This window comes from Trachurus japonicus, chromosome 10 (genome assembly GCF_045865225.1).
Source record: "Trachurus japonicus isolate A0001 chromosome 10, Traja_1.0".
In the NCBI taxonomy this organism is placed as follows: Eukaryota; Metazoa; Chordata; class Actinopteri; order Carangiformes; family Carangidae; genus Trachurus; species Trachurus japonicus.
In genome coordinates this window covers 26,960,603-27,104,781 of record NC_140916.1, presented here as the reverse complement: position 1 = coordinate 27,104,781, position 144,179 = coordinate 26,960,603, and the positions used below count along the sequence as shown (strand labels likewise).

General features: G+C 41.1%; 5 protein-coding genes across 6 annotated transcripts in view; 3 read left to right on the top strand and 2 right to left on the bottom strand.

Moving 5' to 3' along the window:
- Positions 1–8,893: 8,893 nt before the first annotated feature.
- On the top strand, positions 8,894–38,611 carry gabra2b (gamma-aminobutyric acid type A receptor subunit alpha2b). Of its 2 annotated transcripts, none has more exons than XM_085788491.1 (10): positions 8,894–9,182; positions 9,656–9,740; positions 11,755–11,861; positions 18,939–19,006; positions 21,457–21,677; positions 22,444–22,526; positions 23,461–23,604; positions 35,423–35,575; positions 36,302–36,504; positions 37,696–38,611. In XM_085788491.1, the coding sequence occupies exons 2-10, from the start codon at positions 9,670–9,672 to the stop codon at positions 38,002–38,004; spliced, it is 1,359 nt and encodes a 452-aa protein (XP_085644617.1). In that variant the 5' UTR covers positions 8,894–9,182; positions 9,656–9,669; the 3' UTR covers positions 38,005–38,611. The 2 variants fall into 2 exon arrangements, with proteins under 2 accessions (XP_085644617.1, XP_085644616.1); XM_085788490.1 differs by having other exon boundaries at positions 9,635–9,740.
- Positions 38,612–44,947: 6,336 nt separating this feature from the next.
- guf1 (GTP binding elongation factor GUF1) lies at positions 44,948–55,293 on the top strand. Its single transcript, XM_085788489.1, has 17 exons — positions 44,948–45,348; positions 45,693–45,804; positions 45,899–46,047; positions 46,731–46,811; positions 46,898–46,975; positions 47,074–47,157; positions 47,247–47,311; positions 47,406–47,609; positions 48,938–49,077; positions 49,267–49,390; positions 50,148–50,280; positions 51,269–51,412; positions 51,785–51,918; positions 52,198–52,299; positions 54,537–54,656; positions 54,801–54,837; positions 54,929–55,293. Exons 1-17 carry the CDS (start codon positions 45,166–45,168, stop codon positions 55,061–55,063), a joined length of 2,025 nt encoding a protein of 674 aa, XP_085644615.1. The 5' UTR covers positions 44,948–45,165; the 3' UTR covers positions 55,064–55,293.
- A 2,253-nt stretch (positions 55,294–57,546) lies between these two features.
- Positions 57,547–119,283, top strand: pigg (phosphatidylinositol glycan anchor biosynthesis class G (EMM blood group)). Its single transcript, XM_085788488.1, has 13 exons — positions 57,547–58,005; positions 58,116–58,321; positions 65,832–66,041; positions 66,930–67,118; positions 71,780–71,918; positions 75,879–76,091; positions 80,585–80,802; positions 82,736–83,020; positions 91,681–92,087; positions 94,556–94,747; positions 103,074–103,383; positions 109,406–109,569; positions 118,810–119,283. The coding sequence occupies exons 1-13, from the start codon at positions 57,852–57,854 to the stop codon at positions 119,030–119,032; spliced, it is 2,910 nt and encodes a 969-aa protein (XP_085644614.1). The 5' UTR covers positions 57,547–57,851; the 3' UTR covers positions 119,033–119,283.
- A 16,418-nt stretch (positions 119,284–135,701) lies between these two features.
- tmem271 (transmembrane protein 271) lies at positions 135,702–136,875 on the bottom strand. Its single transcript, XM_085788767.1, has one exon. It carries the CDS (start codon positions 136,553–136,555, stop codon positions 135,764–135,766), a length of 792 nt encoding a protein of 263 aa, XP_085644893.1. The 5' UTR covers positions 136,556–136,875; the 3' UTR covers positions 135,702–135,763.
- Positions 136,876–143,337: 6,462 nt separating this feature from the next.
- The window catches only part of fnta (farnesyltransferase, CAAX box, subunit alpha), a 4,405-nt gene continuing 3,563 nt past the window's right edge, over positions 143,338–144,179 (bottom strand). The window contains exon 9 of the mRNA XM_085788486.1: positions 143,338–144,179. This exon is cut by the window's right edge and continues 429 nt beyond it. The gene's annotated coding sequence lies outside the window, so the exon portion shown is untranslated.

The following is a 144,179-nucleotide window of genomic DNA, read 5'->3' as shown; positions in this document are numbered from 1 at the left end:
GACGTATGTACACAATCTTAATGGCTTCCTAACATAGACTTACATGCTGCACCAAAGGTCTCATTAAAATGCTTTTCCATTATGTAAGAATTTAAGATACACTTTAATTAATTCAACACATACTCAAAGACTAACAGACCCTCGAGTTGTACTAATATTTTAACAACAGTGCAGATCTTTGAATGCACTGCTTCGCAGATGATTTTCTGCAGCATCACCTGAAAGAAATTTACTTGTTAAAATGAAAATTGTGTTATGTACTTAGTATTGATGCCAGGTTGAATTTATCTCAAAGGTGACAACAAACTATGGTACTAACTGTACATTATTCCAATTTGAACAGTTTGTCATCCGCTCAAGTTGTTATAGTCAATAATGCTGATAAAAGATATTTTTTGAACTGATGTTTCATTTATTAGTCCTTATCTAATGCACTGTTTTGAATAAACACAATTAAACATGTTAGAAAAAAATCCCTGCTTGATGTTGTAACTTGGTGTGTTACACTGCCAACATACAGTACGCTCTGTGTTAGGTACATGCACTGTGAGCTGTGGGCTATAACAAACAAAACAGTGAGGGACAGACATTAAAATGCTCTGAGGAGCAGAGGAAACTGACCTGTTGGATAATAACTAACTGTGTTACAGGGGGAGACTGTCCCCTGATTAAGATAGGAGCCCCCAAACAAAACACTTGACTTTATACCTTCTGAGTCCCTGAAGTAGATGATTTCAAGTATCTACTGTATCTTTGTAGCTAATGTTAGCCAGCTGATATCGCACCCTTTCATTTGCATTGTCTGCCTGTCATATTCACAAATGTCACAAATGTAAACACACACTGGTGCTCAGGAACAGTTTAGGATGTGTTTAAACATGAATATTGTTTATTATTTCATGTTCATGTCTTCTGTGAGGTTGTGGAGGTTCAGTTGGTCCTTTACCTTTTTTGACATTAACTTGTAGAGCAGACATTCAAGAATTCAGTAGTTTAACCTGTTGGGTAATTGAACATTATTAAACTGTGTGTACTGAAGGCTCAGTAGAGCTATTGTCTTAGCGTTGGTGAAAGTAATTGAGTACTTTTACACAAAGTACTGTACTTTTACAATTTTACAGTTGTTTGGTATTTGTTTAAGCCTGTTATAATATTAAAGCAGAAGTAAGCGATCCGGTCGTTTTGGCTAATGCTGCGTTCCAGGCAGGCTTTTGAAACCATAAGTTACGGCTTCAAGTCACGACTTACGACTTTGTAGTGTTCCAGGCAACCCGTAACTCGTGTTTTTCCGACCTGTTGCCTGTGAAAGTCACTGTAACGGCCACTCGTGTTTTTCCGACCCGTGAACTCGTACCAGATCGAACTGGTACGACTTCACATGTCGGAAAAACACGAGTTACGGATTGCATTGAACGCACCATAACTTCTTGTCAGCCGATGGAGTTGCAGCCCCCGCCCTTGTCATGGATCTATTGGTCCTCGTCCCTACGTCACCACATTCACTCGCATCCCTTGGCGGCACAGACAGAGAGGACTGCCCCTTTATGCCGCTCTCTCTCCTCATTGGATAAATCTTGTAAGATACAAGAAAAGTTTTCTCCTCGGTTCAGAGCAGAGCAGAGTGACTGACAGACCCGTGTTTCAGACCAAACACTCCATGTAAGTGATTCCCGTTGGAAGATATAACTATTTAAGACTTATATTAACACAAAAATATCGCTTACTTCTGCTTTAATAATATACACTTAGTTCCCCCTGGAAAAAAAAAAGTTGACCACCCTAATTGTCATCTTATTCACTGTGCTTTAAATTTAACTCTAACCCTCTGCATTTATGCACATGTTTTCACCTGTCGTTTCAAATCACCCTTGGAAATTGTAGGATTTAAACGGCTCGACAGGAACTAAACTTCCACTAATCTCTACAAAACTAGCCATGTCATGTCTGTCAGACCGTTCTGTTGAAAGCTGCATGTCACGATACAATGACGACATTAAAGTATTTGCTGGTCAGGAACAAGCATGAGATAATCTGCTTGCTGCATTTCGCTAAAAGCTTGCAGGCTGCAGAGAAGGCTAATGTGATAAGCTTGCACGAGGAAGAATAAGTGCCGATGTTGACAGGAATTTTTCTTTTAAAAGTTGATTGCCTCCACTCAGGAGAAGTTACTGCGAGCATGAGACAGCATCTCAAACCTAAGAATCAGACAATCTATTCTAACTCTACTTTACATTGTGCTGAGTTAACATAGCTGCTTTTACCTCTTACTTAGCATTAAAAACAATCAACACCGACCTGAAAAACAACCTAAATGCATCAAGACATTAGGTTAAAGAATATCATTCAAACTGATCTCAGACATGTGATGGTCAAATGCAAAAGTGGATAAAACTAGACAAGACGAAGCTGAAAGCCTCTTCCTTTCCTTCTGTTGATGGCAGGAAAACAGCAGCTGCTGCGTCTCACTCGTCATCACATGCATGCTGGTGTCCTGCCACTAAACACTGAGACATGGACAGCAGAACCAGGAAAGTTTGTCCTGAAAAGTGGCAGTGTTACTTGCTTTAAATGTAATATCTACAACATGTGCTCAAAACGTAGTGGCAGCTCCATCACACCCTCCGCTGTTTGACATTAAAGTTGCACTTATCAATGTTTTTCTATCAACCTGCACAAGTGTAAAACTAAACCCAGAGGAAATTAATTTACTTTCCCACCCACAAAACAACAGACAATCTGTCTGCATACACAAATGTGTTAAGCAGCTGAGAGAAACTGGGGTGTCTAAAAGCAGTAATTAGGAGCTGATAAGTAATAATCAAGCCCCTTATTATGCAGTTCTTGAATAATTTAATTATCACTCAGTGACAAATAGCACTGTGTAGTTATTGAACTTTTTCTGATAGAGAGCCATGCTGCATGTTTCATCAGAAGCTATAAACTTGACAAATTGCCGCTTTCATTTTACACCAGCAGCACTCATTTAAATACATCTTTGATTAAGAGGCAAGTTGCAACAGCAGCGATGGATCATAAAGGCCACAGGGTAAGAGAAACATTTGAGAAGCACTTTTTCACAATATACACTTCATTTTCTGTGGGAACTCACTGCACTTGTACAGTACAATACAATACTCGTAATACTACCACTACTACACATTATTGGAATTCAAGGGAAACTGCTGGGTTGTGTACCTACCTAGTACCAAGTACACAACCCAGCAGGATGTGTAATAATGACTTTAGAAGTGACATGTTTTAAATGTTTTAGTCTTATTTGGTGTGATTTCTGTATATACTGTACGCTATCAGCCATGACACCACAACAGGTGACTGGTTTTATTGTTGTGGCTGATTGGTGCAGATCTGTGGCCTGTTTTAAGAGACCATTATTCCTGAATCGTTAGTGGTTTGTTTTAAAATGTATTTCCTTGTTTCAGTTATTATCACCTGCTATTATGTCATGGCTGATCATGAAACATTTCTATGTATTAATTTAGATCTTGCTTCATTCGTGCAAATCCTATTTACTGAGGAGCTTGATATATTTTTTTAAACTTTATTTTTTGCCTTAATTCAGACAGAGAAAGAGGGCGAGAGAGAGAGAAAGGCGATGGCATGCAGCAACAGGCAGTCAGGACAAAACCTCTGTAGTGGACCAGGTGAGCCACTAGTGCACCCCGGCGTCTGTTATCTATTTAATCTAATCTAAATACACTGGAATAAGACTGAACAACCCACCATGTATAGGATTTTAATTTCACAGTATAAACTCCACACACCTAACTGAACAGAGGGGCAAATAACCTCATGACCCACTTCTAGAGGAGAAGAATCACATTCACATTCTTGTTTTTCAGCTTTATACTACACCACCAATACATCTCACAATCTGTCATCTCTGTCATTTTTTTTCAGTTTCTCTCCTGTTGGGTGACACTGAGATGTTTTCAACATGTGACAGGGTGCTGCAGACACCAGGTGTGAGAGCCCACGCTTTAGCTCCGCGCTGTTTGCACACAGGCTCTGCAGTTAGATTTAGCAGTGGATAATAAAAAATAAGGGGGGGGGGGGATTGTTGTAGACTCTCTGGAGCTGAAGATGGCAGATGCAATATGACCGGCAAAACATGGAGCACTGTTGAATTGCACTCAGTTTAGTTTCCTTGGTAACCTGAGGGAAATTAGCAACAGTGAGTGCAGAAAACTCCTGCTGTATAAATAGCATTGGCAAGGTCATAAAAGTGACCTTTTAATTTTTCTAAGCTAAGTGTGTCTGTGATTCATCCGTTGACTTATATAAGAAACAAGAAGAAGGAAGTCACAGGATGCAGAGTTACAGCCTCAGCGTTTGGAAGCAGTGAGATCATCTGACAGCTGATTACATGAACTCCACCTGAACTTTTATTTGGCTCCATCTGTGGAGCTCTGGACTCAGAGCTGAGGTGCTTCTGTACTGCACCTGTCAATCAAACACATTAGTGAGTCCACGGCCTCCCTGAAAACCAACACTCACGTTACTGTGTCTTAAGATCAGTCAAATACATTTTGTTCATACATTTTGTATCTATTTCAGATGTGTTTCATCTGTTTAACTTCAGAACACTTAAATTAATTTCAAAATAAAAGTCCTCCTGGCAAATCTTAGTCAAAGTGAAAGCAAAACAGTTTACAGCCACCTTTTTGACTGAGTTAAGCCATGCAGTCACACACACACACACACACACACACACACACACACACACACACACACACACACACACACACACACACACACACACACACACACACACAAAGTTTCAAATCTAATGATTTATGATTCAGAATGACCTCTGGGCTGTGGATATGCACCAATAGGCCACAACAGTAAAAAGCATGCAGTCACCTGCTTTAATGTTGTGGCTGGTGGTGTATTTACTACGTTCTGCTTTAATGAACGCTTTATGAAGACGTAGCACTAAAGACTTCATACAACATCGCTGTCAGTTCAGAACAATCAAATTATGAGCTTTGTTGTTTTGATACACCTGAACAAACAATGGGGCTATTTAATTTTAGTCCATAATGTTGACATGCAGTTAATTAATCTCCCTTTTATTCGATTTTTCGCAGATGTTACTTCATTTATTCTATTTACATTAACTTCTCCACAGATAGATTCACAGGGTTTTATTCTTACAGATTTCTCAATAAACAGATTTTTCACGGCTAAAAGTAAAAGCCCATGGCTATTTCTACTTTCTGTTGATGTGTTTTTCCTCTATACCTCAGTCATCACATAAGACCATGAACACGTCCATTCGTCACCATTAAGCTATTGATTTATCTGCCTCTCTTGCAGCAGATATTTTTGACTTGTCAAACGCAGGTGTAACTAATAACACTAGTAATGGCTGCATCCCATTTAGCTGTTTCAGTGTAATGATGTGTCAGCTGTTTCAATATTATTAGTGAGTGTGTGCTGTGTGTGTGGAGCTGGTGCGGTCTGACAAATGGTTTTTGAGGGTGACCTATCGCTTTAAGAGTGTCAGAGCCCCTCGATGAGCTCCTCATCTTTTTTCTCTCACAACATCTTTCTTCTGCCATGCATGGCTTGTTGCCGAGGTAACAGGCCTGAGAATGGTTTAGCATTTCCAGCAGTGCCTGGTGAATCAACTCATGCTGACATGCAACTGACAACAACATGCTGTATCTGTGGCTCAGGTAGTTTCTCCCCAAAATGTCACTGGAGTCGCCAGCCACCTGGTGCCGTGGTGTGTTCTTATATACTATATGGGAATCACACCAAAGGCTCTATATGCACAACGTTGTGTGAAGCTGTGGTGTGTTACGAGCTGTATGTAATGATGCTGCTTTGAGGGGTGTTAGTATAGAAAATCAAAGCAGCTGATGGAAAAGCCGAGCGTTTCTGCGTTTTGCTTCAGTCACTTTCCAGATGTGTGTGTAGCGATGGTTGGAAACATTACTGTGTCTGTCCAGCAGAGGACAGCATGAGTGTGCCTGCACATGTGTGTCTATGCGTACGTGTATATGTGTGCGTTTGTGCATACATGTGAGTCATATCACCCTACATGGCTATTAAGCATTTTATTCAATTCTATTTGATGCTATTCTTTAAGCAGCTTCTCAGACAGCAGCTATGACTTATTGACTATATTTAGATGCACAGATTCCTTTCAGCCTGTTTAAATGCACAGCAGTAGCAGCACACTTTTTTTTCTTTCTTTTTCCCTTTTTTTCTGATTGACCAGATCATTATTGAACTGCTCCCCCACAGACTGAAAGCGCATCAGTCAATTCCTACTTGTCTGAATCTGCATTTGTATTGCTCCCTTGGTATTCTTGCTGTCTGCAGGTGATCAGTCTGATGGCAACTAGTGGCTGTAAAAACAAACAAAGGGTTAAAAGAGAAGTCTGGATTTCCAGCTAAAAGACAGACCGCCGTTCAGTTATTCAGCTCTCCATTAATCCTACTTGTGATGAATTATGATGCGTATTTGGATGACACTATTAACATTTAGCAGGTGACACAGTGTGTGTTCTCAAAACTATTTACCACAGTAATCACATCATATCACATCATTTTTCAGACACAAGTTGAATTATTATTATTATTATTATTTTTAAATAAAACAGTCACGACTACCCATCAACCTGAAATGATTTGCTCACCTTCTCGTGCATGGACTTGATCACTATGCATTGTCACTCATTGTGCCCAACTGGGACACACTCAGGCCTGGCAGTAGGCTGAGTATGATGCAATATCTTGCAATAAACAATGTGCTGTAAGAGTGTGTAACCCAGAGGCTAGAAGTGAAAGTAAAACCCGAGTTCAGAGAAAAAAGAAACCCGTTCACACATGCAAACACCGTTTAACACAATCAAATGTGAGATTGTCTGTTGCTTCGTCCTTGGTGCCCTTGCTGTAGGCTGTTTCCTACCTGCCTGCTTTGTTGGACTTGATGATGGGCCTGAGGGTCACCGCTATTGAGATGACCTGCCTCATCGATCACCTGTCACTGCTATGGATTAGAGCAAAGATCAATGGGACAGCTTTCCAGTCAGAAGCGTATAGCAATGGCAGGCAGCGACTGCTTGATAATAGTGCGACCCCTGAGGTCCAGTGGTCTGTTTTGATCTGTGTGTGCATAATGTGTGTGTGTGTGTGTGTGTGTGTGTGTGTGTGTAGTTCAGCCTCTTAAATCAGGGTATGTGATGGGTTATCACTCAGCTGGTCTCCTTGATGCTGTTTTATCCCATCATAAACTGTCCTGCCTTCATCCTGTCTGAGTATTCACCAGTTACAACATCTTTATTTTCTACGTGATTGTTATGTTGCTTATATTAATATTTCAAACAGAATCTATTCATTAATTCTTTTCATAATTTGTAGTTAGCCGTTACCTGTAGTAATTAGCAGTAAACTGACAGAAATCCAACAAGCCTGAAGTGAAGAGATAGATTTTGGATTTGGAGGGACAGGGAGTCACAGCTGTTGATTTTCCTATAATCCAGTCATGAAAACATCATCAAGAAATTTTGGAAGACATAGCTGAAACATAACAACATAACACATTCTGTATATGAATTGATTTTTAGCCTATTACAGTATTTCATATAAACCAAAGACAACATTATTATAACACATCCCTCTAATGAAAATAATATGTTGTGAAATTAACAGATAATAATAAAGTCAATTTAACTAAAAATACAAATTTACATTATCTCAGGTATTTACTAGGCGATGTGCCGTCCATGATTTGTACACTGGCTTCTTTCATGTATAACATTTAGAGACAATTTGTCAAGGAAACATAGTCCCATCCTGTCTAACAACATGTGGTGCTGAAAGAACAGCTCCCTGAAAAATATGTGGCACAATTCAAAAACAAAACAGTATCATTGAAACAAAATTGAAATATAATGATTTCTTTTTTTTTTTTTAATAAGTGAGTTTCTGGTTTGAGGTGATTTGGATAAAAAAGCAAACAAACCTGAGTGCAGTGTAAACACTGAAATAGTCATTTAAACAGACTGGTTATTTCCACCACAGGAGCTACACAGTCCTAGCAACAGCAAAGTGTCAAGAGGGCCATTCATTCAATGCTCCCCCCATCTACACACACACACACACACACACACACACACACACACACACACACACACACACACACACACACACACACTCATGCACGCAACAGAGAAAAACACCTTTTATGAAATCCAATTTATGGCTGGGGTGACGTTTTGATTTTGTAATTCTGTCAGCACACTTCTTTACATGTTCTATAGCAGCTGGGGAACTGTATACCAAAACAATGGTGTGATTGACCTGCAGGAATATGTAATTTGTAAAGCATTAATTGATTAAATAATCCCAGATTTCCAGGTGCTCCTTTAAGAAGCTCAATTTCCTCCAAACAAAGTCATTAATCAGTATTTCAGTGAAAGGATTTCCCATCCCAGTAAATACACAGGTCCAGACTAAAAACTTCATTTTTCAGTCTAAGAAAAAAAAAAATTGAGCCCCAGTTTAATACCAAAGTGTGTAGTCCAAACATATTAAACCCATAATCCATTACAACAATGCAATGATGCCTGAGTATTTTGCATAATCAATGAATACACCTTTTTGACTATGAGTGGATACACCATTAATTAGCATCCTCACTTGTGCAGGCTGCAGGAGGAGGCTGGTGAATACTACACTACCTCTAGGACCCAGTGTCTCTGCTCCTTAGCCTTTGTAGTTTATGTGTGGAGATGAGGGAGACTGAGATGTGCTTCTTGCTTATCACGAATCACATCGAGCTTCTATCCAAGCTGAGGAGGATGCTGAGCAGGGTGATCTGAAGCCAGGATCACCTCACACAACTGCTTGCTTTTACTTTATTTTATTTTTATTTTATTTTTTCAGTCATCATTTAATTTTTCCTTCCATCACATTGATATCATTTTTTTTTTCTGTATTAAATTTGGGGAGCCTGAAAAGCCAACGCATGCCGGGTGCATTCCTGCTGCTGGCTGTGACTATGATTTATCACTGCTCGCAGCTTTGTTCTCATGACAGACTCGCACTTATCCAGCCTCATCAGACCAGGAGAGAGCGGTGAATCCTCCTTAACTTTCCTGCATCTTCGACGATTCCAGCTGCAGCAGCTACTTTCTGCACTTGAGGTGAGTCTGTTTTTCTCCCTCGTCAGACACAAAGGAAACGTTTATTTTATTATTATTTCTAATATGAGGAGACACTGGAAAGCGTGGGAAAGGATCTTCATCTCATCTCCACATGAAAAAAATATGTTATTGGGTTATTTTCTTCGCTAAATGTTTTTTTTTTTGCCTTAAAAATGGCTTTAAATCGGTGTTCTGACTTGATCCAATAATTTTGGGTGACAGTCATGTTCAGTGAGTGGAGGCGTGGGACGTGTCAGTGAATACTAATCACTGTCAGTTGCTTCTCTCTCCTGCTTCTTCTTTTTCTCCGTCGTTTACCCCCCCACGCGCGCCCCCCCCCCCGCGCGCGTGCTGTGTTCAAGGGAATCCCCAGAAATAAGTGATGGTGTAGCGATGGTGCAGGTCACATACGGATCCAATAGCATGTTAAATACAGCCTCCATTCATTACAGCCACTGTCCTGTTGTGTGTAGGTGTTGAAGCAGCCATGTGGAGCAGAGAGAGCGCTCCTCTACTTCTCCTCTGCCTGCTGGCGCTCACAGCTCTCTGGAAAACCAGGTGAGTCCTCTGATCAGGAGACGCCTTCAGTGATACAGCTGTGGGCCGAGGATCACTCACTTTGTCTCCGGGGACAGACCCGACTAGGTCTCTATATTTATATAGTTATCTAGGTTTTTTTTCTTCTTTCTTCTTTCTACTCATTATCAGTGGACACACAATGTGCAGGAGGGGAGACAGTTACCGCCTCGGTCTGACCGTAAAAATAACCTGCAGGGCATGTGGGTAATTATCGACTGCAGCCTATTGCAGCAGGCCTGCAATTCTCACTTCTGATGGTTTATCAGGTTATTTAATGTTGCAAATCCCCCAGAGGCACACAAAATAAATTAGGTAATTCCTCTAAAACGTCATCTTAATTCAGGACACAACCAATGCTACTACAGTGTTGGAAAAGCAATTGTAACCAAATGGACAAATAAATAAAATTAGTTTATTAAAATTTTAGAAAAATGATAACATAGATTTCGGACCTTGATTTTTACTTTAGGCTGCAGCCATTGTGGCATCAGGTGTTTAAGTGGTATAACCCAGAATGAGCCAACCAGAGGACAACTGTCAAAACACTGTGACTATAGTGTAAGAGGCCTGAGAGAATAAGGTCACAGAGTCCCTCTATGGCTCCACTATGAGTCAACCAATGTAGCTACAGTAGGCTATAGATTCTGTTGATTTGTTAGTCACAGCAGACATTTTGAGATGTCTCAATAAGAAACACCCAGGTGTAAATAAAATATAAAATATGGTTTCTGTTTAGCTAATTGCATTGCATTGTCCTGGTGTAGCTGAATGCTGGCTAGCATGTTAAACTTCAACAACAATACAGACATCGTTAATGTTATTTCCAACACCTGTGCTTTCACTTGTGTCAAATGTCACAAATGTCTGTGACAAAGGTCCACCCAGCAGGCACAACATGCTCCACCATGCTGCTGACAGGGACCAGCATGGATGGAAACAAACACATGCTGTTGCTCTTGAATTAGCTAGCTGCACAATTAGTTAAATTGTTATTTTTTATTTATTTTAATACAAGAGCCAGCAATTTCTTTTGAGTGTGAGCTACCATGATGTGACATAGGCCACAACCAGGATAGCACAAGGCTAACATCAGTATGCAAAAGTAAAGTATGACAGTAGAAGTGAAAACACATTGTTTTTCCTTTTGTTCAGCTATGGCTAGCTAACAGTGGAGGGCTTGAAAAGCGAAAAAAAGAAAGAAAAGAAAAAGAAAGCTTCCGAGGTGAATGAATCAAGATTTGTAGATAAAAGTGCAAGTTTAAGTTAACATTTCCTACACCTTGATGCTAATTGTTTGATTTATGCTTTTTCTGGTGTATTTCCAACAGCCTAAACATTGTTGTAATCTGGTTTGATGGGGTGTTGTTGCACTGAATGGTAAATGGTAAGGACTTGCACTTATAGTGCTTTTCTAGTCACTCGGACCACTCAAAGCGCTTTACAATGTAATGAACACTGATCAACCAAATTTAGCCTCGGTCACATTAATGCAACACCTTTGCTCACTAATTATAGAAGTGTGGTCCAAACGGAAAATACATGGATGTAAAAAAAAAAAAAAGATTAATGTTGTATATGTTTCTGCTTCAAGTGAAATATGCCTAAGGCTGTTACACCAGAGCTGGCGACAGTGGTAATTATGTCAAGCTTATAATGTTGTACCTTATCTGAATTTATTTACCATGAATCTCCAGCTCTGATTAAATTAGCATATTCAGTTGTGTTTTGGCTCTAAGATCAGATGGCTCACAAATGTTCTGCCTTGAACTGGGTCATCCATGTGGATGAGAAACAATGTGCATGTGTGTGTCTGTGTGGGCACGTATGAAGTCTCTGCCAGATAATAATGACCCCTTTTCTTTCCATAAATCAGGCCTCTGAGGAGGAACATGGTTATGAGTCTAAATACATTTAAAATTTAATCAGATTCCCCTTTGTTGAAAGTACGATGTCCATCAGATGTTCATGCTGTTGCTGTGTGTCTGTCGTCTAGATCGGTGAATGCCGACACCCAATCCGATGTTAAAACCAACATGTTCACGCGGATCCTGGACAGTCTGTTGGATGGATATGACAACCGTCTACGGCCTGGTCTCGGAGGTAAGCTAATTATGACCCATCAGTTATTATACAGAAATGTAGATGTTACACAACCTAACATTTTGTTATAAAACACCAAATCTCTTTCAAGCCTTTGTCAATGAGGGATGGCTCATTTGGAGAGAGAACATTTCAGTTAGCATCAGGTTTTGTAGCACCAATAACCTTTGGCAGCGATCCCCTCAAGAATAAACTGACAAACACACACTGAACAAAACATTTAGGTTATGTAACACTCATTCCCCTTCCTGGAAATTAACAGCAGCCGAACCCCCCACATTTAACCTCGAGGAGGCCTGTACGTCGCTGCTTGAATTTCTCCATAAATTCCCAATGCACATTTGACATTATGATGCTTTGTGGTTGTGTTTCAAGGTTACAAAGATATTTTAACTCAAGGGACATGTTTGAAATTATTTCACTGGTATGGTGTACAAATTATATTTGTTATATATGCATGTAGCATATGTTAAACGTTGTATTTTATCCATTGGTCTGTTTCTTTTAATAGAAATTATATAATTATATGATTTTGAAGAGGTAGGTTCAATAAAATGTAGTACTGCATTTTGATTGATTTTGTTGTATATTACTTACAATATTCAATGATGTCTGCCAGAAATGTCTGATATTTATACTATTAGGGGAAAGACCTGAAATTATAATATATATTTAAAGTAACTCCTGAAAGATTTGTATTTTCAGGTGCACAGATCAATTTTCCTTTTTGTGATCAGTGGCACAACAGCTTGTGTTGGTTCAGTCAGTGGAAATCTGCCAAACCTCTACTACAGTCTAAACAGGAGTTCAAAGACACTTATAAACAGCATTTTCTCTCCAACATTTGAATCAACTATCAAATATCTTAATTTATTTGGGTATACATACAGTATTGTGCAGTGGGATGTTGTAATTTTCTCCAGTGGCCTCAGTGCTTCTCTCTCCACCTCTCCCATCATACTCCATGTTTGGCATCTCATTTCCAGCTGGCCCCTCATCCCAAAGCTGAGCCCCTCCCTCAGGATTTGGTGCCATTTGAAATTCAAATTCCTGGGGCCATCAGCCCAGCCCAGGAGCTGCCATATGGGGAACAGACCTCCTTTAGCTTGGCAGTGCTCAGCCTGTACAACTGGACCTACAGTAATAGTGCTGCTAGTTTATTTTCCGTGTGGGGTTAGATTTAATCTAATCTATGGCCCGTTGCAGCTGCAGCGTAGCCCCAGTACACATCTCAACCTAAGTTATCATATTTCATGCCGTGTCTCGGTCATATATGATTTTACGCACCGACATTTATACTCAGTCCCTAGAGAATATAAACATTAGTATGTTTCTTGACACTTTTTGATTCAGCCCTGGAACTTACAAGATATTTGTGGTCCATTGGGAAATGTATCAATAAAACTTTATTGATTTTGACTGAAAGATTACCACCAACAGACAGACAGCTGGTTAGAAGTGATTGTGATAAAGACAGACTCAGGAGAGATCTGCGATCTGAAAGAAAACACATAAATAAAACATTCAAACATAAATTAGACACTTACATCCAGAGTGTCTCAATGAGCACATCAATTTTTATCAGATTTGGCCCCGGTGGGAACCTAACACCCCCCCACACACACACACACGCACACACACACAGTGTAGTAACATACTGTATGCATTAATATACACTGGGCCGATATCGTGGGGCATCTAAAAAGGGAATTAAAATGACATCAGATGGAATTTTCCACGTCGTACACACATTAGATCTGTACGTCTCATCTGTGGGAAAAACATAGTAATGCTTCACTAGACTTTGGTTTGTAACACATTTGTAATGGCTGGAAAAGAGCCTCATCACAGCTGCACGAGTGTGTTCACTCATACATACTATATATTCAGGGATACACAATCAGGCCCTTTGATAGTTTTCATGGTTCAAGAAGCATGCCACAAAAAAGGAGGCTGAATCCCAAGAAATTCTCACTCCGTATGAATCATTAATTCAATAATTTATTTACAGCATCATTACAAATTACCTAGATACATATAGAGTCTTTTACAAAATGTATTTCCCCTGCACATAATGCCATTTCTTTCTATATTCTGTCCCTGTAGCGTGTCTGTGACATGTGTCTCTATTTAACTCATCAGTATCAAGATTTTTATCCAAAATAATAAGAACACCTTTGTTATACAATGCAATGAATCCTCTATAATACATAAGATACGACCCGCATCTGTTTTTTATAGATTGCATTAGACTATACATGAAATAGTAAGATCCTATATCAAGGCTGAACATAGCGTTATTGTTTGGATGTTTTCACTGTAGAGTAAGATGGTTGGATTTGCACTCAGGAGCATTTTGCTGTGTCTTATTGCATTGAACAAGAGATGTGAGTTTTACAGCCACTGAAAATCAAATGATGAAGATGGAAAAGATGAATCTAGGGCAGAGGTTTTCAAGATGAACCCACGTGTCCCCTTGGGGCCACTGGAGGGTTTCAGGGGAGAGGGAAAAACTACTGTAATTCAACAATGAATGAATTACTGTGTGGGTTGGGGCTGCACATTTCTCTTGGATTTATTTATAGCAAACACAATATAACCACAGCCATTTGATTGCTAAATAGGCCCATTGCTTTCAGAGGCAAAAACAGCTATCTAATATATCTAATACAGGGCCCATAATGTAACTATGGTGGACTAAATTGTAATCCTAACTGCTTTAATCCTGCATTTATTTTTCATACTTGTCATGTGCTTGGGTGTTGAGGCAATACCAAGCTCTTTTAAAATGCAGCAATTGGTGTCTGTCGCTTCCACTGAAATCAAGCCAGGCTGCAGAGTGGATGCAGAAAGCTCAGTTGCTCCCACATCATCATTAGTGTGACTGCGAGGCAGCTCACTTTTGTTCACATTCACACTTCTGCTACTAATTTGTTTCTCACCCCAAAAATGTGTCATCTCACACCAACTTTACGCTCAGAGCTATACATTATATTCCTGCTTTCAAGGTGCACGCAGAGATAGAAAAAACACAAACTCAAATCGATGTTTTTATGTTATATTTTACAGCTGTCATTAATGAACGGAAAGGAGACTTATACGTCCAGTGAATACTAACTTTGCTTTATGTTGCCTGAATGTGTAAATAATTAAATAATTTGCCAATACTTAAATGCCACATTTAAGGGAGCTGTTTATAGCTATTTTGATGTTGCTACATCATCAGTGTGAAATGGGGAAATTCATATTTTAGCAACCAGAGACAAACTCATTATGTGAGATACACTTACACCGAGTCCTCTAAACAAACTGGTTTACTCTTTTCCTAAAGATCATTCAAAAAGTGTAATAACTATGGTTTCATATCATAGCCACCTTTTCCTGTACTGAAATTACCATGCTAACCAACTAGCCGCGGCCCATTGAGTCACTTTCTAAAGGCGACTCACCATCACTGCGACTTCTCAATCATCAGCAAGAGACCACATGTTGAGAAAACTCAACAGCAACAAACAGCCCCTTTATAAAGTGCACTGTTCTCCTGGAGGGCTAAAAGCACAACCACTACACTGGAGTTTAAAACTGAGATGTAAGTTTTATATTATTCTTACCATTTATACTGTATCTACAGTGGTGCTCTGATTTGTTGTGTCTGCTCTGGCTAAAAGACGTCTGACATTGTTGAACATCTAGCACTGTGGGTGATATTGTGGTATCTTCTTGTTGAACTGAGACAGAGATAGTGATGCTGGCTGCACTACACTTATGATAAACTTTCTGTAATTGCTGTGGAGTTGCCGTAATCATCAGCAGGCAAAGGAAACAGCAGTTTTGCATATTGTTAATATGTAAATGCTGCAATTAAATCTTAAGACAGTTTGATCAAGATAAAATCAGGCTCTGCAAACAAAGATTTAATCTCTCTGAACCGATGTCACTCACTCCCACTGGCTCGTCCTGTACTCCACCACTGGGGTTTTGCTGTTGCTCTTCATGTTCGCCCAAACTGGCAGGAGTTAAGTTGACATTTGGATGGTTGCACAGCGGGGTGCACAGATCCCAAACACAGGCAGGTTGTGTCTGACCGATTAAACACGGTTCAGCAGGCCCATCTACATCAAATGATTCGGATGATATGAAAAGCACATGTTTACAACTGTTCTTACTGAATAAATGAACTTAAGGTATTGTACTTGTTCCTATAAATAGCGTCTAACGTCCTGAAGCATTAAATGCACTCTGGATATTTTTAAACAGTAAACCCGTATTTTTCCTGAGGGCTGTGTTTTTCTAGGTTTTCCGGATGCATTGCAAGGATGCATCATTTGTATGGTTAGTTGTGCTTGTGAATTCTCATGTAATGCAGATTTAACGGGAGCTGTCACTTGGTGGTGGATTTGAATTTCCAATGTCCTTGTTTGTTCTTTTTTACTTGTTTGTTGCGATATAGCAAAAATCGTCCTCTGTCCGCGCTCACAGTAAATTAATTGAATAGTGTTGGTCAGCCATCACGGCCACCATGGGGAATTTCATATAACAAATAACAACAGTGTGTGAATACACACACAAACAACAAAAACAAATCCACTGCACCAAGCAAGGAATGAATGGAGAGAAGAAAAAGTTTCTTTAGTTTTTTTTGGGGGGGGGATATGTGCCTTAATTATGAGTGGAGAGAGACAGGAAAGTCAGGGGATGACATGCAGCAACGGGCTGCTAGTAATTGGATTTGAAACCCATCTCCACTGTAGGTGGGTCAAAACCTACAGGGTTTGTTCTCCCAAACAAAACAAGAAATATTATTCAAAAAAAATCTCAATAATACAACGAAAATAAATAAACTGCTAAAAAAACAACAAAAATTGTTCAACATTCATGTCTGAGCTCATTTACCTAGTAGTCACTAAATTTAAACATCATTTACACAAACTAATCACTATACAGTATATTTCAGACCCTGCAGGCATCTAAGTGCATTTTTTTCAAATCTCTTCTCACAATGCATGATGGTATTTAACTCTTTGATTAATCTTGCTCATTACTTTTTACACTATATTGTGGATTTCCACTGACCAAAACACAATGGACTGTAGTTCACACATCAAAACACTCTTAATTTACTTAATAGTCTAAATTCCCTGATAATTTTATTTGCTTCAATTTGTGATATTAATAAAATTCACTCTGTATAGTGAATGACTTGAAGGGATAGTTCACCCAAAATTCACCCTCACCCTCATGTCGACTAAGGGCTGGGAGAAGTTTCAGAGTCCTCCGTGCCTTCTCTGAGTTACAGCGGGGCTCCGTGCAGCACTGCATGTCCATATGACGGTTGCGAACGGAGCCCACTTTTCTTCGTCCAAAAAGACACACCAAAAAACATCCAAATACCTCCATAGTGCTCGTCTGTAATGTCCCTCTTGTATTGAAGCCCCAACATGAGAAATTGTTCCGAAAAAATTATATATTTTATTCTATATTTCAAGCTTGTTTGTAGCGGAAGCTCCCAGTGTCTCAGTTCACTGCTTTGCCTGTGTCTGTGCAAATCTCGCGCGATTTGCACAGACACCCAGTTCACGGCTCCGCAAATCGCGTGAGAGAAGGCACAGAGGACTCTGAAACTTCTCCCAGCCCTTAGTCGACATGAGGGTGAGTAGATAATGAGTGAAATTTGAATTTTGGGTGGACTATCCCTTTAAGTCATTCACTATACTACCCTTTTACTATCCCTTTATAAGACAAAGCCACAGAGAAGTTACTGTGTCTTTTAACAAGAACAAGCGGAGCACCATGACTGTGTTAAGTGTCAAACTTGTTTAAAATGTTGACTTTATAAAGAACCTCTTTCTCTTTGAATAAGTCATAAACTGATTATTTAGAATCAGTCTGATCTGAACAAAGGCGCCCCAACATATGTCTTGCTAAATGGATCACACCTATTACCCAGCAACCTGTCTCCTTGTGATTTACATCACCTTATAAATAGGAAAGCATTTCCATAATATGTCTTGTTAGAGGGACGTGGATGTCGGCCCGCCCTGCCATGCATGAGAGCACTTTACCTTCGAGTGATGATCTCTTTAGATCGTATGTGAGACACTGTTTGCTGTGTAGTACAGAGTGTAAAGTAAAACGTGAAAGCTTTTTGAATTGGCCGAGCATGAGGGATCGAGCTTCAGTAATTATTGAAAGAGACGGAGTGTAGAGAAAGCAAATGGACCTGATGCAGCAGAGCTGATGCAGTCGCACATTAGCACTTGAATGGGAAGCATATGAGGCTTTGCTCTTCCTATCTGTCACATCAGTGTGAACATTTAGGACAAATTTTATATGCTTTAAATCATAGCTTACATGTCACTGTGGCTCACTAAATTAAATCTTAGAGGAGCTGCCCAGTGCACAGTCAGATGTAGGTGGACTGAGTCTGTACAGGGTGCTGCCGTTGTTCCATCTGACTGACCAACAAATGGAAATAAGTGGATCATCTAAATAGTTAAATCGAAACATCTTTTAAATATGCTAAACTCACACTCAGAAAGTTGGGCAATTATTTCTGCTTGTTATTTCAAGTGCTACAATTTCAGTCCGACACAGGTGGAAACTGCAGTTTGGTTTCATGCCTCATATGGTAGAAGTGGTTTTACACTCACCAGCAGGACACAGTTACCTCGCTGAGACAGACTGAGGTGTGGAGCCTGCAGCTCTTCAGCGTCCTCTTCTATTTCTTTGCAACATTTTCAAAACTAATCCTCTGTCAAAAAATGCAGAAAATAACAGTAGGTCACTGATTTCCTAAGAAGCAACACAATAAAAGCCCTCCTGTGTTGGCAGCTTTTAATGTGAAGCTGTGACAGAACTGAAGCCTCAGTTTCAGCAGCATGAGGAGGTCATTTAAAAACTGCCAGGTAATGACTAAATATATACACAAAAATTAGACTATCAAAACTAGATTATTTCATGAAAATGCCATGGATAACCTGATAGCCAATATCTGAATTGCCTTGTTTTCTTTTTGAAAAAATAAAAATAAAATCTCATGTGGCGCTCTGATGCCTGTATTTTCTGTCTCTCATCCAGACAGGGTAACTGAGGTGAAGACAGACATCTACGTCACCAGCTTTGGACCAGTTTCAGACACAGACATGGTGAGAGCAAGATATCTGACATTTATTCATTGTGTGTTAAATAATTCATCCATATCTTGGTTGTTGTATAAACATATAGAGAACAGCACCATTCCAGTGGACCGCTGTGTCCTCTCTGTGTTCATACCTAGAGGAGGAAAACACACTCGTTTTTCTTTATCTCTAGTTTCATTACGGCTTTCCCTCCTTTCATAATTTCATCATCTCTCTTTCTTCCTTTCTCCCTTTCTTTCCTCTCCATCTCTCTTCACACACACAAACACACGCATGCACACACACACACACACACTCTATGATGCTGAAGTGGGACCAGTATACCTCACTACAGCACGACGTCTATTCATCTGACAATTTTCATCTTATAAATTATTGAAAGTCCTCTTGTTATTCAAGTCACTCCTTTGTTTATCCTGGGCTTTCCTGTTTATCATTCTGAAACATGCACCCACCTTCACATTATCATCAACGTCCCCCTCTATTGTTGAAGACCCATTTTCCAAGTGATTGATCTATTGATTTAATAGTTATGATGTAGAAGTTCAATGCAGTGGTCTCTGAAAGATATGTAAAGCAGAGAGGGCACTCTGTTGAACATAAAGCACCATTTATGCAGCACGGTCTCAGAGACGGACCAGTAAATGATCTCATGAAAATCCCAGATCGCTGTCCACTGAACTTCAGCCTGATGTCTCTTCTTCAAAATATCCTTCAACCAAACAGATGGACAGACAACAGCTGACAGCTGATCAGAGGTCAGCGCTGTGTGAGCTGCTGTCACTGGAGCTTAGAGCCGAGAAATGTGTTTAATCAGCGCGGCTATAATCACTTCAGTAAATGCTCAGGTTTGAAAAATTATAATATTAGAATTTATTAATTGGTAAAATTAGCATATCATTTAGCAAAACAGGGCGAAGGCTGCAGCTGTATGATTTATTTCAGGGTCTGCCCCTGCACGCACACACGTCTCGTAAAAATGAGCAACAGCATGAAATATTCTCCCCTGACCTCATTGATTTATTCAGATACTGTAGAGCAATTCAGCTGATTGCTGAGGTGGCCACATGATGGGATTTATAAGATTTATAGGAGGTCCACTGACAGTCAGAGCTGGAAAAAAAAGAACAATAATTGGACAAGAAGAAGAAAATGAAGCAAAAACCATCAGATTCAGCTTCACAAGCTGAATGGATGGTTTCTGCTTCACAAGCTTGAGAGGTTTATTCAAACCTACAGGTTAAACCTGCTTTATACTGACCAGCCGCAGTTTTAGAAATATCTTTTTTTTTTCAATCATTCTTAATGCCAACACAGTGCTCAAGTTTTACTTACAACTAATGGTATCTGCATTATTTATTCATTTATTTATTTATTATATTGTTTATTTTTAATTTTCTCTTTTTGCGGCTGGATGATAGATGAGTAACATCTCTGCGTGTCTGACAGCAGCATGGTGTGTATTACTGTAGTAAATCAATGTATTGCACAGGCAATACCAGACAATGAAGAAATTCATTGTTTTTTTTATGCAATTCTTTTTTGGTAATAACAGATCATTGCTCAGGTTAGTAAACCGAGGGTAGGTACAGTAATTATTACAGACCAACTCCCAGCTTCAGCTTTGACTAACATTTACCAAACTTTTAATCCTCAGCTTAGATGAAATGATGTGTCATCTGCTCAGTTTCCTCACTATGTCACGTTTGTTGTAACCAATTCCCAGAGAAATACTTTGGTTGGTTAAATATGATCATAGATGACAAAAACAGTGAAAACGAGACTAATATTGTGTAATAAACCACAATGACCCTGGATCTCGTTGGTCTTGGTTTTTCAGTGGGCAGCTTCAGTGTCCTGAGATCAAAATGTCAAAATGTCTTCTCAACTCTGTCAGAAAAAAAAACACTCAGGATGAATTTATCTCTCCCTCCCCCTCTCCCTCTCCCTCTCCCTCTTCCTCTCGCTCACTGTGTGTGAAATACACCAACACACACACCCTGTCACATACACACATTTCACAGTGCACTGTGCTTTCTGCCCTAAATCCTCTCTGGTGTGGTTTCTTTTGACAACAGAGGATTGTAGGTCAAGGGGTTGTCTTGGCCTCAGAGCCAGCTTAGGAAAACACCGGCTCAGAGAGCTGTGTGGAGCGCGGAGAGCGCCGGCTTCACCTCCATGGAGCTTTGACAAATAGAGAGAGCCACACGGTGCCCAGGCTTTAAAGTGTCAGGTGAAGTCACTCGTGAAGAACTGCTGCTTGTAGCTGCCCATATAACTCTGTGGGGGAGAGCGCCATCTGTATTATTTTCCATATTTTTACGTAAAAAGTAAAGGATTCATTTTCATACATGTGAAAGCTGAAACACTTAAACAGAGTTATATAGAGGATATAGAGGTAAGAGCTACTGAGCTGTAGAGTTTATATTTAATACATTTTTCTCCTCTGCCCATAGGAATACACCATAGATGTTTTTTTCCGGCAAAGCTGGAAGGATGAGAGGTTGAAATTTCATGGACCGATGAATATTTTGCCCCTCAACAACCTGATGGCGAGTAAGATCTGGACTCCAGACACCTTCTTCCACAACGGGAAAAAGTCTGTGGCTCATAACATGACCATGCCTAATAAACTGCTGAGGATCAAAGATGACGGGACGCTGTTGTACACCATGAGGTAACGCAAGCAGGAGCGAGCACTAAGAGAAAGTTCTGGTAACAGTGTTTATGTTTGAGACATTTTGGGAAATACGCTTAATCAATCTGATGGATGTCTGCTAAATGTGAATCTACAGCTGCTACATAAAACAACTTAGTGTGTTGATTAGTGAGCTGTTTCCTGTTCTTGTGCTCGGCTAAGCTAACTGCCTCCAAGCAACAAACCAAATAAGCGTATTTTTCCAAATGTCAAACTATTCCTCTACAAACTGACTTGAATGGAAAACACAGCCTCGCAGAAACACACACAGCAGTGACAGAAAATCCTGTTTGTTCAAATACATTCTTCTGTTGTTGTTTTTTTGTTTGCAAGGAAGCATCTTTCTGTCATCATGCATTTCAAGAAAGTCAATCTGACAGATACAGTATTAAAAGATAATTTTGCAGTGGTTGAATAAAATGCTTTACATGTTACATACAGTGCAGTTTCTTATCACATAGCTGACCTGCAATCTCACCACAGTCACACACACTAGTCGTGATGTGTGCTGGTCTCTGCAGCACCTTGTTTACTTTGCTCTGCTGATCAGTTAAGATGAATTATTTTTGTCTCAAGGCATTACAGATGGGAAGCATCTTGAATAGTGCATGGGGCTTGTGAGGTTTTTCTTTTTTTCTGTTCTTTACTCTCTCTCTTTTTTTTTTTTTGAGACCATGCCTAATCTGTGCTGTTTACTTTTCATGCATTTGCAAAGTCTCCTTAATTTTCTGTGAATTGGATGCAGGTTAACTGTGCATGCAGAGTGCCCAATGCATCTGGAGGATTTCCCCATGGACTTTCATTCCTGTCCACTAAAATTTGGCAGCTGTGAGTAACTCTGATGATGATAGCGCCTGAGGGAACATTAAGTAAAATGCTATTTTCTAATTTCTTTTTTTTTTTCTTCTTCTCCTCACTGGTTCTTTGGCAAAAAGAGCAGCCTAAGAACCGAGTGAAGCTAGAATGCATGGCTCAGTTTTCTGGCAGTGGCCCCACAAGTTTTAACGAAATATGCATCAGCAATTAAACACATAGAGAATGACTGACAGATAAAAGACTGAGTGGAAATGTCACTGGGAACTAACTAACTAACTTAATTCATCCAAATATTTTTATTTTGTAAATTTAAACCTGTTTTGATCACAACTCTATTGCCATGGCTTCTTTACATTTGGATGAAGACCTTTTGCTTTAAGCTGCTTTTAAAAACAAGGTATTGTTACGTATCAGAGCATCAGTACATGGTGGGTCATGTCTGAAATGCCTTGACTTCTCACATTCATTAAAATGCTCTATTTTTGATTTGAATGCATTCATGTGGTGACCTACAGGATTTACATTCAGCTCTTTAGTACATTAAACCTCCCAGCTGCGACAACGAAACAATGTGTAACACAACATGATTGGCAGCACATTTCAATAACTGAATATATTGAGGGGAAAAATCTGTTTTCCTGTCTCATCAGACATTCTTGGGTTAGCAGACGAGCTTTCAAAATTCATATTCAGTGTATGCTGTGACTGATTGAAAAGGCCAAATGTCACTATGCATGGATTGCTTGTTGGCGTCTCACATCTTCAACCACTGAGAGATTTTTTTTTCTCTCTGACACAATCCTTTTTTCTCTAGAAACCCAGCATCAAACACAATGTAGTGGGGGCTTTTCATTTGGGTCACTGAAATAATTTCTCGAAAAATCATCAATAGCTGCAGCTGCCCCAGATTTATCCCCTATGGGTTTATCCTCTTCTCTCTTTTTAGATGCCTACACAATCTCAGAAGTGACTTATGCTTGGACTCGAAACGCCTCGGACTCTGTGGTAGTGGAAGGAGAAAGCTCCCGTCTGAACCAGTACGACCTGCTCGGACAAACAGTCGGACAAGACACCATCAAGTCGAGCACGGGTAAGCTTTTGTTGAGAACTGAACCAGCTCCACCTCATGACTTCTTCACCTGCTGCTCTTTAAATATTAGAAATTATAAAAGCTTTGACCAAAATAGCCTGGGATTTGCTGGATAGTTGCAGATACTGTAGCATTGAGTGGATATTTAATCGCTGAATCTTACTGTATACACAGCCTGTGTAAACTCACCACTAATCTGGAAACTGCTTTATTTAAGGGATGGGGATATAAAATATCTCTGTTATCTCAGTTCCAAACAGTTTCAGTGTGAAAATCAAACTGTGAAGTTTGTGTGCTTGTTTGGGTGGATGTTGAACTTGCTCACCTCCTACATGTTGCAGGAGGCGGGGGTAGCTCACTGTGAAACGCTTGCAAAGTTTTGTCTTTTTGTTACTCACTTTATTTGGCTTGAGAAATGCAGAGAAACGTTGGTTCTGGCTTCCTCTGCATGACAAAGATTCAACAAAACAGGGATTTGGCATTCATGCATCTTGGATTCCCTGCTTTGCTCTGTATTGTGTTAATCTGCATTTAGCATGGCCCGGAGACCCAAACGCAGCATGACAGGTGAGCTGCTGCTGCGTTCGAATGCCGCGCACTTTCTTTGGATGGGCTTTAAACGGATGTCAATAAAAACAGAGGAGAGATGTTGACGCAGAACTATACCGCAGCACATCTGTCTGTTGTTGCCCAGACACTAACAGAGGAGCTCCGGGAGAAAAGAGCGGCTGCTGTGTTCTCCAGTGATTTAAATGTCTTCTCTTGGTGCCCAAAGACACAGGAATGTCTCACAAAAGTGCAGCGACGCATGAAATGACAAAGAAAATCTATGTTTTCAGCCCACAAAGTGAATGACTCGGTGTGCATTGAAAATGGGGCATTTCACTCAAATGGACCTGCAGCAGACATTAGCAAGTGAATCCAACAGTGACAAGCTCATTAGTGGGCTGGATAATTAACTTTGGTTATGTCTAGAGTTTTAAAACACACACTTAAAGCAGAAGGCAGGAGAACAAAAACAAGTTTTAAAACATATCTGGATTTTTTTTTTTTTATGTATAGCTGTGTCTCAGTTCAGACGCTGCTTCATTGTGGTGGGACCATTTTTGAAGTTTTGCTCTCTTGATGGCTCCTTTAAATGTGGTCCTCCTTTTCACAAAGGCTTCAACAGGTGGATCCGTCATGGCCCAACCTATCCTATACCTAACCTATTACATGGCAGTACTGAAGAGTGTGTGATAGCACATAATCACTGCACACAGCACTTGACTATATGACAGCTGTAGACCACGGGTCTCCTTAAGGATGCTGCCGTGTGCAGGGTTGTAGCTACACTCATGTATAACGTTTTAAGTGAGTACAATGGTAATGAATGGATGGAACAGATATTTTCTCTGTTCTCGCATAACTATATTTCCTTAAATTGCAAACTTCAGAGTGAGTTTATGCCACATGACACATCCTTGTGACACAGCAGCGTTCATTGAATACGTTCATGCACAACACAGTAGAATGGGTTGCTCAGTGTATTACTACCTGCATATGATTCAGTTTGGAGCAACAGCTGGTAGCACCATCGAAGAATCATGTGCTGCTGTGGACAGTGCCACAAAACATGCTGTAGTCAATGCCCTGAAAAAATAAACAGGATTAGTTTAAGTGTACGCTTTATTTATTTTTTTAATTCACAGCTTTATTTTGCTGTCAGACAGGAGCTGTCCTCTGGGAGAGTTTTTGTAAAGTGGCTAAAACATATTTTTACAGATGGTTCCATCTACAGCTTAATGTGTCACTCTGATCCAGATTGACTGTGGTTGCAGAGACGACTTAGCCCCTAAAACATGGGCACAAGGTAGACCTTTAGCATTGCTGCAGTTTTTAAATGAGTCAGATGTGGTGGAGGTGGTCTTTTCAGGCATCTCTAATGTCGGTGTATGTGTTTCATTGTAAACGTCACATGTGCTGTGACAGAAAGCTCGACAGGCATAGCAACAGTAACTAGGGGGGCCGACCATCCGCTCCTACTCTTTTAGGCAGGAATGTGCTCTAGTCAAGACAATCAGCTGTCAAGTTATATTTATCTACAGTATAAAACACTTTCAACAAGCACATTGTTCACAAAGTGAATAGCGAAAACAAAGGACACAAATAGACACAAAAATAGGCTGTGGAGTAAAAGAAAGAGATAGTGAGGTCTAAAAATAGAAGCAACACATTTCATGCCAACACACTAACACAGATGCCAAGAAACGAGGCCAGATTTTGAGTGTGCGACTGTGTGTGTTAATGTGTGTGAAGATAAGGATGACACCGCTACTGTCCAGGAAGCGAGGAAGACCAGATCAATAACTGGTTCCTGAGCTGCGGTAAATAACTCAGCCTGGGTTTAAATACTGAGACACTGAAGTCAGCAGGCTGTAGGCAGATGAGAGATGGTTGGCAGCTGTTTTCTTTCGCACGCTGGGAGTGACAAGGACTCTGACACACAGTGACTGGAGATTATATGATGGCAGTAATCAAATCAATGGTGAAGCCCATGTAACGTGTTCAAAGTCTTTGTAATCAGTGCAGAAATGTCCAGGGAGCCATTGGAGAGAGAATAAGAGCAGACTGCAGAGTGACGTGTTCTTGTAGAAGAGGAAGTAGTTAGACCTGTGGATAATTATCGAAGTGACTGGAAAACAACATTTAAAAGAAGCTTTTCAGTTGTTACAGCAGTTCAAACAAGACAGATGTTTAATGTGAGCTGTTTCCTGCTTGGGAGAAGGAATTTGTCGTCTACCTTGTGCTGTTTACGGTTCATTTTAAGAGTAATTCTGTCGGCAGCTATCACGTCACATAGCAAATTAAAATGGAAACACAAATTGTCTCTGCAATATGGTTCTCCTCGCTCTCGGAAAGGCTCCCTGCTGTGGCAACACAGTGAAACAGAATGAAATACGTAGCACAGTGATAAATAACATGCAGGGACCATTGCAAATAATCCCCCAGTGGTTATTAACTTAGAAATAAACGCCCTCCAGGGTGCGTACAAACAGAGCGGAGCTGAAGCAGGTGGAGGCTGGGTGGAGTGGAGCAGCAGTAACAGAAGCAAGCACCACGTCAGCGCGGAGTGAATGTGAACCAACAAGGTGGTCTTTAAATAGGCCGCCAGATCAGTGCAGCGAGATGTGATGGCTGCGGATGCGGTTGGGTAACTGTCACAGCAGAAGGCAGAGACGTTGCGTTGCGCTATCAGTGGTTAATACGACACTAAAAGAGACGTTTTATCATCATCATACATGTCACTCAGGCTGCGAATGTGAGGACTGAGAATAACTGAGGACCTCCGAACAGATGAGGCAAATCTCCGCAGACAATTTTTTATCGCAGTTAGTGTTGCCACGGTAACGATGCATGTTGCCGTGGTGACATAAGCATAAACTAATCATAAAGTACTTAAATAGCACTTTTCAAAACAGAAGTCACAAAGGGCTTAACAAGCTTTAAGAAAGACACATGAGAGACACAGGAGCTTCAGAAGCGATTCCAACCTGGGGGCTGAGACCCTTTAAAGATGGAAGAAAGAAATTGCTCTGATGTTCATATCTGTGTCTGTTTTTTTTCTCTCCCTTATTTAATCTTTGCCTTTTTCTTGTGAAGTTCTTCACATCTCCAACATTTAATCAAATTAAACCGTCTGAGAAGGTTGGAGGTGAGGTCCTTTTAGTCATCTGTGGATGAATATGCTCATAAATCATAAACACAATCAAGCAGTGGCGACGGGTTGCAGTGGTGCACAAGTTTGTAAAAATGAGTCTTTCTATTCTACAGTGGTGCTCATACTGTACAGATAATGACTGTATTTAAACTGAGGTTATGTGTAGTAAAACAGAAACTTAAGTGCCCTTGGTCGAGGTTGTAGTAGAAATAATAATAATAATGATGAGAATGATAAGAAAACAAAATCCATATTGCCATACTATGGGGACCTGGTTAAGCATAGCTACAAAATAAAGATATTCATGTAAAAATACGTCTCACACAGCCTGGAAGGGTTCCAGGGTTTGTTGTCTAAGTCAAGTGCAGAAGGTTTTGTGGTAGATGAGAAATCTGAAAGCACATACGACTCTGTGAGCGACAGCACTGATCTAATTTTAGTCCCTTCTTTGCTGAGGAAAATGTGATGGAAGAAGCTTTTTGAAATACAGCTCTTGCAGGGTGATGATAGCAGTGATCAAATAATGAAAAAATGAAATGAAAAATGTGTAGGTGTGCTATAATTACCAGTCTGCTGTTTTCTTTTTCTTTTTTTAAACTACATTTTCACTAAATGGTATACGATTACCTTCAAATCTATATTGTATAATTTTAGTTTGATGAAACAGTTTTTATTTCCTCCAGGCAGGTTTTTATTAGTGTTGTTGTTCACTGGTGTGGACATTTAACAGGAGGAAATGTCCTCTGATCAGAGTGGATATGTGATTTATGAGAATGATGGTTACAAAAATGTTAAAAGTCTGTTACATTACAAGTTCACCAGTTTGTTCTTGGTGGAGGACACTGACCTCGGGGTCATCACCTCCAGACTTAGTCTGTGATGTAGAGAGGGAAGTGGGCAGCTTGCAGAGCAGCACTGTGGGGACAGACATCGTCTCTATGTGGTGCAGCAGCAGCAGCAGCAGCAGCAGCAGCAGCAGCAGCAGCAGCAGCAGCAGCAGCAGCAGTGTGTACAGTGAGTCCTGCTTCTCTGTCAGGCTGCTCCAGTTTTTATTCCTGGAACATTTTATGCTGATTTTCTTTTTCTTTTACAGGTATTTCAGGATAGTGTTGGTGAAAGCATTGAAAAAGGGCTAAAACCAGAGACCGTTGTGTGATATTCCTGTAGCATTAATGGAAACTAATAGAAGCTAGAAAGCTGAATTTTACCAGTCATCTAAAATCTAAAGCTTTACATCGCAACCATAAAAAATGTATGTACCATAGAAAAAGAGAGAGTGTCCCTTAGCCAAGTGCTCCACCAGTGCTCCCTTCAGGTATCAATTACCAGTATACAGTATTTCCCCAGTGACTACATTCCACTATCAGGGGAATCCCTGCTTCAATTTCATTGAGTAAGAATATCCTTTCATGCACTAAATGCTCCTATCTAGGTTAAGTGCTGTATGATGCTTTGGTAGAAGGCAGCATGCCTGCCAGTGACTGCTCCTCTTGTTTAACTAGTCACTCCACATTATCTGATTGGCTGACTTTAAATTAATCATTCATTACTAGTGTGTCAGTGTTTGGTGTAGCGTACTTGCAAACTAGGTCATTTGGCACGAATGAATGTGCTCTCAGGCTTCACAGGGACGGACATCTTGCATAAGCCTGTGAACACACCAACACACTGTTACAAAAAACCTCACTCTTCAACTCTTCAGCCATACATGTATTTGTCACAAGGTTGTGTTCAACGAGTCACTGACAAGTAGCAGTTGCCGTGATTCTCACTTGTTTTTGTTTGCAGCTAAAAACATTTTTATGTAACTACATCACACATAAACTCTCATGACTGAACACAACTGGATGTAGCAATGATTTACTTCATACACAGTGTGCATTTTATATTTCAGTGTAGTTTGTAGAGCAACAGTATCTGCTTATTTTGGCCGTATGGAAACAAGTAAACAACACATAAGCTATCAGCATCTGCACTAGTTGATATAGTGAACAGGCGCCATTCAAACATCCAGCAGATATAGAATATAGCACTATACATAAAGTCGTGTTCCTGGTCATTCATATTTCTTTCCAGCTTTGATTTCCACCTAATCCAGAGGAAATTATTTGACATATAAGCAGCTAAGTGTTCCACTGTAAGTTTGTCTTACAGTGTGTTGTTGAGAAAGTAGCACTGAGTAGGTTTTTCTCCAGAAACAGTTGCCTACTGAATAAACACCAAACGAAAGCAGAGAGACTGAACCAAAACAGAGACTAAAGCAAGAAGCTGAAAGACTCTAAAACAGTTAACAGCGTATACAAACGGAAGTCATGTTAATGTTTAATATTGATTATAGCCACTTCAAGACATTATTGTTTTTGGTCAAATCATAGGTTCTACTTTCCAGTTAAGCATCAATTAGTATTTAGTGTGACTGCTGAAGCAGTCACACTATTGTTCTTCTGTTTGGCCATTTTCTTCCGCCTTTTTACGGTCTTCTTCTAGTCCTTCATACTTTGTGCTATTTCAACAATTCATATATCAAAACGTGCAGCTTTTTCTGGACTTTATCGGCATTACTTTTCTCTTTTTAACTCTTTATACTTTTTAAAATATTTAACTTTTTCTGATTTTTTTCAGCTTTATAATGTGTGTGTGTTGCGTCTAACGAGCAGAGCTAGAGTGGTGTCAGAGTGGATAGAGGCAAAAAAACATTCTAGAGTTTTTCTGGCTAAACTGTCAGCACGGCCACAAATTAAACTCTAGACAAATTATTTTCTCCAGTTTTGTAGCCACACTTGTCTTCTGGCTAAAATTCTGGTCAAAAATGCAAAGAGACTTAGATAATAATTTTAAATATTTTTTAAATGCAGCCAGGGAGCTCTCTGCTCTCATTCAGCTCAATGTATTTTTTTCACAGCAGCAGGAGAAGGAGCTCAACTTTGTAACTTGCTGTTAAGTGCTTTTTAATTCATTTTAATTCACCAAAAAATAGTCACAGGTCACAAAAAAGTCCTCTTCTTGCTTGGTGTGGCTAATTTATACTAATTTCTCTTTATTTTAAGAATCATTGAAAAATCTCACATTCATCAAAGTCTCAACCTCTCTTCACCACAACTCCACTGTAGTGTAGGGGGTAGGGTAACTGCTTCCCAACCCCAAGGTCACTGGTTCGAATCCAAGGGAAGAACTCTTGTTATGTTATGTTGAATTCTGCTCTCCTCCACCGCCTTCAATTGGTTACAGGTGTTTGTTAGCTCCTTGATTACTCATACCAGTTTGCAGCACATCATCACATTACAATGAATGACAACAGTCTTGAAAGCAGTGTGCTCTCTGTAGCCGAGTGGCAGAGTAAAGGTTTAGTGATCATATGGTCATGGGTTCGATTCCTGCCTCAGTCATTTCACATCATTGCTTGACTTTTGATTCCAATTATTCAGCTGTCATTGGACAGTCTTTGATTCCTCATAGTATAAAGCTCATTGTAACTCAGGTTCTCTGTGGCCATATGGTTAGTGTGTTAGGTGTTGTGCTATTTCAACAATTCATATATCAAAACGTGCAGCTTTTTTTGAACTTTATCGGCATTACTTTTCTCTTTTTAACTATTTATACTTTTTCAAATATTTAACTTTTTCTGCCACGATTCCTTACTTTTTTTTTTTTAAGCAGAAGCCAGTGATCCTCTTATCAAAGGTTTTCTTTACCCCTCACATACTGTCTCTGTCTGTAGCCTAGTGGTTAGCTTGCTGGTCTGGAGACCTGAAGGTTGCTGGTTCAAATCTTGCCTCAACAACAATTATAGTGAATTATTTTCCCAGTCGTCCTCTGTTGACTTCTGATAACTTGCTTCATGTTGAAACTGCTGCTCTCAGCCTGAAATTCACAGAAATTTTCATTCTAAGTCATTCAAGCTTGACTCTCAAGCTTTCTTGATGTTGACAGTGTGCAGATCATTAACAGACAACAATCTCTGCAACTGTGTGTGCACTGTGGCCTAGAGGCAGAGTGGAAGTCTAATGACCATGAGGTTGTGGGTTCAATTCTGACCTTGGTCAAACATTTGTATGGTGATCACTGCTTGCACTATTTGCTAATTCTGCAACAGCGTTCAGTTGCTATCAGCAGTCACACCATTTCCATTCTTGGAAATGCTTTTTCTAGTTTTCACTCGCTATCACAGTAGCAGCTCTACTGATCTTTGTGTTGGCTGAATGTGTTTGTGGTAGGTTGTTGGGAGTTTTTGCAGAAGTACTACGTTGTGATGATGAGCCTGTTGGGGTGGGGGTGTGGAGTACCAGGGACAGTCAGACAACACTATGAAGCTGCATGATGGTAAATGTAGGATGAAGACAGTCTCTCTATAAAAAAACCACTCAGTTACATTTTATTGTTGCGAGACTTCTAGAAACGATCAAACTTTTTCCAGCAAATACTCCAAAAATAAGAAGCTTACATTCAAGTGGCTTCAACCACGTGTTATTATCAGCATGACAACAAACATCCTTGACCTTTTCCAACCACGAGCCACTTGAAGATCTCAGAAACGTTGGTGGTCCACATCTGTTTTACCTAAATAGATTTGTTGATCTCCTTTACCTCTGTGACACGGGTAGAGGGTTGTCGTCCATTGTTTGGGAACCACTGCTCAAACCTTTGCCTCATCATAAAAGGGTTAGTTTTCATCATTTTATTTGTAGCATACAGTAGGGGAGAGTGGGGTAATGTGAGACACCGGGTAATGTGAGACACCCCCTGTATCTAGAAAACAGAACACATTTATGGCCCCTCCCATTTCCCCATGGTCATGAAGGAGAGGACCTCATGATGCTGTGGAAAGCATGTTTGTTTTTCACAAAAATGTTATTTTTGCATGTAAAAGTCAATTTTCTTGCTGTCAACTTAATCAACTGTTGTGCCAAAGCAAATTGATTCAGGTAGAAAAACTTATATGATACATGATGATGAACTACCAACACATAAAACCATGTGATGATGCTGGCTGAAAATTAGCCTGAATTTCTAAGAGAGGTAATTTTTTCTAAAATGGGGGTGTTGGGGTAAAGGCTCTTCAGTCAGCTCGCTTAATATTGGTTACATTCAATTTTAGTCACATTCCACTTTGTCGGCTCCCCCCACACACAAGAGGACTTTTGATCGAAATGGTCACAATTGTCGGGTCTTACAATCTGACCCCCAGACTATCTAACTGATTCTATCTGTCATTTGAATGTTAATTAAAACATTTTGTGTTGTATTTGATTTTGTTCTTGAGTCACTTTGTGTTGAGAAAACAAAAGTGCTTAATTGACCAATCCCCATGATTCTGTTACTAGTCCGACGTTAATTTTGGGAAGTGTGGTTGTCAAGCTAGCTGTCAGGACTCTAACTGCTACAACATGTGTTGTTATGGTAGTTTCAGAGAAGAAAAAGTAAGTGGATCAGTTTACCCCATTGATTTCTCTAGTCTGTCTCAGTTTACCCCTGAGCTGGGGTAAAGTGAGACACAAGACCACTTTTTTTTAAACAATCATATTTTCACTGTCCTTCGTCCTGAATACATTCTGATAATTTCCATTGCTAGGCAACATCCTGAATTAATGGGAAATGTGTAAATTTTACTGATAAATCATTTTAGCTCGCTTAGAGGGGAGCAAATGTAAAAAGTGTCTCACTTTACCCCACTCTCCCCTATATCTCTGCTTCAAATAAAACACACCCATAGAGTTAGGTGCTACATGAGATCTTCTCCTTGGCTGTAGTCATTCAGTTTGATATAAGACTGTTATAAGCTTCCAAACTTAATGGAAGTCTTTCCACTTGATTTTCTTGTACAGTATAAGAGACACTGACTCACATTAACAGACCCTCTCAGAACATGAAATCAGACAAAATATACTGTAGCAGCAATTACTACATGTAACACCACATTGACAAACCGCTTTGACCTGATGGATCGATTCTCACTTAGACTCTGATTACAAAGCTTGTTGCCTGTGCCCTCTGTCGGACAGTTGAACGCGTGAGGTATTCCTGTGGCGTTAGCCACCAACCGTGTTTCCTACATCTGTAGGATACATGATGCGATTACCATCTTCATGCTATAATTACTGTCTCTTCTCTCGGTGAAGCGATCACCGGCTTCTCTAGAGGAAATTCAGCCACATACAGTGAATTCCTTGCTTGTACATGTACATCCTCCTCCCCCATCCACAACACAGGCAACGGGGCTGGCATGCAAATTAAATTACAGAAGATATAGAGCTCCATAGGGTGCAGAGAGTGTGCGCTCGATTCCTCTAAATTCCAGTGGCTGAGTTAGTGTATAGCGCTTTGTGTGCGTGTGTGTGTTTGTGTGTGTGTGTGTGTGTGTGTGTGTGTGTGCGTGCGTGCGTGCGTGTGTGTGGTGACAGGGAGAGAATTGGTCCTCATATAACTGCTAGAAATACAGCCAATACAACTACACTTCCATAAAAGAAAGAGGGAATAAAATATCTTTTGGGATTAGTCCTTGGAATTGACACCCCCACCCCCTCTTCCTACTGCTGAAAAGGACTTTCCTCTTGCCAAGTGGCAGCGTGTATCAAGGCCTTCATTTCAGAATTGCAGGAAATGAGCTATGTTTCTCTGTTCTGTTGCCATGGGTAACACATCTTTTTCTTCTCGTGTCTAATCTTGGCTTCTCTTTGAGATATCTTCTATTTGGCCTGCCTGCTGCTGCAGCGCTGGCACTGTTTCACGGCCTTGTCAGCTATTAGGCTTTGGTCGGTGGCTAGGAAATCATGCTGCCTACTTTTCTATGTACAGATGGATTATTATGACAAATATGTGCTGTTAACAGCTGAAGTACACTGTCTAATCTATGTAGAAGACTGGGCTGGCTTATTAAAGCTGCATCCTTCAAGTTCCTTATATAAACATGTCATTTTCTACTGATATAATATGGACATAAAGGGAGGTGGAGGGTTGCACATGCATACGGAAATCCTATGTTCAAAGTAGTGTTCAAACACATTCACACAGCCATTATAGCCTTCACTTTATGTGTGTGTCTTTTAAAAATGATTTTAATCATAAATAACATGTAGCAAAACCAGAAATATAGAGGAAAGAAAATTGAAGGATTTAGTTGCCATGTTTGAGGCAGGTGGAATCTCCTCCCTCCACTTTAATAACAATGATTTAGCTTTTAATTCTAATAAATCAGTATAGTTCACGCTTTTTTCCAGACAATAACAATGTGTTATATCTGCGCACAATACCAGAAACTGTCAGTGCACAACTGGGTAGATAAAATAATGAGAGATTAGTAAAAGATGGACAATAAATACTTATACAATGTAGGCAAGCAGATGTATACTGTTTTTTTGTTTGTTTGTTTTTTTACTTTACTGAAGTTTCTTAATATATTCTACCTCATTAGAAGTCAAAGGAAATATTGCACTTTTCACTCTACTACCATTAAAATTTACAGCTGCTATTTACTTATTCATATTTTAAGTATAAGGCATTATCAGCTTTTAAAATGTGATACATTGTTAAAGATTAAATCTCCCATTAAAAGTATCTTCAGTTCAACCAGCTACATCATTAATAAACAATGCAGTATCACTCACTGAACAGTCTTTTCTGCATTGAGGGTTTTACTTTTGAATCTCTGAAATTTAGTAAAAGTATTTTAACTAAATTAACATTTTCAATGCCAACCTTTCACTAACGGTGGAGTAAGTGAAAAACGTTTTCTAAAGCCCCCAAATAAATCTGATAAATGGTCTGAGGTGACATCACCGGAGTCAGAGAGAAGAGATGCCACCAGACATTTGTGGTCCACTGCTTTGCCATCAGCCAGTACTACTGTAGCATAACACATCTGGATGTCCAACCCAGCTGTGAGTTGTCGAGTTGCATTGTGGGTAATGAAAACTCCACATTTTGACAATGAATAAAAAAAATTATACAGCTGGTTCTGCTGCATCCATAACGGGCTGTACAGTTGGAGATTACTGTTTATATCACTACATCATTGAAATGCACCACATTGTAATTGGTAGCAGAAGCAGGCGTGGTGATGCTGTTTCTTTTTTTTCTGTTTTGTTTTGTTTTTTTAATTGACCCTGACCCTTGTGTCAACAGGTGAATACACTGTGATGATGGCTCATTTCCACCTGAAGAGGAAGATCGGCTACTTTGTCATCCAGACTTATCTCCCGTGCATCATGACCGTCATTCTTTCCCAAGTGTCCTTCTGGCTGAACAGAGAGTCGGTGCCAGCTCGGACTGTGTTTGGTAAGTGTTTGACTTTATCACTGATGGTTACACTGTTCTTTTCTATCTATGTTTGTTTGTCTGTTTATTGTGGGGGGCGATAAGCCTGTGTCTTATTGAAACAACCCAATTCCCAACAGCACTCATGTAATTTAAGCCCAGCGTTATAAATGTGTGATCTCAACACACATGATGGGACATGGAGTTCCTCCCAGCCTCTGTCAGCACGAGGGATGAAAACAGCAAACGGCTGAAACTTGATGACAAATGCAGGAGAAAACAGGATAAAGAAAAAAGAGGAAACATTTCTCGATGCTTCAGTGCTTTTTCAATCTAGTTGGACAAGCTGCTGCTGCTGGACTTGTTTGTAAGCCGAGTGGAACTAATGGCAGTGACCTCAGAGTGACCAGCTCACAGAGGAAAAAACAGGTACAGAAGTCAAGAATAAACTGGGCCAACAAACCCAAAGCTACCAAACAGTTAATGCATAACTGAAGGTCAGTGGTTATTAGTGCAGAGTAGGCTAATAGTAACCTTACACTGTAAAGGCACAAAGCGCACTAATGACTAACACTATTATCCTAGAAAGGGTAAAACAGTCGCTTTGAGAAGAAGAGAGTGACAGTGAAAGTGATGCATTCTTATGATTTATCTCTTTGTTATGTATATACTGTATCTGTGTGTTATTTCCATCTGAACCTCGTGATAATTATCTAATAAAACCCTGTTTTCCTCTCGTACCTCCAGGTGTCACCACCGTCCTCACAATGACAACACTCAGTATAAGTGCGAGGAACTCCCTCCCCAAGGTCGCTTATGCCACTGCCATGGACTGGTTCATTGCCGTCTGCTACGCCTTTGTCTTCTCCGCTTTGATTGAGTTTGCCACTGTCAATTACTTCACAAAGCGAGGCTGGGCTTGGGATGGAAAGAGTGTAGTGAATGACAAGGTAATGAGGACAAAAACATGTCTTTTTGATAGGCTCCGTTTTCAAAGAGAATTCATTAGCATTGTACAGAGGAAGGCAACACTTGCATATTGGAAATCGGAGGTTTAAAATCATTTGTTAGATGCTGAGGGAAGCAGTGATAATGGCTGCTTTAACCCTCCACAAACCAAACTCCAACATGAGAACATGTACGTTTGAAAGAACAAGATGACTGATTAGTTCTGCAGTATTAGTATTCCAGAGGAAAATGGTTTTAAACCTTTAAGTGCCACCAGTGCACTCTTCTCGTTTAACTACGATGTGCCCCACGGCAAAGCACTTACGGCCTAACTGCTGCAGGACAGTGACTCTGTTTCTACCACTGTGGTAATGTAGCTGTCAAGACAAATCTTACAGGACAGACATAGATTCACAATAGTGTTATATTGCAGAGACTAAAATTAATAGTAAGTCAAATATATTTATTCATGTAAATACACCACTTTAAATAGATGTGGGCCGAGTTACTTTGGATTACTTAGCTAGAGATCTTAACTGAAAAACAGGTTTAAGAAATTTACAAATTATGAAGTGTATTCAGAAAAAACAGATCATGTGACTTTTTTTCATTTGGTTTTTTACATGGTGTAGCGAGAACAGCAGAAATCTCTTACAGAGAAATAAAAACTGAGATTAAAAAAATATCCTTTTTTCTTTTTTAAGTGATAACTGTAAAACTAGGTGCATTTAACCTTTTTTTTAACGATATAACTGTAAAACTAGGTGCATTTCACCTTTTGTTTTTTTATTATGAAGCTGTATATAATATAGTGTACCTGACAGACCTTTTAGAAGAGTTTTGTCTTATCTTATCTCCATTTCAGGGGCAGTTTTATGGTCTGTTAATGTATACTGCTTCCTACTCTCTGTGACTGACTGCAAAACTGTATAACAGCCAATCTGCTGTTTACTATAAACCTCCACAATAGCTGCAAAGCTGAAAAAGTGTGGAAAGTTATAGAGTGACCTCAACAAGCCGTTGACATATGTGGCCGTCGCTGTTCTTCATCCTGACACTGCACAATGTGCTACATCCATTACCAGGACCGGGACCATTGCCACAGCGCCGCTTCATTTACATGTGCTTCAGATTCATGGATAGATGGTGACAGGGGAGGTTGCTTTTGCCTAATCCTTGTCGTGTTTCCACAGAAAAAAGAGAGGGCGTCTGTCGTCAAGAAGAATAACGCCTACGCTGTAGCAGTGGCCAACTACGCGCCTAACATTACCAAGGACTCCAGCACGCTGCCAACCATCGCCAAAGGTGGCACTCTGGAGCCCAACAAGGCCAAAGCAGACGGAAAAGCCCCAGAAAGCAAGAAGACATTCAACAGTGTTAGCAAAATTGACAGGATGTCAAGGGTTTTGTTTCCAGTTCTCTTTGGCAGCTTCAACCTGGTTTACTGGGCCACCTACTTAAACAGAGAACCCGTTATAAAGGATATGGTTCCCTCTAATTAGAGACCACTTTTCATGGGTTTTGGTCTGGGGACAAAGAGACGAACCAAATACCTCCAGCAACTGTGTACACATACCTTTGCAGAGTCAAGTCCTGGATTGCTGTGTGATCCTCTATCTCCGCCTGTTTTCTACACCGTCTGCAGCACTTTTGAGAAGCCTGGCTTTTGTAAATGTATGTATATTTATATTCATGGTTTCATGGTGACATATTGTGTGATTACTTCGATTAGAGTGCATATTTCCTTGAAAGTATGTTTCCAGTTACAGTATGTGGTCACTGTACATACAAGTGAAATGAAGAGTAAACATTAACACATACATTTTATTTAAGATTACTTATAAATGTGTTGTTTTGCTGGTAATGCCCACTCTTGATATTATAGTATATATATTTTTCTTTTGAGTGAAAGGGGACTGCTTATATCATATTTCTTTCTGTCTTTGCCATCTAAGAGTGGCGTTTTTCTGTCCAAGCCAATGCAAAAACACACTTGTATAATATTGTTACAGTGTAAAAGTTGTTTTATTATCTGTGACTACAGGTATGGGGCTGTAACCGTACACTGACCTCCAGAATCACTGGACTACTCCAAACCAAAAAACTGTTTTTTTTTTTTTTTTAAAGTGTGCTTGTGCTTGTCATACAGCATAGTCACTGTAGTGATATGATTTTGGATTACAGAAAAATATCTATTTAAAAAGTAAAGAAAATAATCATTTTGGGAACAAAAGACACAAGAAACGGGGTTAAATGTGTTGAGGGGTTAAAAGCTAAAACTGAAGCCATGTACCGGTAAATCAATCATGAATCTTAAAATATAGAATAGGAAGTAATTTTGATCTTTATCTAAAGCTTTGTTTACAAGTTGATGCTGTGAAGTATAATCAGTGCTGCTGGCAGGGCCGTACAGTCAGTTTGTCTTTTCCTACAGGAACATAAGCTGTTAATTGTATTTTATAATATAAGCCCCAATAATTCAATATTACCAGAGACATTTGACTTTACAACAGAATGAAAGTCTATGAAATTCAAAAAAAACATCATCAACTGAACCAGCCTGCAGTTTCCCATGTTCAAAAATGCATTCATCAAAAATGACAACTGCAATAAGTGACCGGCATTGTCACACTGCTGTCTACATTTCTCACTTAAACTGGACGTTTTACTTCCCTGCATGTTCCTGTGTGTAATAAGACGTGGATATTATGGAACATCATTTGGTCCAAAATGTCTATTTTGACAACCACATTCACACATTCAATTTGCTCATCTTAAGACAACAGAAACTATCATCTTCACATGTCAGTTTTGTCTAAAGGGTTCTGTGTGTACGACGTGTTAATTATGAACGTCTTCAGGCTTTTCAACAGTCAAGCTTCCAGCCTGTTGGTTGGTGTAAACATATCAGCCCCTCTGTGACACTGTGGCCAAGTTCAGCTGTGAGTTTGCCTTGGTTTTGGTCACGTTTACTGTAGGCTCTCGGAAGTGGGTGCGTTGATTTTGTTGAAGATGTTCAGAACTGTTCAAAATGTTTAGAAACTGCGTGTAGAGATTATTATTATTTTCTGTCCTTTTAAGGTGAAGGTTTTGAACCAAACTATGTTTCGTGGGAAATCAATCTGCCATCAGTGCCAAGAATGTGTTATCATTACATTTGTCATTGTGTTTCCAATATTTGAAAACATGCTGTGGTCCTTCCCCTTCTGTAGCCACGATGGCAACTGTTGAGGATAAACGTTTACACCCAAGTCCTTTGACCATTTTGAGTGCAACATCATATGGAAATACTGTATTATTGAGAGACAGCATCAGTAACACTATCATCCTGTTTACTTTTACTTTTTGGTCACATCATAAATCTAAGTCTAGTTTTCACTCTGTAGCTCAGTTTTAGTGTCCAGCAGCTCTTGACCTGTTGACCTTTGACGTTCTTTACTTTGAGAAATGTGACCAACGCAGTATTAGCAGTAACAGTATAAGGACTCTGGTAAAGGGACAAATAATTTATGAGGTGATAAATAAGAAAAAGATAAACATGTTGCTTCACAAGCACACTGACAAGCGTAAAACACATTTTCATTATCAATTTATTTTTTTTGGAAGGTTCAGATAATTTTATATAATATTTACAGTTTAGTTTACATGTATGCACTCTCCATCGTGTGAGAACATGTCTAAAATCATTGGAAATTCATAGATTTCTTTTGGCTAACCAACAGTGGTACTAACTCTGGAGGACAGTGTGGATTAGTCAGTGTGTAGCTGTGTGCCGTGCTCATTATCCATAGTCACTGTCTGACTATTTCCAACACATTTTGTGCTCCCACCAGCTATTTTGAAGTAATTACAGATATGAAAGGAACTGGATTGTAAACAGAAACCTGTTTTGTGCCAATGTGAACTTCAGTAAATTGCGAGTGGAAGTTCTTTTAATAGTCACATTTCTCTGCCAACAAATCTTTACTGTAACAGGCCTGAAGTGAAAGAGTCACACTGAGGATTTTGGGAGTAAATGAAATGGAGTATTATGAAATTATCACAGGTTTGTAGTTTCAGCTCATATTCTTATACAGGTTCTCAGAAGCCATATACAGTCCTCGTCACTCACAGGATAACAGGGACAAACCATGTGCTTTCTTATAGCGTGAGGTACAGCAGTGAAAAAAATCATCAAAGCACGGAGCTGAACTTTGGAAAATTTTGTTTCACCAGTTAATTTTCCCTCAAAACACATAAGAGAAAGCAAAAAAAAGTATTGTACAAATCTGATTTGTATGCATCTCTGCCACGTCCGCTGTGTCCTGACCAGACAAATCGCGTGCAGCCCCATATCAGTAGCCAGACTGCTTCACGTCAGTATTTCAACTTTATTTGACTTGATTTGATTGTTGAATCAAACTTTGCATGAAGATGAAATCTAGGATTTTTATTTATTTTTTACAAATTACGTTTGTTGGATTTACTTATTTTGAATTCTGTTTTTTCTCCAACGTCCTTATAGACTTAAACATTCCAGATAAAATGATTGTTCACGAGGTGGATGCTTGAATCAGTGCACAGTTTCTAATAAAACACATATCATTTCAATTCTATACATCTAATCTTTGTAATGTCTTTGGACGTGTAACACAAGTATGATACCTTTATATTATTATTTTTTTTATAGAAGACCATGGTGTGTGATATATTAGAACTGAGGTATAAATTAAGCTTTCTGGAGGATGATTTAGCATTTCTGTACCACATTTACATTCATGTACTGCTCAGGCTCTTTTTTGAATTATCACTTGTAAACTAAATAGCCAGAGAAGCTGTTGAAAGACATCTGTATTTCAGTCATGAAATGAACAGTTTCTACTTCTTTTACACTGTACGTCTTTTTAAAAAAGAAAATCTGTCTTTTGTCTGAGTTTAATTGGTATTGGGCACTTCTTGACACAAATATATTACCACATGTTAACTGCAAGCAAGAGAAACATTTATTTTTTAGTAACGACTGCTTCAGTGAGGTTTAACAAAACCACAGGAGCTGGCATTACATTGCAAGCTAAGCATTTTGTCTTATAAACTCAGAGCTCACCAGATAGGGCAAGCAGGAAGAAATTGCCAAAATACATAACTGAATACACCAATTAAGAGCTTAATTCATATTTTTTAGGCTTATCTTTCACACAGAGGTCTCTTCAAGAACCGATTTCTAACTGGATGTTTATAACTCACACAGCTCAGTCAGATCATGAGAGCATGAGTGAAGCAGCTCAGCCCTTCTACAGCAGGAGAGGATGCTCTCAACCAGTGCTGCCAGAAAGTATCATTACAAGTGTGCTGGTAAGACCCACAGAAAGCCCTGTGGCACCGAGCTGTAACGCAAAGCTCGCTGAAGTTTCCTCTTCCTGCCTGATCTCTCCACCGCCCCACTGTGAGGCCTCCTGTCCTCTGAGCGCCGTCTCCCCGCTCCACAGCCGACCCTGCTCCGTGTGCTGCTGCATGGATAGTTCACCACCCAGGGATGTGGACGAGGGGTCGTCCTCTCACGTCTACATGGCTAATGACATGTCAAGAAACATTATGAGAGACACTGTGACGCCATAGCAGAAAAAATCACCATTGTTACGATGGTTGGTGAAGCGACGGAGACTGTGAGTGGAGCACAGTCCTGTCTAGTTTCCAAGCCACAATGATTGTAGCCTACCTTACCACATCCTTATCATTGTAACCATGATCACAATGGTCCTCTAACCTTAACAAAATTCTACTAAAATGGAAATAATAATGTTTTCCTTAACTTACCTGAGTAGTTTTATTTATTTTTCTGAATCCAAACAAACAGATCAAAGAATTATCATATCATGAAGTAGTTTGTTTATTTCTTAACTGTGTTTTATTTGCTGCATATCTCCTGCCATCATTGGGGCGCTAACTCAGGAAATAATCCTCTGGGTTGTATTGGACGGTATAGACGTTTAAGATAGAAAGATGTCTTGGTAAGAGCCTGTTTGGAGACTTTATGTGACAGAACAAATCCACACCTGTTTGACCATCTGAGGTAAAGAGTCATCACCAGTGACATGGTCAACTATCTTAAAGACATCCCTAGGATCTAAAGGCAAACACATCAACTAACATTATTGAAGCTTTTAAAAAAAAGAGTTCTTTGCTGTCGGGGTTCCCCTATGGTAAAAAAAAAAATCCAGTTCAACATTTCCCCTCATCCAGTTCCTCTCGCTGCTTCTTCTGTCTCCTTTTGGTGTCTCTGTCATCATGAACATAGAATAGTGAGCTAGCTCGCTTCTTACAGCTGTGTGAGAGGTGTTGGTGTATGATGTGTTGCCATGAAGCAACATGTTTTCACGGGGAGGCGTTAAGTTACATAGTGCAATACCAGGCAAGTCAGAGGATTTGAGAGAGGGACCAAGGGGGCAGTTGTCGGTCTGAGAAGTGAAGCTCACTTCCGCGTTCAAAAAACTGCAATCCCCTCGGATTCCTCTGGGGGCTGGTGTCAGAAGGGAGCATTCCCCATAGACCCCCATGTTAAAATCGCCGACTTTACATCCTCAGTAAACATGTTAAAAGCCTGGTGTCAGAACGTTTTTTCGTCTCAATCGATAGTTTCTACCCCCGCACACACTCTGAGGGGGGTGAATTTTTTTTTAACTCTATAGTTTTACTGTTATTAGGTTAAAATTCTGGCCAATCAGGGCGCGGAAACGTTGAGTGACAGGTCCGAGCAGCTCCGTGGACAGCTGCCTCGAGGCCAGTGGGCGGGTTCTCGGCCGGCCAATCCAACATGGCGCTGTTCAGGCCGCCATATTTGAGTCACAAAAACGACTCCCCAAAACCAATGGGTGACGTCACGGATGCTACGTCCATTCTTTTTACAGTCTATGAGAGGGACACAGAGAGCCCTAAATGTTTCACACATTGACTGTGAGAACTAATGTGGTCAACTATAATTAATAGCCTACTGTATGACTCCTTTAAAGATACACAGAGGCTTTATTACTACTGTAGGCCTATAACTAATTATTACTTTCGTCAAAACATGTCAAGGTAGGCTACTGCTAAACCTTATTACACTCATGTCTTGCATAAGAACTTTGTTTCAATTGTCTAGCCTATAGAAACAGGCACTATGAACCCTTTCGCTGTAACTAACTGTTAGCTATATTGGGTAAAATTCATTTGAGAGGTAAAATTAAGGTAGGCCTAATGCACATTCTTCTATTTGTGTCTCTCACAACAAATTGTCTTTGCATGTGAGACATGAATAAGCCACAGCACTAAGAAACATTTTGCCAAAGGATTAGCAAAAATATGAAAAAAATGTGTCTTTTGAGACATTTCCTGATCCCTCTAAGACGTCTCCAACTTGCTTGTTAATCTGTTTGCTTAATTATCCCCCTTTTCTTGATGGTCATCGAAACTGACACCAACAATTCAGGTTTATCTGTTTTAGTTATGTTTTTTTTTAACCAAGACATGTTATTTTTTATTGCTCGATAGATATTAACGTGGAACACTAACATGTTTGAAAGACAACCAATTCCCAGCTGCCATTTTTAATTATAGAAAGACATTAACAGGTTGGAAACTGTAGTAAAACCCTTTTATAATGCAGCAGGAGCTCAGTGGGGGAGGCACTAAGAGACTGGTAATGTCTTCAAAACAGGTAGGCCAAGTGCTGTCCAATGATCAGTGGGGTTTTTGCAAGAACAGGCTTTTATTGTCTGCAAGAGAAACAGACGCTCAGCTCTTTCAATCAAAGGCAATCCTCGGTGCAAAAGTCTCAAATGTACAAAAGATGATTACATGACAGGGCTAATAGAGGCTTATTATTATCTCTGGTTGCACAAAGAAGAGAAGCAGGGATCTATTCTTGTGCGCGAGGCAGCTTCGTTGTCATAGCAACTGATATCCATTTTTATCCTTCATCTGAGAGATGGAGTGGGCGGGACTTCCGCCTGTCTAAAGGTACCCAAAGATAAAAGCTTGTCAAGATAGCAATCCTCTCCCACCTTGGTGCTTTCAAAGGCAAATTTCTTCTTTTTCTACCTAGCCTACCTTACTTTAGTTTTTATTCCACTTTAATTTAGGCTACTGATTTACTTTAGCCTACATGTCGTTTCAATAATAGGCTACACAGGTGCCCACCCCCCACATCCCCCACCGTTTTCCTTACAGACATATGATTTCAAAGCAAATAGGCCTACATATGAGAAGGAAAAAAATAGAAATAAAAGGCGCATTTCTAGTGACCTACTAAACAGTCCAGTCTGGATAATTCAAATCATGTTCAGAAGGACAAATACTCATCTCTCACTTAGGTCTTTTGTTGTGCTCTGACAGGAATTTAAAACACGAACAAACAAACGGAAGTCAGTGTAGAAACTCATCTTTCTTCGTTTAATCATCTTTGGTGTAAAAATCAACAGCATTTCCCACAAGTCTTTGCGGGCGAACTGTCATCCAAGATGTCAGCACCCTAGGAGCTCATGCACCGGGGTTATTACAGGACTGTTTACCTCACAGTCTCGTGTATTATGATTATTATTCACCCAGTCGCTGGTCCGGTTTGTCCGGCGGCGACGCTGTGACCGCAGCCCGGTGTTTACAGTTAGCAGCGCTGAGCTAATGCTAACTGATGCTAGCTCAACGAAAACATGTCGGCTCCTCTGGTCCTCTCTCCTCTGCTAAGACGAGGTCTGCACTTCAAAATGTACAGGAAGAAAATACTGAACTACAGCTGGACGTGCACAGTGTTGAGACACCGCTGGATGAAGGGGCTGCCCGTTTTCTCCAGCGGCTTCAGGATGGTCAGCAGCAGCACACAGACAGACAAGCAGGTACGACAGCACCTGTCAGATCTGTGTTTGCTATCACATCACTGCTGCTGTCCAATGTCCATGTGCCTGCTCTCTTACTGATTCACACTTACATGTACCGGTATTCCACACTGTTTTCAAAATGTTTATTTCATGGAGAAGGTACGGTGGCCTAGAGGGCTCTACAGAAAACACATGCAAAGACACAAACGCTACAAATAAAAAAAACTTCATGAAGGTTACAATAAATGGTCATTACTGCCCCTAATCAGAAAGAGACATAATAATTGATCTATCCCAAAACATGAATCCTGCATTGACTTGAGTTACTGTAACACTTTATTTTCTTTTACTTTATTCTGAAGGCGACGATGGACTTGTCCAAGTTTCCTGCAGACAAAATCAGGAATTTCTGCATCATTGCTCACATTGACCATGGGAAAAGCACGCTGGCTGACAGGCTGCTGGAGATGACAGGTACAGGCCTACGTCATACCACAGGAGTCGATTTGTGACTGTCTGACTGGTGGTTGTGTTTCTTTATGATCGGTCATGTTTGTCTCCACCTCAGGTGCCATAGCAAAGACTGAGAAGAACAAACAGGTGCTGGACAAGCTTCAGGTGGAGAGAGAGAGGGGCATCACGGTGAAGGCCCAGACGGCCTCGTTGTTCTACAGTCACCAGGGAGAGCAGTACCTCCTCAACCTCATCGACACACCTGTAAGTCCTGACGGGGAAAACATGTCACGTTTTCACAGTCTGATTTGAAGCTGTAAGATGTTGTTGATAGATCCTTTTTTTCTTTCATTTATACTTCACAAACCTCTCAGTGATGAAGGCAGATTTATATAGAATACCTACTACTGTATATTGAATTTCTGATATAAAATTGTTGCATGTAGGGTTGCAGGATATGCATACAAGAATCATACTGTGATCATTTTTGCCAGATATTGATTGATTGTTTGATACATTTTGATATGCACTTTAGTTTAAACGATTTCTCATTTGGTTTTCAAATTATGATGATGTAGTTTTTGTTGCTTTTATGTCTGGGGATTTTGATTTGTAAGCTGGATGTACAACAATGTCAGAAGTTTTATCTGTTAATAAAAACAAAAACAGCTCCTGTGATTCGGATATTACACTTGCACACTGAATTTGATTATTGATTAATTGTATATTTTAATTAATTGTGCCTTAGTTGAATGATGGGAGATTTCAGGTCCACATGAATGGTCCATCCACTTACATATAAGGATAGCAGAGTTGAGAACATCTTGCTCACTCACCCACTGACTGACAGTTGTATGTGTGTGACTCTTAAAACTTTTTATTGAATAGACAAGACACAGAAAACTTTTACACGTTGCACGACTATAACTCTATAACTCTCTCTCCAGGGTCATGTCGACTTCAGTTATGAGGTTTCTCGATCCATTTCTGCATGCCAGGGTGTCCTGTTGATTGTCGATGCCAATCAGGTACAAAACATGGCTTTCTGAGTGGATTACAGTGACGGTACTTCCTGCATGTCATGCTGTTATTAATCTTTTATTGTCATGTGAAGGGCATCCAAGCACAAACGGTGGCTAACTTCTACTTGGCTTTCGAAGCTCAGCTGACGATCATCCCCGTCATCAACAAGGTACAATGAGACCTGCCAGGGTTTGCTGTGATCACACATTGTTTTCCTGCTTGAATGACGTGTGGTAGGTGATGATGTTCTGACATTTTCTCCCGCAGATTGATTTGAAAAATGCTGATCCAGAGAGAGTGGAGTCCCAGATTGAAAAGGTGTTTGATCTCCCCCGTGAGGAATGCATTCGGGTGAGCCGGAGCATTACATGTATGTAAGTCCCACAGAAGCTGTGTATTTCTAAGAGGTGTGTGTTGATTTATGATCTCATGTCTTTCAGATCTCAGCTAAACAGGGAACAAACGTTGAAATGGTTCTCCAGGCTGTCGTGGACAGGATTCCACCGTAAGAAGCTCAGGTGGTTTCATTTCTCACAGGAAACACGTTTGACATCAAAGCAACAGCTGAAGCTTCTTTTTTTTTCCATGCTCACCGTCAGGCCAGTGGCAAGCACCGAAGACCCCTTCAAAGCCCTCGTGTTTGACTCCAATTTCGACCACTACAGAGGAGTGGTGGCCAACATCGCTGTGTTTGGAGGTCGGGTCAGAAAAGGGGACAAGATCGTGTCGGCGCATCTCGGCAAAACATACGAGGTCAACGAGCTGGGGCTTCTCCGACCAGATGAGCACCCCACACAGAAGCTGTATGTGCTGTTCATCTTCTTCTCTTCTCTTACATTCAGCATTTCATACAATCTATCTGATATGGGATTAAAGCTGAAATGATTAATCAATTTCACAGCCGACTAACTGAATGTATTGAAAGTTAATTCATCATTTGATTTTTTAAATTTTAATAGAAAAAATGTTAAACATGTGCGGGTTCCAGCCTCTGCGCAGGAAAGATATGCTGCATTTTAAATCACATGTAAATAACACATAAATAAACATAAACATAAATATGTATATAAACATTAACATGTTTATAACATAAACATAAATATGTATATAAACATTAACATGTTTATAACATAAACATAAATATGTATATAAACATTAACATGTTTATATACATATTTATGTTTATGACATTAACGTTTCTTACAATTTTACAGACCAAACAATTGAATAATTAATTATTTTTTAAAAATAACAAGCTGAGTAGTCAATAATTATATAAAGTTTATATACATTAGGGCTGCACAATATCCAAAAAGCGTCTTACAATTTATATGGGCAGATACTATAAATGCAATTATGCAATATCAGTGTGAATAGTCTTTTTTCTTTTCTAATATTCAACAATGTAAAATTGATGATTGAATGTTTGTTGGGTCTTGTACCGACTTGTCGCTTTACGTCAGAGAGTTATGCTTTGGTTGTCCACGGTGTTGCTATAGCAACAAAATTGTTATAGTGCATTAATGCACAACAACTTTACTACATGTTTTTTACCTTTATCAAGAAAAAAAAATGCTGCTCCTGTAATTTGGATATTCACCATGGTGTATATACTATATGTAATATAGAGAATTTATACTATACCTATATTCATAAATCACAATTCATATTTTATTGAATATATTATATTTTAAGTTTAATCTCTCATTTTAACTTGTAAAAAAAAGTCAAAAACATGAAAGTGTAATCTTATATTTTTGTTTAGTATAATTATTTGTATTATTTAATACTTGATTTACTCAGTACAGGAAATTGAAAGTAATCATTTTCTGCAGTGCTTTGATACACTTGTTACCCATTTGTTGTGCAATAATAACATTTTTTAAATACATTATTTTCTGCTGAGCTACACTCAAAATTCTGGATAAAATATCATGAGATCAGTCATACAATACATGGCTTAAAATCTGATTCTGGTTGGGCCTACTGTATGTGCATAGCTGTGGCTGTAATAAGCTCAAGTCCACACAGTAGATAAACAGTGGAATCTGTTGAACATTGGTCCATCTGTCCACTGCGATGGTTGTTTACATTGTGCCAGTTTGACTGTCTGAGTTGGGTTGTTGTGCAGCTTTGCAGGCCAGGTGGGCTACATAATAGCAGGGATGAAAGATGTGAAGGAGGCCCAGATTGGTGACACACTGTACCACCAGGAGCAGCCAGTGAAGGCTCTTCCAGGGTTTAAACCTGCTAAAGCCATGGTCTTTGCTGGTAAGAACTGCTCTTATCAGCAGCAACTGCTTTACACACAAGCACGCACACACTCACATGCATATAAACATACATAAAACCCCATTGGCGCATGTTTCACAAGCACAGTAAAGTACAGCCAGTGCTTTCCAACTGAAAAAACTCTTGCTGATGATATGCACTCTGCCTTTTTTCCCCACTGTCCCTCAGGCATGTATCCGATGGACCAGTCAGAATACCCGGGCCTTCGCAGTGCCATTGAGAGACTGACCCTGAATGACTCAAGTGTCACAGTGCAGAGAGACAGCAGTCTGGCCCTGGGGGCAGGCTGGAGGTGAGGACATTATGTATTAGAATAAAAAGTAGCTTTACAATCCCCAGCCTGAGGAGTGGGGATTGTACTGCATATACTGTACCGGCAAATGAGAACAAAGACGTGGATGTTTAAGAGCAGTGCAGCCACAGAGGTAAAGCCAGACTTCATTATGTTTATATGTTTTTTCACTTAAAGAAGAACTATGCAGGATTTGTAGCTTAACTCTGCTACATTTTTACCTTAATTAAACAGCTTTGGATTGGAGTAATTGTGATGGTTTAGTAAATGGCTTAATTTGTTACAAGGGAGAATGGAGGCTCTTGTCTCTCGACACAAACGTGGCCCGTAACCCATAATCTCTTGTTTATGACAGATTAAACTACACAAATATACACATCATAACATTGTATATGTTTAGCAAAACAGCGGAAAAGCAACCAGACTTACATAGTTCCTCTTTAATTTGTTGGAGAGAAGTTTCTTTTAAAATAGAGAACTTGGGGGAAGTTTCTACTTTCTTTTGAACATGGTGATGATGCCAAAATGGGCATCCAAGTATGAGTTTATGTATCGTAACAGGTCATATTACCAAGCCAGATGATGTAGATTTGATTCCACCAGTGGCAGTGATTTAGATCATTTGGAAGTACAACTCTTCAGTGGCAATAAGTCTCCCTCACTCTTGAACTCTTTCCAAAGAGTCTCTTTGTAATTAAAAAGCATGAGCACCAACTGTAAATCTTGGGTGAACCTGTGGACCTCCATCCCCCCGCAGACTTGGCTTCCTGGGCCTTCTCCATATGGAGGTGTTCAATCAGAGGCTGGAGCAGGAATATAATGCCTCTGTTATAGTAACAGCGCCCACGGTGCCCTACAAAGCTGTCCTCTCATCAGCCAAGCTCATTAAGGTAAGAGCCACCTTCTGCTCCTATATTCTCTGCTGGCGACAGAGGGGCCTGGCTTCTGCTCTCGTTTTAGCGAAAAAGTTTTGACTGACTTGGAAATTGATGCTAAACGGAGGCTCCCTGGTGTCACTGCCTCGCTCTCCTGCGACATGACATATGGGAGAGACTCTTGATGGGGACGAGGACAATCATTTCACAGGCATTTTACTTTAGCAGAGGCAAAATCACAGCCAGTTTTGAAAATATAAATGTGTTTACCTGGAGTTTCTTTAGAAACAACAAGATATTTTTCCTCATCACAGAGACAGCTGGATGTTGAGGGTCAGGATTTTAGATTATTATTTTTTGACAAATTATGAAGACGTGTTATTCCTCAAGCTGTGAAAGTAGTAATGGTGTACAGTACAATAAAGGTATTGACTGTGAAGGTTAGGTTCTGTAAATGTAAAAGACTAAATAAAACAATTATTTTATAGTGCAGTGTTTTTCAACCTTGGGGTTGGGATCCCACATGGGGTCGCCTGGAATTCAAATGGGGTCGCCGGAAATGTCTAGTAATTGCTAAAAAAAAAAATAACATTACTGATAAAAATATTTTTTAAACTAATTATTATTCTTTTAAAAATTATGATTATGTAAAACAATGCACACACAATCTTAAACAACTGTATTCTGTACTTTCACTTTCTCGAATATAAATCGAGTTCAAATAAAATGGCAATGGCAATTGGCAAAGGCAGTTTTCCAACAGGGTGGACAATAAAGATTTATTGTATTGTATTGTAAAATGCAGCATATGAAAATATTTGAGCTGGCGCTTCTTGATTGACGGTGGGGTCGCCAGAAATTTGTGATGTCACAACGGGGTCACGAGCCAAAAAAGGTTGGGAACCACTGGTGTAGTGACTGGTTTGGGGTTTAACTATAAAATAATGTATGTCTGTACTGGTTCTGTTTGCAGGTTGATTTCATGTTGTTTCTCTCTTCACAGGAACACGGCAGTGAGGAGATCACCATCGTGAACCCCGCCCAGTTCCCAGAGAGATCGGTCGTGTCGCAGTACTTGGAGCCCATGGTGCTCGGGACCATTCTGGCTCCTGATACTTACACTGGGAAGATCATGACTCTGTGCTTGGTGAGAGGGAAATGATCTCTGAACCATACAAGAGCTCATTTTCATTGTTTATGTTCCTCTGTCGTGTATCTGCCTTGTAAACCTCTTATTTAACGTGCAGACTTTTTTCTCTTTAAGCCAGTTAGGGATAATGTCTCTAAACACTTACAGGCGGGTTGGCCTGATTCTCAAGCCTGTTGGAAAATGGAGTTTGACAGGAGATATTAGAGTGCATCCATGCTTTTTACACTGTGCAAATTGGTCTGGAGCTGAAGAGAGAGAGAGAGAAAAAACTCCTCTGTGCTAGGAAACAAAAGGAAACAAATAATTGTCCTTCTCTGTTGAAAAGATGTATTCATTTTTGTGATTAAACTTTTCCGCATCTTCTCAAAGAATCGCAGAGCTGTCCAGAAGAACATGGTGTACATAGACGACCAGCGCGTCATGATGAAGTATATCTTCCCACTAAATGAAATTGTTGTGGATTTCTATGACCTCCTCAAATCAATGTCTTCTGGATATGCGAGGTAAAATTGAACACAAACTGTAGAAAATAGTCAGTCATAAGCACATCGTGTGAATTTTTGCATAGTCAAACTCTCTGTATGTATATTTGTTAAAAATATTTAATGGGTTCTGTCTCTTAGGAGGGAGATAAATGTTATTATTTGGAAAAAATGTGATACATAAAAGAAGCGTGTGCCTGTGTGTTGTACCTTTCACCGAGTCTTATTTAGATCAAGTCTTTGATAGTGTGAAGGTATGCCATGCGTTCAGCTGACCAAGATTTATCTCCCACTCTGCAGCTTTGATTACGAGAACGCCGGCTACCAGGCTGCCGATTTGATAAAGATGGACATTCTGCTGAATGGGCGGCCGGTGGAGGAACTCACCACAATTGTGCACAGGTTAGTAACAACAATAGCTAAAGGTGATGTTAGGTAACAGCGATTAAATAGAATAACCCTTTTGAAAGCATTTTCCCATTGTCTCCATCACTGCTTAATTATTACCAAGCACTGCCACAAAGACTAAACTGAAGATTTTATAGTAGATCACATAATTGCAAGGTTTTATGGTCCTGTATTAGCAGGGTAATTCTTCTGAGCCTATGGAGCATGAAATGTATTCAACATTAAAATATGGCCTCTTGGCAGTCTGTGTTAACATTATCTGTTGCGGTGACTTTACACATTGGACAAGGACTTCACTCCATTTATGACAAGGACAATAGAGTAACTTCCCAGGCAAGAAGTGATGACGCACTGCAGATCTATATTTAATGTACTTACTGTCAGAGTCAGGACAGCAGCCAGCTCAGTCCTTGCTAATTGAAGGGCGCTACGCCTCACCTACACGGGATACTCTCTGGCCATTTGTACTGTAAGCCTTGGGGCTGAGGAGTCACTCTGTTATTCTTTAAGGGCAGAGCACCAATCACAGAGCAGAATATCGTTTACAGGGAGGGACTGAAATTTATGGTACGTGACCAGACCAAAGTGAGGCGAGGATGTGCTGCCGAGCAGAGAAGCCATTTGTCTCTGCCAGATGTGGAGACCTATACACTGTGCAGCAGCTTGTTGAGGGGAGATCGGTGGTCTGATCTCTAGCTCCTGCTGTCCGCACGTTGAAGTTTTCACAGACAAGATACTGAAATTCAGATTGCCTGAGAGATATCATCAGATAGTGTGACTTAACGTGAGAGCGAATGGGTGAACTTGTAGTGTAAACTGCTGTGAGCCGTCAATACGACTAGAAAAGCATTAGTGTATATAAGCGTGGTTCATTTGCAGCTGTAACGTGAACAGTGGCTTTCTAGTGTGAAGTGCTCCGATCATTCAAGAGCAATTCAACATTTTGGGAAATAGTTGTATCCATCCTCTTAATGAGAAACAGATGAGAAGATAAATACCTCTCATTATTACACACTATCTGTGAAGCAAAAGCTAACACACTGATTAACTTAGCTTAATATAAGGACTGTCAGATAAAATTGAAGTGCTAGCCTGGCTCTTTGCAAAGAAAAAATACTCTTACCAACACCTGTAAAGCTCACACATTAACATATACTGTAACATGTTTCTGATTATGTTGTGAAAGTGAAGTCTAGTTGGTCTTGCTAGCTAACTCGTCTTCTGGCTGAAGTTTGAGAAGCACAAAGTATTGAATTCTTCTTTTCAGCTGCACATGACACTGTCAGTGAAAAAAATCTGACTGTTTTATGGCCTTAAGAAACCATTTCCATTGAAGATTCAAAATACTTTGTTGTCATTGCACTAGTTCTGGCAACAATCTATCCATATAGCAGCATTTATGGACATAGATAATGTGATGTCCTATGCTAAGTGTATTTAAATAACCTTAAAATAGTCAGAATAATCATGAAAAATAAAAAATGTGAGTAAAAAAAATATAATAGAGATTTTACTGCACTAAAATTACCCCATTAAATATTATTCTTCATAATTTTCCCTTTAAGGATTTTTTTTATCTAACATGGTAAACCCTGGTCTGATATCTGACATTTCAGATTTGATTTGATTTTACAATGGGAACAGTACATATTGATGAACACTGTCGTGTAAATATGTGGGATTGTAGCCATCCCCAGTCCCATTGGCAGGTTGATGTTAGACATAAAAACAGTGAAGATAAAAGCACAAGATGCCTCTTGGACTACGACAATAGAACAATGCATCATGATACACCTTGACATCTTACACAAACATATGTTAATTGGCCAAAGAAGTAGTAAGGGGACCAAGAGATTACAGAACAGTTATAAAGTGCTACAGTGCTAATTAAAGTGATATGTGCTAAAGTGCTATTTGCCATGACATGTGTCTTGGCATCCTGCTTCTTTATGGTGCACAGATTTGTCTGCTGGGGAATTTTAAACTGATAAAACCAGCTCCAGCATCAACCAGGGTTAAAATAAACATGGACATGTGATGTATCTTGTTGTTACTCAAAGAGGTGCGTGCATTTATGGGGAGAACAGACGTACACGTGTGTCGTGCTGCTGAAGTGACGTGTTGAGTGGAGCAGATTTAATCCAACATCTGATTTTATGGGCAGCTCTCATTTTGACAGCAGAGGAGCAGAGGGAAGCTCTTTATGGTTCTGACTGTTGTTTTCATCACAGAGACCGTGCATACACGTCAGGGAAAGCCATGTGTGAGCGACTCAAAGACTCCATACCGAGGCAGATGTTTGAGATAGCTGTACAGGCAGCTATTGGAAGTAAGGTCATTGCAAGGGAGACGTAAGTATAGCCTCTGTCACAAGCTTTGTTTGAATAATACTTTATGTAGTACAAAACTGTCACTATGCTCAACATTAAGCATATTGAATTGTCTTTGTGTATGAGATGTACTAAAGTTAGTAACCTACTGCGTTGGTCTTTCAGAATAAAGGCGTACAGAAAGAATGTTCTTGCTAAATGTGTAAGTAAAGATTTTTTCTAATTCTGAAAGTTGTTGAATCTACATCTGTACATCAAACTCTGAATGATCACAAATTTCTTTCACTTGGTAGTACGGTGGAGACATAACACGCAAGATGAAGCTGCTGAAGAGACAGGCAGAGGGCAAAAAGAAGATGAGACGTATCGGCAACATAGACGTTCCTAAAGATGCATTCATCAGTGTTCTGAAGAGAAAAGACAAATAGACTGCAATGCTGTTAGTCTATTATTGTGTAATTATGTAATATTATAGTCAAATAAAACAGGTCTTTGTTACTGAAAGGCCTTGCTGGACTTTTCTCTGAATAAAGTGGTCATTGCTCCTGGTATGTATATACGTACATCACTACTACCTCATGTTACTCAGATTCATAGTGGTAAATTGATCATTCATTGAAATGTCTGTGAAGATTCTCGTCTCATCCACCTCATTCATCCTTCTCCAAGAACAGTTGAGTTGAGGGCAGCTGGACTTTCAGTGATTGTCTTAGGGTCGTAACTGTCGATGTAATCCAATGAAACAACTGTTTTTTAACAGTGTGTCATGTAGGAGGCAGTGGTGGTCCAGACAATGCAAGTTATGAGCTGTATCATGGAAGACTGATAACTCGCATGATATATACAGTACAGAAAATGACTGAATCTGTCATTCAAATGAGCTGCATGTTCAGTATCATGTAGTGTGGTGTTTTACAATACACACAGCATTTTATGCACATTAACATGAGAATGGTATACATGATGATGATGAAAACAAGTCAAGACAAGGTAAAGGTACTTTATTAGTCACATATACAGCTTGTACAGTGAAATTCTTTCTCTGCATTTAACCCATCCCTGAGGAGCAGTGGGCAGCCGCGGTGCAGCGCCCGGGGACCAACAAAAAACAGATAGATCTGTAGCTAATAATGTGTATGTCTGTCTTTTAAGTCATATTCTGATTCCATACAAAAAGTGGATGAGAAAATTGTGTTATGAAGTGTCAACCTCCTCATTGGTTGCCATCTTTGACCATAGAAAGATAAACTACCTGAGAGAAAACAGCAAACGTGCAAATATCTGCTGGTGTTTTCAAGTGTTCGTCTGTCTGTTACACAGTTTTCCCAGTAGATGGCAGCAGCAGCACAAACACAAAACAGAGCTGAGAAGAAATTAATTCCTCCCAGAGCTAATTTCCAATCAGACCTCATCAGCCTCAGGTCCTATAACTGTCAGGTTTAAATCATATAAAACTCCAGACAGCCCATTTATCCGCTGTTCAGCAGTTGGAGTTGCTTGATGAAAGTGTGTCATTGTCCCTGTGTGCTGTCCTCACTACCTGAGAAATTGATTCAAATCTGATTTAAGGACTCACTGGTACTTGGCTGCAGTGAAAGGACAAGCTGAGCTTTAGCAGTGTGCAGTACTGATAAAAAGAAAACAGAGCCTCAGTGAAAAGTTTATAAACCTTTTCACTGCAGGCATGGACAGGTTTACAAGGCATAGCTGGAAAAAGTTCAGGTATGAGTTATAATATTGATTAATGAGCCAACATATTCAGTTCCTCCACAGTCATTATGTCCCCTAAAGTGGTACAGACAGTACATTTGTTCTAGTGAGGCTGTAAATTGAGTCTGTTTTGGGAACATTTAAAAAGTTTTACATAACACTGAAAACTCTCTATGTATGGCTCTCACTGAACTTATTGGTAGTGAATGCAAAAAGAAAACACAACAAAAGGTGAGTGGATCTACTACTTCAGGCTTTTACAATGTGCGGGTGCTAACCTGGGACTGACATTATGCTAATGATAAATTGTCTTTCATTTAAAAAATTCTGAAATTCAGCACTGCTGCAGATGTTTTATGACAGTTATAGGACCTGTAAGAGATCTACACATTTTAGAGCCCTGCAGTGGAGGATAACACACCTCTTCACCACAGTTTAAAAACCTATATCAATGTAAGAATGAACTCCACACAGATGGAAATGAAATTGCAGCAAAAAAAATTTAAACTCGAATCACCAGATTTATTCAACTGATGGATTCCATCTTAATCAGCAATAGTCGGATATGTTTGGCTATAAAATCACAACTCGCTTTTAAACCATTCTCATGTAGGTTGAGGCCTACTGTATTTACAAAAGATATTTGATCCTCTCCATTATCCTGTAACCATTTAAAATAATAGCGATATTGTTAAATTTAATGTAGCCTAACCTTTTTTCTGTGCCCCAAGTTCAAAAAGTTCATGTTGACCACATTGGTATGACACTATTAAAGTTTGGTTGCAAATTTTATTGTAATTGACACTGCTTTTTCGTTGTTTGTATGATATTGATCATTTGTTGTTTCTTTTAAGATTTTTTTGTTTCAATTAGTCTGTTCAAAAAAAAGAAAATATTTTGACTGTATTTGATCTCTGTCTGCATCATTTTAAACGAGGGTCCTCTCTCAATGTGTTTTTTGAGAATTTGAATGAATGTTGATGGTGATAGAGAAATTAATGCAGTATTTAATTGAGTTTCTTTTTTTTTTTATTATTGTTGTTGTTTTTCACTGCACGTATAGCACTGATATAAGAGAGTTCATCACTGGACTAACATGTTGTCTTTGAGCATCCTCATCCTCATGTAGGCTTCCCCTGGCAGCAGCAGATGTAAACAATGCGAGGGGGAGGGGCGAAGCCGTGTAGTTTGGTCCTACGTCGTATCCGTAGCTCCATGCTACCAATGCGGAAGCTGCAATGAATGGCTACAGCGTCAAGTGTTATTATTGTGTTTTTCTTACTTGCAGACACAGATATATGACCTAAAGGCTAAGCTAATGAAACACCGAGCCGCGTGTCGTTGTACTGTGCCGTTTTGCAGCGCGTCAGTCTGAAACGGGATGTTACGGCTCTCTGTCCTCGGTGTGTAGGTAACTTAACGTTAAACTGCTCCTAGCTTAGCGCGGCGGCATCTCTCTAACTTCACTCATCCCCTCAAGTAGTAGCCTATCCAGCCGCCAGCAAGATGAAAGTCCGCTCCTCTGTTTTTGCCTCCTTTATCTTAATATTTGAGGTGTTCGGCGTTGCCCTCTTCCTGCGGGGTTTCTTCCCTGTACCTGTCAAGTCTTCCTTATCGTCCAAGAACAAGCTGTCAGACCTGCCCGCCGAGCCGCTGTCAGGTGAGTCCAGCTCTGCCTCACTGACCCCGGTCTGCGTGTGTGTGTGAGAGAGAGCAGGTATCAGGCTGCACTGTCGGACAGGAGTCGTAAAGTGTTTGTTTAAATTGCAGGGAGCTCTCCCAACTCCTCTCGGGTCCCCCAGCCCCTGTTCAAGAGGGTGGTGGTCATGCTGGTGGACGCGCTCCGGGAGGACTTCGTGTTCGGACCCAATGGTCGCATGTTCATGCCCTACACCAGACATGTGGTGGAGAGAGGCTCATCGCACAGCTTCGTGGCCAAGGCCAAACCTCCGACAGTCACCATGCCCAGGATCAAGGTACATACATGTTACTGATGCCAGTCTCACCCATCATAGCTCTGCTGCACCTGCTGCACCTGCTGCACCCAGACCCAAACAAACAAAAACACTCACAGTCACACCCTTCACTTCATAAGTCCATGCACTTCCTATATTATGCCAGAATTTCTTTAAAAAAAAACACCTTTAAGACACTAAATGGTTTTTCCTCTAAATACATAGAGGCTCATGACATAAGACACAACAGGAAGCTTCAGATCTTAAGCCAGTGTGCTCCTTCCTGTTCCCTGTGTAAGATCCAAAGCAGGTGAATCTGCATTCAGATACCATGATGCTCCCAACACTTAATTCCTATTAACGTAGACTCACTCAAAACATTTCCTTTCACAGTCTATTTTACTTGGCTGAGCACTGGTTTGATTTGTGTGTCTTCATCTGTATAATCTAAATCTACATCATTATTACATTTTCTATAAGACGATTACACACTCTGATTTGTCTATGCATTCATGTGTACGTACATTTATCTACGGTGTTGTTTATTTGTTTCATGATATATTATATTTGTGCGTGTGTTATATTGCTTCCTGCATTCATTGCTTCACTTCATCTCCTTTTTTACCAAGGCACCCTCCACATGACATCAGTCACTCGTTTTGTACTGAAGGGCTGTAAATTAGTTATTGTAATGAGTTAGCAATTCAGGTCCAGAGTAATTTCTCCAATTTCACCAATAATTTTCAGAAATTATATTTCATTTGAAATCCTGATCAGATGCACCACAGAAACATACCTGTAAACCATCACTTCATGTCTGTAATGGTGAAATTCTATAAAGTATCAGCAGTGATATTATTCAATATTTTTCTTACTATCAAAAAAGGCAAAAGCTAACTTGTCATGCCCGCTGCATGACATACTATAGTAGTCATGTCAATGTTCAGGTTAACTTTATAATACACTCAAAAGCAAATAACTAATAGACAATAATAAATAATAGATCAGATTTATTTCATTCAGTGTTATTTCGAAAGGGGCCACATAACCTTTAACCCTAATTTCAGTATTTTAATCAAACACATTTGTGACGATCTTTATATGATTGAAATGGAAAACATTGTTTAAAAAGTTTGTTTACCATTTTGCAGAAGTTTAGGGTTTAGTCTCGATGCTGTGCTGCTCTGTGAAGCCACTTTTTTCTTTTCTAGTATCATTATTTTTGTGTAGTGTAAACCTCTGACCAACCAGTTTGTCTCCCTTTGTTACTTTTCCTCCTCATCAGCACTGCATTATTGTCCTAATAATGACTCAGAGGTGTATTATTAACAGTTTGCTCCGGCACTGCCATTGTACAGACACTAAGTCAAAGTCCAAACTTCGGACAAGACACTTGTGCTATTCAGCTCCTGACTAATTTCCCCTCAGGGTTACTCATATGTACATACACTGAACAAAAATATAAACACAGCACTTTTGTTGTTTTTACTCCCACACAAAAGACACACTGAGGTCCAGTGTTGTGCCATTTATCTTAATTACCACATTCTTGTGAGACTGAAACACCCCAGTTCTCGCATGTCCACGTCACCACACACTGAGCATGTCTGTGATGTTCTGTATGTACGTTTACCACAGCATGTTCCCTTTCCTGCTAATATACAGCAACCTGATCAAAACAGTACAAAAGAAACAAGTTTTACTGCATGAGGCAAATGATGTCACACCAGATTCATTTTCAGATCAACAACACTTCTGCACAGTATACATGTATCTGTAGCCCAGTGTGAAATGCAGAGTTACTGTGCCGGGGAAACCAAAAATAAAACTGCACAAAGCACACCTGTGCAATCATCATGTGGTGTAATTAGCGCCTTGAGATGTCGCACCTGTCAGATGGATGGATGATCTTTTATGTGCTTCAGAAACACAAAGTGTTGCGTTATTTATGTTGAGTTTATGTAAGTAATTGTTTTTGTATTATCCGATAATATATTTCTATCAGTGAGTCTGAATGTTGTCACTGCAGAATGATATCATTATGGATATCTTTGGGCTCCGAGCTTTTAGTTAGACAGAGCCAGCAATTTCAAGTTATCTCCTTGTGCTCTGGGAAAACTTGACTTAATTAGAGGGACAGAAAAAGAAAGATTTAATTGCTTTATCAAAAAATATTTCATCAGAGGAGATGCAAATGTCTGAGTCAGACATGCCCTGGCAGTATCCCCGCAGGGCCCAAAATAATCACGTGAAAAGAAAATGTGAAGTTTTCAGCCTCTAACAGCATTTTTTGGTTACATGACAGAATTTTGAAGGGTGAAGACATGGTGCTTTGTCGCATTTGGATGATGTGTCATGCTGTTGACAGTATTTTGGGAGCAGAGCCAGGAGGGAATTACATTCGTGTCATGTGTGCCTCGCCTGACAGTTGGTCTGTGGTGAAACACGCACAATATTGTGGGCAGGCTGGGAAAGAGTCAGCGTGTTGTTTCAGGGCCGTTGGAGAGATCCTGCAAAGGGAATTATTTTCTAGGAAAAAGAGCAGCAGCTTGGTTTTGTGTCCATTTGGGCGGCCGGGTATAGTGCTGAGCTGGTGGTGGGGAGGAATTTAACTGAAGCTGTCAGGTGAAGCAGAATATTCAATCTCAGTGTCAGAGGGCAGGAAAAAAAGGCAGCATTCATGATTTAGCAGTGGTGGGAGGAAGAGGGATGTGTCAAGCTGATGTTAAGATGGGAAAAGATTGGAGCCAGAACTCAGAGAAGCTGCTGCTGAAGAAGAAGAAGATACACAATGTGGACGATGTCTGTGAACTGTGGTCGGACAGGCAGACTGAGAGCCACCAGAGTGCTGACTCAGGAGCCCTCGGGTCAGAGAGGGGGCCGCAGAGCTGGTGTTGGTCGGCTGTGTTAAAGAGAGTGGACAGGTGAGCGATGAAGACGAGGAGGAGCAGCACTTAGAAATCCTTTCAGGAGTCTGATCCTGTGGTGCAAAGTGTGGGTTAGAGTTGCACGATACACCAAATCGTCACGGTTCCTACTATACCAGAAATTCTACACGACGGTACTACCGTGGATTACTATAGGCTACCGCGGTGCCAGTTTCCGCTACATAGCGGGCCGCCTCCTTTCTCCTCCTGGCTTCTCTCTACAGGCTGCTCCGTTGTAAACAAACCCACATGGCAACGACGCTGCAACCGAACTACACAGCTGCTGAATGATTGGCTGTTTGCCTGTAACTGGTGGCGTCCATAGCGGGACCTCTGTTTTAAACAGGCTTCAGCATGTGCACACTAATCACACAGCTGCTGACCAGTGAGTCTAACCAGTCAGAAATCACTGCCTGAAGAGTTTGAAAGTTCATATGAACGCAGCTCAGACCAACCCAGTGTCGGAGCTTCATAAACCTGACCTGTCCCTGAACATCACACAGGGACAACATGGAGCTGCTTTTGTGGCAGGTTATTGAATTTTATTAATGTTTACATCAGGCTGAGTTCAATAAATCAGTTTATGCTACTGTGATTTAAGTAGTTAAATAATCAGATGTAATTAATATCAGAGTTAATCATGATAACAGTGTAGTGGCAGGAAAGACCCATTCACCTGTATATTACAAATATTGTGTTGGTCATAATATAGGCTACCTAGAACAAGTTACTGCTTGCGTCTGTTGATTTAAAGAAGTTGAAATATTTCCATGTATGACCCATTAATAAGTAATTTACTTAAGTAAATATATTGCAGTTCATAAGAATAATATTTTTTAAAACAGGCTGCGGTATCGCAATACTGTAATACCGGGAACCGTGATACTTTGTCTGGTATTATCGTCATGGGTACTCATTTTGGTATTGTGACAACTCTAGTGTGGGTGCAGCTCACTGTCATTTTCAATATGACCACATTCACTCATTCCTCGGAATGAATGATTTTACTTATTAAATGGTAACACTCCTAAAAGCAATTGAAAAAAATGTCAAAGATGATTTTAATTCGGTTGATCAGCCAATTTAATTGAAAAAACAAACAAACACATTTTCCCTTTTTTTTCTTCTTTTTCTTCTTTTTTTTTAATATAATGGCATTTTAAAGTTTGAATGTGTGTTGGCTGTAAGTGTCTCAAAATAAAGTAGCTGATGTCTGTGAGCGGATGGAGGGACACTTTCCTGAACAGACTTAACTGTTGCTGTCACAGAAGAGTTGACGCTGATTGTTGTGAAATGGAGCAGGTCAGTGATGATCTGGAGGAGGGATGCTGAGCAGGAGTGAGGCAGACATGCAGGGAGACAGATGTTCCTCCTTAATCCAAGGATTTAAAGACGGGTGCAGTAATGACAGGGAGAAATGGCTTGAAAGCAGCTTGGAAAAACAACCCCCCCCCTCCAGGGTGTGAACCTTGGGCTCTGTTGATAGGAAGAGAGAATGAGGGGGGCATTGATAAGAGAGGACAAACACGAGGGGTTTATGTGGCAGCAGATATGCACAGGACAGTGTAAACGCACAAGGTGAGGAGGAGAAATTGAAAGCACCACTTCTTCAGCCGTCTGTGAGCTTGTAAGTTTGATTTGCGGTCCTGACTCCTGGTCAGAGCGTGTTTCTCCAGTATAAGCCCTGTAGGAGGGACAGTTAATCACATTGTCAGGGGGGGTTGGGACATTTACAATACATTTGAGGCATAACACCTTAATATAGTGACTGTACTACTTTATATTCCTCCTCATCTGCTGGCAGATGCCCCCAAAGCAAAATCCTGAATGAGTAGTAATTGATTCTTAAACTGAAGGTGAGACTTATTTTATTGCGGGGTGTGATGGAAACTAGATAAACACAGCCTACTGTAATGAAATCCCAGCAGACATTGCTTAAGTTTTTGGCACACTATCACACTGCAGCTTGTGCGTCAACAACAACAACAAAAAAAAAACAAGCACACAATCAATGCTCCGAAGGAACACGAGGCTTTATCTGCAGGAAACCACAGCGGTCAGTTCAACCACAAATCCATTCAAAAGTTATGTCATCCACAGAGCCTTATTAACATCAGTGTAAAGATTAAATTCATCAATCTCGTTGTTGAGGTTTGGTAATGCGCCAGTAGGTGGCAGTGCAGACCAGTTGCCATTGAGTGCCCACTATCACTGCATTGCACCCAATTAACTGGTATGACACAGCCAACTAACCTAAATCATAATCTCTCTGTGGCACGGCCATTAATTTACACACATATATCAGACCCAATGCTCCCTCCACTGTATCTAATGAAGTTACAATTTCCATGCAGATATACAGCACAGCTGAATTTGAGGCCTTATTCAGTTACACAGTTAAGCTTTAATATCAAGCTTCTTGTATGTGCATTATTATTATTATTATTTTATTTAGAGTTTTTACAGTGGAAACACTATCCGGGAGTTCTTCCCTCTAAAAGTTAACGATCCAAATTCAGAGAGTTTTTCTAACAATGACAGGAAGAGAAAAGTAGTTAGTTTTCCTCTCCGGTCCTGTATTCACATGTGGCCAGTTGAACTGCTCTTTCAGACGGGCACAGCAGTCGGCGGACACCACTGAGGTGCTGGATGTGGACGATGAATCCAGTTAATCGTATGGTAGCAGCAGAAATGCACTGTGGGTGTTTGAAAGGCTCGTATCTGCCGGGGTAATATGAACACACTAGATCCAGTGAATATTTAGTCCAGTCTATTACACCCATAGGTAATAAGGCTTTAGGAGATTTAGGGCAGTTTAAAGTTAACGATGAAAGTCTTTCTCTCAGTAGTCAACCCAGAGCGAGAGCTGAAAAGCAAACTGTTATATCTTCTGCCAGGCTCAAAGACTTGGAGTCACAGCCCCTTCAGTCTGTGTCTTGGCACCGTGACAAGTTTTCAGCACAGTGCCACAGAGTGTCTGTATACCCCACTGATATTGTATTTGACATTTAAGCAGTGGCACATTGCAAGCCTCGACACATACTGTGGGTCTGTAATTAGTAAGTTGATGAGTCACTGATTAGTTTGGGCAGGATATCAAAGTTGTTGTGTTTTTTTGGCAGTTTTAAACTGCGAGCTTGTGATTATCTCAAGACGATTTATCTCTACATGTCAATATGTTTATCATTTTATTTTTATATACTACGACAAAGAGTCTTTACCTCATTGGCAAAACAGGGGGTGAACCACTGGTTTCATTAGTCAGACTCTCTTCTTATAAACAGGGTGAGGGGGGGAAGGCTGCTGTTCACATGCAACCACACATCTGCACTTGTTGGAGCAAAACAACGGCAGGAGAAATGGAGTGGTAAATAATTGAGCTCGGGAACAAAGATCACCAGGTGGGGCTGGAAATTTCACCTCCACAGCCAGAGAAGGGTTTTGTTAAAACGTGTGAATCCACCGACCAAACCCGAAGGACTCGGATGTTTCGTGGTCAGAGTATGTTTCATTGTTTGTTTGACACAAATCCTCCAAATTGGCAGAGGAGAATTTCGTTGCCGTACACCATGACTCACGTTGATTAAAAACATCACGGCCCTGGGTGTACTGAAATGTGATAGAAAATAAAGTAAGGTTTATGTCTTGTCAGCTCTTAAAACATTTCCCCCTCCATTGTGGGGGTGTTATATCCTTAGTTTATTGTTGTTTGTCTCTTGTGTCTGTGAAGTAGCCACAGAGTTGCTGTTGAAGTCGAGTGGTGCTCGCACAGTAACCACGCACAAAGAGTTTTGTGAGCCCCTAAAAAAATAGTAATATGTAAAACCGATAAGATGAATGAAATACCCCGAAGGAAAGTGACAAGCAGCATTGCATGAAAACAAATACATCAATGATAGACAGGATGGAAAAGTGTTTTAAGAAGGGATTTAAAAGATGACTGAATTCGCCTGCCCAGCTCCCTGGGCAGGTTGTTCTAACACCTGGTCCTTCACACAATAAAGGCCGGTCAACTCTGATCTTAGCCTGGATTTCTGAGCGTCTCGGAGGATATCAGGCTGCGCTCAGGGCGGCTCATCGGGGGCTTAAATAACAGTGTTTCCTGCCAGCATCTGCAGTCTCATGTCTCCTTCAGTGCATGAAGACAAGGCCTTTGTAGTCCCCCTTCAACGATGCACCACGCGCTTTCCTGACTTCCAAAATAGGCTGTAGTTTCCTTGTCAGTCAATTGGAGGCCATTGTTGTTTTATTGCAGATTCCATGATGAAATCAGTAGAAACTATACTTAACAACTTATCATCTTCCCACCTGATTCTTTCAGTTTTTTTGGCAGCAGGATTGACTCAGGGATGCGGAAATAAATCTGCCTTCAATGCCAGGAAGATCAATGCGCTCACCGGTCACATAAAAGGAGGATTAATTTGTCTGATTTGTTTTGTTGTGAAGATGATCGATTTATCAAAAACTTTTTTTTTTTTTTAACACTGTACCGCAGCACAAATCTTAATTAGTGGGATTAATATGACGAAACGGTAAGGTTGAATAACACCATTAAAATACAATTATTGTTCAAAGGACAATGACAAAAACATATCCCTCCCTAGGCTCTTACCACTGGCAGTATCCCAGGCTTCATTGATGTGGTAATGAACCTAAATTCTCCTGCACTGCTGGAAGACAACCTCATTTGGCAGGCCAAAACAGCAGGGAAGAGGATAGTTTTCTACGGAGATGACACCTGGGTGCGCCTCTTCCCCAAACACTTCATGGAGTACGATGGCACCACCTCCTTCTTTGTGTCCGACTACACCGAGGTATGTCTTAGCTGACTTAGCTGGTACATATACAACATATACATACTGTATGAGTGATGTGCTTTAATGCTAATATCAGTCACCTGAAATGAAACGTGCTGAGACTTATGATTTTGCAGTACGAGTCGATGCATCCAGCCTCGTGTGTTTCATACTGTAAATATTCCTGAGTGTAGAATTATTTATAAATCATCAGTTTCTGTATATGAATTGTAGTAAGTACTGGAAAACTCTTGTGCTTTGTGAGATTAACTAAATTAACCTTTTTTTTCCCCTGTGTGCAAATGGTTTTCATTACATCATACAATAATTTTGATTTATACACAGGTTCCTCAAGTTCTGATATACTGCTGCTGCGGCTGTTCATTAAATCTTATTAAACTGCACCGTAACCCAACACATAGAGTGGAGAGTTTACATAATGAAGATTATTCATCTGTTCAGTGTTATATGTCGTACATGCATGTCTGGAAGTGATATAGTCGCTGCATTATCTATGAGGCCAAGTCATCTGCATTAAAGAGATGAAGGCAACTGATCAACCAGAGACACACACACTAAAAATACTGCTCATCAATTAGCTCTGTATGCCGGAGCTGCAAACTCACCGTGGGACTGTAGGCAATCTGCTCTTGTTTATACTAGCATATTGGTGGTGCTGGTTTTTAAGCCCTTTACCTTGAAATGTTGGATGGAGGTAAATATCTGCCAGAAAATATTTGCCCGGTGATAATCAGACAATCATCAGACTCTATCACAGCTCTGGGTAAAGCTCCAGTCTGCTCGTTTTTAATTTGCTCCAGGGGACGATTTTGATTAATTTCAACCGAAACTGATTATCAGCTGAAACCCTGGGCGTCAGTAAATGTATCTTGTTTCCTAACTAAGGTCGACAACAACGTGACCCGTCATTTGGATAGCACCCTCAAGAGAGACGACTGGGACATTTTGATCCTTCACTACTTGGGCCTGGACCACATCGGCCACATCAGCGGACCCCACAGTTCACTCATCCAGCCCAAGCTGCTGGAGATGGACGACATCCTCAAGAAGATCCACAGCGCCCTCATTTTAAAGGTAATTTATTTTCTCACTCACAGCTCATACATAATGTCACATAAAGCCGAACGTCACCTGCAGGTCCTGTTGTTACACAATTGATCTACTCTTTTGTTGCAAAGATTACCTTTGTAAAACCTTTTTGAGGCTGAAAGGTGCCCTTATCTGTATTTTTACATGAATGATGAGGAAAATGACAACTTAGATTAATCACAGCAGCTGTGACAGGGCTCCAAATGAATGATAGTATCACTCACACTAGCTGCAGGATGTCTGTACCGGCACACCGGCACTTTTTTTTGCTAACATGTTACCTGGAGCTCTGGTCAGACAAAAACGATTTGATGAACATCTCCCTGGGCCTTCACAAATTCTCAAGGCAGCTAAACTATTTTTTGACACTGCATTGACTTAATAACACCATAATATGCCAGATGTACATTATATTTAATATTAATCATGTTGTGATGTTTTGTCCCATGTGGTTCACGCTGCTTTAAACCACTCCTCGCCTCACTTTATGTTGGATTGACACATAAGAAAAAATATAGCTGGCAGGAGCTTAGTGAAAACATTTCAATAGTTGTGTAAATGGAACAAAACCCAACATACATTTCATATTTTTGTCACAGGTAGGTATTATTTCCTGACACTGTTTTCCGCCACTAATGACGAATACTACAGACACACACATAAAAATCTCAGCCATAGAAAGTATCAAAAGTAGTCTTGAATAGGATGAAAATCCTGAGGAATACAACTTAAATCACTGAGTTTTACTACTGCTCACGCTATCTGAATACTGGTTCGGGCTTCTAATTTTCAAATCAAGTTAATTAGACTCATTTGCTCTGTGCATCTCGGCTGCTGCTTAATTTAATGCTTGCTTGTCAACATCTGTTTCTCTCTATTAAAACTCCACATTCCACTTTGAATTTTGAATAGTAATGTTAACACTTGTAAGGGTTTAGAGGCCTGTTATATCATAAAAGTACTCAGTGTCAGTAATAAGTAAATAAATGAAATATGCAAATCTGAAATAATGATCAATAGTTAATGATTTAATGTGATGCTATCAGAAAAATTCTAGCATCATCAGTTTTTGGATGGTCATTTAATTACAGAGATAATTGATACTGTTTCCAGCAGTAATTATGTTATCTTTTGCAGCAGCCCCAGAGATTTAATAAACTGTTAAGCTTTCCTGTTATCTTTAACTTTGTCTTTGATCAGTGTGCAGGTCTTGTGGCCTTGTTTTCTCCGTGTGGTGTGACAGCTGTGCATGCATTTGGCTTTGCTCCGTGTGTGTGTTGTTAATGGGCATTGTCTCGCTGTCATTCAGCTGTGTAGCTTGTATTTAGATTGTCAAGTCATGTCTAAACGAGCCTACAATCTCTCCCCTCTTTTCCCCTCGTTCTCCGGCGCCGTTGGATTGGCAGAGAAAACAGAAGCCTCAGTCCACACATCCTTGTAACGTTTTCCTCTTTTGCAAAAGATACAGCGAAGGTTGTTTCTGAAAATGTTGATGCAACATTTCACCACATCCCCAAAGTTGTTAATTCTGTCTTGTTAAATCCGTTCTCTCTAGGCTCGTGGTGACATCTCTGTGTTGTGGGCAATGGCAGCCTCGTGTGCGCTCCCAGTGAGCTCTCTGAATGAAATGTGTTTGAAAGTCTTGCTTCAGTCACATTAGTGAAAGCTGTGGCTGTTCTTTTCTACAGCAGCAGTGTGACCTAAATATAGACAGAGCCCAGTGGGGTCCCGCAGGATATCTTAGAAGCTTGTGCAAAAAACAACTACGTTTTCTCTGATCAGCACACTCTCTTAACGTATTGGGGGTTGTAATCTCATAATTTCAGGGTGTTTGACTACACGCATGAAGTGGATGTTGTCTGCTGCTGCACTAAGAGGAATGATGGTTCCTCCTGCAGAGGAGGAAATCAGTCTGGCATTCAAATGGCAGCCCCAAAGTCTCTTTGTAATGTAATGTGATGCGAGTCGCCTATTTCAGCGAGCTGGTATCAGGGGCAGAGAGACGCTCTACCTGCACACTCTCCATTAAAACCTGATTGGAAAGCAGGATCTCCTGGTTATTAAGACCTTCGCCAGAACCTTTGTATTAATGGAGAGCACATGGCCTCAATCTTCTCTTTAGACATTTCAGATTTTAAGACTGCGCTGTTTGAAGTGCAAAACGTCTTAAACCTGACCTGCAGAGTCGGTGTGTAATCTGAGCCACGTATTTCATAAGGCAGATAAATTAAATTGAGATTGACTGTTGCAAATGTTGAAGCTGCAACATCTTTATTTAATTCAAAGTTTTTCTCTTTTCTTGCTCTGCTCTGTCAGACCGCCAACCAAATCTTCTTCTTTTATTGAGTTTTAATTGCTGCTGCTAATATAACAAATGTCCAACTTTACGAGGTGGTTCCTTGTGTTGTCTGACGTACTCCCTATCAGACAAGCCCGCAGAGGGATCTGTCAATTAGCTCCACACAATGCTGCAATTTTGTTCTCATACAAATTGAGTTGCCAGTGTTTAGATCCAAGTACAGTACCAGTCAAAAGTTTGGACTCGCCCCATTTTTATGACTTTCTACATTGTAGATTCACACTGAAAATATCTAAACTATGAATATGAAAATATGAAATTGAAACAAAAGTGTTATCTGTCACCTAACCTAAACCCAACTGAGGTGGTTTAGGATGAGTTGCACAGAGTGAAAGCAAAACAGCCAACAAGAGCTCAGCACCTCTGTAAACTCCTTCAAGCCTTACTACATAACTCCATATGTGTTATGTATATGTTCCTTTATAGTTGTGATGTCTTCAGTTTGAATCTACAATGTAGAAAGTCATAAGAATAAAGAAAAACCATTGAATGAGAAGGTGTGACCAAACTTTTGACTGGTAGTGTATGTATTCAACCGACTGCCTGTTTCAGTTCTAACTTCTCTGCTTCAACAGTTTTTATAATTGTTGTTAAAAACTTTTGAATGTCTATTTCAAGTTTCCTTTTCATTATACAGCTAGTTTAAGCAATTCTTTTCATCAATTACACTCTGCTCTCTTAACAATTTATTCATCACCAGCTGTTATTCAAATGCACTGAAAATTACCATCACACAATTTTGTAATTGAATTTTTCTATTTATTGTCCTTACAAATATGTGGATATAAACTTTTTACCCAAATCAGTTTTTTAGTTGAGTTAATGAATCAAAGTCTTTATGTACCCGCTGGCAACAGTAGAACCGCCCACCGGGGTGCAGGTATCCCTGCTTGGGAGCCACTGATTTACTGACTTGAATATTATGAATGCTGAGTAAGAGTGAAAAGTGTTTAGCTTGCTCATGAAGAACAAGAGCTGCCTTTTGAGTCAGCATGGCACCTTGTGTATTGGTTTTAAAAAAAGGTTTCTTATGAAGCCTGAAAAAAAGGTCTCCCAAAAGAGCTGTGCTTTCATCCTGAAGAAAACTCTTGATCTACCCCAGACTGAGAAGCAGCTCTCTGGGCGTGGGGGCTCAGAGGTGTTTAGTACCAGCCTTGAGGTGTTTCTGTCCCTTGTGTCCGGTGCCATTTATAAAGAGCATTCAAGAGTTAAAATCTAGGACAGGGGTTAGTCCTTTGCTGCCTCTGTGCTGAGTGAGTAACAAATGGGTTACCCGAGCACAGTGGCATAGTTTGGCTCCAACCTGCAGTGTTTGTTCACGTTGTCATGTCATGTTCTTGCTGTATTTAAAAACTAAGAAAGTACTTGAGCAAGAATCAGAGCAGCTCCGGCTACAAACTAAACATTAATGCTGACATTGGCCTTTGCTGCGTGTCTGTTTAGATGAAGTCGTCCTGAATGAAACTTACATTTTATCAGACTTGCCTTTCATACAGAGAAGCAGAATTTATCTCAGCCGCTCAGTGATCGTTGCTTGTTCTGTCTCTCAGGCTGTCGATTAATCTCTGCTTGATAGGATACAATTTTTAATCTTTAATAACGCATGAAATCTCTGGTTCTGTCTTTTTTTTCTATCCCTTTATATATGTGTGTGTGATACAGCACTGGAACTGAGGGAGTCTGCTGAGAGTATTGTAATGTGCGGAAGGATTTTGGCTTTTGTTTTGATAACATCTGTAGTCGTGTTTTCAAGTCGGCCCCCGCTGCCACGACTCATAAGGCAGCCCTGTCAGATTCGTAGTCAATGGAAGGTTCTCCTGAGTCTAGTTGAAAGGGAATCACTTAGGGTAGAAACCACGCTTGATCAAAGTTTGTCATTCTCAACAAACGAGCCATCCTCTCTGTTTGTTTGCTGCCTTTACTTTTATTTATTTATTTATCTTTCTGCTCAGGAGATGGAATGAAACGGTGCCAGGAAGTGTTTGTTATTACTTCCTTTTCAGAAGAAATAATTTAATACCTTTCTTTCTCAGCTACTATTAAATGTCTCCAGCATAATAACATCAAAAATACAGAGAAGCAATCTATCCACCCATCATGTTATGTTTTTACTCTGTTTCTCTAAACTGGGTGTGTATTTTTCATTTTTATTTTTTTATTTTGCTTGCTGACACAGGAGGCATTCGGTGCCTGGCATGAATTATTCACATCTTTAAGCTTTAAGGTTTGTCTTCCCATATCAGCACGTACAGTGGGAGTCCATTTACCTCTGTCTTTGTTCTCTCAGGAGGCAGACGGATCGCTGCCGTACCTGCTGGTGCTGTGTGGAGACCACGGTATGTCGGAGACCGGCAGCCACGGAGGCTCTTCAGAGCCAGAAGTCAATACGCCGCTGGTGCTCATAAGCCCGGCCTTCAAAAGAAAAGGTAAACTGCCTCGTGTTGCATTAAGAGGCTGGAGGGGACCAGGTTTGTCATTAAATCGAGGAGATTCTGTTTGGCTGTGGCCTCAGTCAGCTTCTTTTACACATACTACAATAACACCTGCAGCCTGTCAACATACTGACACATGCACCAGAGAGTAAGTCGTCATCATTTGTTTTCTTTTTATTCCGGCTCTCTCATGGCGGCTACAGTATGTACGTGTCAACTCTGCTGGAGACAGTCTCTTTTATTTATTGAATCAAAGAAACCGCATCAGACGGCCCTTTCCTGCATGTCGTTCCCCCTCTCTGCCTCCCCATTTCCTATCTCTCTCTCCACTGTGCTATGGATTAAAGGCATTAAAAGCCCAAAAATACACTTTCCTCCGAGCTCACACATGACTTTACATTAACGTTAGCGTGAGGATCAGTGTCATCTCAGAGTGCAAATTGAAGCTCCTGAGCAGAACTTTATTTTGCCGTGATGAATGTGGTTGAGTGGGAAAGTGTGATCGTGATAATTGCTTCTTTCTCAGCCAGGTCTATTTCTGAGATCTCTTCGTGCATAGATTCTTATTTATAGACCATTCATGTTAATTAAGCATTTGCGGTTCAGTTGAGTTGTTGCTACAGAATTCATGCTTTCGTTAACACTCTGCACATCCCCCGTGGTGCCAACAGCTTGAATGACTTGTCTACCACCGGGACCTTCTCTATCAAATCTTAAAAATCTTTTGGAAGTTAATACCAAACTCTGTGTTTGCTTCAGATAAAATGCATTCACACCTACTTGAATTTACTCTGAGAGTCGTTAACGTGATGGGATGATTTTCCATGTTTCATTAGTGTAGAAATTAAGAAGGCAAAAGAGTGAAATAAAGTTTATTTTGTTAGAACACAATCCATTATGTAGCCTCTGAAAACAAGGTTTGAAAGTGTTTTTTTTCTCTAACATGAAATATTCATAAACAAACGCTTAAAGTAAAGAAAAAAGCAAAACAATAACAACTTTGGTTTTATTATTATGAGAGCATTGCAGTTAAAACTTCAGATAGTCAGGAGTGTTTAGGCATAGTTTTGATCAATGCTGCTGAGAGAAAAATAAATTGTGATGTGCATGGCAGTAGGTAACATTAGCATTTCTAATTGAGCCACGCCCACGTCTGACCAGTGAGATGAGCAAAGAGAAAAAAGAAATACAGACATCGCTCATGTCTTATAATTAAACCTTTTAAGTTTTGCCGACAACATTGTGCTAATCAAGGACGCAGTCACTCATAGTTAGAATCAGAAAGAGGAAATGCAACAAAACATAAACAATACATGACTAAAAGTGCATCCACATCTGCCACAGAGGATAAATCCGGATTTGACTCTGAAGCACTAAATGTAATGAGTACTGGAAAGTTAGATCATTAATCTATTGTTGTCAGAGAATTTAATCTTAAAGCCACGAAGCAAAGACTTTATATTAACACCACCTTAGATGTACGTACATTGACATGAGTATTTATTCTATCAGATGCAGCCTCTGCAATCAGAGGCGTAATCAGCAGAGCTGGCTATGTTCAACGTAGGAGGAAAGAGGAAAGTCTGCGTGGGATCAGAGTTCATTAGGGGCTCAGTACCTGAGCTTCCCTTTTTAATCTGAATGCATCATTGAGAAAACAGTCCAGTGCAGATTGGTTGAACATTTAGTCGACATCGCTGAGAGGATCTTGAGAGGCAATGGCACTTTAATCAGACAACGTAGGCAGGAGAAGCCACGCACCCGCTGTTCGCCTCAATAACTATCCCCGTGTTTCCCCGTGTTGCAGTCAAAGCCAAAAAGAAAAAAGAAACACTAACAGAGAATGGTTAAGGTGATAGCTTCCCAGCCTCAAAACCCACAGCTACAGTGGTGCAACCACACCAGAAACTGATGCAAGGATGTTTTTACACATTGATAGACCAAAAAAAAAAAAATCTGCCTACTGATGTGAGAGAGATATTAATGAACCAAGCTATAGTATCCATACACGCTGTTCTTACCAGCACCGGTTGAAACATCCTCATAACAAATGTTGAAGTAGCTGCAAACCCAAGTCAAGCTGAGCAAGTGTAACTAAAACATGGTGTAAAGGTGGTGTTATAGAGACGCTGTCCGTGGGCTGGAGAAGACTACAATGCATGTGTCATTGTAATCAGCTGCAGTTTTCTCATGTGTGAATCAGCAGCGAGTGAGTTATGACACAGCTGTTCTGCTCTGCATCCCTCACACGGTCGTACCCACACACGCACACACACACAAAGAGAGTTGTGTGACAGTACGGACATGTGGTCAGTCATCTGCGGATTACTTCCTCTTCTTTAGCGCACAAATCACTACATTATGAAATAATAATGATAATGTGTGATTGTACATGCAGTTACTAGAGGATTAGAGTTTGATGAAACTGTTTTGATTTCTCCGTGCGTATGAGCGTGAGCATAATATTCCCCTTCACAGAGGGATCTATCAACTGTTACTCATTAGTGTAATTGCTGCAACTAAAACCGTAACTTAAACATTTTTAGGCATTCATTGCCAAGTAACAGATTTAAACAAGAACGATAACTTGGTAGTTTTATGGTATTATCCTGAATAGCTGTGGGCTTAATACAGCAAAGTCCTTGTTGCAAATCCGTGTCCTTTTAATTTAAAATGGATAATTCCCCAGCTTATTTCATTGTGTCCAATTACCAAATTAGCTCATAGCTGTGGGGTTCGTCCCAGCCTTTAGTCAGCAGCGCCGCGGCCCTCCCCCACACACACACAAAAGCTGCGTCATTCATCTCTGGATACATAACATCCAGCTGTGTAGTTTGTTATTCCAACCTGAAAACCCAAATAAAGACAATGTGGAGACAGGAAGTAGAGTGTCAGCATAAAAGTGTTTGACAAGAGAAAACTTTGAAGAGTGAAAGGCTCAAGTCACATAATGATCATTTCATTTCATTTCTTTGTTTAGATTTATATTTTCCATTTATATATTTACTTATTTGTTGATTTCACATATTGTGGCAAGCCTCCCCATGGTCATACCCGCAGGCAAGAGTAATTATGATGGTTGTTTGTGTTCAGATTGAGGATTTCTGTGTTTGAATTCAAAATAAATATTTCCCAGATTCCAATCAACAAAGTCGTCGCCACTAAGCACTCTGCCTCCCTCCATAAATAAATAAAATAAGAGTCTACTGTGGAGAAAGGTTGACGATGTTCTTCCACTTGTCATTTTCTGTGACCGTGGCTTGACTGTCCTGAGGGGAAAAGACAGCTGCGCCGCTGAGATGCTGTAGCTGCTGCAGAGTGATACGTCCCACTAAAATATATTCTACATATTCACCGACTTCCAAACAGCAGGAAGGGCGTCGGATATTTCACGGTTAGTGTTGTGTCAGGTTTATGACTTGGGGAGAAGTGACTCCCTCCTCTGATTTAACTTGCTGAGTGTTGAGAGATTCTTTGAGACACGCTCTTATTGAGTGAACCCAGAAATCTCCCACAGCAGACACAGTATGAAAATGTAGCTGTTTCCTTGTGTACATCGTGGAAATAGTTTGTTTTTTTGTCTGGGAATTGTTTTAAGGCTTAAAGTAATAAAATGTGACTTTTGTTCTTATAAATAAATAGCCATGCTGCTACCAGCATCTACTGATTGATGTCAGACTGTTGCGATTCAACGTTTGGTTAGTCTTTGAAAGAGTTTAAATGTGTCTGACAGTGCAGGTTTCTGAAAGGAGAAACCCTCAGGCAGACAGAAAGAGGTGCATTTTTAAGTTTCAAGTCAAGTTTGAATGAACATTTAGTTGCTATTGAGTGATTCCTGTTGTTTTTCTGAATCCTCATAACTTATGAATCATTGTAAAACCATCATGTATTGCAGAACCAGACGTTCTTACATTTCTCTGTGTGTGTGTGTGTGTTGTTGCCCTGTCACATCAGCGGGAATGGAAAAGCCTGGAGTGGTTGAGCAGGTTGATCTGACCCCGACCCTGGCCCTGGGACTCGGCCTGCCCATATCTCAGAACAGCGTGGGCCGTGTCATCCCCGGTGTCCTGGAAGAAACCTCTCTCCGAGACCAGCTGCGCTACCTGCATCTCAACGGCCACCAGCTCAGCTGCCTGCTCAAAGACAGCATACCCAACTATGAGAAAGGTGAGTTACACATGCTCTTTGTCCGTCCTCTGGAGAAAGCCAGGACCTTGTCTGACAGGATGTTTCATCTCTGTGGTCTATTGTTTCCAGAGTGGTTATACAGTAGTATCGGTCCATGTGGCTGTTGGACATGTTTCAAAATGAAAATACAACAAGTTGTTGTTGGTTAAACCACCAAACATATAGACGTTTGTTTTGCTGTTACTACATTTCAGGCTTTTCCAACTAGTGTAATCTATCATTGACACTTATTAGACTGGTTTATATATGACTTGGAGTTCTCATTTAGAAATGATCAACATAAGCTGCCATCTGTGTAAGGCTGCATTAATCAAAGGTTTTTCTACTAACGCTGTCTGTAATTAGACTTGACAAACCCTCAGAGACTCATTGCTCAACACTTGCTCTCAGTTTTGTGGAGCGTTTTAGCATCTTTGAGCTCGTTGTTTTAGTTTTCTATCATGGAGTATTTTCATTCTGCTCTCAGTGCTCCTTTTATCTGATTGTATTTTCTGTTTTCCAGCTCCGTCAGACAATAGTCAGACACAGTATCTTTTAGGATCATTTAGCAGAGACATGTTCCCAATGGAAGTTGTTGAAGACGAAAACAGAAATGAATGATTAAGCAATGGTTTGTCACATTTTCTTATTTAGGGATTTATGTTGCATTAACTTTGTCAAGAAAGAAAGAAAAAAATTGACAGTAGCGCTTTCCATCAGACTGGCCCGCTGGCATTACATCTGCATTATGCATTAGGGGAGGTTCCCGTGGTGGCCGAGCACTTTCAAGAAACTGGTACAACATGTGCTGCTGCTGGACCATGAGCAGCAGACAGTACTACTGGAGATTTGCCATCGAACCACCACTGGTTCAGTCACTTCTCAATCTCAAGCCATGACAAACACACGAGGCACTGACATGACAGATGCTAACTAAGACTCAGAGGATCAGCGAGCGTCTTGCTGAGGTTATTGTCTTATTGTTTTGTGTTTCACTAACAGCTTTGTGCATGTCTTGTCACTGATAAAACACAGATGGCACAGATTTAAGTTGACTCAGAAATTGTTTGCTCTAAGTAGAAGTTCATCTCCTCATTATTCACACCATGTTGTCGACCGCATCAAAGCAGCTTCTCAGAGCGTTTAACCAGAAAGCAGTCAGATTAAAAAACGAGGGTAGAATCATCTCACAAGTTCAAAAGATTTATCGCACCAAAACTCCTCTCAACACCACAGCCCTGTACAAAAACAGGGGAATTTAGATTTCAGTACGGCTCAGATGGAAATAAATCAATTTAAACCACATGATTATATTCTGGCTAATGGTTTCTAATAGTAGCTAACAGATTGAAAATATTTGTGCTAATCCTCCAGATGTTTTAGCTGCAGTGTGTTTTCTTCTGATTGGTGCAGATGAATCACATTCACACTGACAAGGAGTCAGAAATAAAAAGCTGCCATGGATCCTGACCTGTTCTGAACACACCCGCTCCCGTCATGTCAGGATGTAAGTGACAGCAAATCTGTACATGGATTTCCTTTTAGTCCATGCATGAATTACCTCACAGCTGTGACGACTCCACACGGACCCGCAGACAGTCTGTACTTGAGCATTAATGCTGCCCACTGTTTTGTGCAAATTCATGCACATATCCTCCCAGAGTTTTGCTCCCTGCTTATATCTGGGGGTCACACCGTTTGTCAGAGTTATCCATCTTGCAGCCTCTCCCCCTAATGCCACACCTTGTTTTTCTCCTTCTCCGTCTGTCTCTCTGTCGCCGTCCTTCACTTTCACAAACATTTGATACACCGATGGCAGCTATTAGCATCGCTAATGTCTGATTGGCCAGAAGTCATTTATCTCAACGTTTTAAATGAGACAGAGCGGCGGAAGCAGGAAGTAAACTCTCTGGGAAGTGGCTTGTTTGGCAAATGATTGGACATCATGCAACGTTTAATTTAAACAACATAATCTACACAAGACATTTTTCTCTCCCAAAAAATACTCTCTTTTTTTTACTGTATCAGTTAAACCATGATCATTGAATAGTTTTGCTGTTGAAATTATGACTAAAGAATTAATTGGTGGTGCCAAGGTCCCTGACCTGTGACCGTCCTACCTAATGAAAAATCTCTGAGCGGTGATAAAGGCAGCTCGAACAGATCTGATGACTAGAAAATGAAAAGAAAAACTAATGTAAGAATCCTTGGCAAGCTTCGAAGGACTGTGCTACTCGTTTTTCAAGAACCGAGATCCTCTTTCATGATTCACTGGAAAGCGAGATGAATGGATGAATGGCCTTGTGGATGAAGGAGCTCTGCGACAACACAACAGTGTCGACTCATTTCTAGTCATATCTGTCCAGGGAGAAATGTCTCAGTAACTATTACACTTTGTACATGCGCTCATAGTTTCCAGATGAGGACATGATTCTGTGTCGTCGTTGGGCTCACACACGTTTGTTTGTTGTCCCAGTATTCAACACAACGTACCCTGATGGCAGTATCAATATTTTCCTGTTTTGGTGTGTGTGTTTCTAAAAGAAAACACAGACGCAGACCTGTTTGAGGTAAGCAGCAAATAATAATGCTTTTTCGAAACTTGATTTGAAACAAACTACTTCCTTTGACATTAAAAAGAAAAGAAAAAAACTTACCGCTCTGGCAGCACATTTTCCTCTCTATTTTGGTCCCTGGTTTCCATAGTGATGGGTTGAAATGGAAATTATTTCAGCAGACCTACATTTGGATGTGTTGATTTTTTTGAATCCGTCCACTTGGGTAATCACGAGGCTGTTTTGCAGTAGAATTGAAGAGTTGTCACTGAAGGGAGATTTGCCGTGGCTGATATTTTAAGCAGCGTGTCTGTTGGACACCTGTTGGGGTCGGGTTGGGTGTGAAAGGCGGTGCTTAAAAGAAAATCAGCCTTCTGTCTGAAAAGAATCGATGCTGATTTCACTATTCAAATACAGTATGTTTCATCAAGGAGTCAAAACACACTTCAAAAAAAAAAAAAATTTAACAAAGATGTATTATGCACAGCCATTCTCAGCTTCGGTTTGACACCTAATTAGATATTTTATTCTTCATTGTTTTGCAACCTCTGCTAGCTTTTTAAAATCACTTATCTTTGCCCCAAAGTAAAAATACAGTAACCTGCAAAGCTTCAGTTCAACTCTGGTAAAACAAGGTTGAAGCAGCCTTGCTCCGCCTCCGTATCCCTCTGCATCATGCTCTTCCTTGTCTTCCTTGTTTCAATCTTCATATTGTGTTTTTTTGTGTGTGTGTGTGCCTCTAACCTCAGGCATCTCGGAGGGCCATTAACCAATCCCTTTACTTTCAGACGGATGAAACACGGCCAGGACCATCGATATTGTATGATTCATGCCTGTGGCTTAAGGTTCTAATATTTCCAGCAGCCCCTCTGTCTGGCAAAGCCGCACTCACTATTTATCACCCCTATGCCTATGCTGCTGAGATAGGTGTTATACTGCAAAATATTGTTTTTGGGAGTGTGTGTGTCTGTGTGTTACACTGAGGGATACCACAAATCAAACCTCCACATTGCTTTGTCCTTGAACAGGCTCCTAAAGCACTGAAGTAAGATGAAAACCGGCATCATTTCATCCGCTTTGAGTAAACACATGAATGAGTCATAGCTCGTCGCAGTTAGGGTCCTGGCAAATTATATATTGCTTTCTTCAGGACTAAGCAGTTTTTACTACGAGCATATTCTCCTTTGAAATTAGGGAACATCGTCAACACAGGAAAGAGGGAAAGCAAACTGTGGTACTGTATATAGAAGATTCGTAAAACGTCCAGCTTCAGAGTAATTGATAAAGACGTATAAAGGAATTTCTGAACTCTCATTCATGAGGAAATATATTGCTGGAAACCACCTGGATTCCCTTAATGATGAAGTACAGCAGGAGAGGCAGCTCACTGAAGAGGCTTTTTCTGTAGCAAGGCAAAGCGCTGCAGACTGCCTCAACTTTCCTTCACTTCTTTCATGGTTTTGTCACAATATGGTGACAGATTGTTGATATACAGTATGTATAGGGAATAATGCCAGTAAATGACAACAGTGTGCTCTTATAATACTGGAAATATTGCTTTTAATTTAGAAGCTTCTGCAAACAGAAGCTGGAGTTATGTGATTAGAAAGCTGAGATTGTTTGGTTTCATAAATAAATTTAATTGCCCTGATGCATCCAGTGGTATTTGGTGATAAATAAACGTGAAATAAAATTAATGTGACGCTGCACCAGGGAACTCATACAGGTTATTAATGCGATGCTGCAAATCTCCTCCTTATTTTGACAAGTATATATGAATGCAATAGCTGCAGCAATAAGGTTATATAACATTAACGCCAAGTCGTTGAGTAATTGACAACAAACATTAATGTCAAGTAACCCCTGATTAATGTCCACGCTACAGCCAGGCCATTTAAACTCCCCCATCTCCCCTCATCTGACTTGTGTCCCATCCAGAGGCCGGCTTCGAGCAGTTCCGTGTGGCAGAAAAGTCTCATGGGAGCTGGATGAAGCTCTACATGGAGGGAAACACCTCCGAGGTGCTGTCCAACATGGGGAAGAAAGTCTTGAAGCAGTACCTGGAGGCCCTGGCCGCCATGAGCTCAGCCCTCGGCAAACAGCTGGGCAAGTACGACATGTACTCCATGATCGCTGGCATGGTCTTTGTCTTTCAGGTGAGCAGTTTGATGACATGTCGACTTGATGTGTCACAGGGTTAGAGAAAGATTTTAAAAATGTGTGAGAAGGAAATGTTATGTTATGTTTTTACGGTCTGCACCACATGAATTATCTTTACTGTGTGACCTTTTTCAGTGGCATTTTTCTTAAAGGGGTGGGAATTTAAAAAAAAAAAAGGGCATACTTCTTCCCACTCCTGTTTCAAACTTGTGAATGATTTGATGATGCTTGTATTATAATTTTTTTGTTTTGTTTTATATATATGTGTATGTATGTATATATACATTTTTTTCTTTTATTTAGACATGTTCGAAATACATTCATTCATTCATTCATTCAAGGAGCTGTACGTAAGACTTTGGGCAAAACTGTTGGTGGCATTTCATCATCCAGGGCTACCATAGCCACACGCTAACCTCTACCTGCTCCAGCTCTGTGGCTCTGGTCCTGGATGCTGAAATGCCAATGACTTAGTGAGTGGGAGAGGGCGGTGGGTGGCGCAACAGACCAGAACACAAAATGAAAACATAAACATGATTTGTGTGCTGCTACTGTAATAATATTTTTAAATGCGATTATTCTGGCTGTATACTATTGTTGTTGTTTAGATCGGTATTTGAAATTAACATCTGGTGACATTTTGGGTGATTTTACTGTATGATTACTTCTTTTTTTTAAAGTATACTTTTTGGCTTTTATGCCTTTATTTGATAGCCATAGTAGAGATAGACAGGAAAAGGGGAGGCAGAGAAAGGGGGAATGACATGCAGGAAAGGTCTGCCCGACACGGGATTCGAACCAGGGACGCCTGCGTTGAGGACTGTAGCCTCTACATGGGGCGGCCGCCTTAAAGTGAAATTCCGGCGTAAGTGTAAACCATGGTCAAACACACCGTAACACCGAGTTAGACCCCCCCTCGAGAGATCAATTTGCCCGACCGCTACATTCACGAGATCCACCAACTTCAGCAAATACCGCAATATCGCCACACACGGCGCTGTCCGGATCCACTGTCTGACCGCAACCAAAACGCCACCATTTGCCCAAAATAATGCTCAGAACTGCACCAAATGTCATCAATAGTACACACAGAGTCCCAGCACGTAGTACGAGTTGTCAAACATCTGCTAGCTTTGCCTGTTTTCTTTAGCAAGGAGATGCAACTCAACTCACCTACTTCTCCTCCGGGAGCCGCTCGTTGGTGAGGAAGCACTGACGAGTCGATCACCGAGTGCACCGGAGTTCCGCAGCTCTTAAAAATGCTCATTTGCGCCTATATCGTGGCCAGCACTCGATAATAATAGTTATAAAGTGATATGCAAGATAAAAAAAAAAAAAAACTCTGATTGTATTTCCATGAGGTAATTGTTGATTGAGCTGCGGAACTCCGGTGCACTCGGTGATCGACTCGTCAGGGCTTCCTCACCAACGAGCGGCTCCCGGAGGAGAAGTAGGTGAGTTGAGTTGCATCTCCTTGCTAAAGAAAACAGGCAAAGCTAGCAGATGTTTGACAACTCGTACTACGTGCTGGGACTCTGTGTGTACTATTGATGACATTTGGTGCAGTTCTGAGCATTATTTTGGGCAAATGGTGGCGTTTTGGTTGCGGTCAGACAGTGGATCCGGACAGCGCCGTGTGTGGCGATATTGCGGTATTTGCTGAAGTTGGTGGATCTCGTGAATGTAGCGGTCGGGCAAATTGATCTCTCGAGGGGGGGTCTAACTCGGTGTTACGGTGTGTTTGACCATGGTTTACACTTACGCCGGAATTTCACTTTAACCACTGCGCCACGCACTGCCCCTACTGTATGATTAATTGCCAAACATTTCTTACATACAGCTCCTTTAACCACAGGAAGGACAATTGAAATATCCACTGTTCACATATTGTTCAAGTCATGCTTCTCTCCCTCTCTCCTGGCCTTTAAGCTCCTGCTGCTCTTACTGCTGGCGATGCCCGAAGCGCTCAGTGGCTCTGCAGCCGTGGAGCTGCCAGTCCTCTCGGCCCTGCTCTCCCTGCCTTTCTACCTCCTGTGCCTGCTGCTCGCCTCAGTTCACGTCTTGGTCTGCACATCTGCCGAGAGCTCCTGTTACTTCTGCAGCCTCTCCTGGGGCCTCGTGTTTGCCGCCGTTGCCTTCTCCTCCATGATGTTTTGCATCCTGGTCTCCGTGGCAGTGCGCCGACTCTCCCCAGGGCCGAAGATTCACGGGAAGGTGAGCCTAAATATACCGCCCAAACAAACACAGGTAGAGATTGTAACAGATGTGTGCCCTCAGAGATGTGTCATTGTGTTGCCCATGCACAGGAAGCTGCGTGTGAAGCCTGAACGTGTTCATCACTTCAGCTGCTCTGAGCTTTATAACACACTAGAATAATAAATGGTGAAGGGAAGAGATCTAATGTTCATGAATCCACCTATCTCTGGATGGAAACCTAACCCGCTGCTCTTAGGATGTTTTTTTTCTCTTATGTAATGATTTTTTACTTCCTAGCAGACAGTAAAGAAACATTATCCATGAGCTCAAAGGAATTTATTTTAGAGAAAATCTACTAAATCTACTGAGGCTCAGGGGGGAAGATGCACTCTTGTCTGTTGTACAGCCACTTTGTGATGTGGCAAAGTTAGGAAAGTCTTTACCAATGCAACTTTAAATCACTTGAATGTGTCTCTACTGTGAAACAAAGCACTGGGTAAAAGTTTTAGTAGATTTTCTTGGATGTGGGACAATTGAAGAATCACCTAAAACAAGTGATTCTTTTAGTCAACTTGATACTTTGGGCTTAATGTAAATCAATGAGGCAGTGTGTGGCTACACTACACACACCTCGTTTCCACTGCTCCTCGGTTACCCTACCACCGCAACACACTGGAAAATTACAGAGCAGTTTTAATGTCGACATTTTAGCACAGTAATGCACCATTGAATGTAATGGCCAATAAAAAATATTATCATGTTAAGTTAAAGTTAGTGTAAGATTCTTTTATCAGTCAATGCAGTGACTGTGTGAGTCAGGGAAAGGGAAGTAGGGCAGTGTTTGTCACAACTGCAGCGACTTAACTGTGAAATCCAACGATAAGACAAACTGTGAGCGACTCCAGTCTGTTCTGCTGCAGGTTCACTCTGCGTCCACACAGTTCACAGGCTGCCATTGTTTTGTTTTTTTAAATTTCTAATCCATTAAAAACAGCTCACACCTCTGAAACACGCTGCTGCTTTGATGAGCATAATCCATCACTTTAAATAGCATATGTTTTAAATTATTTTTAACACAACTTAATAACACCACAATCATTGCATTTATATCAGATGTTCCCGTCTGCCAGAATTTAATCTGTGCAGATGATTGTGTGTCTCTGGCAGGATGGCGTCTCCCCCACTGCAGCACAGAAAGTTTTGCTTTACCTTTTTAATGCCGGAGGAAGGTCACAACTGTGTGGTGCAGTGGAAAAGTAAAAAATAGGCCAACGAAACTCCACTATTACTGTCAATATGATAGCATTTGAGGAAAAAACTGAAACAGACGTTACACAGGAAGCTTTATGGACAGTCTGGCTTAGCCAGCAGTCATATTCATGATAAGTGTCAGTATTTAAGTATTGTTAGTTGTAAAACATACAGTACAATCAGCTGATTGATGTGAGTTTTTGAGAAAAGAGGCCACGTCATCTGTGCTGAAACCGCCGCCACGCTGCTCAAATAACCAGCTGATTAAACATGTCAGTAAACCAGCACACCGCTATTAAACCCACAAACCTGACTGACAGAGCTTTACTGAATTGGACCTCAACAAATATGAGAAAATCCCAGAAAATGTAGATTACTCTTCTAAATGTGGCCAGTCAGTCAGATACAGCAGCAGGACTACAGTAGTCCTTCAGAAGTTTGAAGCTTAATTGAGTCTGTAGTGTTTGTTCAGACCATCTTTTCAAATATAAATCCCTCCCTTTTTTTTTTTTTGCTGCTCCTCTTTGCACATTGTAATTTATCTGCAAAGGTTACATCTCATTTCCCTCCTGGGAACTTTGAGAAAGTGCTGACACGTCCACAAAGTCCAAAGAAGTCCACTCGGACCATTAGGCTGGATGAAGAAGTAAACTTCCAGATCTATACACTGGAGCATGTGGAGGAAACACACGGGGCTGCGGCGGCTCTGTGACTCAGCCTTCCTCGAGAGCTGTGTGCAGTATTTGTCTTTGAGTTCAAATGTCACACAAATGTCACTGTCAGTGTTCAAACACTTCAAAGAGCAGTTAATGATTGGACTTGTAGAGAGAAGCACGTCTCCTCGTTCAGCAAGAAAGTCTTGAGAGAGGGACAGAAAGCTGCTGCTCCGCTCATTAAGGTGAAGAATGAAAAACACGCATGTATAATGACATAGACTAAAACAATGAAAGCAAATTTATTATTTTCTGTTCATTTTGGCTGCAACTGACGATTGAGTTCATCCTTATTTAGGTTGTTTCCATTTTTATGAACTGACTAATTGTTTAATAAATTTCAGAAAATTGGGGGGAAAAAAAGAAATTTCTGGAAATTAAACCCCACAAATTATTCAATGTGCAAATCCTCTGATTTTAGAAGCTGGAATCAGTGTTGCATGAAAAGTATCTCATGGTTAATTTATTAATTCATTCATCTGTTAAAATAGTGGTGTTTCAGCATGGCTGTGCCTATCCGTGTGTTAATATTATGTCAATTACGTCAAGAAAGCAACACACAGATAGGATTGTTTCTTAAATGCTTATGACTGGAGAAAAATAATCTGCAGGAAAAATCACTTAGCTGGATCCTGATTGGCTGCTGGCCCACAGTATAAATGATACAGGCTATAAAAGCTTGTAACTTATATATTTATGGATAATACGCTCCAGCTGTAACCTGTCCTCAGTCATAAAACCTGTTACTTAAATTCGTCTTGTTCTGAGTTCAGATGCAGACTCAGTTTTTACTGGAGCTTTAACTGGTCCTTGAGGCACCATATAAACTACAGCAGCGTTTCGCCTCACTTACATTGACCTGAGTTTGATGCTGGAATCAGCTCTAAAATTGTATTGATTACTTTGAGAGGAATACATTGATTTGTCTCATCTGATACTGTAGGGAGTGTAGAGTGCAGTGCAGTGCCTGGTATCATCATGTCATGTTTTATATCTGCTTCCAGGAGCAGTGATTAAGCATTTACAATCATGGCCATAATCTTTTTCTCTGTAATAACCTGTGTGAGGAAATACAATTAGTGGACTGTGTAACCTTAAAGTCATGGCTGACAAACTCATTTTGATACCGCGATTAAACAATGAAGCTGTTTTATTGTTAAAACTATATCAGTGCTGCTGGTGATGAATTTGCAGGACAGATTTTTGTTACATCTGCTTTTGCCAATTGTGGCATCTTTCTGGACAGTTTTCAGCCACCATTCAATTTACTAAAGTGCCTTGAAAAAAGAGCTGGAGCGACCGTTAAGGAGAGAGGAGCAGCGAAACACTGTGCAGCAGAGTCCTGACGTGAGAGAAGGAAGGTGTAAGAAATGAGCAGGAGTCAGGTACAGTGCTGTTAGATATATAATAATCACTTGGATCAGTTTGGATCTAAATGCAAAGCTGCGCCTGGTTTGGCTTGACAAATTACTGCATTATGGGTGGTATCCAAAATTTGTATTAGAAGTACTGTAGCCTGATTAGTTTCACTGCTAGACGAAGTGAAGGCGAGAAACTGAAGATTAAACACACTCACCAACTCACCAGTGTGATTAGAATTCCAGTTGACTGAATTTTAATAACGTGAAGGTGAGAAGAAGCAGTAAAGTGGTAGTTTCTGTGGAGGAGGTTACAAGTGGGGGGATATTTGTGAGGGTTTTTTTTTAGAAGAGAAACTGGAGAAAACAAAAAATGCAGAGAGTAAAAACTCAAAAAGCTCATTGTGTCTGTCTTGACTGTCGTGAGGAGCTTACTTAACTCTGTGGACAATACATGAGTTTGATATGCTTTCTGCCTTCGCCTGAGTGAAAATAACTGTGTATCAAATGAGAAAGCTGGAGAGTCCTATTATAGCGGGCTGAGTCAGAACGACTGTTTCACAGCTGCATGATGGAGAGTCAGCTTCAGTGTCTGCCAGTCGAATAATCATAAATCACAGATCATACCCAAGATTGGTCGTAGAATTTCCAAAGGCATCACGACTGATTTGTCACTTTCATACTGCTTTGGCCTAAAATGATAGAAATGTAGTGTTTACTGGCATCGACGCGGAGAGGGCACCAAAGTGATTTTAGATCAACAAAAAGTCATGATTGTGTTTTTCACCGTGACGCAGACAGAGACATCGTGAACACATGCAGCTCCAACTCTGGTTTTGATTGATTGATGTTTTTCTGTACGTGCGTAATCCCAAAGGCTGTTTTAACCTTTTTAAGCTTTTCAAATCAACAGAAGGGTACAAACAAGCCGTCTTTTACTGTGCCAGGAGTAAATCAGCCCCTCGATAATTAAAGGTCCCATATTTTACACACATTTTACAAGTCACAGAAGTCCTGACGGCTCGTTTTATGGCTCAGTCTCAGAATACAAATGGTGGCTATTTCTCTGTGGGCTCGTGACTTTGATACTTTCACAGTGTTAATACAGAACCTGGTTTGTAATCAAAGGCGACATGGACATATTGCTTTTCTTAGGAATAGTTTGTTTTGGAAAAATATAATTTAGTGGCAGAGTTAGATGACCACTTGTGTTTGTCTGTTAAATACATGGCCAGCAGCTGATTACCTTAGTTTATGGGACAAAGACAGAAACAGGGGAAACGGCTAATCCACCTCATCCAAGCTCACTAATTAACACTTTATATCTTGTTTGGTCAGTCCATGCAAAAAAAGAAAAAAACCTGAAAGTGCAAAGATGACAACTGACTATTTTGTGGTTGGTTATATTCAGCAGACATGGTTCACAATATTAGACTTTTCGGTTTGTATGGACAAAGTATATAATTTTGTTGTAGTTTTCCAGACGCTGTCCTAGATAGAAAACTGTTACAACAGTTTCTCAAGGTGAATGAGTGGATTAACTCTTTTGACATCCTGTTTAGACAGGAGTCCAAGACTCAGTGACAGTGTTGTCAGCATAAGTATGGTGATTAATCAAGTTGTTTTGAAAAATCTGCTTTAGCAGGCATAAATCAAACTAAAGGGGACAAGTGAAGATAAAATAATTCCCGTTTTAACAAGTTGGACGTGAACCAGTTCAGAGCAGCAGCAGAGAGCCAAGCCTGGCTTTCAAACCTGGCTACCATTAAGAAATGATCAACTGTGTCAAAAGCAGTAAAAATATATATAATATAATAATAATAACAATAGTAGAATATAATATTTCACCTGAACAGTGTTGTGTGTGTGTGTGTGTGTGTGTGTGTGTGTGTGTGTGTGTGTGTGTGTGTGTGTGTGTGTGTGTGTGTGTGTGTGTGTGTGTGTGTGTGTGTGTGTGTGTGTGTGTGTGTGTGTGTGTGTGTGTGTGTGTGTGTGTGTGTGTGTGTGTGTGTGTGGTAACTGTGTGCAGATGATACTTTGTGTTCACATCACATTTCTTTTTGCATCTTTTATCTTTCCTCTATTCAGTGGGCTATTCAATGGGCTAAACAGTGTAAATAGTCTTAATGAATAAAAGCCATATGTCCCTGAACATTAACTCGGTTACATTTTGTAATCTTAAACATAATAGGATTTCAAGGTGGATATGGGCTGCATTTAAATTGTGATAAAATAAATGTGAACGCGGCTGCAGCTCTGTGTGTGTTTGACCCTGGTCATTTTCAAAAGACAGAAATAAAATCGATGCCATGTGTTGTAGATGGTGCATGTTACATGTGTCTCACACACTCCCAGTCCCACACAGCCAGCGTGTTGTTTAGTCTTGGTGACCTGATGTGTGCTGGTGCAGTAAAGTGACGTGACAGGACACACAGAGCGTCTGTCAACAGTAGACACTAGAGGGTTAACCACAGGTGATCAGTTTTAATGAAAACCAGCCAATAATGATCAGCAGCTGATCAATAAGTGTATCCCTACTCTCCGGTCATTTACTCTGGATATTCTCTTATATTTGATTATTGACAGTCTGTGGTTTATTTGTGGGACATACATTTTTTTGAGTTTCCATGCCAATAGGGTGTTATTGATTCTATACAAATGAAAATGTTTCTGTAATTAATTCAGAAGTGATTTGCGTCGTGCATTTCATCCTCGGCGAGACGACCCAATGAGTTTGCAAATGACTTATTCAGGGAGGAAAACAGTAGAATTTCTTCTTGAGAGATTTCACAATTTGACAACCACTGGAGGAGAGAAGGACTCGAGCAGGAAGCAATGGAGCTTGAAAAACATGTAACAGCTCCCTTTGGGCTACGACATGTTTGACATGTTTTATCTCCCAATCAAAGCAGGAATAGCCCTACAGGACTTCAGTCCTCTCGTCAGTAACACCATGATGGCTCAGAGTTTTTACTCACAGTGAATCGACAACCAAACGAAGGGCCTGATTCATTACCTGTCAAAAGCTTCAGCTACATCTACAGTAGATGATTCAGTGCCTTTGTGTTTATTAGATAAAATCATAGAACAACAACAACAGCTGGAGATTCTGAAAACAAGGGATCATGCAAACTTCTTGTTGAACTTGTATCATACCTTTACCTTTTGTCCAGTTCACCCAAACACCAGCATCAAATATTAAATGCCGCACCGTGTTGTATAGAACAACAATAGCCTGTAGATTTGTAAAGGAGAAAGAAGTATGCAACACTGCAGCTATTCAGACACACGTCGAAGCCTGTAGCTTGTACTCTGTGCAGGCCACAGGCTCCGATGTGCGTCTGGATATTTGTTTGGCTAAAATATTGCTGCTGAACTAAGAGGCCGGCTGAACTTGACTTGAACTTGATTTGCATGGCAATGTGCTGTCAGCTTTGAATAAGTGGCAAACAAGACAGTGATTGGACAAACACCAATCTTAAGAATGTGACTTCACACAATTTATGAACGACAGCTCACGGCCACTGTCTGCAGTGCCGCGTCATGGCGTCTTTCCCTCAGCAGCATGAGCCACAGGAGCTTTTCACTCATGTCTCTGGTGTGGACAGATATTCATCACTCAACACAAGCCAAGAACGAGCTGTGTGAGATCACAGAGCAGGTGTAAGTGGTTGCAGATTGCATTGTTTTATTATGAGGTACGTAGGTCATTTAATGAGAGTCGCAAGATGAGTTTATCTCGGCATTGAAGTAGATTGCTATGAATCACCCAGGCAGCAGTTTGATCCAACAAATTACACCACTGAGTTGAACCACACACAACACATTTTGGACAATAAAATTGTAATTGCTGGTGGAGAAACAGCACAGAGGTGGGCGAGTTGGAAATGGGATGAGAGTCTAGTTTGGCCTGTGTGTTGTGCTAGTTGCATCTCATACAACATTTGTAAATAGCATCAAGTTAAATAGATTTGGCGATACAGGAAACCTGCTGCTAAGATTTGGACTTGCTCAGGGCTGTTATGTTTGAATGCCATCTTAAAGCAGAATTAAGTGATATATTTGTGTTAATATAAGTCTTAAATAGTTATATCTTCCGACAGCAATCACTTACATAGAGTGTTTGGACTGAAACACGGGTCTGTCAGTCACTCTGCTCTGCTCTGAGCCGAGGAGAAAACATTTATCGTATCCTACAGTTTTTATCCAATGAGGAGAGAGAACGGCATGCAGGGCTATGTGTGCAGCCAAGGGACGCCGTGAATGTGGCGACGTAGGGACGAGGACTGTTATGGTGCGTTCAAGGAAACTCGTATTTTTCCGACCGTGAAATCGTACCAGTTCGATCTGGTACGAGTTCACCGGTCGGAAGTTACGAGTGGCCGTTATAGTGACTTTCACCGGTAAAACAGGTCGGAAAAACACGAGTGGGTTGCCTGAAACGCTACAAAGTCGTAAATTGTGACTTGAAGCTGTAATTTACGATTTCAAAAGCCTGCCTGGAACGCAGCATTAGCGAAAACGACCGGACCACTTACTTCTGCTTTAATGTGTCATGTTACAAAGCCCGAGAACAACTGGTCTTCTACTGTTCATGAGATACCCAGCTCAGAAACAGATTGCCTGCCTGCCACTGTACCCACATGTAACTCATTTTGGACATATTAACATTTTGGCAAATTCACCTTTTGCCATAATTCCTACACTCCTACGAGTAGGTTCATTACCTTTGATTATCGGTACATGTTGTTTTGAGATCCACTGGGCAGAGACGTGAGCTGCTCAGGTAACATAATAGAGGTGAAGGGTACCGGACCCCTGTCCCTTAAAACTCATCAAATACACAATCCAACAACTCATAAACACTCTTGTGGACAGTTGTGACCTGCACATTCACCATGCTATGAAATAATCATGTATAATTATGTAACATTATGACACATGAAGCAAATACTCTGAACGACTTTACTTTTGAAATCACTCCGCCCATCAGCCAAGTCTGGAAAGTAGTTCCGGCTGCATTTGCCTCGAAAACAACTCATAGTGTTACACGATTATCTCATAGCGTGGTGAATGTGCAGGTCACAACTTGTCCACCAGAGTGTTTTGGAGTTGTTGGATTGTGTATTTGATGAGTTTTGTACCGTTCACCTCCATTGTGTTCACTGAGCAGCTAGCGTCTCTGCCCCGCCGATCTCAAAACAACATGCACGGATAATTAAAGGTAATGAACCTACCCCTGTGACTATAGGGATTATGGCAATAGGCGAATTTGCTAAAATGTTTAACTATCCCTTTAATATGTCTTGCTCTTACTGTAAGTGCATGTTTTAATGCATTTTCCTCTCCTTTGTAGTCTCCAGTGGGGAGTGGCAGTAAGTGGTCGCTGTCGGAGCTGGACGTGCTGCTGCTGGCCGGCACCACCGGACACACTCTGAGCTTGGCCTCCAGCAGCTTCGTAGAGGAAGAGCACCAAACGTGGTACTTTCTGCTCAACACCCTCTGCCTCGCCGTCTTCCAGGACGTCTGCCGCAAGTACTTCAGGGAGCAGAGGGGCTCAGGAGGAGAAGAGGAAGAAGAGTACATCCTTCCCTCCAAAGACTGCCGTCCCTCCACTCCCCCTAAGGCAGAGATTTACTCAGAGAAGTGGCTAGCATTAGCCACGCCGCCCTTTACTCTGGCCTGCTGCCGACTGCTGCGCTCCCTCAACCAGACCGGTGTGCAGTGGGCTCATCTTCCTGATGTTGGACACTGGCTGAACAGGTTGGTGTTTACTTGTTACCATGCTGACACTAGCAAAATTACAGATATTCTAAAATGCAAAAGCTGAGACATGGAATAAAATTATTGATAACAGTGGAATACTGAAAAACATTTGATTTGAAATATTAATCACTGTCACAATCCTCAAGAAAAGATTATTGATGAATTGGGTTACTTTCGATCGTGTTAGATCTTATTTAGATTTCTCCACTGATATTTTTATTGTGACACTCATATATACTGTATACATAGTCATTTATTTCAACCTAACCAAGTTTCCCTTGTCAGTATTCATATATTCATTCAGTCTGTTTATTTCTACCAACTCCTGGGGGAAATATCTGGCTCTTTTTCAGTTTAACGCTTCACATACAAAGTGGGTTTATATTGAAGGTTTTTTGCCTTTGATTTTTCTCAACGCTCTTGAGAGTTGAGAGTTTTGGGGGATAAAACCAAAACAATAAGCTGAAAGATGCTAAAAGCTCCATGGTCCAGTCAGGTCGAGTGCTAATTCTCATCTGTATTGTTGTTAATTCACAAATATGGAGCATATTAAACTCAACAACAGGGCTAGCAATCCTGGCTAGGCAGCTGTGTTGGCTTGTGAACCTGAGTTGTTTTATTCGGCATCAAAGCACAGAGTGGGTGTTAGCAGCAGCAGCTACCTGGTTGAGTCAGAATTACCTTGGCAGAGCCGTGACTCCTAAGATGTTCTCCAGGGGAAAGATGCGCCGCTGTTTGAATAACAAAAAGAACAATGTGTTTCTCTCTTTAGTATCTCTGAAGTCTGCGGAGTTCCTTATTAAACAACACAAAAGAGCAGGATATATAAAATGGATCTGAAAGTGGTATTTGATTCAAAGGCTGTTTAACATATGCATGGATCCCTTTGAGTCGACTGACTCCTTGTGTTTTTCTCTTCTTGCTCAAGACAAACATTTCAGTTCCATCTCCAACGCTGCTGCGGCTCCACAAACAGCCTCAGTATGTTGTTTGTTCTGTCAAACAATATAAACAGTACTGTTGTTGGCTGTAATGAACATGGGGCTTCTAGCAGAGCTGAGGACTATTAGTCTTGTGCTATAGTGTGTGTAGTATATTTTTCATTTTTATGTGGACATGCGGGAACATGTAGGTGACAGGACATTACAAAAACTCATTTTCCACAAAGCTGCAGATGAAGGAGAGAGGAGGGAGGGAAAAAAGTGGTGCAAAGTTGAAGTTTTAGTGCAACATTGAATTGAACAGTCACTTTTTTAAGCAGTGATATTCAGCCGTCACTTGGGCATAAACTCATCTTATAAAGGCAGAGATATGTATTTGTCTGAAGACAGGAGCCCCGGTGGACGTGAACGCAGTCCAATGACAAGATGTTCAGTCTCCACCTACACAAAGGTGTAAGAGATCAATGCAATAAGTTCATTCCTGCTCTCGATGGAGTGTTGAAAGCCATTGTGGGAAATATAGGATCTCACCTCCTGAAGTAGCCATTGACAAGGCTGAATGAGTGACATACACATTATATATTATTCACAATTATTACACAGACATGTTAAATTTGATAACAAAATGGTCCTCACAGGCGGCAAATACAAGGTGTAGGGTGGTCATACCAAACAAGCGTGTTCCTCTGACAGGGAAATATTCTAAGTGCTGTTTGCCGGCTGAGGAGCTGACAGGAGCCGCCACTTAGCATTCTTTTAAATGACTGAGAAGAGAAAGGCAAAACGGCCTCCTGTGATGGCTCAAACTGTAGAAAAACTGTGATTTCTCTGTAAAACTGTGACCAGTCCTGAGCCATTAATATTCTGTCAGGAGCGCGGGGCAGAGGGATTATGGTTTGTTCTTTAACATGCATCACGTCGTGGAATAGAGATGTGGATTTTGACCTTTTCCCTGTCCAGCGCTGCCCTTTCTCTCCTACCTGCACTGCCTGTTGCTTGTATAATGAGATCTAGGTAGCGTTACGCCACGTCTTGTCTCAGAGTACCCGACTTCCAGTTCCTGTCTGATCCCGCTAACGGCTAAATACACAGCTTCTATTCAACTTTGATACGTCCTCTGAGGTCTTATTTCCTGTCTGTGCTCAGTGTGGTGTAATTTCACACTGTATTGCTTTAAAATCCAGTGAACAATTGAAGGTCCGTGACTCTTTAAAGTTTAAACTACTGCTGCTGGATATGACTGACAGTATTTTATCTCATCAAAATGTTCTCAGAAAAGACTCCACTTCAAGGTTCAAGCTGTCTTTTTTCTTTTGAATTATTGAAATGAAATCACGTAATACACTCCTTCTCCTTCCTCCACCTTCTATATTTTAGACTGAAATAAGCAAATATATTGAAAACTGTTTACACAGATGTGTTAAATGTGAATGGATTTCACTTTTTTTTTCCAGAAAGAGCCCTTTCATATCATAGTGCCGTGTGTCTTCCATCTCTAATGTGTGTCTGTTGGCTTCTCCTTAGCTCCGAACACAAGACGGTTCTTTCGCTGCTGGCTGCTTTCTGTTTGGTCCTCATCTACCTCCTGGTTCAAAGACGCTGCTCATGGGTCTCCAAGGTAGCGCTCGCCCTCGGACTCCTGGGTGTCTACAGCTACCGGGCAGCTGTTGATAATGTCTTGTTTCCCTGGCAACACTCCGGTCCTACTATGTCCAAGTAAGTCTTTTATGAACCCCTGCACCACCATCTCTTTCTTCATAACACTTGGTAGATTGCCGTCTCCTGTTAGTGAGCTGATTTAAAGTACCGGGGTTTGTGCTGTGATGCAGCCGAGTGTGCAGCCTCCGGTGCTGCACGTGTCATCTGGGACGAACGCTCAGACCCACGTCACGGTAACTGTGGTGACTAACAGCTGTACTTTTTCTTTTACAATAAGTCTAAACCTAAAAACCACCTAAACCATTTATTTTATTAGTGTTGATATAATCGACTGCAGTGGTATTGACAGGTCTTTTCTCCTCTAACACAAGTCCCTGACACGGCCGACAACCCCTCGCACTTCCCCTGTCGTCTGTACCTGATGAAAACAAGTCACACTTTCACAACACAGAGGAGCAGGCTGGGTAATTAGAATAGAGATTGAACAGGGAAAATGAAGAGGTAATATATCACCATGCAGAATATTGGCATAATACTCCAGTAAATTTGTCTTGAAAATTAGTTGTTTCTTGTTTTGTTTTTATTGAGGCTTTGTTTGCTAATGCAGAGCAGAGAAAAGAGCAGCACATGGACGCAGACAGCACACTCTCCTCTGGGAGTCTCTACATTCGCAAAATACAGCACAGACTGGACAGTGAGTTTTTGAAATGAGAAATCTCAGCACCTGGGAGAGTGCTGACCAGCATCTAGAGCTTTCATCAGGTCCCAGCTATAAATGGTAAATGGACTGCACATAGCGCTTTTCTAGTCTTATTGACCACTCAGAGCACTCTACAAGAGAAGCCACAGTCACAGTCACATTCATACAGTTAATTTCCCCCGCTCATAAAGACCTTTTTCTACCATAGACACACATTCACACAAAATTATATTTGTCCTTTACTTTGCTCACTGATCAAATAGCTGCAAAAAACTAATGAAAGTTCCATCAGCCAGAGCTGTTGTGTTTATTGAGCTTCGATATGCCACATAAACATGATATTGCAGTTCTTAAAATGGTCCTCAGTTCCTCTTGGTGCCATTAATGGAAAAATCAGGTTGGGTTTATTAAAACCTGTAAATGCAGTGAAACCCTCAAGGTAAATTCCCTTGGGTGAGAATCTCCCCTCTAAGACCCTTCAGCCCCATTCAGGCATACCAAGTTCATAATCACATTCATTATACAAACGATAAAACCTTTCATCTGATGCATAACCCCCCAGTGTCCACTGCCTTTAGGATACTTCTCTGTCCTTGAACTCCACCTGAATAATAACTAGTCATGTTCAATGATTGCCTTAAAATATAGATTAGTAGGCTTGAAGACCGATGCCTATTTTCACTGGACGTACTGTATCACCTTCAGTCCAGTCTAATAGCCGCTGTTAACATTGTCTAAACAAAGAGGAAATCGACGATATTGCAGCTCCTAAATGTGTTAATTTTTTTACTCTGCAGACTGTAGCTTGGCACAGACTTATCTGCTACTAACCTCCGTCAGAAAATAATGAGTGTGCAGGACTGCACACAGTTCTCCTGTCTAGTTCTCCTGACCTCCCTTCATCTAGCACCAGTACCTTGCACCCTCTAACCTTTCCTGTTCTCCTTGGCAGCCTCTCCTACTCGCTCACCTAATTAAAAGCTCAACCTCTCACCTTCACCTATACAAAGACACCTGAACTAGAGCCATGCAGGGACCCCGGCTCCTTTTGACAAACCGTGTGATTGACAGGTTGACCCGGCCCTTCAGTTTTTCTCGTCACACCTCAACGAGTTGATCATTAAGCTGCTCCACCTCAAGAATCTGCTTTAGATTTAGTCCACTCTGGTAGGAGCTTCTTAGGCCAAAAACAACTCTGGTCTTGTGCAACTGCACTAAAATAGTGCTTTGATTTTAGTTTAATGCAGCTTGCAGTTGCAGAGTTGTAGGAATCAAGCACTGTAGTAAATTTCCCATGGGTCTGATTTTTTTTCTTCTTTTTTTTATGGTTTGGTATTTTTAAAGAACCATAAAGTTGAATTTATGATTATTTTAGATACAATATCAAAGCAGTTTCTCTTTCTCTGAAGTGAAAGAGCCCAAAATGTTGCACAGTGTCTCACTTTTTAGCTGCTGTGCTTCTCCCTTCACACTATAATGTGAATATAAAAAGGAATGACTTTGTATAATGACCCTTTTTAAAGTCTGCTCTTCCTGGGTTACTCTTTCTCTGTTTTTATCACAGTAAAGCCTCTTGACAACTCCCTGGTCCCCTCCTCGGCTTCCCTTTGTACCAACTGCCTAATTGTGCCGTTGCATCTTTCAAAATGGCTAATGGGGTTGAGAACAGCCGACGCTGCTCACTTTAAACGGTTCAAAGAGTAACTTGGATTGATGTCACAGTGGATACGGTTTACCTCTCTCTGTCTGTTTCCCCGTCTCTCCTCCTGCACACACCGGCATCAGAAAACCAACCTAAAAATAGAGCGGCAGCCAACCGACAGGGTAAACATGTGCCTTGCATTATTTTTTATTAAGCAGGATTTTGAAATAACCTTCAATACTACCTGAACACTAACAGCATAAAACATCCATAAGGCAAGGTAACCACCAATTTAACATAAAAGATGAAGCAAATTACATTTTCTGAACAAGTGCTCCGATAGGAAGGAGCTCGACATCAAAGCAGCCGGCTGAGGGCCAAACCTGTCTGAGCCTGTGTGCATCACAGCCATTCCCCCTCTGACTTTATGGCACGTTTCCTACCAAACCTAAAGACACAAAGAAAGCGTTTACAATGTTTATGTTTGCGTTTGTGTCTGTTTGCTTCACACACCTGCACAAAACATGACCTATTTTACCATGTAGTGCTTTATCTAGAGAGGGGCTGTTGCACAGGTTCCCAATTTAAAAATATTCATGCATACCGAGCCCGCTTAAAAATGGAAATGTATTCAAACTCGTCTCAAAACACCTGTGAACCCCTGCCACACACACAAACTCATAGTCAGAAAGAAACACACACACACACACACACAGACAGAATTCAGTTTTCAGTTTTATTACCCAAGAGGTAAAGCATTTTATGATCCTGTTTTAAAGGAGTTCTGTGTTGGTTCAATGTATCACTGCTAACATTTAACAAATTATTATCCTCCACTGACTTCAAGGTATTGTTCACAAAACTGCTTCTGTCGGTGCTTCATCTTTCTACATCATGCTGCCTCTTCTTTTTGAAAGTAGTGCTTTTGAATCAAACATAAAGCCGAAGGAAAAGAGACGCGACGAGCGCTGCCAGCGACGCAGGTATTGATCTAGTGCTTTGCTGCGTAATTAGATGTTTTGTCTGTAACCATTGTTTTAAAGTCTGCCGCCTGCTCCCCGTGGAATTTCAATCGCGGCGACTTCGACCCGCTCAGCTGTGTCCCACAGAAAAAGCCGGGGCTCAGACGGCGTGGGCGGGGCCTCCTCGTCCTCAGGCGTCCGTCCGTCTGCTTCAAAGCTTCCCCACTGGCAGCCGATGACTTGTTTTGGTTGATTTACTGTAAGTGTTAGCCCGACGCAGGTGATTGATGAAGGGGATAAACCAAACATGTTGAGGGGATTGGACGTAGTCTTACCTTTTCTTATTCACTTGCTGGAACACGGGCGCCTGTTTCCAAGGTAACATTATATCCAGGCAGCTCCTCCGTACCACAGCTTGACAAGCTACTATTTTCTGTCCACTGTCACTACTATTAACATCACACAATGCAGCAAATATGAGATTTGACTGGTCATGTAATGTGCAGGCTTGAAAGCACCTGGACACCCCGGGGAAGTGTGTGTTTGTGTGTGTGTGCGTGTGTGGTACATTGGTAACGATCCTGGCTCAACACAAGAGGAGACACGTGGTTAGGATTAATAAAGAATGTTTTATTAAACCTTATCAAACCAGATTAAGATGTTAAATTAAATCTCCAGGGAAGTCAGTACTTGTGCATCGTGAGTGAGGCAGGACTTTTACAACCCTGTCCCTGTCACACACTGGGAGCCGTAGGAGTTCTCCACATGTACCAGTCAACTGCCTGCAGACACAGGGACTCAGATCAGTGAAACTATCCCAAACCACAAGCCCACCCCGGGAGTCGTCAACTGTGCATAAAAGCACAGCGCTGGCTTAATGCCATGTGTGACTTTTTTTTTTCTGCTCACAATCAGTGCAGTGTGACACATTTTTTTAGCGAGTGTGAAAATGACAGAAACCATGTGAAATGATGATGACTCATAAGTGTTTGAAATCTCACTATAAAGCTGACCGCTGACTTTAAACCGGATGTGTGTTATAGTGGGAATACTGAGTGAGTGAATGACGAAGAGATTTTGTGACGTCATCCATGATGTCCCTCGTAACGTCACCTTTTTGTCCCATCATGGCCCCGCCCACCTCAACCAGAGAGAAGAGCGCAGACAGACACACTGATACATTCATCTCTCATGTGAAATGACCAAAACTCCAGAGAAAATAATATGTTTAGTATGTAGGAAACTCCATCGCTCAGAGTGAGGAGCTGATGGACAGAATTAGTTTACAGGGGTTTTGAAGATATCGATCATCTCTTATATAAAGTCATGATGATGTGTTTATTATGAGAGAGATCTCAGAGAGAATCAGAATCAGGCTGGAATATGTTTCAGACCCATTTTCAGTCGTTTTTAATGTAGACTCACCTGACTAAATCAACAGATTAATGAATGCATTCAGGCTACAGTAGTACTGTATCTGCTCTGATGAATGTTTAATGAGCTGCTTTGTTTTATTAATCTGATTGTGGCTCTCTGAAGCAAAAACTTGACTCTTTCCGAGGTGTCGTTCTCAAATCTCAACGAATGCAGCCAAAAATAACACTGTGCACTCTGAGCATTGTTCTCTATGATGAATGTGCCACGCTGCAAGACACAGCTGAGCACCATTATCACAACAACTTTGGCCTCTTCTTTGTTGCTGTTCTGGACTAAGACTGGACTCGCCGTGACCTCGGTGGTCTGGACTACAGCCTGTCAAAGGGCAAATAGAGGACTCTGACAAAATGACAGTAATAATGTGAGGACTGAGGAGGGTTGATAGGATTGACGTCCTGCGCTAATGACTTGACAATTACCGGCAGCGGTCTGACTGGAACTCAACACTTCTCATGCCACCGACACGTGGAAATGCAGCATTATTAACCCAGCGTCAGCCGTGGTTACATGCTGCCTCTGTGCGTCAGCTCGCTCACATCCCTCTGTTTAAAAGCATGACTTTATTTTTTTATGTCTATTACAAGCCACAGTGCTTGAAGTGGACATGAGGGATGGGAGGGAAGGGACACAAGGGGCCGCACAAGGGGAGTCTTTTTTTAACGTTATTGCAGTTCCTGCTGCCTGCTGCTTGTCCACAGAGTTGGATGGTAATCAGAGATTACATAATACTACCTTAGTGCCATGACTAGTCTAATTTAAGTACCGATTGGACGTTTTGAGGAATCTATTAGGAGCAAATCTGTCATTTACACTTTTTTTCCTCTGTAGAGGAAAGTGTGATTCGCTATAATAGGGAGAAGCTTAAAATAACGACAGCCACTTTTTGGGGAGGGGGCTGCAAATAGACAGCAATTGGCCTTTATTGCTTTGACAAGAAGGAGAGCTTTTGCTTTCTGTTTTGAAAATGTCAAAGCAAACAAGGCGCCTTTCAGCACTCACTGAATTTTGCACGCCACAGTGTTGGGGAAAATGTTTATTGTTTCAGGCTGATGTGGATTAGTCCTGCAGTCTTTCAGACTTAAATACACAGGTTTCAGAAGGGAAACCATGTAAATCTCCTGATTTTTCTTTTTTCCTCCTGCTTCCCCTTGTGTGAAGCATAGTTGTAAGATAACAGCCACATTGAGCGCGTGACACAATTCTGGTTGTTGAGCACAAACACGTAGGAAAAAGCAGAAAGATTAGTTAGTCATTCTGTCGATTCTCTTTCACCCCACACATTAGTTAGCAAGTGAGGCCGGCACCTCAAATCCATCACTGCACTCGCATAAAATCAAATCCAGGCCAGGATTTTCTGCTTTTCCTTTGCATAAAATAATGATGAATACAATCCGTGCCATATTGTTAGGGGAGTTGTGAATAATAAAGAATAGTGCTGTATGGAGCATATTACTCTGTTCCTTTCCTCTGTTGGAACAGGTTTCCATAAAACACACTGATTAATAATACATGTCCAATACTTGCTCAACTCCTTCAGGGTCAGCTATTATCCTGTACTCTCCAGGCTTCGGCTGCATCCTGCTGCAAAAGAAATGTCCTTGTTACTCTGTGATTACTTTTGACTGAGACAAAACGCTGTCCTAATGTCTCACTTTTGAGATTTTCTAAAATGTGTAAAGCTTTTGAACCGTGACGGTTTGGAAATGTAACCCGAAGGTGCTTCAAATGAATACTAGATACAATTCTGAGTATAATCTAGGTTTTTGGAGTCAGTCGGCGTAGCGTATTTCTGATTCCTGTGATAATCTCCACATGTTTGAAGAGAATACAATTAAAAGCATCAGTTTCCTCGGGCTGTAACTCCATGAAAATTCAGCAGCTCCCTGAACTTCATTAGCTCTTAATGCTCTTTATTCCCTTCACTATCCATTACTGAAGAGAATAAATCATCCTGTCACTGCCACAGCTCTTACTACCCATTGTTGTCTGTTTTTTTGTTTTATTGTGGCCAGTTTGCTCATTCTCCCATTTTTGGACAAATATTAAGAACTGTGTACGTTAATTAAAGAGCAGCTTTGATGAAAAAAAAAAAAAAACTTTTCATTGAAGTTTCGCTGGATAAGAGCATATGCTGAATGTCTGAAATGGAAATTAGACTAAATGTAATTGCCTTCATAATCGAAAGCACTTTTCCTTTAAAACTTCAATTTGGGACTTTTTGCACATATAAATTATTGATAGTTGGAATAGGATTTATGGTGAGTAAGCCTTTTAGCAAGAGAAGAGCCTCATAGAAACTTTTTTAACCTTCTAGTAGAATCAGGCTCACTGTTCTATCTATCTATCTATCTATCTATCTATCTATCTATCTATCTATCTATCTATCTATCTATCTATCTATCTATCTATCTATCTATCTATCTATCTATCTATCTATCTATCTATCTATCTATCTATCTATCTATCTATCTATCTATCTATCTATCTATCTATCTATCTATCTATCTATCTAATAATTGTTACTGTAAATGAATGTTTCTAAAAATACATTTTTGAAATGTCCAGGCAGAAGAGCAAACTTGCTGTAGTAGTATAATAATAATAACAGTAGGAGCCTTGTATCCGGGGGCGACGATACATCAGTGAGTTTTGACATTTCACAGTCTTTAATAGCAACAGACCTAAATTACACCTGTAAACGTTTTTACCATTTCAGGGCAGCTGCTGTAAAAATCCTTCTGTAACCTTGAAGAGCAGCTGGTGGTTCAGGTCCTTCCGCTGCCATTTGTTGTTATCATTTTTTATTATTATCCTCAAGTATTTACAATCTGTCGCACTCAATTTAAGAAAGAGGAGTTTGATCAAATGTCACACAGCCTTGAAATGTACTAAAATATGTTACTACGCCGTTTCTCAAATTATAATGATGCAGAAACAACCACAACAGACAGAGTGATGGGTGCGAGAAAGTCTGTTTTCCTCAGGCAATTCATTCTGTCTTCCAGTCTCACACCTTTAATTATTAATGTTACATTGACACACTGCATACCGAATGAAAGGGAGGTTATGAGCTACAGAAATATAAGGAATCCTGTCTAACAAGAGACAGGGATATGAAATTAATTAAAGCTGTGAACTTTGAAAACCTATTATAACAAAGGCTCCGGCTGACATATACAGAAACACATTCAGGTATTTTAGGCTGTAGATCAATTCTCGTCTGTCACATTAGAAAATGTCTAAATATGAGCTATTATTTTGAGCCTCATACTTCCTTCTTTTCCTCGCTGTTGCTGCGGCAGAGATGATGTGAAGGCTTGTTTTGGTTCTGTTAACTAGTTTGACTTGATTTTGGCTCTTGTCATTTGTTTTACAGCCCTTGTTGGCAGCTTTATTTGATCAGCAGCATTATTTTTCATTTATCATTCAGTATATAAAACCTACTTTAAATCATTTTTCTAATGCCCCAAAACCTAGCTCTGGATATTTAACTGCTAAATGCAAGCAAGTCTGCCAGAATCCACATCCCAGAGTCACGTAGCACAATTACTTGAATATTGAACGAGGAGTTTTGTGGGGGAAAATCAATACTGGCTTACTGCAAATGCAAAAATGACACAGTCTGGAATCTTTCTCTTCTAGGGGAACGGTGGAGGCGCGCTTTGTTTATGTCTTCGTTTTGGGCATCCTCTTCACGGGCACCAAGGACCTGCTGCGATCCCAGATCATCACAGCAGATGCCAAACTGAAGAGCAGGGGATTGTGGGAGATTTACAGCGGCTTGGTTTTGTTGGTTTCGCTGTTGTTTCGAGCTCACAACCTGCCAGTGCTGTGCTGCTGCCTGCTGATCCAGACGCTCATGGCTCAGTTCATCTGGAAGAAGCTCCACTACGACGCCGCGCAGACCACCCTCATGCACTACTGGTTCGGTCAGGCCTTCTTCTACTTCCAGGTAAACAACAGTCAACACATTAGAGGTAGCTCACACTGACTAAAGGTTAACTTTGATTTTGTTGCACCCAGTGACCACACCCATGTGATGTCACTGCATCCATCTGAAAAGTTAAAGGGGATATATTATCAGGGTATCCGCGGGGTCTTGAAAAGTATTAAAAGGTGATAAATCAATTTTGGGAAAATTAAGACCCTTAAAAAGTATTAAAAAGTCTTTTCACGACTTTATAAAGTCTTAAATTTTGAAGGTATTTTTTCTGAATTAGCCGTCCAAGAGTTTCAGTCCTAAAAAACATTGTAAAAGTGTGTGAATTTATGCATTTTATTAAAAAACAAAGATGAACCGGTACATAAAAAAGAAAAGAAGATTATTGTTTTTGTTTTTTGAGTGTGGAGCAATGTGTGTGTTTTTTTGTTTTTTTTTGATAAACTTTGCCTTTGATTTATTATCCTAGCCTATTTTGAATTCAGTTGTATCATAGTGGTCTATAGTCTTTATCTAGTTAAAAGTGTCACTGATGTAAATGGTTACAGCTTGAAGTGGCGGTGAGGTATTGAAAAATATTGAGAAGGTCTTGAAAAAGTCTTAAAAAGGTATTAGAATTAACTTCAAGATTCCTGTATAAACCCTGATTATGGAAATATCATTTTTTAAAGGCTCTTTAACATTCAGTATATTTGGGTGTTTGACTTGCCTTCTGGCCCCCAAAATGTGAGAACTGACAAAAACAATCTGTAATTTTCAGGCTCCCTAAATTGAAATCCATGTGGTTTTACGAGCTGTTCCTTCAGTTGTCTGACAATGATGTCATCAGTTTTCGAATTTGCATAACACCACCCCTACTCACCTACATGTGAGTACTGGTGCTGAAGGTGGCGGGGCGGGACAAGCCGTGGTTCATTTGCATTTAAAGGGACAGGCGATTATGTTTGATCCTTGGGGTATTCTGACCGAAGCATGTCACAGATGTCTTTGAGACACCCGGGAACTATTTAAATTCGTGGAAAAGGGGCAAAATATGTCTCCTTTAAACCACTGGAGGTTAGCAGCTCCTCAGTTCTACTTTGTAGAAATGTGTCTGAATTTTGAAAATCATCAAATGTTCCCTTAGTTCTTGATGTTTCAGGGTCTCCAAAGTGTTAATAACAATGGGCCTCATTCACCAATATCTTCTTAAGAATCTTCTTAGATTCTTTCTTAAGTTGTTCTTAAGAAGTTCCTTAAGAAAACCCTACGTCAGATTCATCAACGCGTTCGTAAGCCTCAGAATTGTTCGCAGCTGTGTTCCTACTTGATGAATGCCATCTCCTCATAAGTTGAGGGCGTGTGCCAGGTGAGTCTAATTAACATAGGATTAGCATAGGTAACAACCCCATCAATGCCCGTAAAAGGGCATGAGACTGCAGGGCCGTGTGCACACAGCACCCACAGGCACTGAGCAGAGAAGGTGAAGTGAGAAAGAAAGTTGAAATGCTCAAATGAAAATCTGGGAGGGAGCACCAGACTCCAAACATAAAAAGAACTTAAGCAGTGAAGTGGCGCTACTGCGGCAGGAATGAAACAAAGAAACAAACAAAAGGCTTATATTTAGTTTATATTTTTATATTTAGACTATATTTAGTAGCGTCAGCAGTAGATGCAGCTCTTCGGGTTGTTATCAGAGAGACCACACTCTCACGTGTGCCATCATAAATATCATCATATTATCACATATGAAAAAAAAAACTGTTGTGTGTAGTGTGAACACTTACAGTAAGTGCACTGTTGCAGCCCGCAATTAGGAAAAAAAAAAAATCATATCGGCAGATGTATGCCCCCCCCCCAAAAAAAAAAGATATGATATGAATTAAGTGTCTATAATGTTTTTTAAGAGACTGCAATGATTTGTCAATTATTATTATTAATATATATGATTATTAAAAACATCATAAAAGATAAGAAAATAATTCTTATTCAAATCATATAATATCATACAACTGCAGAACAAAAGAAAACGCTATAATCGGTTATTTTTGCAGAAGTCTCAGCACCTAAAAGTGCGTAAGTATACTCCTGACTGTTCTTAGATTTTGTTCTTAGTTAAGAACAAATTCTGGATAAGAAAACATTCATGAATGCCACAATCTTCGTAAAAACTTCGTAAGTAGGACTTAAGAACAAATTTGTTCTTAAGAACGGTTCGTGAATGAGGCCCAATGATAACAAAAATGATAATGATAATGATAGAAGCAAATGAGGCAGTGAGGAGCTAAATGTGAGAGGTGAGTTGTGTACCACCTTGTGTAAAAACCACACACAGCCTCAGATGTAAATGTGTTTAACTGTGTGGCGTGAGCGCGGCCTTGTGTTGAGATGCTGTTTCCCATCTCACACCCATCACGATGCTGACACGGTCATACGTAGCGGTGGCTGATATAATGAATCGGCGCCCGTTCCACATGCGCTGTCCTAAATGACTGGTAAACGGTCACCTAATTGTTTTAAGCCACCAGCATGAAATCTGCTTTGGCGTTTTGTGTCTCTCGCTCTCTCTCCCATGGCTCTCTCCCTCTCACAGACAACACACTCCCCCGCCCATGCAGAAAACTTTCCTGGCCTGGGTGTGCGTGTGTGCGATGTAGATGAGGTGTGTGTGTGTGTGTGTTTATCTGGAGAGGAGGGAACTGCAGAGAGCTGGAGAAGTGAAACACCAACGCCAAGTATATACTGTACATGTTGAGACACAGTGACTGAAGATGAAGCCACCTTTTTGGAGCCTTGAGAGCTGTTTCGGTTTTTAACCTCATTCTTTTGTGCAAATTAAAACTGTTCTGCTAATTAAAAACAGTTAATGAGTATATTAAAGCAGATGAACGTTGCCAAGACTAGAGTCATCATGCTGTGATTCATCATCATTAATGAGAGAGATAAGTTGAGATTTCAAAATATCGAGTTACATGTTGTGCAGTAACATATTGCTCAACGTTAGTCATACTTGACTCTGACTGAACAACATTAGTCTCTGCAGCAGGTTCCTAACAGCTGGTTTGTGGGTGGTTTTGGGGGTTTTGTTCTTTTTGGGAACTTGCTGACACTCAAAAAAAACTGAATTATGTCCATTATGTCGTTTTAAGCTTATCTGTTATCGCAACTGTAACCTGGTCTAGGATACTAACTTAGCAGTGAATCTATAACACAAGTGTAGCTGTTGAAAATCACCAAGTTACAGCCATTTTCAGTGCTCACACCACGAGATCAGAGGTGTGAGGCTGTATGTTAGAGACTAGAAACTCACCAGCGCTCGCTCACCTCTGCAAAGGGAAGTTCACACAGAACAACAACACCCGGGCAAGTTTTTCTTGTCTGATTGTAAGAGACACCTAATTTAACGCTGTGACACAGAGTGTAGCAACATTTGGGAAAGCTATCACCACTGATAAAGGATACTGTAAAAGGGGCCGTGCGGCACAGAGGGAGTGTTTGTGTATAAATTATATTACTAGTTTCATCCTGCACTGCCATGAAGTGGACTCGCTGTTTCCTGGGGACGTGTTGAGGTGTTATGAGCCATGAATGTTCCTCAGAGGCAGATATGACACCTGCCGTTTAACCTCCACTCAGGACACATTTGGTTAGCAGCTGTGTATTGTTGACAACTCTGAACTTCCACATAGCTAACAATTTAATAACCCTCATCACCTTTGGGTCATTAATACTGTGATGGGCTCGGGAATAGACCGCCACCAGACAATTTTCAGACTAAGCGCCCAGGCATGTAATTACAGACCTCCAAGTAATAATGTTCTCAACAAAGCTGTGGCCACAGTGGATCTGTAAATCTGCGACATATGTGATTCAAAATTGCTGCTCTGAAGAACAAACTGGTGTCATGGAGAACGGTCAAAAACGATGCTGAATTAAAATCTAATCAGTGAGTACAGTTAGAGCTGATCAGGGACCTCCAGGTTGTGAGATATTACCACTGCATCTCGTATTCAGGATCTTTTCTCTTGTTTTTAGAAGCTTCAGAAGCTGTTTTCCAGAGTGTCCTTGTGTTTTTGGCAGCCAAACGCACCAAAACACAAGAGGATTGTGGGAAATATTCCAGGTAACCTCACCTGTAGAGGCATGGCTCGTGTCAGGAAAAGGGTTAAACATTGTCACATGATAAATTACCGGGTTTGAAGAGGTTTTGGCCACCAGCGTTCAGCTGCCCTGATCACTTGGCGTGATGAACGAGTCAGACTTTGCAGCGTATTTTCTGTGGATTTATCTCCGTCCCAAAACCAGATGGTCAGTAAAGCAGCAAGAAGGTGTTTATTCTTTAGAAAAGAGACAGTTTGTGCAAATGTTCCCACATGAGAAGGGACGACTCACCCCGCGGGTCTGAATTCAGACGAAACTTTCTGCAGCCTTCTGTAGAAAATGTGAATCATCACAAGGATGGTGTCAGAGCTGAAAGGTGGACTCTCATTCAATTTAGTCTGAGAAAAGTGACGAGTGATGAATGTTGAAGTTGCAGCAGGTGTTTTCTGTTTGGTGCACATGACACAAATCACAGACATCAATATTCTGTCCAGTTTCTTCTGAAATTATCCCTCATCCGTGCCTTTTCTCTCCGGCATGGCGCACGCTCCGGCAAAGAGCTCCATTCGACCAACCTCGCTCTCTGACAGTTGTTATGACAATCGATTTTGTCTGGGATTCATACATAAAACATTTCTTGCTCTCCTGCTTTTTCATAAGTGATGTATTTGTTGATGGTGCAGGATGATTTTTGAAAGATCACAGCATGGGTTCAGCAAGACAGCGAGTAGAAAACATCCGTATGCAGCCTCCGACCTGCTCGCTGATACTCGCTGCCTGTTTGTTAAAAATGGAGCCAGCTGTTAATGTTCTCTTCCTCTGTGATCAGAGATGTCTGCAAGCAAAGGGAGACAAACAGTTGCTTGATGTGTTGCAGTTTATGGGTCATCACTGCATTGAAATTTAACAAGAAAACCATCTGTGATCTGCTAACGCCCACCGATTTTGCTCCTTATCTGTGAGTGCATGTATGTATGAGCTACAGCATTAACACAACAGCTCAACAAACAGTATGCTTTTTTTTTTCAAGGTAATTAACACTTCAATACAAAGGAAGTTTGTTAGGTTAAGCATTAAGAAAATGAAATACTAATGAGTCTATTTGAAGTAAGTCAGAAAATGCCACCAAGAAATCAGATGAAGCATCTGAGCAGCAAAGTTTGAAACACAAATCACTTTATTTTAACTTTGATCTTGATTTAAACTTGATTATTATTATGATGAAGATTAGATCTGACAAAGAGCATAATTAAAGATGCAGGACATCTTGTATGTTTAGTATCCTTCAGTTTGAAAACAGTTATAACGACTTTCTCGCATGCAGGTTGAAAAATGTTTTGAGTTGCACCATGTTATTACATTTGAACCAAGGCTTATTTTCCGTGTGTGAATACATCCTCCACTTGCAGAGGCGTGCACCATTTGTATTGTGGTTGTGACTCCTGATTGCATTGCAGTGATAAAATCTTCGAAATCTTGAGATGAAACTTTTGGACAGAAGAGAAGAAAATGAGACAAGGTTAGAGAAGTTTCATATTTTCAGTTTACTGCAGACATAGTCGGGTCGCACCAGAAATACTGAAAATTGGTTGTTAAATAAAGCAGAGTTGTGATTTTTTTTTCAAAGTGTGTGTTTTGGCACATATGCACACATACACAGCATCCTGAGTGGCTCTAACAAGAGTCCAGCTCCAGACAGAAAGCTGTGTGTCTGTGTGCTCCTCTGGTCAGGGGCTGGAAAACACAAACAAGGGGGCCGCTGGGAGGGCAAAGCTGGAAGCCAGGAGCTCAGTGTAATGATGATAAAGCAAAGGACCAGTTCTTTAAAGCTGTGAAATGCTTACAAAGCTTCGACCACAGATTGTTGTGTACTCTTTTTTTGTCTGTGTACAGGGTAAGTTATTCCTGTGCTGCTGGCGATGCTAAAACCAGATTTTTCTTTGTGCACATGCAGGGAAATTCCAACAACATCGCCACCGTGGACATTTCGGTCGGATTCATCGGACTGGAAAGTTACGTAGAAGCACCTGCCATCTTCTTAACGGCCCTCACCACGTACGCCGGGCCGCTGCTGTGGGCGTGTCACCTGGTCTGCTACCTCAGCTCAGAGAGAGACAGGTAAGACCATCCCCCCTGGTCAGCATTAACTCAACTTACAGGGGACATATTATGGAAATATCACTTCTTGAAGGCTCTTTAACATATATTTGGTGAGCAGTCGTTCATTTGTATTTAAAGGGACAGGCACTGAAAACCAGTCTTTCTGAACAGGGCTCTTAAAGAGGAACTAAACCCCCAAACCACTTTTTTCTGCTGAAAACAAATATATTTGGGTATAAGGTAGTGTTGTCAGTTGATTCTGGTCCAACTTTTGACATTTTAGTCAAAATATTTCAATTTGGTGTATTTTGTAGTAAAAATGTAGAGTGACTGCCCTCTATGGGTTGAAACACGGCTATTACAATCAAATTTTTCTATTGGCTGAGATGGAGGCAGATGACGTTTTGGAGGCAGCTTTCGTCACCGGCCACCAGCTCCCCGGCCAATCAGCACCGGCTGCTGCCTGCCGCTAACGGTTGCTAGGCGCTCTAGCTGCTCTGCTGCGGCTAACGGCTGCTAACAGCTGCCTGAGCGGGAATCGTTAGTGCTGCCGGCGCTAACGAGCCGTTAACGAGCTAACGAGCCGGCGGATCAGCTGTAGATGCTGTGTCACGGCTCTGGCGTCCTCTCCTGGTAGTGTCCACGCTACTAGTGCTGAGCTGAGTCGCTCGTTAGTAGCTCGTTAGCGCTAGCAGAAGTGTCGATGTGTGTTTATTACTTTTTTTTCTCTTTTGTGTGATTTCGCGGGTGTGAATGGGGCGCAGGGGGGAGGGGGGATCGTAGAGTGCTCAGGAGTCCCGCCCATAATCAAGGCATTTTTTGAATTTCAAGCTTAGAGCACGTCATCCAAAACTGAGGGGTTTAGTTCCCCTTTAAAGAGTGCTGTGATCCTTGGGGTATTTTGACAAAGTATGTCACAGACGTAAGGATGCACTCACACTAAGGCCAGTTGTTCCGAACCACGAATGCCCCTCCCCCCATACTCGAGCATGGTACACTTGAACTCACACTAGACATAGAAACTGGACTTTAGGGGGCAAACGCGCTTGGGCACGGTACAATTGCCTAGTGTGAGTGCGCCCTAAGAGTCCTGGGAACTATTTTAATTTGTGGAAAAGGGGCATAATGTGTCTCCTTTAATGAGCAAAATACGTTCAAGTTATTTTGAGGGTGCATTTTTATGGAGGTTATTTTCTATCATAAATCAAGAGCATATTATGTTGATTTGAGAGCATTACTTTTTGATTTGACGTTCAGAAAACTCTGCTCTCATATTCAAATTTACTCTGCTCGCGCTCAAACTATGTGCTCGATGTTTAAACCTGTGCTCTCGGATTCAAAGTTGCCCTGCTCGTGCTCAAACTTTGCTTTCGCATTCAAGTTTGCCCTGCTCGTGCTCAAACTGTGTGCTCGCACTTGGTCACAGCTGCCTGCGCAGAGTGTTTCCTCTTGCGCGGAGGAAAGTCCTGCTCTCGGATCTCTGCTCTGCTCACGGAGTTTCTGTCAACTGTCAACCAATAGAAGACCGGCTACTGTTGACCAATCAGATCATCCCTACTTCTATGCTTCTTTGTGGGTGCGTTCACTGTAATTCAAGGAGCGTCACATACGGGCGGGCACTCTTTCTACCGGGTTTATCTATTTCCGCCCCACAGGCTGTTAAATGTGGCGGCTCCCTTTATGTTTTGACAACTTTTGGAATAAAATATCAGTTAATTAATACACGAGCGCCCGTGCTTTTCATTACAATAGGTAGCTATATAAACATAAACTAGCAGTAGTAGCGGATGGGTGCCTTATGTATGTTTTTTTTTTTTATCCACGTTCATCGGTATATATGTTTTATAGTCTAAATGCCAAGAGTCACTTCTAAGTGCTCTGATGGTACAGTGGTTAAGGCAGATGACAGTAGCTCTTTTTATTGATCATGGGACCGCTGGTTCGAATCCCGGCCCTGCCGGCACCCTCATGTTATGCTATTTGATTTTTATGATTTTTTTTTTTTCATTGAAACGCTTAACAAGAGATGGTGGGTTACCATGCGTGATTAAAAACATGATGAAATGAAAATTAAAAAAATATGCCATGATGATAATAATTTTGGTGCGTGACACCCGGGGGTCAAAGCCAGGGGGCGCACTACTTTGGATCAGTGCTTTCCCAAGAAGAAAGAGACTGAGTGAGCGGGGAGACAGTCACCATGGCCGACCGAAGTACTCAAGTAAGTTTATTGTTTCATGTTGCCAGATACCTACTATATTGTACCTCTTTCATCTTTTTACAGTCTATGCTTCCATATCGTTTCAATATAGGCTACAATTTGTAGTGTCAGGGAAGCTAATGCTAAGCCTAATGTGGCCATGCATAAATCAGCCTCGCTTTCAAAACACACACTTGCGTTGCGATCAGTGAAATGTATAATATCTACAACACAATTAAAAATGACAGTTGATGTTGCTCTTTTATGAATAAAGCTTCATGGACAGTCCTCCTAAAGTAAGGGGCTGCGTTATGTCTAAAGTTGTTGTATTCTGCTGATATTAGAACAGCCGAGGACGGCACATGTCCTCCCAGCCTTCCTAGACTTATCTAGAGAAGAGAAAAAGTCCACTTTTTGGCGCTTCCATTCAAACGGCCGCTTCGCACACAGAGCCCAGAGCTGACTGACTGGGAGCTGACACCGCAGTAATGACGGATGTTCGACTAACGATTATGTCGCCCAATTGGTCTATATTGAAACGATATGAAAGCATAGACTGTAAAAAGATGAAAGAGGTACAATATAGTAGGTATCTGGCAACATGAAACAATAAACTTACTTGAGTACTTCGGTCGGCCATGGTGACTGTCTCCCCGCTCACTCAGTCTCTTTCTTCTTGGGAAAGCACTGATCCAAAGTAGTGCGCCCCCTGGCTTTGACCCCCGGGTGTCACGCACCAAAATTATTATCATCATGGCATATTTTTTTAATTTTCATTTCATCATGTTTTTAATCACGCATGGTAACCCACCATCTCTTGTTAAGCGTTTCAATGAAAAAAAAAAAATCATAAAAATCAAATAGCATAACATGAGGGTGCCGGCAGGGCCGGGATTCGAACCAGCGGTCCCATGATCAACAAAAAGAGCTACTGTCATCTGCCTTAACCACTGTACCATCACAGCACTTACAAGTGACTCTTGGCATTTAGACTATAAAATATATATACCGATGAACGTGGATAAAAAAAAAAAGCATACATAAGGCACCCATCCGCTACTACTGCTAGTTTATGTTTATATAGCTACCTATTGTAATGAAAAGCACGGGCGCTCGTGTATTAATTAACTGATATTTTATTCCAAAAGTTGTCAAAACATAAAGGGAGCCGCCACATTTAACAGCCTGTGGGGCGGAAATAGATAAACCCGGTAGAAAGAGTGCCCGCCCGTATGTGACGCTCCTTGAATTACAGTGAACGCACCCACAAAGAAGCATAGAAGTAGGGATGATCTGATTGGTCAACAGTAGCCGGTCTTCTATTGGTTGACAGTTGACAGAAACTCCGTGAGCAGAGCAGAGATCCGAGAGCAGGACTTTCCTCCGCGCAAGAGGAAACACTCTGCGCAGGCAGCTGTGACCAAGTGCGAGCACACAGTTTGAGCACGAGCAGGGCAAACTTGAATGCGAAAGCAAAGTTTGAGCACGAGCAGGGCAACTTTGAATCCGAGAGCACAGGTTTAAACATCGAGCACATAGTTTGAGCGCGAGCAGAGTAAATTTGAATATGAGAGCAGAGTTTTCTGAACGTCAAATCAAAAAGTAATGCTCTCAAATCAACATAATATGCTCTTGATTTATGATAGAAAATAACCTCCATACATTTTGCCTTAATTTAGAGAGGACAGTGCAGGGAGACGGTGTGGACCCACGGCTGCAGCTGTAACTCAGACTATGCCTACATGGTACCAGGTGGGCCACTGATAAATGGTTTAATTAGTTAAAAAATAATGAAGAAGCAAGTTGATTTGCGGGAAAAAAACATTTAATGTAGTTTACTAAAGTCATGGAAACAGTTGAAAAAAGTAGTAGAAGTATGAAATCCACGGTGTTCAAGGAAAACCTTTAACACTGACAGCTTAATTTTATGAAAATATCATTATCCTACTGATCCCTTTGATATGATTAACAAGTATAAACAACATCCAGCTCAGAATCCATTCACTTTTGTAACACGATTGATTCAAACTTCTCTCTAGACGCCCCGGTAGCTCACTAAGTAGAGCGTGAATCTTTGAGGGTGAGTCCACGCCGCAGCGTCCTGGTTTTGATTCCAGCTCGGGCCCTTTGCTGCAAGTCACACCCCCTCTCCCTCCCCCCAACTATCCCGTCTCTCTCTCGCTCTCTCACTGCATCTATCATGATGAAGAATAACCAAAGAGCATACCACTCTCTTTTCCTTTGGTTTTAAAGCGTTTGTTGCAGCACACCCACACAGAGTCGTCACCGCCGCAGCGACTTGTCTCCGTGGGGACTGTACAGGTGCACAAAAATATTCTGTTAATTGGTTTACTTGTGGCAACAGGAGATTTGGCTCGCAGGGTATCAAAGATGCATGTAAACAGCTTAACCTGCATAAGACTTTAACTGGAGAAAAGCCACCAGCTTGGTTTCTGTATGTGTGTGTGTGAACGCAGCCAATAACTACAGCTTCCCCTCAGCATGGGGCCCCTGCACAGCTCTGAGTGATGAGGTCTGTGGCTGGGCAGCAGCTGTCCTGCTGATAGAGCCAAAACACAGAATCTCTTTTAAAGTAGACAAAGGATGGTGTTTGTGTAGGAGGAGTTGGTATAACCTGCCTCTGTTCAGCTGCAGCCTCCTGATCAAACGTCACCGCTTGAATGTTAAAAAGTTTTTAATTTTGTCCCATAGAAATTGAACTGCAGAGGGTGTATACATCCGTGCATGATTTAGATTCTTAATAATCTTTGATCCCACTTCTGAATATGATGTGTTTAACATTTCAGCAGCCCAGACAGTCTCTGATTAAAAAAGTTCCACTCATCTCCAACATTTCTGTGCTGCTGGAGGCAGAGCTGGGGGATGACAAAGTCGATCCATTCATCCATCCAACACTTTGGTCCAGTGCGGCTCCTGGCTGTCTCACCATGAAATTTCATGTGGACTCTGAAGGTCCCTGGAGAACGACACTGTGATGCTGGTGACCAAGACACTGCAGACACATCCCAGATATCCATGAAATGTTTCCTGTCGGCTCCCCAGACTTTCCACTTTTACACAGAAATATTCAAAAAGTACATTTTCTAAATTCACTAAGAGTAAAAAGGGGGTTAAAAATTCAAAGTAAATCCCCGCTGAGATCGTACCAGGCTGGGCCAAGCTGCGGTGTAGCTTTCATTTCATCTACGTGATGGGGAGAAGAGAGAGGAGGCAAACTTTGCAGCGACTAGTGACAACATGACACCTGAGATGTGTTGAGTATTTACTATATTTAAGTTCAAATCGCTGCCTAAAAATGTTTCCTCTGAAAAACTAAATCCAGACGCGGCATTGATCTCTTTCATGTGCGAACCGAAAGTGCAACAACAATGCAAGCAGGGAATAAATCGCATTTAGACTGACAGGGCGATTGATCCGCCCACAAACAGCCGCTAATGGGAGGCGATGGCGGTGCCGGGCTGCCTCGCATCACTCACTGTGGTTTTTACCCCTGAGCAGCCGAATCATCAGGATGTTGTTTGGTCTGGTGTGAAACGAGGACTGCAGCCTCTAGAGGCCACTGCAGGGACTTTAGCCTGTTTCTGTGATGCCCTTAAAAACTAAATGCAGCTTGGTAAACATTACAGTGCTGGACACGTGGCCATTGTTCATCGCTGGTGTTATTCAAAGCGTGGTACTTTCCACAGAACCCCCGCCCCGCACCCCTCTAATAACCACACAGAGACAAATGAAAGTCTGAAATAGTCTCGTGCAAAGTACAGGGGCTCATTTAAAATTCACTCTGCACCATCAGCAGCTGAACCACAAGGCAAGTACTGGAAATGAGCTTTGATCAATAGCTATTCAACGGGTTTCCCTTGACACTGTGAAACTCCACTGAAAGCAATAGCACGATTTGAAGGGAATGTTTTCATTGTTTTACTCCACATGATCACAGTAGACTCGCTGATCAGGGAGCTTCTTCACAGCTTCACTACCATCATTACAACCATCTCTAAAGTCACATCTAAAGACCTGAAAAGCAGATTCAGCTCACGCTGTTTACTATCTATACTTTGTATTTGATTTCTAAGAAGCAGCGTCGGCTCTTTGACATCACCTTCGTTGAGATCAGTGAAAAAGTGGCAGCAGACTGTTGATCTATTGTGCAGCTCTCTACTTTGCCAGCTCAGAAGTGAGATGATTTGCTGAAATACAATGTACTGAAGGACAGCCAGTCATTGCTTCATTCATCCTTCATTTTGCACATTTGTAACAGAGAAAAAGTAGCTCAGGTCTTTATGGAGCCTTTTTCTGCTCTGACTTATGTGCATGGTCATCTTTCTCCTCCTCAGCTTGGTCAATTTGAGTTTCACTTTCCTAACCACACACTCAGGATAAACGACATCAAGCTGAAGTAAGGCTAAGCCTCTTTGTCACCTCAGTCATTTATAAAGCTGTGAGAAGATGTCAACCCGTGTCACTTCTTCTCCAGTGAGAGATTGAAGTTGTTGGCAAGACTGTTTACACTGGTAACCCACCTGAGAGGCTGCGCATGAATGTTTTAGTAGCTCTTTGAGGTAGGACACATAAATAAACTTACAGCAGCTCGCTGGAAGGAGCCATTAGGCAGGTTTCAGGTTTGCATAGATTCACAGAGCGTTGGGATTCATTTTGATCTAAGTTACCATGACGATATATAGTGACCAACTTCATTTCATATGTGGGAACATGATGACTTTACTAGCCACACATCAGGACAACACGACACAATTCCAACATATGACCTGTGCATATTGTTTGGACATAAAATCAAAAATATCCTCAATATTAATTATGTACAATGGAAACATCCATTAGAGCTCCCAGGTTGAGTCCTTGTTCAGCTTTGACCTGCTGTTTTCACTGTATTCATGCGTGCCAGGGGTTTTACCACTGAAAGACACAGTGAATACAATATACTGAGCATTTTAATTTGTGTTTGATTTCTACTTTATCTTACTTTATTTTATGTATGACATTATTTCTGAATCCATCACTAAGTCTGTGTGTCATTCTCAGTTACAACCACCAGGTTTCAAGGTTTTTTTCTTGCAATTTAAAACTAGCACCTTTGGAAACAGGAAATCAAAACATGACAGTTTCAGGGGTCAAACTTAATATTAAAGGCAAGGCAAGGAAGGCAATTTTATTTGTATAGCCTGTTTTTACAAACAGTTTGTCTCAAAGGGCTTTACATGGCATCATAACAACATCCTCTGCCCTTAGACCCTCACATCGACTGAGGAAAAACTCCATAGAAAACCCTTTTAACAGGGAAAAATCGGAGAAACCTCAGGGTGAGCAACAGAGGAGGGATCCCTCACCTAGGACGGACAGACGTGCAATAGATGTTGTTACAGACAAGAAAACAATAACAGAAAATGTGGTTAACATGGAAATCTGAACAGAACTGAACAGTTGTGACTGCTGAAGTGCAAACACTGAGAAATATGCAGTATGTGTTTCAGAGCTAATGCTGTCCAAGCAGTTAAGACTAATGGAAGCATCAGATTGTGCTAGTCAAGCTAAAGTTATTTTCTAATTTGAGTTAAATTGTTGTTTTTGTAAAATGTCACTTCCAATTTTCACAATTCCAATCATTATTCAAAGAAGCTATTTCTAAGTTTTGTTTTATTGCTAGATAGCTAGCGTTAGCATAAATAACAGTTTTCTTACAGTCCAGCACAAAGTTTCTGAGTTCAGCATTAAACTTGACTCACTGAGTTTGTCTGCAGTGGTGGAGAACGATTGCATTGCTGACACGTCTTCTACTGATGTCAGCACGCTAACCAACTCATCATTTGATCACAACTCACAGTGAGTTTTGCCTCCAATCTGCCCTGAAGCTGAAGCTCTGTTCACAGGACGTATTATAACATAATGTGTTATAAACACAACAATGACTAAAACTCTTGTCAAGCCACAATCACCGCCACGCCACCTGCTGCAGGCAAGAAACCATGTTCATTGCTCAACTCATTTAAACATAGTCAGGTAGGATTTGTCCATATTCTCTCTTTCATTTCTCAGTGGACGCTACAGAAACACCTGGCTGCTGCTGGACAGAAGGATTTTGTAGCAACCTATGACACTGAAGTTCTACATAAACATAAACAGCAGCTTGTGCAGTGCAGCACAGTGTAATGTAGTGATGTCATCACATAGCAGACTCATCCAGAGGAGCTCGTGCAGCCGTCACTCATCATACCAGACTCATGTCATGTAACTAGAGCTTGTCATGTTTCAGTTCAACCAAATTCATAAATACTGCATTTTCCTTGTTGTTGTCGTGTATATCATTGATTATTTATCACTTATATCCCTCACTGACATTTGTGTGTGTGTGTGTATTTCCATAGAAGTGTGTGTGTGTTGTGTGTTTTGGCCTTTTCGGTTGAATTTCCACCTCCGAGCTGGACCACGTCCCATGTCTCCTACTTGATCAGCGTCTATTCTCTTGTCTTGGGAAAGAGGCTTGAAGTTCCTCCCCCTCAGCTGGAGCTCTGCCTGTTTTGATTGAGCAAGATGCCTGTGTTAATTCACCCATGTGTTTCAGTGCGTAAGAGATGAACTGTACACTTACACAAGTCTTTGTGTATCCATGTCTGTTTCATTTTGCATCATCATCTCCTAATCTCCCCGCTGCACCCCCCCTCCCATCATGCGGCTTTTAAAGTCATTTACTTCTTTATCAGAATTTGCCAGCAATCCGCATTATTGTGAGAAGATAATTGGATCAGACTCTTCTCCTGGGTACATGTGTAAGGTAAAATCTCCACAATGAGAAAATGTGGCCTTGGCTGTGAATCATCAAAAACAATCTGCAGCTTTACTGAATCAACACCATCACATATCGTTTAGAGAACATAAATCAGCCCAGGATGACCTTGGTTTACATACAAACTTTCCTGTCTTGTTCTGCAGGAAGTTTCCCTATTATTGACGGCACAGTGTCGCCTGCTCTGCTCTCTGTGGTGCTTTTCCTCCTCACTGATGAATCCTTTCCCTCTCCGCAGGAGCCCGGTTGCACTCGGCCACGGTTGCTACTGTTTGGCTGTGCTGAGGTCTGTGCCAGCTGCAGCCTACATTGTGCTGGTAACTGTTCTGCGCTACCATCTCTTCATATGGAGCGTCTTTTCACCCAAATTACTCTACGAGTCCATGCACCTGCTGCTGACTGCCGGAGTCTGTCTCTTCTTCAACACCATGGAGCAAAGCCACAGCTCCACTAAGTCCTAGGCTGCAGAGACGCACGTCCTCCCTCCAGGAATCCTCTTAAGCGAAAGGGTCCGACGCAGCTCTGTGTGTGAGTAACACTTGTCAGGACTGATGAACACTACAATATGCTTATCCTCACTCAGCAGTGCTCTGGTCTGAATAGACGCTTCAGGAAGGAGCCCATTATCTGGACTCTCTAGCCCTGCTTTGTAAAAATGCTTTGGTTTATTTAGTATTTTACCCTTTCTGAGCAGAGAATAATTGAATGATGTAAATTAAAATTTTCAAGAATAGGTTTTTACACATACACACCACATATTTACCTCAGGGACTGGTGTACAGTGAGCCGTGGCAGTGCTTCGCAGGCAACAATGCAGAGTTTGATGTTTTGGCTCCATGGGTAATTTAATGACTTTAATACCACAGAGGAAAACACGCTGTGTTTATGTTGTGCAGAGAGTAAACATGTGATGTTTGTCTGTACGGAGCTGAACCCCTCTGATGACAGCGAGCACACCACAGTGAAAACGCCTTTTGTCAGAGCAGGAAAATCTCAGGTATTAATAATAAAACTAATGAATTCCACGTCGCTGCTCCAGTTTCAGGGTCTCGGTTTTGTGTCTGCTGTGTCACTGTCACACTGTAGTGACTTAGTGGGACACCTGAATACAACGGAGCCATTGTTACTGTTAATACCTGTGATTTTCTTACTGTGGCGGCTCCGAACATCTGCTGTGAAAAGGCCTGTCGACTCATCAGTAAAGTTTATGTTGTCGTGTCCCGAGAGGAACCAAAAAGCAAAAAGGCTCATGGGTTGGGGGGGCGGGGGGGGGGCTGTCAATCAAGTTCAGTCTGTGCCTTCCCACACAGATTACCACCATTATTAATCTCATATTGACCTAAATTTATTCACAACATAAATGTCAGTAAATAAATCACCCAGATGTATAAATTCTGTATAAGGGATGTTGTTGCTACATTCAGTCGCGATTTTCGAGCCTTGCCAAACATGTCTCACTCATATGTCAACCAGAGGTGTGAGGCCCATTAAGTACACCAGACACACATTTCTATTCTCAGCCTGTTTTATTTCGGCGCATCTCAATGAATGTTTAGCTGTATTTATTTCAGGCGCCAAATCTGTCTAAAGCAGCATGTAGAGCAGACCCGATGAAATTGGCATACAAACCCAGGAATCAGTTATCAAGTCGGTGTCAGTTCTTCGCCACAAATATATTTTATGTATATTTTTCTCCTTGTTGCATTTTCTGCCTAATCCCACTGAGGCTTGATGTAAAATCACAAATAGTTTTTCTCGGCGTTAGAAGCAGCATCATTCATCTACAGCACTGCTTCAAGAAGATGTGAACCAATCCAGGCGCTCGCTCCTCTCTGCTTTTGCGTTTTTATCTTTATGCCCCACATTGTTCAGTTGTGAGATGATATTAATGTTCTGCTGAAGGAACATTTTTCCATATGTGCATTACCATTGTGGATGTGCAGCTCGTATAACTTCCAGAGTCTGGCGGTGCACTGCATACCGAGAAGCTTCTCCGACTTCTACTCAATCTGTTCCTTCGGCATCACTTGACAATACTACTGTATACCTCCAGAGTGAAGCTGGCTGTCATCCAAAGCAATAAGGAATATGGAGCCAAAAGGGCGAATAATGTGTCGCTGTCCTAGCACTCGTGGAGCACACTGTATTATTACAGTATCTAACTGACTGCTTGGACTCTATTTTCAAAGTGAAATGAAAAAATGGAAATTAGCGAGCAGCAGTTAGAGTCCAGGTGACATCAAACCTTTAAATGACCTGAAACCGCCGCCTCTGTAGCGTCACTTCATGTCTGTTTTCACCCCTCAGCTGCAGCAAGTTGTATACTAAGTTTAAACTTCCACTGCAGCACTTTTTTTTTCTTTTTTTTTTGCATTATGGGCGACTACCGTATCAATGAACAGCTGTAACTACTTGAAAGCTGCTCGCTGATTATAACCCGGTGGTACTTACATCATTCCCCTTTTGGGATTTGTCCAAAAGTTTAAAAAAAAATAAGTTGAAAGATATTTGTGTTAAAGCCACAGTGTGCAACTTTTCACCTCCAGGCAGTAAAGTGAATCGTAAGTTTCCCGCCCCAACACTTGTCACTCACCTTGATGAGCTGTCTACCTTTAAACAACATCTCGCCCGAGGCTAAGATCGCTGACATCCCTCAAGCCGCCACAGGCGCTAGAGAAGCCGATGCCAAACCAAGAAAGTTAGAAAAAAAAAAAACAGCAACGTGGATGTTCAGTGTATTTTTTATTTTTTTTTGCAAGATTTTGTCTGATGCAAGACGAGCTTTACGCTTCATATTTGGCTGCCATCACCGTCTTGGCGGTGACTCACCTTGACAGGGACAGGGGGCCTCAGCGAGCGCCGACTACACCCGGAGAGAGCGGAATTTAAATGCCCTGTACAACATTGAAAAGTCAGACAAACAAGAGGATTTCCATTTGAATGGACAGGGTCACTGACAGACATACGCTGCATATGCATCGCAGCAGGTTAGCTGGTTTGCATCAGAAGCAGGACACATTTAGCTACGAGGTATCCGGCCTCAAAGCTGAATTGATCCTTTTCTAAATTGGCAGCACACTGATGTCGAGTGCCTTTCCTCTCTCTGTGGCTGAACACAGACTCTCACACAGACTCCAGACAAAGGCTGATGGAAATAGTTTGTGAAGCAGATAATCATCTACATCACTCATGAGGATTATTCTGTCAGTGCTCAGTATGCTTCATATCACTGTGCTTCTCTAACGACCGTCTTAACGTCTTTGAAAACTGAAATCTTAGTTCAACATTTTATTGTAAACGATCAGAAGAACTTGTTTTTCGCACTTTTGTGTGGTTTATAAAAAAAAGGGATGGAGTGACACGCTGCATGCTAATAGGCTGATAGAGTATTTATGCCAAGCTAGCATCGTAATCAGTACACAGATTTGTGATGTTATTTATCTTCTCATCTAACGTTGGGTTAATTCCTTAAACTGCAAAACTCATGTGGCGACTTTATCTTGATCATGTAATCCACCACACAATATGGATGTTTGATTTTTTTTGCTATGTTTTTTATTATTATTATTATTCACAATGAACAGCAATACAAGTTCTCAGACGGAGATGGACTTTCTGCTCTGAGCGATGAAAATGAATGTGCAGTGTGTTTTTACAGTGCTGAAGATGAATGGTGTTTGATGAGAGCAGCTTCCTCCTGCATCTCATCAGCTACGTTGCACTGAAGTGAAAACCCAATAAAGAATTTGAGATTCTGTGGCCGTACTTTGCGGCCCAGAGTTTGATAATATCATTACAGTGGTGACAGCAACAGATTTTCTGCCAGCAGCCAGCACTGTGATTAGATTTACTTTGGGTTTTCTGTTGATGAAGTTTGGGTTTCTATACGGGGCATCTTTCAGTTTTTTTTTTCTACTTCTTTTTCTTTGTCCATTCGCGGATTCTGTTCCTCCCAAACAAACCAGAAATGTAGAAATCGTCTCCTCTGAGTAGGTGTGAAACCTCATGACGCGGCTGCAGGCTGGAGCAGCACAAAATCATTACAGATCATCACTTTGAATGGTGAGAATGGGCGAACAGGGAGAGGTGTCTGGATCAAAATCACTGGAGTGAACTCTACCGATATTTCTCAGCTCACAGAGGAAAACGTGAATTTTCATCCTGACCAGTTAGAGTTTGAGGTTTTCTTTTTAAAAAAGTGGGTTTATTTATTTTTTGGTTCCCAAAACCTCGCGTATCCCGTGGAAAATGTTCCTGCACCGGTGCACGAAGACGCCTCAGAGCAGCTTCTCACAAATCTGATGGGACAACACTGTGTGTGAAAATCATTTCTCTGTGTCCCAATGTCCAACAGCCCATGAAATGGATCAGAATAACTGTGGTGTCTGTGTGGCTGGGAGGTGTGTTAGCATGTGTTAGCAATACAGTCATACATACAGATGGAAAGTGCTCTGCTCTCTGTACAATCACATTCACCTTGTCGGGTGTTACATGTACAACATAGGATTCTTTTAAGGTTCCCTACTATCCATGCTACTGTTGTCTATTGTTTAAAGCTATATCTATATAATGCACCTGTAGGATGTAAAGAACATGTTTTCTTTTTCTTTAGGGTTAGTTATTTTGAAATAAAAGAAACACAAACAGCTCAAATCTGTTCCTCTGATAATGACTGTAATTTGTGTATATGCCTTTTCTGATCACATCCTACTTGTTGCTTTTATGTAGTGTATAGTAACCAAGCAGTTCATCCACTAGTTTATTCTGTGTGTACGTTTTCCACCCAGTTTGTCTGTCATTCTTTTGATCATGTACTGTGTTGTTGTTTTCAGATTTCTGTGTTTTGGGGGTTTGGGATTATTGGTCTTTGTTGCAAAGCTTTGCAATAAATGTGAAAAAGAAGAAAAAAAACTGTTTACCAAATATTTTCTAAATCAAAAGTTGTTCTCATATTATTTATGTTCATAACAAATAAATGATTTCCTCTGTACCTTTTAACTCTCCGTGTCCTTTAATCTGCTGTAGAAAAGACGAGAAGGAAAAACTCCCAGCGTCTGGATTTGATTGAACATTCACATTCTTTAAACAGACGTCGTAATAGCCAGTCATGCAATATTAATCGTTAGCTGTAATATTAGTGATAAGCTGTCCAGTAAATTGTCTTTCAGCTGGGTGCAGGCTGGGTGGAGGCCGTCTGTCTGCTCCAGAGGACGGGCTTGTCTCTCTGTCAAAGTTTTCCTACTTGACTTCACAAAGCTGGACAAGAAACCGCGTGTGAAAGAGCACCCAGCGTATCTCCTCGTACAGCGAGGCAGTAGGAGGATGATAATTCAGTAATCATCCCTCTATCTGCCATCCACCCACTAAATAATTATTTTATGCCTTCAGGAGCTGGACTTCAATGCCATCATTAAAAGGAACGACACATTTCATGCTGTGCACACTTCTGAGTGGGAGTCTCTCTTAAAAACCGCCAAAGCGATGATGCCCTGAAAAGGCATTATTGTCTTGAAATGTTGCGAACAAAAACCTGAATTCAATTAGTTGTTCATGTTTGTTCAAAGCTAAAAAAAAAAAAAGCCCTTGAATGAAGATACTCGCCCGCTTTCAAATGTCATACAGAATGGGCTGAAAGATTCCTCACAGTGTTACATACTTCATGAGCCTTGTTCATGCTCCATTTTCTACCACTCATCCAGCTACAGGTCACGACGGCGACCTTCTTCCACCGCCGCCGCGTCCTTCAGCTCGTCTGACGGATCCTGAGGCGTGATGTCAGACCTCTGCAGCAGGTTCAGTTCTGTTTTGACCAGATGCCCAAACCACAAAGCTGTAGCCAGTTGTCATGAAACAGGACAGACTTCGCTCTCCACAGAGCCGTCTGGTGGTTTGACAGAACTCAGATTAATCAAAACTCATTTTCTTTGAGCTCACAGAACTCCTCCCACGTGTGAGTTTTTGTTCTGAGAACCTGTCTAGCAATCTAAATCTAAGATCTCGCGTCGAACAGCTTCCTCCACCAGAGGGTTTTTGTGTTGCCATCACAACCCCCGTGGACGACCCTCTGGCCACAACAGTGAGTAACTGCCTCAACAATGGAGGCTTCACATGGGCCGCTCGGTGCTCAGACTCTATTTGGCCTAAGGTGTTCTGGTACCAGCTTCACCTCAGATGTGCAATACAACTGCACAGGTGGTTTCTCCCACTCCCACTGCTCAGGGTTGTTGCTGCAGAGTCAGACCCCCAGCAGCCTCTGAGGTCCGCAGACCGCGTCCTCTGATGGACCCAGCACAGACTCCACAAACACAAACCACTCAAAGCTTTTAGGAGCTTTCCTCTCTGAGTCGTGCATCCATTATGGAGGTCACACCTTTGTTTTCTCTTTCAGCCGGGGGGCTCATCAGACTCTCCACATCTGGCTGCTGCTTTTTACCAAAGTGGTCCAGTCCCCTCCCAGGAGTCTGGAGTCAGAGCTGCTGCTGTGCAATCACATCGTTAGCTTCAGTCAGACAAAAGGTGCATAATCATTTAGGAGCTTTTGGTCCACATCCCATCACCTAACACGATGATGAGCACAATGCTACAGATATTTTTTGGTTAATTTCATAACAGAGTTTTTATGTTATCTGTCAAATCCAGTCTGAATTATAAATCTTTTTCAAAGCTCTGCTGTTGCAGACTACAAATCATATTAAGAATTTTCAAGATCACTGGGTTAAAGCGGGTTTGCTCTCATTAAGCTCATATTAAAGCTGCTACAATCGATGTTTTTATATTAAAAATGGATGCAGCGACTGTGTCATGTTGAAGGAGCTGCTCGTAGTGGTGAACCTGCGGAGAATTATTATCATCAGACTCAGCAGTTCCCCTCAGCCCTATGGAGCAGTTTTAAAGCATCTTTTAAATCATTGTTCAGGTTTTATGACCTGCAACTTTACTGTTTGGGTTCAGTCTCACTGCTCTCATCAGAAATGATCAGCATCATTTCCAGTCACAGTGGGAAGCTGTTCTGAGTTAGAAGAGTCAGATAACCCACCGGCTGGTTAGCCTTTAGCAGCTGAACAGCCCAGATGTTCCCTCTGGTTTGGAGGAAAAACCAAGACTGAGCTTTAAGAGTAAATATTGGATTTGGATTTGTCAGGAGACCAGAAACACAACTACAGATGAATTATAATATTGCTCCTTATCCGCCTGATGTGTAAACGAACAAGTGCTAACAATTTAAAATGAAAATAATACAGCTTGTTTACACTGTCCCCATGTGGCCATGAAAACAGTTAATGCAGGTTTGAATGAAGCTAAATCATTGGGATCGTCTGTGATCTTTTCTGAAGATGGATAAAAATAAAACAAAATGTAAATGTGCTTTTGTGACAAAAACCAAGTGAAATTCTGCTTCCTACCTTTGCACTGTGATGTCTCTGTAAATCATCAGGCACCTGTGTTTAAGTGCAGGCAGCTGTGAAAGGGCATAAATCACGATGTCATAAATCAGTAAGCTTTTCGCGCCTCCTCAGCATCTATTCTGTTGGAATACATATCTGAAGATGGTTGATTTGTAGGTGCTCCTGGCTTCTCTTTCATGTGAAGTAAAGACCAACCACGGCTGGGCGTCCGGCAGAAAAATACAGAGGTAATTACAGAAATAGAGCAGCTGGAGAAGTAAATTGAAGCTGTGCCTCTGAGTTGGAGCTTTCCTTGTGAAAGCGACCTTACCTCAGCTACACCGTTCCGCTCTTTTTGATGCTCCAGGAGTTGTCTGCTAAGTGGCGGATGGCAGCGAGCCAAAGAGGTTATTGCAAGTTTAGAGCTAGCTCCTTCTGAAAACACCAGCCACTGCAGGAGCTATTGATTGACGCACGCCTCACTCTGTGGCTGCAGACGCTGCCAGGGTTCCCCTTCTCCCCTCACTGCATCTCTGCCACACTTTCTGATCCAAGCTACTGAGAGGAATCCAGCTCAGTAAAACTCCTCTCCATTTTTTTTTAAGGCGCCTGGAGGGAAACACTTGCTGTTTGCATAAAATTACTACTGGTTTGAGTGACACAGCAGCGGAGAGGTCGCTTGTTAACCCTCCATGAGCAACATTTGATGATCAGCATGGAGATCCTTTTAGCGTTAGATCAGACTTTATTGTGTAGTCAGGCCACAGAAAAGTGATTCTGAGCTTTTAAAAAAACAGAAAAGTTTGAGTATTTTTGCTGCACTTCAAATGTCAAGATGTGTCAAGAACACTTTGAGGGACTGATTTAATCACTCCATACTCAGAGGAATACAGCACCGGCACTCTTGAAGAAGTTTTGGGTGAGAAATGAGGCTCTCAGTAATTCCATTAACAGCATAATTTTCAGTCTGAAGAAATAGATGAACAAACTATCCAGAAGTTAGCTGCAGTATTAATACCTTGCTGGCAAATGGTGCTCATTAGTTGGCAGACAAGTGGAACAAATAGACATCTGGTGTCGAGAGTTTGGTTTATGCTGAGTATAAAAGATAATTAAATAGCAACAGAGAGGAAAAGCATTCATTAAGTATTAATTCAGCCGGTCTTGCATGTGAGGTGAGTCGATACTAAGCCTACCATCCAGCTACAGATCAGCAATGGTGGAAGCCAAGTTGGTTATTAAAGCTCGAGGAGCGGCTAAGCTGTCCATGAACCTGCAGCGGGAGTACAGGACAACTTCTTCTCCTCAAAGTTCACCTATCGTGTTTTTTTAAATCAGGAGATGTTACCGGAGGTGAGGAGCCTTTCTTCTCATTCAGACTACTTGAGGAAAAATAGACAGAAACCTCAACACCCGGCAAAGTAATCACTAAGTCACTGGGAATGATCGATCAACCTTATCAACCACCTGCTGTATCAATTTGTGCACTCAAGTTGAAAAACTGTTTACTGGCCCTTTAACTGTTTCATCCATGTCTCAGGCATCAGCATTAAAGTCCTCGCTGACTGTGTAAGTATAGCAGCTTGACAAAGCCAGTCCGACTCCAGGTCAGTTTACAAGCTTTGCCCTTAAAGGGATAGTTCAACATTTTGGCAAATTGCCCCATTGCCATAATCCCTATAGTCATAGCAGTAGATTCATTACCTTTAATTGTCGGTGCAAGCTATTTTTAGAATAGCGGAGCAGAGCTACGAGCTGCTCAGAGCTACGCTATGGAGGCTAATGGGATTTCTTGGTCAAATTCAACAAATACACAATCCAACAACTCCAAAACGCTCTTGTGGACAAGTTGTGACCTGCACATTCACCACGCTATGAGATAATAACGACGTTACGAGACAGAGTTGTTTTTGAAACAAATGCAGAGACTGCTTGCTGAAAAACAGCACCTGACGGGAACGTGCATCAGCAGTTTTGCATGAATTTACCTCGAAAACAACTCTGTCTTGTAACGTTACATTATTATCTCATAGCGTGGTGAATGTGCAGGTCACATCTTCTCCACGAGAGCGTTTTGGAGTTGTTGGATTGTATATTTGATGAGTTTGATGAGGGAAACCAAGAAATCCCATTAGCCTCCGTAGCGTAGCTCTGAGCAGCTCACGGCTCTGCTCCGCCGTTCTAAAAATAGCTTGCACCGACAAATAAAGGTAACAAACCTACTGTTAAGACTATAGGGATTATGGCAATGGCCCAGTTTGCCAAAATGTTGAACTATCCCTTTAAGCTTTCAGCCTGGAAAAAAAAACAAAAAAACAAGTGAACACGAAAAAACAAAACAAAAAAAGCTTTCAGCCTGATGACATGGTCTTCATCAGTGGACGTGGAAAAGGATCTGTTGATGTGCAGATCATCTGTTTTTTTGTTTTTTTTTAAGTATATTTTTATGGGCTTTTTTGCCTTTAATTGGATAGTTATTAATAAAATAAAAAGGTTCTATCAACCAAAACACAAGCCGAGTTGGAACTTTGATGCTCAATATCTCGGAACTACCCAAAACGGAGATAGAACCCTATAATTCTAAGCTCACGCAGTGGGTTCATATCAGAGGGGCTTCAGCAGCAAGTTAAGACTCTGTTAAAAGCTTGAGTTGATATTGTTTAGTCAAACTCATTTCCATGGTGATAGTAACAGTAACTACAGTTTACTACAGCTCTGGGACAACAAAACAAACAGTCATTTTAAATAACCAGTCAGGTGATAATTAGCCTTTTTACCATCAGTCAGCAACCGTGTGATTTGATTATATGCTGCGCACACTGTGAGTGTGCACACAGCAGGTGCAGTGACAGGAGCTGGTTACCTGGCTGAGCAGCTCCTCACAGCGAGGAGCTGCTCCTGCTTGTTACACTGGTCCCTGCAGCACAGCAAACTGACCCACTGTGAGAAAATGATGAAAAGACTGTTGTTAAAGCCACATCGTTTTTGTCTGAATGTATTTTGTTTTAACAGATTGAGGTTAAAGTAGTGTGCTGTTTGCTGCTCGAGACATCCTGCAGATGTACAGAATTGTAATATACTGATCAGTGTGTCACAGACTCAGTTATCGTTATGTTGCCAACGTACATCTCTCTCTGACATCTCTATTTCTAAACCAACATTGACAGAAAGGCCTAAAAACTCAAAACAAATGCCTGAAACCACTGGTCAATTAATCAACAGCAGTCATTTGGATAATAGATTCATTTTTCAAAATAAGTGTTTTAAACTGAAATGCCAAACATTATGAGAAATTGATTCTTATCTTTTCTGTTATTTTGAGTGATTATGTTGTGATGCCAATTTTCTATAATTTTCTGACATATAATCAATTAAATGATTGATAGATTAATAACATAAGTTATATATGAATGAAAAATACATTTCATAACTTGTTGCAGCTTAAGAAATTTTAACTGAGCTCTCACGTCATCCGATACATCTCTGTGGTGACTGAGCAAACGCCAGTAGAAGAAGACCGGTATGGAAAAGCTCCTAAGTGGACTTTAATTGAATCATCTTCCACTGCTGATTCACAACAGCCACTGATGGTTTGACTCCACATTATGTAGCATGAAAACACAGCAGCTTCAGGGAGCACAGATTCACTGAGCTGTGTAAAACGATGTGGGCTGCAGGAATATAAATGAATTTAAATGACCTTTTATCAGCTGAAGCTAAAGCAGAAATTCCTCATTACCTACATATGAAAGTGTGGTTTAAAAAAAACACAGTCATGACTGCAGCTGAACATCTCCAGGCCTCTGCAGTGGTTTCTGCAACATTTCTTGTGTGTTGTTCATTGTGAATTCAGACATGATGGAGGCTCTAATGCTGTTGCTCCTGGTAAGAAAAAGTGAAAATCTGAAACTTTTGAATTCTTCAAAGACTTTTATAAAGAAGAATCAAGCTTTTGAGAAACTGGAACAAGCAGCTCTGATGGTTTGGAGGCTCACACACAGGTAATGAACCACATTTTTGTCAGGAAAAGCCCAGCACTGGCTTTTAAAAGCCACTGGATTTTTTCCAGACACAAGTTTCCCTGGCAGCTGCACACAGACAAATGGATGTGTGTCTAATGAAAGGCTTTTAGGGGGTATTGATTTTTTTTTTTCATAAGTATGGTCGGCAGTTTTGTCCTTGACATATATTCGCATAAGTATGCAGATGGAAGGAAAACAAGCCCTAACACTAAGATGTGTATGAGCACTTTGTGCCTGGGTTTCTCTCAGCAGCACAACAATTATTTTCTCTGTGTGATCACAAGTGGCAACTACAACGTTCAAGATGTTGTTACGTGCGTTAATGAGCTAAATGTCTGATCGCGTCTCAAGCAGCACTAAAGACATTTCTGATCCCCCCTCCTCGCCTCGGGGCTCACCCCGGCTGTGCACTGCTGTCCACGTACATCATTCATCCAAATATCTGCAGTGTAATCACTTGTGCAGAAACCCTCTCCTATATTCCTCCTAGTGAGGAACTTTGAGATGCAAGTCAGCAGTTTTTACTTTGTGTGACCAGAGCTGGAGGCTGTCATTACACTAATGCAGCACTGCTATCCAACAAAGGATCTGCCACCGGAGGGAAAAAGCCTCCAGACCACAGAGAACACAGGTCTTAAGATAATAGATAATAGACCATCCTAGATTACAAACTCACATGTCTTTGCCTTTTTAAAAGGTAATTACTAATCATTACAACTCTGAAGCAGCAGGGTTTTTCATATGGTAGAGAGGACGCCATGAGCTCTCTTCCAAGGCAACAGTTCATTCATTAATGGAACTAATCACTCACAGACACTCACTGTCAGTGGCTCTTAAAACTGTTTTGACATTGCATTAGTGATTAAAACCAGAAAAAAATACACCAGGCTTTTTAAACATCAGCCAGCTCTGTCAGAAGTCCTGCCCATGCTGAATTCAAATGTCTGAAGTTTAACTTGTAAAAGCAGGTGCTGGATCAGAAAGGTCAGCCGGTCAAATCCCATGAAAAGGTGTCACTAAGCAAGGCACTTAACCCCGACTGCCTCCTACACAGCTGCTCTACAACCGTCGACTGAACGCATGCAGCAGCACTGCGATAGGCCCAGTTAACTCCACTTGGTAGATACACAATAGATTTATTGTGAAATTTGATGTTTTCTTTCCAGTGAACAGGCAGGTGACGTTTGTTAATGACCAAAGAGCAGAGATGCATTCATCACGATACGCAGCGGGTTATAAACTGCTCCCACAGCGATGACTTTTAGAAAGTTAATCTCACCGTCTTTTAGTTTGTGAGGGTGAAGGCACTTTGTCATTTCATAATTACATCTGATGGAGCTGATATTTAAACAGCAACATTGTGCAACATGCTGGGTCAGATGAGTCAGACTCAACGCAGAGTTTCTCTGGGTTGGGAGTTTTTGGTTCGAAATAACATTTGTACAATTTGTACCTTAGCTCTGAGCAAAAAGTACAGATATTACATTTTATAGTGAATTCATCATCCCTCAAAGAACAATTGAATCAGAGAAAAACTAAATCTGTTGCTTCCTCTATCCACTTACGTACAAATAACACAAAATTCCTGCCTGCTCAACATGACAGTGTTACAGGAAATAGAGCAGGTTATTTCGGATGATCTCTGTTGTCTCCAGTGTGACTGCTCTCACCATTGACACATGGCCTTCAAATAGAAACTGTTCACAGAGTTTCAGTGCTCTAAAATAAACTTAAAATACATACAAATACACAAACAAGCTGCAAATACACACATCACAACGGAAGTGTTTCCAGGGGACCCCTAAAAAATGACGACCCCGGTGAGGATTTGCTTGATTTCCAGTTCTGGCTCCGAAGGTGAAAGCATTGAATAACAAATAAGTCTCAGCAAGTACATCACGGGTTTCCCCGGCCACTGCAGTGAGATTACGTCTTCACACACTGGAGTCAGGTTGTTCATCCTTTACAGCAACTAGAAATCTGGAAACATCATATCTGTGGTACCTAAAGTAAATCAACCAGCTGGGATAAATGACCACAGACTGACGGTCCTCACATCACACATCATGAAGACGCTGGAGCAGCTACTTCTCCATCTTCAGAGGCCGCAGGTTGAACATAAACCAGACTCTTCTACAGTTTGTCTGCACGAATCATATTAGATTGGATAATTTTGTCCCCACCAGGCCAGTTCCATCTTGGATGAACCAGGTGGTTACATGAGGATTATGCTCATTCTTTCAGGTGCATTTAACACTATCCAACTCCACACACAGTGATGCAGACCTATAAATACTTAGGTGAGCACCTGGACAGTAAACCGGACTGGTCCCTGAACACAAATGTCATCAACCTGAAGAAACAGAGCCAGCTCTTTTTCCTCAGGAGGCTCAGCAGCTCATTTGACATCTGCAGTGAAATGCTTCTCATGTTTTATCAATCAGTGGTGACCAGTGAACTATTTTATACTGCAGTGCGACGTGAACACAAGGAGACTGGTCGAACTGGTTGAAAGGGCTGGGACTGTGCTGGAGCGTGGACATCTGAGACAACACCAACCAGCCTCTGCACAACACTGTGGCAGCTACAGACTAACATCTCCAGTTACACACAAATAAATCTATAGCAAGCTAACAATACAAGCCGTCACCTTCAATGTGAAAAACAACATGTTACCTAAGACCCACACAGGCTACATATAATCAACTATCATTGTTACTTAAAAGTAAAATTATAGGCCAAATGTCAAATCAGTGTAAACAAAACTATTTTGACTATGAATTAATGGCAGAAACACATTGTAAGTAGATGTGTCGATTTCAACAGTGATTTCAGAAGAAGCACAAACACTGTTCAGTCTTCAATGAGTCACTCAATGAGTATTTCAACTTCTGCTTCTTTGATTTAGAAGTAAGAAGCCTTTACTTTTATTTTTCCTTTTTAATTTAGGCTCTGATTGTGTTTTTGGAGGAGAACATGCCAAATAATCTCCCCATGGTGGTGCAGAGTTTTTAGCAGTAAATGTCAGAAAATGTTAGTCAGGGAATCAGCACGACTGTGTTTCCATAAGTCTGAAGATATAATCAACATTTTCTCCTTATTATGTGACGATGTTTACTCAGAGTTTGATTTGCAGTTGGAAAATCTACTGTGATATTTGACTGTTTCAAAATGAACCATAAGTGAAGGGACTTTGTTCACTCTGGAGATACATAAAACCTCTGTAGACTCAACTTAACCAGGCAATGAAGTAGACAATGGAAATAGAAAATATCCACAGTCCAGTGACTCTCAATGCAAACAAAGTCAAGACTGATGTTCGAGGAGTTTAAGAGAAAGGTAATAGAACCTAGAGTTTATTCCACCATCTGAAGTTTTGTATAATTTATACCACGTCCAGTCTCCTAAAGATCCCATTCAAAAGCAGCCAAGTAAAACCAAATGATACCTATTTACCTCAGCTTTTTCTCATCTTATTCTAACTTCAGTTGTTGAAAGTTGGATCATTTCTCTCAAGTAACGAGCTCCACGCATAATGCAAATATCTAATGGAAGCAGCACTACCTCACTGCACCGACTACCTGAGCGATGATGTGACATTTAACTGTAACATTGAGGAGTTAGGAGGAGCAGCAGAAAACACCTCTTGGCTACTTCCTCTGAAGGTAAAGTTAAATCTACCTTTCTGTTGCACGGCACACGCTGAAAATAAGAAGTGAAAAAAGAGACACAGCAGACCCCCTGAAACAAATCCAGGCCAGCTAACTCATTAAACCTGGTGTGATACTGCTGACCTGGACCACTGAGCTCCAGCTTGATGACTTGCTGCTGGCAAGGACACACTTCTTATTTGTGCTGCTGGGTCCGTCTTGTGTTTGAAGAGGGTCTGGACCTTAAGTTTTCTGCTCTGGTTTTTATTCGGATGGACACTGAAACAGCAGGTGACTTTCTTTGCCATTAACATGTTTCTCTCCACACCACCCTATGAAACTTTTAGGATACCAGCTCCCTCCAGGCCTCTTTTGTTCTCTGGTTGGTTGTTGGGTTAATCTTGGTGAGGCTGTATTTCTACAGGCAGAAAACTTAAGTAGGAAGAGAAGAGGTTGGGTTTTTTTTTTTCAGCCTTATCCTGTATTCAGCTCTGGCACGCAAAGCCCAACCTAAGTAGAATGAGTGAGTGGAAAGCATCATCACACCGTTTGAAAAGGATAAGAGGAGGATTATTACACTGAGCCAGTAAAATACTTCTTAAAGTTTTTCTGTCAAAATTCCCCCAGAGAGACGTTTGGCCACGGATGTTCATTTGATGGCTTTAATTTGAGGCAAAATGGACCATTTCGATTTAATTTACCAGGGAACATTGTTGTCTGAAGGTGGGCACGTAATGATCGCAGCTAAATCTGCCCTTTTATTTCTCAGTCACTGTTCTAGCTATTAAGTGAAATTAGTAACAGTGAGGTTGAAAAGGTTTTGATGGTCCACGAGGATCCGTGCTGAGAGCTGATGTGGTTATTTGTGTAAGTGTGGCGGAGTTCATGAGTGATTTCCAGTCACATCCCATGGAACAATATGGGAAGGAGTGCAGCACAGTTTGATTCCTTTAAATTGGAAACAGTGCCGCGGCCACCTTCAGTGTGTATCATATCAGAACAGCCTGGTCCATCAAAGACCTGTATTAAAAGATGGCCAGAAATTACAGATTTTGTGTCATTACCTGCACCTCCTGCTATTTTAATGTAAATGGTTCAGAGTGTCCCTCTGCGTCCTCCTAAAGCCCACACGCTCATATCATTAGCAGCAGTTATGAGTGCTATCTTTGATCTGAAACATGTAAGGAAAGCATGAACCAATTTTACACATCTAGTTGAGTTTACTGGTCACGATGACTCAGCCCCGTAATGTCGTCTGGAAGAAACGCTCATCAGGTTATCACAGCTTGGGATTGAAGGCTCTACATTTATACCCTCATTATAAACTGAGGGAGAGGAGATTTAAAGATGTTTGCCAGGCAAGCAGTGTCTCATGAAAGATCTTATGCTGTATCATGGGAAATGCAAGATCCAGTGTTTTTGTGCTCACAGTAGAGCCACAAAGTTTGGATATTTCTGCTTCAGCTGATGTGTCTTTTTTTCTTCTTCTTTTTTTTGCTTCTTTTGAATCCTCCAACTTTCTAAAAGTTAAGTAATAAATGAGTGGAGTTGATGGCACACACAGTTTAAGATGCTGTTTCTTTCAACAGGCCGGCCCTGATAGTGATACTCCTCAATCTTCCCCAAGATGATTCAGACTGATGAATTAGTGAGCCACAAAGTTGTTTTAAAGCCTTGTAAATGAACTTTAAACAACATCAGTCATAGTATCTCTAAAGAGCTAAACTGGCAGCAGCGTCATGATTCATCAGATGAGGTTAAATACACTTTTTATTCACAGGTAAAAATGTTAACAGCAAACATTCAAAACACAAACTCTGCTTTTGTTATAGACTAGCAAGCTGTTGCGTTTATGGGCCTTGATGTGGCTGCTCTGTCTGGGCCCCAATCACTTTGATCTGTTCCTCTACTACATCAGTCTGACTGGTGATGAACAACATGAGCTACCAGACAGATGTGGCCTAAGAAAACATCAGTATGAGAGGGGGGGGGGTCAGGTGGATTGACTGCTGCTTGTCCTCCTGTAGAACTTACTGTTGTTTTGTTGAAGAAGAATAAGAAGAAGAGGGGGGGTCGTTAAAGCACAAAGTCACTGACTGATTGTCACAGCAGAGGAGAGCGCTGCTCCAGAGCGGCTATGTGTTGCATGCCTCAGCGGGGAAAATGTCCTCGTATGCGGGCGGCAGTTCACTGGGGAGCGGGTAGGAGAAAGGGAAGCAGTGATTCAGCTCCGGGTCCGTGGGCGAGTATCCCGGCAGCTCGATCGACGGGTGTCCCCCGCACTGCACTTCTGCACCTGTCTCGTCAAACACGTTAAAAACACCCAGGTTGATGTAAGACACCGGCTGGAAATCCGCCGAGGAGCAGTCCCGCTCCTCGCTGAAGAGGATGGCCCCGGCTCTCTGTCTCTGGGACTGTCTGCTCCTAGAAAACTGCGCTGTTTTGTACCTTTTGATGACCACCAGGTTGATGAGCCCCAGCACGCACTCCAAGGTGCTGAGAACAGTGGAGACGACCAGACTCCGCTGGTAATCCCTCAGCTGCTCGCAGGCAGGGTTCACAACCACAGAGTGGAAGCAGTAATGGGAATATTTCCTCTCCACCAGAGAAGCCGTGTCCCCGTCCACCACCGCGCCGGAGAAGGCGGTGAGGACCCCCAACAAGAAGACCACAACCCCGAGGAGAAAGAAATTCCTGCAGCCGGGTTTCTCCACGCAACAGAGCAGCGCGGAGCCCAGCAGCACCTGCCCGATTCCCACAAGTAGCCCGGAGTAGAAAGCCCCGGCCGCGCCGCCGAGGTGGAAATGCGCTTTCACCATAGATCCCAGCGAGACGCATCTTAATCCAACGACAACTTCGCTGAGGGCGCACACGAAGAGGAGGGTGCTGGAGAAGACGGTGCACAGTCCTTTCCCACTCAACTTCATTATATTCCACCTCTGCCGCTCTCGATCCCTCTCCCCCCTTCTTCATCCTCCTTCGTCCTCTCCTTCGTCTCCTCTGGAAGCACTCTCACATTGGGACATCATCTGCCGGTGACTCCTCCGGTTCAGAGCGGGCGATCCTCGCCGCTGTGGCGTCTCTCTCGCATCCCCGCCGCTTTACGGGAATATATAAATAATTAATGGCAGGAACGCGTTCCTTTTTACACTTACCGATAGCCTAACCCATACACTACCGATTATCACCGTAGCCCCAGATCACCAAACCGCCCATCTCACTCCTGACACACTCTCCTGCCTAAAAGTTTTTTTTCTCCTCCTAGAGAGGGAGCGAGAGAGAGAGAGGCTGATCTGCAGTCCGCTGGGCTTACTGCTGTGTGCCGTGTTTGTGGCAGAGAAGGAGGCGGCTGCTACAGCCCGAGATGCCCGAAGGTCCCGTGGACCAATGACCAGTGACCCACAGGCCTCCAAATCACTGCAAAGCTCCTACAGGGACTCTAAACGCGTCCCACAGTGAGCGTTAAATGGAAACGTTGGATGAACGACTTTTAATTGGTGATCAAGAAAATAAGCACCAGCACAAATCACTGGCTCTCAGGAACATTGATTTCTTCACAACCCTTTAAAGCCTCAGTAAAATGAGCCTGGTAGCAGAGAGGGAATAATTTCCTATATGTAGTCGGCTGTGCCTGCAAATGAGAGAGTTTATTTATAGGTGGAAACACGATTATAGCTAACTCCACTCGACTCATATTATATAGGTTACATATGTAATTACGTCATCCTTGCATGTGAGGGCTGTAGTTTATCAGATGGATCTTTCGGGAAACCATAAACAAAGGCATTAGCCGTATGAATAATGGAGAAGCGCTGCTGAGGCCGGACGGAGGCTGTGCGCTGTCCGTGGTGCTGAAGCGTCCAGCCCGGGCCAGATGGCAGCTGACTGCAGCCCTCAACATCTTCCCTCCCCGCCAGCATCCTGAACGAACCCACCACGCTTTTGTAGGAGAAACTAAACTTCTCACTTCTATTTAGCACAGATTTAATAACCTGTTGTGTAGGTGGTAACACAACTGCGGTCTTTCTTTTTTCAGTAAAACGACCTTGTGAGATCCACGGAGAGAAAGCAAAAAAAAAGAAAAGAAAGAAAGATGTACAAGTAGCCTACTAAAAGGCGAGATTTTGCGATGAGAAATCTCTGCCTTGATGCAGAAGGACATACATGTGAGTCACCCAACGTCCGTGCTGTGAAACCTAACAGAAGTTGATTCAGCCCACTGTTTAAAGTAAATATTTGAGTCCAATATGTCCAATATGGTTCCTTTTTAAAGATGAAAAGAGCAGGTGTATGAGCTGGGTATTCCTCAGTCCCCTGGATTTAAGTAAGATGTGAGCATCTGAGATGCAGAGATTTGATTTTACACGTGGCTAGAGGTGTGGATAAGATATCATCAAAGCTGTTACAGTTCATCCAGATGGGAGTATGAACGTGTCTACACCAAAACTAATGAAAAATCTCCTGCTGTTGCTGCTGCAGGACAAGTCAGGATGTGACTAGTGTCACTGTGTTTCATCATCTGGAAAACACTAATGTCTGGACTTAAGCTTTTTCCTGAAGTTTCCAGTAAATGTTGATATCACAAAACATGTTAACAGAGTGATCTGCAGATGGAAAGGAAAAATCAGGACATCACCAGTGTTAATGGGGTTTATCCTCTGGGAGCCACGAATATCGACACATAATCCTCTGACAGTCTTCTCCCAGTAAATGCTGATTTTACATGAAAAGTTTGGTCTGTGGAGGAGGAGGAAACGTCAGGGGATCAGCAAAGTTATTGAGGCCCATCTTCTGGGAACTATGAATATCTAGTTAAGTAGTGTTGTGAAACCTGAGCTGAAAACATTAGAAAAAAGATGAAATGACTAAAGTTCAAGGATTATGTCATGATCAGTGTAACCTAAAAACTGTTGAAGTCTCTTGGATGTGATTTGTTTCCGATTCATTTACCCTGGACATGAAAACTTTCAGAGGACAAACACAAGTCTTTGACTTAATGAACCAAACATTTGAACGGGTGCAGGTGGGAGAATTACACGAGGGAAAGACCTCATCCAACCATTCATCACAATGAACCACCTCATTGACTGTACCAGTTCAGCTGCCAGTAAGTCTGTGTGTGTGTGTGTGTGTGTGTGTGTGTGTGTGTGTGTGTGTGTGTGTGTGTGTGTGTGTGTGTGTGTGCGTGCGTGCGTGCGTGCGTGTGTGTGTGTGTGTGTGTGTGAGCGAGCGTCTAATTAGGTCATAATTACTTTGCATAGGTTTACAGAAAAGAGAAGTTGCTGTGAATGACGAGCTGATGATCTGCTGATTGGCTGATCGATTGACAGTCTTGCTGCCAGTGTGGGCCGCTCCATTGCCAGCAATGTGGGTGTCGAGTTGACACATCAGCATCAACACTGAGGGCGACTGCACTCGTCACTTCACATTCTTTGACCCAAAGAGACCAGGATTCAGCAGAAAACACACACAGCTCTGAGTCCACCCCTCTGTCACTGTATTGTTGAATGTCTTTGCTTTGCTGATCAGCAGATAAAAAACCCAAATTCACATTATTTTGCTCCAGGATGTGGGTGTCGTCCGAGACTGTAACTGTGGTTACATGCTTTACAATTAAACTAGGGCTCGGACAGCTAACCATGGCTTTAGTTAAAGCCCAGGTGCATGCAGCACACATTTCAATTTTAAGGAAAGTTAAATTGTCCAACAAATTTGATTAAGCAGAGGCTGTTAACAGCATATGTCTCTCCTCTGGGCCTTCGGAGCCTCTCTCACCCCCATAACACAGACAATTTCACTGTCATGGTCACAAACCTGGAATATTCTGCTGTTAAAGAGGAAAGTAATTTCCATCTTGAGGTAAGATCACCCCTCTCACACAGGGCAGTAAGACGTACAGGATTATCTGAAAATGTATTTAATTTCATCATGGAGGACATTCCCTGCAGGAAGAAAAAAAAAATCAACCAAACATAAACCTGGACTATTTAGGGATGCACACAAACACCCAGAGAGGTTGAAAAAAAGTCACCTTTTCTCCTTCAGGAATAGGTTTAAATCACTAGAAGTCAGTGTGTGTGCGTGTGTGTGTGCAATGCGCGCCAAGAGTCAGCTGTGAAGGGACTGCCTTGGCATCTCGGCTGCAGTTTTACAGCAGCAGTTACAACAGCGGTGACAGGTCAGCCTGTAAAATCCTGTGTTAGCCTATAAATATTAATGAATCCACAGCAGTCTGTTGTTGCCTGGTACTGGGAGGGACAATATTTAAAAGAAAAAGGGGAATCGACTAAGAACTATATCGAATCAATACAGAGGAGGAGAAATCTGTCAGGTGGCCGGTGTAGGACCAAAGTTGAATGCGCAGAATAAACAAAGCAGCAAGGTGCTAAGAGTAGCCTATTATACACGACACACTGATCAATACCTTTGTATCATCAAAAGCTTAAATTATAGTGTGTGATGTGAAAGGTGTTGTCTTGAAGAAACTAATCTACCAAAAAGCTTCACTCCACGCTGCAGTTCACTCCAGCTCTGTTGAACTTTTTGGCCTTTTTAAGCTTCAGTCTTGGTTTTCCCACCAACTCTGACTGATCTGATTCACAACCACGACAGGTTAGTAAACAAAAAACCTCCGCACCCAGCACTGAATCATTTATTGTAAGCTGGTGAACTTACACTGGAGTATGTGGCGGTTAAAACAGAAAATATTTTTCTCAGAAGGTGGTAGTGACCAAAAGTGAGCTAGAAGGAGAGTGAAGTGGAGTTTCCTCTTGACGGTTTGTTAAAATATTAACCTGATTAACCTGAAAACCTTTGAATCAGAGGGAAACAAACCTCCTGCTGCAAAATAGTGAAAAATATCAACTTTTCTCCGTGTGTTAATGTCACATTTGTAGTTACTTGTTTCACAAGTTTAACTTGATAACTTAACTTAATTGAACAGTAACTGTAGTATGTGGGAGAAACTGTGCTCAGTACACTTTAATGTACTAAGGTCATATTTTGATCTTACTCCCAAGTCCAGTCCCAAGTGGCCATAAAAAACGATGCAGCTTTGAGAGTTTTTGGGGATAATAAAGGCACCTTAGATACCATCTTCAGACAGTAATGTTTTCATGAGTTACCTGTTTTTCTCATGCAACCTTGAACAGGTGTTGAGAAAACCAAAAGAACATCAGTAGGTGCGGTGGAGCAGCAAGTTTAAAATTACTTACAGTAAATGCTCTTTGAAAGGTTGTTTCACCATGAAGAGAATAACAACCTGCTGGAAACGCAGCCTGCGGTAACACACAGGATCAGTACTCAGTGTTGCTGTCGCCATCATTAGTCACCGTCTTAAAGAAATACTAAGTAAATTCACAATATTTCTTCTGATGATCTGAATCAAAAGTCAGTTTAATTTGAACGTCTTGGTGTAATAAAAGACTTCATTGCCCAGCTATGAAAGTTTTTAATTGGTTTTCAGGAAGTGACTTTTAATCAGAGAACTTGTTGAAAGCTATATTTTTCATATAGAAGCAAAGGATGTATAAGCTGTGTGAGGGTGGGAGTTGCCCTCACTAACTCAAGGTTGTTATTAGAGGGGTGGTTTGTGTTAGAGTTGGGTCTGTTCATTTAAGTCCTTTCATTCTGTTACGCCTGAAAAAGAAAAAGAAAAAAGACTAGAGTCAATTATTAATCATCTTTGGGCGTTAGCTGGTTGGTCTGGGTACAGCAGATGCAGAAATCTGATTAATACCTTAAGTATATCTCCTGCACATTCAGTGCCATCACTGTGATTGTTCTGCTGCACAATAGAGATGAGTAGTGGTGCTGGTTTTAATGCATGCCCATGTAGTTTTGATTTGATTATGTTGATAAACACACTGCTACAGCAGTTTATTAGTAAGAAGGAAGAGAACAGTATGTAATGTGATCAAGTGAAAACACTGTGTACCCAGGGCTTTTATCATGACACTGTAGACACGCACAAAAAACACTTCACTGTCAGCAATCTCTTCAAAGGACCAGAGCCACTATTGGTTCAGTTTCATCTTTCAATGTCTCACCTTCACATCTTACAAAATAGCTTTAAAAATGGGCCAGATACCTACTCTGCCATAAAACTAATGCAATATAACACTACAGGTTTTCCAGACCATAATGTCTGCTTTGACCTCATTCACAGCAACGACAGGTAAACAGTTGCATTTCGCAGCTAAGAAGTGGAGGTTTTTTTTTTAGTAATTGCAATTCAAGGAGCAGTACATTTATAGAGCTCTAAAACTCATAGTGACTTCTACAGAACAAACATCAGCCAGTGTGAAGGAGTAATGGAGTAACAGCAGAAACTGGTGTCAGTCCTTTTCTGTGAGCACACATTTGTTTGTGGAGTATTTTAATGTGGTTCTGTTCAAACTAGCAAGGGCTAGTCTGCAGGGGGGGGGAAAGGCCAGCCACTGTTTCTCCAATATTCAGTATTCAGTCAGGTACCAACACAAGTCAGTGAGCCATTAATTACATTGTATAGGACGTGTTTTGTATTCAGCTTTTCACGTGATGCTCTTTGCTTGTTAAACAGGGGCTGAGGTGACGGTAGCCTGCTGTGAGTACATTACTTTGTAGTGGTGTTTTGGTGTCCCTCTTCAGTTTAGATTCATTATAAATTAAGTTTTTATTTGTGTAATATCAGCATAAGCACTGTGCATCTTTAAATCCTGTTTATTCTGGACTTGTATTTCTTGTTCAAAATAAAAACCTATTCAGCTACAGCTAATGAATCCATCATGTCTTCCACCACGTGGGGGGTAAAACTGTGAGACAGGTGACATGCACAAGATGAGTCATGAGTTAATTTGTCTTCCTGCTTTTTTCAAACTTGCAGGTTAATTTCCTCTGAGCTCCTGCTATTGTTGTCTGTATTCAATAGCATTGTGACAATACAGTAAAAATGAAAATGTGTGCCCTTTTCAAAATGTGCTGTGTGATTCTGGTGTCAGCGCTGTTATGTCTCAGCGTTAAAAAAAAAACCCACTTAGCTAAAGACAGAAGCTGCAGAATCCCACACAGGATTATCTGCCTTTTCCCACCATTTACAGGAAACAGCTGTCTCAGACCTGAGCTGGAGTCCGTCCAGGACTCAACACCAAAACACCGGTCTCCTGTTAATCCACCGTGTCTGTGCATGCATCTTAAAAAGTGCCCTGTGTGTCCCCACCAGCCTTCATGATAACTTCCACTGTGGGCATCACATATGGAGAGCTGAGCAGGAGACAGATTTCTGGCTGCTGTCTGTCTTCGGTGTTATTTTGTACCTGCACTGGGTTTAATTAGGATTTTAATTACACACTGTCTAGGACCTTTTTGTTTGTTTTTGCTCAAGAGTTTAACCACTAGGGAGCACTGTCCTCCAGACACAGCTTGAGGTGATGCAGCAGGTGTCTGGTCTGTATTGTCTAAATGAAAGTGTGGCCAATATTCATATTCACGGTGCAGCCTGAGTCTAGTGTCATGTGGCCTGTTTTGTTACCGCAGCCAGAAATATTTTGTAGCTGACTGCTACATCAGGCTAAATTAATCACATAATTTTCCTGTTATGTCACCGCTTTCACACAGCCCTCATGCTCAGTCATGTCATTATTGCTCATGACGTGAACGTGCTGATCACAGTGTCCTCCACGCTAATGAGGAAAAGCAGAGAAAAGCAAGCAGTGCTCCTCTAATATCAAGCATCCAGAGAATCAGTAATTACAAAGTGCTGGCTGCCTGGTTAGAAAGTGGAGGGGATGAATTGGGTTGTAGTGTCAGCAGAAGTAGAAACAGCTGCATCTAGTGGAGTAAATCCATTTCCTAGCTCCAAGGGAGTCCAGGACATGATGCTGTAAGTGTCAATACATGTGCAGTATGCTCAGGGGCTGGTTAGTTCAGTTTTATCCTGGCAGAACTGCTCAGAGAAAGAAAAAAAACCTGGATCATTTGGAGCAACTGATATAGATGTGTGGGGGAAAAGAGAGGAGCCAAGGCTGAGATGTTGTGTGAGTCATTGATCAGACTGCAGCAGCACATCACTGCGTTTCATCTCTCATCTGCTTTATTGTGACAGATCACCGGCAAATTAGTTTCACAAACCACTGTGTTACCACAAGCCTTAATGTTTCATTATGCTTTGTGTACATGACATTACATGAGTCCTCTCACTAATTTCACCAAACAGTTGAGACATGTTCTACTGGAGACGGTGCTTTACTTACGGACTTGTTTTGGCGTCACTGTGTGACCATTCAAACATATCCCTGTATGAGGGGAATCTCCTACACACTAACGCATCAATTACATATTAAAAAACATGTCAAAATGCTCCTGCTGGTAAACATTGCTCTCTGATCAGATATGAATTCAAGATGTGGACCAACAGGTACTCGATGATTATAAACTGGTCATTTGAGGTTATGCAAACAGCCACTTTATTAAATCTAAAGCTGCCAATAACTTGGATAAATGTATGACACTCTCTAATGTGTAATTACATATAGTCAGTTATAATTGTGGTTTAAAGTGAGGCAGACGGCAATA

Coding starts and splice junctions, on each gene's coding strand:
- gabra2b (XM_085788491.1), top strand. CDS start 9,670: ATGTGGAGCAGAGAGAGCGCTCCTCTACTTCTCCTCTGCCTGCTGGCG. Junction 11,862..18,938: donor TCTACGGCCTGGTCTCGGAG/GTAAGCTAATTA, acceptor TCTCTCATCCAG/ACAGGGTAACTGAGGTGAAG. Junction 36,505..37,695: donor AGAGTGTAGTGAATGACAAG/GTAATGAGGACA, acceptor GTGTTTCCACAG/AAAAAAGAGAGGGCGTCTGT.
- guf1 (XM_085788489.1), top strand. CDS start 45,166: ATGTCGGCTCCTCTGGTCCTCTCTCCTCTGCTAAGACGAGGTCTGCAC. Junction 46,976..47,073: donor TCATCCCCGTCATCAACAAG/GTACAATGAGAC, acceptor TTTCTCCCGCAG/ATTGATTTGAAAAATGCTGA. Junction 49,391..50,147: donor GCCCTGGGGGCAGGCTGGAG/GTGAGGACATTA, acceptor ATCCCCCCGCAG/ACTTGGCTTCCTGGGCCTTC.
- tmem271 (XM_085788767.1), bottom strand. CDS start 136,555: ATGAAGTTGAGTGGGAAAGGACTGTGCACCGTCTTCTCCAGCACCCTC.
- pigg (XM_085788488.1), top strand. CDS start 57,852: ATGAAAGTCCGCTCCTCTGTTTTTGCCTCCTTTATCTTAATATTTGAG. Junction 58,006..58,115: donor GCCCGCCGAGCCGCTGTCAG/GTGAGTCCAGCT, acceptor TTTAAATTGCAG/GGAGCTCTCCCAACTCCTCT. Junction 66,042..66,929: donor TTGTGTCCGACTACACCGAG/GTATGTCTTAGC, acceptor TTCCTAACTAAG/GTCGACAACAACGTGACCCG.